Source organism: Anomaloglossus baeobatrachus, chromosome 6, assembly GCF_048569485.1.
Source record: "Anomaloglossus baeobatrachus isolate aAnoBae1 chromosome 6, aAnoBae1.hap1, whole genome shotgun sequence".
NCBI classification, from domain to species: domain Eukaryota; kingdom Metazoa; phylum Chordata; class Amphibia; order Anura; family Aromobatidae; genus Anomaloglossus; species Anomaloglossus baeobatrachus.
In genome coordinates, this window is record NC_134358.1 from 197,431,098 (window position 1) to 197,575,276 (window position 144,179).

Sequence of the window (144,179 nt, forward strand, 5' to 3'; positions counted from 1 at the left end):
GCTTCTTTCTACGCACTCCTGTACCTTTTTGTACTGCTCTTGGCGCTTAGTGTCCCAAACAGCTTCAGGTGAACTGGTTTCAGGAACAACAATTCCCATTTCTAAGTCAACTGGTAACTTCCCGGGTACTTGCTCTCATCAAGTATGCTGGCGTGCAATTGGTGGAACTCACAGGGATGTTGTTGTACATGTCCACTAAATCAGGCAACTTCTCTGGCCACATGCTTCTTTCTTCCAAGGGCAAGGTTTTTAACAGGTCTATAGGAACCTGGTTCATTTTCTCACACATGCCGTTTGTCTGTGGGTGATTCGGTGTGGTTCGGATTTTCTTACATCCATACAGGTTGCAAAACTCCTGGAACACTTCAGCTTCGAATGCAGAACCTTGATCCGTCAACACCTGTTCCGGGTAGCCATGTGGTCTGCAGAAGTAGGCTTGAAAGGTTCTCGCTGCAGTTCTTGCTGTCAAGTCCTTTACAGGTACTACCACCAGAAACCGGGAATAGTGGTCCACCATAGTGAGGGCATACAAATAACCGGATCTACTGGGTGTCAATTTCACATGGTCCAAGGCTACAAGTTCCAGCGGCTGCTTGGTGACAATTGGTTGTAGTGGAGCTCTTTGACTGTCACGATCCTTTCTTCTCAGGTTGCATGGGCCACAGTTTCGGCACCAGTTCTCAATGGTAGTTCTCATGCCAACCCAATAGAATCTGTGGCGTAACAGTACCTCAAGCTTCTTCCACCCGAAGTGTCCTGCTCCATCATGGTACGCCTCCAGCACCATCTGAACATCTCTCTTCGGTACCACTATTTGCCACACCCTCTCATAGGTTCGGGGGTTGATGTAATGTCTGCATAGCCTACCCCTGTAGATGAACAATCTTCTCTTTTCCTTCCACAGGTGCTGCGCTTCCGGTGGGGCATCTGGGCTAAGACTTGAGTCTGGTTGGATTATTAGCTCTTTAACTAGGCGAAAAGCCGGATCACTGTCTTGCGTTTCCTCCCACCCATAGTAAGGTAACGGGTTCAGCATGGCCTCTTGGCGTTTGCCTTTAACACCTTGGTTACACTGGGATGCACTGTTGCGGTGAAAAGCCGGCAGCTCTATCTCTTCTAGCTCATCCGAGTCTTCTCCTGCATCTGGTAAATGGGGCATTCTCGACAATGCATCAGCGTTAGCGTTTTTGCAGCCTGCCCGATATTTGATGGTGAAGTCATAGTTTGACAACCGGGCCATCCATCGCTGCTCTAGTGCACCTAGTTTTGTGGAGTCCAAGTGAGTAAGCGGGTTGTTATCCGGAAATATGGTAAACTTCGCAGATGCCAGGTAGTGCTTGAATCGTTCAGTGACGGCCCAGACTAAGGCCAGGAATTCCAGCTTGAACGAACTGTAGTTTTCTGGGTTTCTCTCAGTAGGACAGAGCTTCCTGCTTGCAAAGGAAATTACACGTTCTTTGCCATTCTGCACCTGCGACAGCACAGCTCCCAATCCCACATTACTGGCATCTGTGTACAGCACGAATGGCAGATTATAATCAGGGTAGGCCAGGATTTCCTCACCGGTCAGGGCCCACTTCATGTGCTTGAAGGAGTCTCCTTCTTTCTCACCCCATTCAAACGGAGGGCCAGAAGTCTTGCCCTTTTTGGTCTGGCCTACCAGGAGATCTTGCAAAGACGCCGCTATTTTCGTGAAGTCCTTTATGAACCTCCTGTAGTATCCTACCAGCCCCAAGAACTGATGCACCTCTTTGACGGTTGTTGGCTTTGGCCAGTCTCTGATAGCAGTGACCTCTTCAGGGTCTGGTGCCACACCATCCGCACTGACCACATGCCCAAGATACTGAACCTTCGGCTTCAGCAAATGGCATTTTGAAGACTTTAGTTTCATACCAAACTTTGACAATGCTTCAAACACCTCGGCCAGGTGCTCCAGATGTTCCTCATACGTCTTGGAATACACGATGACGTCATCAAGATATATCAGTACAGTCTCGAAGTTTCGGTGCCCCAGGCAACACTCCATCAGCCTTTGGAACGTGCCGGGTGCATTGCAGAGTCCAAACGGCATGCTGTTGAACTCACACAGACCCATCGGCGTCGTGAATGCGGTCTTCTCTCGATCTTCTTCTGCCATGGAAACCTGCCAATACCCCACTGGTAAGATCTAAGGTGGAAAAGAAATTAGCAGCTTTCAGTGCAGCAAGTGATTCCTCAATGCGGGGCAACGGATAAGCATCCTTGTGTGTTATGCGGTTTATCTGCCTATAGTCAACGCACATCCTCATTGTGCCATCTTTCTTTCTTACCAGGACAAGTGGGGCTGACCAGGGGCTACAACTATCTCTAATAACCCCAGCTTCCTTCATTTCCCGTAACATATCTTTAGCATACTGATAGTGAGCTGGTGGTATAGGCCTGTATCTCTCTTTTATAGGTGGATGGTCTCCCGTGGGTATGCTATGGTGTACCGCTTTTATCCGCCCAAAGTCTAATGGATGCTTACTAAAGACCCGTTCATATTCCTTCACCACCCGATAAACTCCGTGCCTTTGGTAAGAAGGAGTGGAATCAGTGCCGACATGCAGCTTCTGACACCAGTCTTCCAGCTGTCCCTTGGAGCTGTTGTCCTCCGCCTGGTCGGACGGGGTCAAGGGTTCCACTGCCTGAATTGAGTTGTTGTTGACAGTGAACAACTTGGCAACAGTAGCATATCTGGGTAGCTTGACCTCTTCCTCTCCACAGTTTAAAACTCGTACAGGTACCCTCCCTTTGCGTACATCAACTATCCCCCTGGCTGTCAGGACTGTGGGCCTACTATCTGAGTACATGGGCTCTACCATTGCCTGGTAATCCTGCCCTCTGAGGCCTATAGCTGCCCGACACCAAATCATCACTTCACTTCTTGGGGGTAACACAATGGGGAATGGGTCGCTTACCCGTACACTGCCGATTTCTCCATCAGACAACTCTACCTGTTGTCTCTGCAGAAGGGCTTTGATTTCTTTCTGTAGGACCCTCTGCTGCCCGATGCTGGCAGTTTCTGCAACCTGCTGGAGCAAGAAAAGAACTTCTCCTAGACAATTTTCAACAACATTAGTACCTAATATCATTGTTGGATTTCTTTCACAACAATCAGTATCCACCACAATAAGTCCTTGGCCCTTTAGCTCCTCCCTCCCCACCTTTATCGTCACCTCCTTGTACCCTACTTGTGATACCGGCTGTCCATTAGCAGCATATATAGTAAGGTCTGGGTCTGGGCGAGTGAGCTCAGAATTGGCCCAAAATCTTTTGTAAAGGATATGCGGGATCGTCGTCACCTGTGAGCCAGTGTCCAATAGAACAAGTGTGGGAATGCAATCTAGCACGATAGATAGGAATGGTCGTCCTCCCACATATCTATCGCGCCAGTTTGATGGGCCTGGTTGTTTTATTCCTGGTGGCCGGCCCGCTGCCCCAGGAGTCGCTGGTTTAAAAGACATGACCTGGCAAAGTGGCCCGCCTCGTTACAACGGCGGCAGATAGGTTGTCCTGACGAGTCGTAGCGGTCGTTGGGTTTTCCTCTGGGCGGTGGGTTCCTCCTTCCTCGCATCCATGGGATTACCTCAGGGCTGTCAGCCAACTGGATCCTCTCCGACGACTGTGGTTTCTGCTGGAGTTGCATGGCCTTTAGGAGCATGGCCACAACTTTTGTCAGCTGCTGTACCTGGGAACGCCAGTCATCAGAGGCACCAGGTATTACAGTCTGTCCATTGATTTCTGCTGGAGTTAAGGAAAGGGACGCCACCTCTGAGGGAGAGGTGATGGCTTGCCGCGGTTGAGGTGTGGGGTCTGTAGTCACAGGGACTCGCAGTGCTCTAATGGCCTGGTTCTTCAGAGTTACAAAGTTTAGACTCGGATGCGCCATGACCCATAGACGCAGCTGTGTTTGATGAATTGGTGAATGTAGCCCCTCAAGAAACTGTTCAATTAACATTTTATCTTCCTCTCTTGCACTTTCAGGGTCTACCTGCTTTACAGCCTGCAGCGCCTCCTGAAGGTTCAATGCATAATCCTGTATGCTATCCTGCCTAGTCTTTGTTTGCAGTTGTAAAACCTCATTCTTAGCTCAGCTACAGTATGAGTTTCAAAAGCAGCTTTTAAATTAGCAAATATCTGGGTTATTGTCCTTTTATCTGTATTCAGCCAGGATTTAACCTCTCGCTCTGCTGCACCCGTCAGTTGCCCCAGCAAAACAGACACTTTTTGCTTGTCAGTCATAGAGTATATATCCAGGAAATTGCACATCTTTTCTCTAAATTCAGCTACGGTATTGGGCTCCCCAGCATATTGCGGTAACCATGCCGCCCCTGGGACATACGGCAGAGCAAGCGGCATGATCGGGGCTACAGCTTCAGGTGCTGCAGCTGCTCCAGCGGCATCAGCATCGCCTTGCATCTTCATCCTCACTGTGGCGCAGTTAGTTTTTCAAATGCTCAAAATGGCGGTAAAGTTCAGTTATTATTAAACAGTTTTCAAGGCACACGTTACCCAGGGTTACTAGGCCTTGTCCAGATCCTGTTCGTGACGCCAAAAGCTGACCCGCCCCAGAGCCGTGGGGTACTCGGTTCCGGGTGTTGGTTAATGGGATTATGTCACGGGGGCCTGTGCCCGGTTCCGTGGCCCTGGTGGTCGCTGAAAGTCAATAAATAATAAAATAAAAATAAAAAAAAAAAAATAATAAAGAAAAAAATAAATAAATAAATAAATAAATAAAAGTATTTCGTGACGCCACCTACGGTTCCAGTATGGTTACTGGGGCTGCAGGTCAGACCTCTGGGGTGATGGTTAGGCAGCCAGTTGTTTACGCTTCCCGTAGGTTAAGCGGGGTCCCCAGGGCAGTTTTAGTAGTACACAGATATGGCGGCCGTTTTTCCTCACAGCCTTTTCAACTGTCACTTTAGTGCAGCAGCCTATAGCTCCTCAGATGAAGAAATAAAGTGCGTCACACCAATTCAATAACTCTGACCAGATTTTACTTGCAGGTGTTATTAAAAATGGGTTCAGTTTCTGATGATACAGTTTTTGGTTAATCTGGGAACAGTTCAGGATCTCTGCACCAGGTCAGTTGTGTGGCCTCCCTGCTGCGCTTTGTTTATCCTTGGTACTAGGCTGCCTGTAGCTATACCTTGTCCCTCTCTCACTGTCTTCACCTGTATGGCAGGTGGCGGGAGCTTCTCTAAGGGGCACTGCTGTACTCACTGCGGTCGTTAAGCTCTGTGTAGCGGCTTTGCCTTCAGGTGCTGCTGCGGCCAGGAGATCTGCAGTCTCCCTGGCCCCCGGTCTTTATTGCTGGGCAGATTAGATCCCTCACAATCTCAGACGCCGGTGTCTGATAATCAGCACTGTTCCTTGGGGATGAACCGGTCAGGCTCCACCTCCCCGGTCTCTCCTCTTTTGCCTCACTCTTGATCCCTCATGCGGTCACACAGTTACTTGTGCGGGCTAGGCACTGCCCTCTCCATTTTGATGTCTTCCCTCACTCTCTGCTCGCACAGTCTCCTTTTCTCCAACTGTCAACTGTCTCTCTGACTCCGCCTCCAAACCTGGCTTTAAAGGGGACCTCACCTGAACTCGACTTGTAGAGCTCCCCCTCCAGGCTTGGAGTGGAAATGTTGTATGTGGGATTACCTAATGTGGAGATCCTTCCCTGCCCAGGTACAGGTATATTTGTGGCAACTGAACCCTGGGGTGTCACACAAACACATTTTATATTGCATTGTAGTAACAGCTAGAAAAGTATTACCCACCTGCTAAATTGTGGACGCAATTTACCCACTTAATAAAAAGGACAGAAAGGACCTTAATGACCAGATAATATTTTTGCGATATTGCCTCTGTTCTTTTTAGCACACTAGCAAACATAACTTTTTTATTTTCACTGATATAGTTGTAAGATTCTTTGCTTTTATTTGATAAAGTGTAGCTTTTGTGCTCATAAATATTATAACTGAATTTTTAGTGACTTTTGGTTTATTTTTTTTTGGTTTATACATTATACTGTTCACAATTCAAAGTAAATAATCTATTAAATTAATTCTTTAGGTTATTATGGTCATGTGGATACCTAATATGTGTAGGTTTTTATTTTATTATCAAAACACCTTCTTAACCCCTTCAGCCCCAAGCCTATTTTGACCCTAAAGACCAGGCCATTTTTTGCAATTCTGACCAGTGTCACTTTATGAGGTTATAACTCTGGAACGCTTCAGCGGATCCCGGTGATTCTGAGATTGTTTTTTCGTGACATATTGGGCTTCATGTTAGTGGTAAATTTAGGCCGATATTTTTTGCGTTTCTTTGTGAAAAAAACGGAAATTTCGCGAAAATTTTGAAAATTTTGTAATTTTCAAACTTTGAATTTTTATGCTCTAAAACCAACGAGACATATGACACAAAATAATTAATAAATAACATTTCCCACTTGTCTACTTTACATCAGAACAATTTTGGGAAAAAAAAAAAATTTTAAGGAAGTGATAGGGGTTCAAAGTTTATGAGCAATTTCTCATTTTTACAACAAAATATACAAAGCCACTTTTTTTAGGGACCACATCACATTTGAAGCGATTTTGAAAGGTCTACATGACACAGAACACCCAAAAGTGACACCATTCCAAAAACGGCACCCCTCAGGCTACTCAAAACCACATTCAAGAAGGTTATTAACCCTTCAGGTGCTTCACAGTAACTAAAGCAATGTGGAAGGAAAAAATGAACATTTTACTTTTTGCAACAAAAATGTTAATTTAGCCTCAAATATTGCATATTCACAAGGGTAGCAGGATTACATGAACCCCCAAAATTTGTTGGGCAATTTCTACTGAACACGCAGATACCTCATATGTGGCGAAAAACCACTGTTTGGGCGCACGGAAGGACGCGGAAGGGAAGGAGCGCCATTTGACTTTTTTGAACACAAAATTAGCTGGAATCGTTAGCCGCACCATGTTGCGTTTGGAGAGCCCCTGAGGTGCCGAAACAGTAGAGCTCCTCCACATGTGACCGCATTTTGGAAACTAGACCCCTCATGGAATTTATCTAGATGTTTATTGAGCACTTTGAGCCTCTGGGGGCTTTACAAAAGTTAATAGAGTTGAGCTGTGAAAATAAAAAAAAAATTTTTTACCACAAAATTGTTACTTCAACCAGGTAGCTTTTTTTTTCACAAGAGTATCAGGAAAAATTGCACCATAAAATGTATCGTGCAATTTCTCCTGAGTACACAGACACCTCATATGTGGTGGAAATAAAATGTTTGGGCGCACAGCAGGGCTCGGAAGTCAAGGAGCATCATTTGACGTTTCAAACGCAAAATTGTCTGGGATAATTAGCGTATTCCATGTTGCGTTTGGAGAGCCCCTGAGGTGCCGAAACAGTGAAGCTCCCCCACATGTGACCCCATTTTGGAAACTAGACCCCTCATGGAATTTATCTAGATGTTTATTGAGCACTTTGAGCCTCTGGGGGCTTCACAAAAGTTAATAGAGTTGAGCCGTGAAAATAAAAAAAAAACATCTTTACCACAAAATTGTTACTTCAACCAGGTAGTTTTTTTTCACAAGGGTATCAAGAAAAATTGCACCATAAAATGTATTGTGCAATTTCTCCTGAGTACGCAGATACCTCATATGTGGTGGAAATCAAATGTTTGGGCGCACAGCAGGGCTCGGAAGGCAAGAAGCGTCATTTGACGTTTAAAACGCAAAATTGTCTGGGATAATTAGCGTATTCCATGCTGTTTGGAGACCCCCTGAGGTGCCGAAACAGTGGAGCTCCCCCACAATGTGACCCCATTTTGGAAACTAGACCCCCATGGCATAGAAAAAAATACAGCGGCATATGGGGCGGCAGCAGATGGGGGGGCAGCGGCATATAAAGGGAGCATCTGTGATTGTGAGACGGCGGCTGGGATAGGGTGGGGGCGGATGGGAGAGGGCGCAGTGGATGCAGGAGCAGCAGAGGATGAGGGGAGGGGGTTATGGGGGGATGGGTGGGAAGGGGAGTGGGAGGTGAGATTGGGGATAGTTACCCTACAGGATGGATCTAGGCAGCTGGATCACAGGAGATGAAGGAGGCAGCAGATCGGGGAGGGTGAGAGGTGGGGGAGGGAGCGCAGCGCAGATCACGGAGGAGACAGGTGAGCAGAGCACAGATCACGGGGGTGAGAGGTGAGGGAGAGCGGACAGCAGATCACGGGGGTGACAGGTGAGGGAGCACAGATCACGGGGTGACAGGTGAGGGAGCACAGATCACGGGGTGACAGGGGAGGGAGCACGCATTACGGGGGTGAAAGGGGAGTGAGCGCACATCACGGCGGTGACAGGGGAGGGAGCGCACATCACGGCGGTGACAGGGGAGGGAGCGCACATCACGGCGGTGACAGGGGAGGGAGCGCACATCACGGCGGTGACAGGGGAGGGAGCGCACATCACGGCGGTGACAGGGGAGGGAGCGCACATCACGTCGGTGACAGGGGAGGGAGCGCACATCACGGCGGTGACAGGGGAGGGAGCGCACATCACGGCGGTGACAGGGGAGGGAGCGCACATCACGGCTGTGACAGGGGAGGGAGCGCACATCACGGCGGTGACAGGGGAGGGAGCGCACATCACGGCGGTGACAGGGGAGGGAGCGCACATCACGGCGGTGACAGGGGTGGGGGCGCACATCACAGCGGTGACAGGGGAGGGGGCGCACATCACGGCTGTGACAGGGGAGGGAGCGCACATCACGGCGGTGACAGGGGAAGGAGCGCACATCACGGCGGTGACAGGGGAGGGAGCGTACATCACGGCGGTGACAGGGGAGGGAGCGCACATCACGAGGGAAAGGGGCCAGGCAGCATATCGGGGGGACCGGTGGCACTGTGGCAGATGGAGGGCGGCGGCGGCGGATCGGGAGGTGTGGGGGTGAGGGTGCGGGCAGCAGATACGAGGGGTGGGGGTGCGGGTGGCAGATCGCGGAGGGCAGCGGCGGTGGCGGATCGGGAGGTGTGGGGGTGAGTGTGCGGGCAGCAGATACGAGGGGTGGGGGTGCGGGTGGCAGATCATGGCAGAGGGCAGCGGCGGCGGCGGATCGGGAGGTGTGGGGGTGAGTGTGCGGGCAGCAGATACGAGGGGTGGAGGTGTGGGTGGCAGATCGCGGCGGAGGGCAGCGGGGCGGCGGATCGGGAGGCCGGTTTCATACAGTGCAATGGCAGCGCGGCAACTTCCGGGTCCCATGCTCCGGTCTCATAACCGCATGGGACCGGAGCTTGTCGCCCTGCCATTGCACTGTGTACACTCACTGTGCTGGCGTGCTGCAGGGAGGATGACGGGGGCGGTCACCGGCAACAGGTCCACTGTGATTGGAGAAATCGGTCACAAGGCCAATCTTTCCAATCAGAGCTACTGGAGCTGGGGGAGGGTGATCCAGTGAGGTCACCCAGCTCCAGCCAATGGCCAGTGCTATAGCTGCACTGGCCAGGGCTGGATTTCAATGTTTCAGTCACTTTAAGTGGCTGGAACATTACAGTGGCTGTGATTGGTTGAGCGGCGTTCGTCAGCCAATCACAGCCTCCGTAGGTCCGGGGAGGAGGCACCACCCCTCCTGAGGTCAGGTACAGGTCCCCTCCTCCCCGAATCTGCGGTTTATGTTAACCGATCGCAGTCACCGGAGGCTCCGGTGCCGCGATTACGCCATGACGGAAAGATCCGTCCTTGGTCGTTAAGGCCCAGGGCACCATGACGGATGGTTGACAAAAATTGGACATCCCTGTATTTTGATTGCCTGACATCACAGTGCTGTAAAAATAAATCAATAAAAAAAATGACGTAGCCCTCCGCGGTATTTTTGATTCTCAGCGCAGCTAAAGCAGATAGCTATGGGTTGCCAGCCCCATCTGCCTGGTGTTACCTTGGCTGGCAATCAAAATACAGGGAAGCCCATTATTTTTTTTTATTTAAAAAAATAGTTAAAACGTGGGGTCCCCCCATTTTTGATAGCCAGCTAAGGTAAAGCAGACGGCTGTAGCCTGAAAACCACAGCTGGCAGCTTTACCGTGGTTGGGGATCCAACATGGAGGTCACCCCAGGCTCTTTTTTTTATAATTATTTTATAAATATTAATAATTACAAAAAAAAAGTAGGGTCCTCCCCAAATTGGATCACCAGCCAAGGTAAAGCAGACAGCTGTGGTCTGGTATTCTCAGGGTGGGATGGTCCATAGTTATTGGCCCTTCACAGCCTAAAAATAGCAGGCCGCAGGCTCCCCAGAAGTGGCGCATCCACTAGATGCGCCAATCCTGGCGCTTCACCCCAGCTCACCCGTGCTCTGGTCCAGTGGCAAACGGGGTAATAAATGGGGTTAATACTAGCTGTAAGGTCACCTGACATCAAGCCCAGCAGTTTGTGATGTCATGGCGTCTATCAGATACCCGACATCACAAACTGACACTACTAACAAAAGAAATAGACAAAATAAAATGTATTTGAAAAAACACTCCCCAAAACATTCCCTCTTTCAACAATTTTTTGTAAGTTAAAAAAAAATAAGGGGGTCCCACGATGACTCTGGACCATCGAGAATATGGGGGGACACACTCAGGGAACGTATCCCCCATTTTCTAGGAGTGCAGACCCTCCATGTGAGGAGTGTGGGTGCAATGAATCTGCACCAACTCTCCCCAGGTCCACAGCAGCAGAGTCCGTGTCGTAACTGTTGCTACCAAAGCTGCAATGCCCTGCTCATGAGGTAAGGGCATTCCTAATCAGGAGAATTATTCTACATTTCCAAATATTGGTATTTGCTGATATTATTGCTATTCCCCTACTATATATTGGGGATAGGATCTTGGAGATGGAATACACCTTTAAGTCCAGTTATCCAGCTGAATGAATACTAAACAACAGAGCTCCCTATTAAGATGTGTTTTCTTGTGGCGTATAACGGACTCTCATGTTTTGTAGTCGTTCAGCAGGGCAACTATAAAATCAAATACCTCCATTTGGAAATGTAGTATAGCTCTCTTGATCAACTATGTTCCTTACCTCATGAGAAGGGCATTGCAGTAGCTTACAGATCCGTGGTTACTGCCACTCACTGTGTCTATTGTGAAGGAGGGGGCCGCGGGGGATGAACGCTGCACAGGTACCGTGTGACACCGGGGAACACCGGTGGGGTTATAGGGAGTGACCTGGCAGGGCCTGATGAGGAGTTTTCTGTCGCATGTGTCATGACACATGCGACAGAAATCAGAGGAGTAGGGTTAATGCAGCCGGCCCGCTGCTGTGCGCGCAGCCATCTTGGATTTCCGGGAAAAGGGCCTGGGTGGGGTACTTTGGCAACATAGGGGGACCGGAGGGGACCGAGGAGGAGATTTATCTCCCATCTGACATGTTTGTTTATGCCAGATGGGAGATAAATATTTTTTTACCGGCGCTGTCACTTACTGTAACGTGATCATCGGTATACGGTCTATACCGGTGATCACTTGAGCGGGGACCGGAAAAACCGGCCTGAATCATGATCTCCAGGGTCTCAGCTACCCCCTGAAACCCCGTAGATTTTTTAACTTTGGGTGACGCTATTCACTTATTTCTGCCCGCTGTTTATAAATGGCAGATTAGAATAAGTCTACAGTCACATGACCAATCCGTTTTTGCAGTTCGCAAAAAACGGTCCGTTTTTTTGGGTGCATCCGTGTGGCATCCGTTTCTGTTCAGTATACGGTCCGTATGTAATCCGTTTGTCATCCGTGTGCCTTCCGTTTTTTTGCGTACTGCAAAAAGACTGAAGGAGGGAAAATACATAAATTTACCCAGGATCCATAGCTTCAACCTACATGAGGTGGTAACATGTTCACTCCAGTGCCATTTTCTGCTGCTTTTCACAGCACAGAGCGCTCTGGTGATTTTCCTGTGCTTGTACACTTCATATCAGTGTTTTCTGTCATTATAATGGCAGAAAGACACATAATGACCCACTCTCTGGCATTTTGTAATTTTGCACCCTTTGGTGCCTTTCATGTGTCACTAAAGGGTGCTTAGCCTTGTATTTAGCCAAAAAAATAAATACATTTTAAAAAAAAATGACGTGGGGTCCCCCCTATTTTTTTGTAAATTAAATAAATAATTTAAAAAAAACACGTGGGGGTCCCCCAAAGTTTGATCACCAGCCAAGGTAAAGCCAACAGCTGGGGTCTGATATTCTCAGACTAGGGAGGTCCATGGTTATTGGACTCTCCCCAGTCTAAACATAGCAGGTCGCAGCCACCCCAGAAGTGGCTCATCCATTAGATGCCCCAATCCTGGTGCTCATCCCGTTGCCCTGGTGCGGTGGCAAACAGGGTAATATATGGGGTTAATATGGGGTTAATACCAGATGTGTAATGTCACCTGGCATCAAGCCCTGGGGTTCGTGATGTCAGGCGCCTATCAGATTCCCGACATCACCAACCCAGTCAGTAATAAAAAAAAAAAACGACAAACACATTTTTATTTGAAAAAACACTCCCCAAAACATTCCCTCTTTCAGCAATTTATTAGAAAGAAAAACAAATCCAGGTCTGGTGTAATCCAAGCGGTTCCCATGACAATCCATACCATAGTCAATGTCCCAGTCAATGAAGAACAGACTGTTCCATATTGGCTGGGAGAGCAATGCAGTGACCTGAGCTAACATCAATAGGTCAGCCCAGGTCACTGAAGGGCATGACAAATGCTGCTGTCAGGAGGATAGCGAGGTACATTACCTGCGGTGATTACTGCACTCCTGATAGCAGCACTGTCACTGAATTCAATGACGGCCGCCTTCACAACCAAGTATCGCGGGAGCCTGTGATGTCACCGCTAGTCACAGTCTCAGGTCGGCAACGAGAGGAGATGTGACAAGCGGCGGCCATGGAAGACAGTGACAGCACTGACATCAGGAGGGCAGGACTTCATCACCGCAGGTAAGGCTAGGTTCACATTTCTGTTGTTTTGCATCAGTCACATGCGTTGCTTGACGCTTGTGACTGATGCATTGTACAACGTATGACAAGAATAGAATTCATTGTCGGACACCGTTGCTCTTATTAGATCACTCACAGCAGTCAGCCGCCGAGAATGTATGCGGGTGGCGGAGTGCGAGGTGGGTGGAAGTCGAGCAGGTCCATGTGTGCGGGCGGCGGAGTGCAAGGTGGGTGGAGCCAAGCAGGGTTATGTGTGCGGGCGGTGGAGTGCGAGGTGGGTGGAGCCGAGCGGGGCCATGTGTGCGGGTGGCGGAGTGCGAGGTGGGTGGAGCCGAGCGGGGTAATGTGTGTGGGTGGCATAGTGTGAGGTGGGTGGAGCCAAGCTGGGCCATGTGTGCGGGCAGCGGAGTGCGAGGTGGGTGGAGCCAAGCAGGGCCATGTGTGTGGGCGGCGGAGTGCGAGGTGTGTGGAGGTGAGCGGGGCCATGTGGCACTGAGGACGTCAGTGCTGGGGACTGCATGGCTGGAGACAGGTGAGTGTGTGTGTGTACATGCTGAGTGCAGGAGGGGGCGAAGCTGAGCAGGGAAGTGTCGGCTCCCTGCACACGTAGCCAAGGTAAATATCGGGTTACTAAGCAAAGCGCTTTGCTTGGATACCCGATATTTACCTTGGTTACCAGCTTACCGCAGGCTGCCAGCGATGGCTCCCTGCACACTGTAGCTGTAAAAAGCCACACTTTTGGTGATCAAACCGTTCTCAAATGTAACTCGAGCTCTAACACCTCCAAAATCACTCTAACATGAAATTGGCAAACCTCGAACTTCAAACATCGCTCATCTCTAGTTACCAGTGCAAGCCTTATGAGTGTGCATGTCTTATGCTAAACAGCCGCCACTCCCCTTAGTGTGGAGGTTTGAGCGGCTGTTCATCAGCATCTTGCACCTGGGCTGCAGCCATCTTTATGAGGAAGGCTCACAACATTCTGTGTGCGCATACATCATCTGTCTTGGCTCCTTTTGGTGAGTGTCTTCATCCAAGACCAATATGAAACCTGTCAAATGCTCTTTTTGTTAAATAGGTAAAAATTCCCGCAGACATAATCCAAAATCTTGTAGAAACCCTTTCCATAACAGCAGAAGCAGTAATAGATGCAAAAGAGGGATCAACGTCATATTGACGTCTATTGATTAAAAATGGAATGACATAAAAGCTCCTGTAAGTGTAATATATAGCTATCCCAAAACATTTGCCCATATAGTCTATCTGTCTGTCTGTCTGTCTGTCTATCATAATGCTTTCATAGGTGATAACAAACCTTTCTGAAGTGTACTATATGTACAAATATTGATAGAGTAAATATGATTGTTATTTCTCACATTGTACAATTAACATACATTTTCCGCACACTCTGCATGGGAAGGTTTAGCAGAGTAATCCATCTTTCTCTACATTTTAGCAATGACATTTTCTGACATTTTTATATCAATAGAAAATTGCTCTCAGTAGCTTTGCCAATGGTATTAATCTCCTCTTTATACTGATGAGAAAGAGGATTTTTGGTATCATACTAACACTATACCATCAACTATACACACTCAAAGCTGAATTTTATTTTACATTATTTCTAAAGTGTAAGCTCTTACATTTTCTGCATAAACCATTACAAAAAAAATATAGAAATATACAATAATTTAAAGATCACAAAGAAAGAAATGTATAGGGTTGAAAAAGAGTGATGACAGTTATTGTAACACATTAACTGTTACAGGATGTCTATTTATACTATAACTATTAATATTAATGAGTTTCTAAACATTTATATTTTTAAAAACGCAGAGAATGTCACATTCATATATTGAGAAAAAAAAATCAAGGGACTAAATCTTTTTTTTATTTTTTAAACAGTTCCACTCAATTCTCCTAGAGTATATATATATATATATATATATATATTTATATATATATATATATATATATATATATATATAGTCATATGAAAAGGTTTGGGCACCCCTGTTAATGTTAACCCTTTTTTTTTCTTTATAACAATTTGGGTTTTTTGAAACAGCTATTTCAGTTTCATATATCTAATAACTGATGGACTGAGTAGTATTTCTGGATTGAAATGAGGTTTACTGTACTAACAGAAAGAGTGCAATCCGCATTTAAACAAAATTTGACCGGTGCAAAAGTATGGGCACCTCAACATAAACGTGACATTAATATTTTGTAGATTCTCCTTTTGCAAAAATAACAGCCTCTAGTCGCTTCCTGTAGCTTTGAATGAGTTCCTGGATCCTGGATGAAGGTATATTTGACCATTCCTGTTTACAAAAAAATTCCAGTTCAGTTAAGTTTGATGGTCGCCGAGCATGGACAGCCCGCTTCAAATCATCCCACAGATGTTCAATGATATTCAGGTCTGGGGACTGGGATGGCCAGTCCAGAACATTGTAATTGTTCCTCTGCATGAATGCCTGAGTAGATTTGGAGCGGTGTTTTGGATCATTGTCTTATTGAAATATCCATCCACTGCGTAACTTCAACTTCGTCACTGATTCTTGAACATTATTGTCAAGAATCTGCTGATACTGAGTTGAATCCATGCGACCCTCAACTTTAACAAGATTCCCGGTGTTGGCATTGGCCACACAATCCAAAAGCATGATGGAACCTCCACCAAATTTTACTGTGGGTAGCAAGTGCTTTTCTTGGAATGCCGTGGTTTTTTGCCTCCATGCATAACGCCTTTTTGTATGACAAAACAACTCAATCTTTATTTCATCAGTCCACAGGACCTTCTTCCAAAATGTAACTGACTTGTCCAAATGTGCTTTTGCATACCTGAGGCGACTCTGTTTGTGGTGTGCTTGCAGAAACGGCTTCTTTCGCATCACTCTCCCATACAGCTTTTCCTTTTGCAACGTGCGCTGTATTGTTGACCGATGCACAGTGACACCATCTGCAGCAAGATGATGCTGCAGGTCTTTGGAGGTGGTCTGTGGGCTGTCCTTGACTGTTCTCACCATTCTTCTTCTCTGCCTTTCTGATATTTTTCTTGGCCTGCCACTTCTGGGCTTAACAAGAACTGTACCTGTGTTTTTCCATTTCCTTACTATGTTCCTCATAGTGGAAACTGACAGTTTAAATCTCTGAGACAACTTTTTGTATTCTTCCCCTGAACAACTATGTTGAATAATCTTTGTTTTCAGATCATTTGAGACTTGTTTTGAGGAGCCCGTGATGCCACTCTTCATAGGAGATTCAAATAGGAGAACAACTTGCAATTGGCCACCTTAAATACCTTTTCTCATGATTAGGTACACCTGCCTATGAAGTTCAAAGCTCAATGAGGTTACAAAACCAATTTAGTGCTTTAGTAAGTCAGTGAAAAGTAGTTAGGAGTGTTCAAATCAAGAAATTGATAAGGGTGCCCATACTTTTGCACCGGCCAAATTTTGTTTAAATGCGGATTGCACATTTTCTGTTAGTACAATAAACCTCATTTCAATCCAAAAATATTATTGAGTCCATCAGTTATTAGATATATGAAACTGAAATAGCTGTTGCAAAAACCCAAATTCTTATAAAGAAAAAAGGTTAACATTAATAGGGGTGCCCAAACTTTTTCATATGACTGTATATATATATATATATATTGTGAGACTGTGACCGGGGTTATCTATGACGGCCGGTATGTCTCGCCCCGGTTGTGCTCACTCCATGGTAGAAAGTAAGTCCACTCTAGGGTTAATGCTGTTTCCCTACAGGCTGAAGGAAGGGTTAAATGGAAACAGGAACGAGGGGCAGGTGTGCCGGATGTGGGGAGTGATCACAACTCCCTGGGTTCTCTGCTGGAGAGACATGTATATTGCTGTGGACGTTTGTTTGGACATTAAACACCGTGTGCTGTGAACCTTACTGCCTGGATCCCGTGTCTTCTGCTGCGCAGCCGACCGTGCTACCTCACATATGGTGGAGAATGCGGGCATGCCAGCCGGTGAGGTGTACCTTCCTTTTCTGGTGACCCGGTAGCACATGTCCTGGATTCAAGCAGCTATACTACGGCCCAAACCCAGTGACGCCATGGAGGACATACTAAAGCAGTTGGCTCAAGCTACTGCACAGCAACAACAGGTGAATACCCACCTGCTCCGGACGTTGGAGCAACAGCAGCGACAAGCTGATGCACAGCAGCAACAAGTTGATGCACAGCGGCAACAAGCTGATGCACAGCGGCAACAACACCAGCAATCCTTGATATTGCAGGAAAAAAGGCACCAAGAACAGATGGTTCTCCTGGCCAAGTCAATCCGTGCCGGACCGGCAGCAACAACCCCGGGACCGGGTGACGACAGCAGCGTCCGGAAAGCGGTGAGACAAGCGTTACAAAAGATGACCCCGGGGGATGATGTGGAAGCGTTCCTGGCAGTGTTTGAGCGGGTGGCCGAGCGGGAAAAGCTGCCGACCCCCCAGTGGGCTGAGGTATTGTCACCCTATCTGACGGGGGAACCCCAAAAAGCGTACCTGGACCTCTGTACCGAGGACGCCATTGACTATGTGACCCTGAAAGCCGAAATACTGGCTCGGTTGGGGGTGAATACCTATGTACGGGCTCAGCGGGTAAATCAGTGGTTCTATGAGGAAGCCAAACCCGTACGCTCCCAGGCCTATGACTTATTACATCTTGTAAAAAAGTGGTTGCAGCCTGACACTCTGAGCCCGGCGCAAATGGTGGAAAGGGTAGTAGTGGATCGTTTTGTGCGCACTTTACCCGTCACCGTTCAACGGTGGGTAGGACAGGGTGACCCGAGTACCCTGGACCAATTAGTGTCCCTGGTAGAGCGGCATGTGGCTACGCAGGACTTGATACGGGACACTGAGACTTTGCGTACCGCCCGTCGGTCCGGCCCCTCCAAGCCTAGGGCCAAGGACCCACCGCTGACAACGGTACAGGAGTCCGCTACCGTCCCGGCTGAGGCCACGCCCGCTGTTCCTGAGGTCCGGAAGGCTCTGTACCCTAAACGACAACTTGTCAAGGGGGTTTCCTTCCCTATTAGATGTTGGCGGTGCCAGCGGGTGGGACATATGGAAGCCCAGTGTCCACTGACCACGGAGCCCATGGATTGTGGGGTTACCCGGCGGGGTTCAATGTATGCTCAGGTGGTGTGTACCGCTGACCTGGTTCCCCCAGAGACTGAGCCACACTTGTGCCAAATACAGGTGAATGGATGTCCGGTTACAGGATTGTTGGATTCCGGAAGCTTAGTGACCCTTGTGCGAGCCACCTTGAGGGCTAAAGTAAAGGCCACAGGACGTACCGTGGGGGTGGTTTGCATACATGGGGACCGCCGAGACTATCCCACGGGGATTGTCACCATCACAGCACCTTGCGGTCAGGTGCAACATGAAGTGGGACTTCTGAACACTCTTCCTTATGACGTGATCCTAGGAAGGGATCTGCCCTATTTTTGGACTTTATGGAGGGGACCCCCTAAGTCCCCTCAGGTATTGGCCAGTCCGGGACCTGAACCCTACAATCCTGAATCTGGGACGCCTGCCGTAGGGGTCACCATGATAGGGACAGAGTGTGAACCCGATAGGTCACCCCTAGAGGTATTGGCAGGAGAGGCTGAAATGGTCGAGCCCATCCCGGAGTTGGAGGCATCCCCGGATACGTTTGGGACAGCCCAACTCCAGGACCCTACATTAATACATGCCCGGAATCGGGTGATAGTAATTGACGGGGTGGCACAGCTGCCCGGTGCCCAGGTAAGGTACCCCCATTTCGCTCTCAAGCAGGATTTACTCTACAGGGTAGATGAAATACGGGGCGTGGGGGTAGAGCAGTTGGTGGTGCCCCAGCCGTATCGCCGGCGGGTCCTCGACTTGGCTCATAAACACCTGATGAGTGGTCACCTAGGGGTCAAGAAAACGCAGGAGCGAATATTGCAAAGGTTTTATTGGCCCGGGGTCTTTGGAGAGGTAAAACGGTTCTGCGAAACCTGCCCGGAGTGTCAGCTTACCGCACCCCTGGCCCACTTTCGCAGTCCGTTGGTACCATTACCCATTATAGAAGTCCCTTTTGAACGGATAGGAATGGATCTGGTGGGGCCCCTCGTAAAGTCTGCTCGAGGGCACCAACACATCCTAGTGATCGTTGACTATGCCACCCGGTATCCAGAGGCGATACCTCTCAGACATACTGCAGCAAAGCTTATAGCTCGGGAGTTGTTTGCTGTGTTCTGCCGGGTGGGGTTGCCCAAGGAGATCCTTACGGATCAGGGGACCCCATTCATGTCTAAAGTGACCAAAGAGCTGTGCCGGCTACTCCAGATCAAGCAGTTGCGTACGTCTGTGTATCATCCTCAGACGGATGGGTTAGTAGAACGATTCAATAAAACCCTGAAAACCATGCTAAAAAGGGTGATCTCCAAAGACGGGAAAAACTGGGATATGATGCTTCCCTATTTGATGTTTGCCATCCGTGAGGTGCCACAGGCATCCACGGGGTTTTCGCCTTTTGAGTTGTTATACGGGCGACATCCCCGAGGATTGTTGGACCTGGCAAAGGAAACATGGGAGCAAGAGCCCACCCCCCATAAAAGTGTGATTGAACACATTTTAGGAATGCAGAACCGCATAAGCGCGGTCATGCCAATTGTAAAGGAGCATTTACAGGAGGCTCAGGCCGCGCAAAGCGGCCGCTACAATAGACAAGCCACCGTGCGGACCTTTAAACCCGGGGATCGGGTGTTGGTATTAATCCCCACGGCGGAGAGTAAATTCCTGGCTCAGTGGCAAGGCCCCTACGAGATAAAGGAAAGAGTCGGGGTGGTTAACTATAAAGTATTGCAGCCCGGTAGGCGGAAACCTGAACAAATATACCATGTCAACCTATTAAAACCGTGGCAGGATCGGGAAAGCCTGATGGTTGAGTTTCCCCCATCTCCCTCCTCTTCGGGTCGTTCACTCCCGGCTTCAACGACCTCCGGAGAGGACGAACCGGAAGTAAGGATCGGAGAAGCCCTCACCAAGCAACAGAGGCGAGAGGCCAGACGACTGGTTCAGCAGAACCCCGATGTCTTCTCCGAGTTGCCGGGTAGGACCAGTCTGATACGACATGACATTGTCACCGAGCCCCACCTGAAGGTACGCCTGAAGTCATACCGCGTGCCGGAGGCTCGAAGACAAGCCATATCAGAGGAAGTGAAGACAATGCTACGCCTGGGGGTCATCGAAAAATCCCGGAGTGAATGGGCTAGTCCCATTGTCCTAATACCAAAACCCGATGGCTCCTTAAGGTTCTGCAATGACTTCCGGAGATTGAACGAAATATCCAAGTTCGATCTCTACCCCATGCCCCGGGTGGATGAGCTGATTGATAGGCTGGGACAGGCGCGATATTTTACCACGCTCGACCTGACCAAGGGGTACTGGCAGGTGCCACTGACGGAGTCCGCCAAGGAGAAAACCGCTTTTGTTACGCCGGAGGGTCTCTTCCACTATGTTGTCTTGCATTTTGGGTTACATGGCGCTCCGGCCACGTTCCAGAGGTTGATGGACTTGGTGCTGGAACCTCACCAGGCGTATGCATCAGCGTACCTTGATGACATCATTATTTACAGCTCCGATTGGCAGACCCACTTGGAACAGGTACAAGCGGTGGTGGACGCGCTTCGAACAGCCGGATTGACAGCCAATCCCAAGAAATGTGCGTTGGGTCTCACGGAAGCCCGCTACTTGGGCTACGTGATAGGCCAAGGGGTGATTAAGCCCCAAATTAACAAGGTTGAGGCGATCCAGAAGTGGCCTAGACCCCTGACCACGAAGCAGGTTAGGGCCTTCCTGGGTATCGTGGGGTACTACAGGAGGTTTGTAAAGGATTTTGCAGGACTATCAGCCCCCTTGACGGACCTTCTCAAAGGCAAGAAGTCCGTCATGGTGCGCTGGACTCTGCAGGCCGAGGACTCCTTCCGGGCCCTGAAGGGGGTCCTGTGCGGACAGCCCGTTCTTGTACACCCTGATTTCCGGAAGGAGTTCATAGTGCAGACTGACGCCTCAGAGGTCGGCCTGGGGGCGGTACTGTCTCAGGTGGTTCAGGGGGAGGAACACCCCGTCACCTTCTTAAGTAGGAAGCTCACCCCTCCCGAGCGGAATTATAGCGTAGTGGAGAAGGAGTGCCTGGCGATCAAGTGGGCCTTGGAGTCCCTACGCTATTACCTGCTGGGACGGCAGTTTCGCTTGGTGACGGATCACTCTCCACTGGTCTGGATGAGGTCCGCCAAGGAACGGAATGCCCGGGTTACCCGGTGGTTCCTTTCTCTGCAAAACTTCCGGTTTACGGTTGAACACCGGGCCGGTAGGTTGCAAGGCAACGCCGATGCCTTGTCCCGCGGCCCGTGTTTGATGGCGGGAGTTCAACCCCGCTCGCTTGAACTGAGGGGGGGGGTGTGTGAGACTGTGACCGGGGTTATCTATGACGGCCGGTATGTCTCGCCCCGGTTGTGCTCACTCCATGGTAGAAAGTAAGTCCACTCTAGGGTTAATGCTGTTTCCCTACAGGCTGAAGGAAGGGTTAAATGGAAACAGGAACGAGGGGCAGGTGTGCCGGATGTGGGGAGTGATCACAACTCCCTGGGTTCTCTGCTGGAGAGACATGTATATTGCTGTGGACGTTTGTTTGGACATTAAACACCGTGTGCTGTGAACCTTACTGCCTGGATCCCGTGTCTTCTGCTGCGCAGCCGACCGTGCTACCTCACAATATATATATATATATATATATATATATATGTATATATATGTATATGTATATACTGTTTATACTCTGCTGCGAGCATGAGCCAAGTGTCATGCAACTGTGATCCGATCTTACAATCGGTTCAAAGCTGCAGAGGAGAGGGAAGGATTAACCTATTCATCTCCCCTATTGTCAGCCTGTGCGTATATCACACTGTACTTGGATGACTTCGGAGTGCGGTCCAATGTTTCTCTTGCACCGATAGACTTGTATGTAAGTGAGTGACACGGCTCTTGCAGACAATCGTAGCATGCTGCGATTTTTTTCCTCATTCTATTTAGGGCTGAGGAAAAACTCGCAGATCTGAGCTGCAGCATTGTCTTAAATGGAGCTGAGTGCAATGCGAGATTTTCTCACATTGCACTCATACGAGTCATACGTCAGTGTGACTCTGCCATAAGAAAAATGGATGGATTATGGTAATAAGAATCTGATCAGAGTTTGATCAGAGTGCGATTTTATTTTTCCCTAGAGGTGAAGAATAAAAAAAAAATTCTCCATCCTTTCCATTCTACCAGTCAGAAAAAAATGGGCCACACCTAGATGTCATCCATGTATGGATTGATTTTTTTTCAAGGATCCAAAAACTTGAATGGCTGAGTGACACTTGTTTCTGAGATGAAAATGGTGCATGCTGAAATTTTTCCTCAGACCACTTGGTCCTAGGAAAAAATAGGACAGGTATATTTCCTGATTGAATCCTTTTGTCTAACTGTGATCTGATTTTTTAAAAGATATCACTCAGGCCAGTGTCACACTTGCGAGTAACTTGCATTGTATCACCCGGCATGGCCGCACACTCTCCTGTCAGGAGCTGGTCAGCTGCATGTATTTCAATGAGTCCGGAGAGTGTGCTGCCATGCCGGATGATGTGATACGAGACTCGTACGAGTCACTTGCAAGTGTGGCTCCGGCCTCAGACTTAAAATACGGTCATCTGTACAAGCTCTTGGAAAACAATGTTGCTTATTAATCTTTACATTGCTTACCCAATAAATGTCACAGATCAAATTTTGAATTCTTAATTTCTAAAATTCTAAAATTATGCTGGATGTCTCCACTTTGGAGATCTTTAGAAAAGACTTTATGGCAAGGTTAAAACATAGCTTTACTTTTAAAAATAATTGGCTACTAATAAAGAAGGTAATAATGTAAAAAAATAAATGTTAACTGTGTATGTTGAAATTCCTCTGCAATCCAAAAAAAACCAAAACTATTTATTTAAAAATAATAGAAAGAGATGACATTTTACTTCTCCTGACTTTCACTAAAAGATGTAAATTAGCACATATTTTGGATTCCGCAACAAATCATTTTCACTAGTGAACAAATTATATTATGGAACTGTAAAGTATTTCAGAAAATGAAATGTAATTTGTCTTTGTCTTACAAATCATATCTCCATTGAGTTATACTTGTCTTGTGAGATATTAATTAACCATATTTGCTAAAAAATAGAAACAAATATTTTCTTTCAATGCAACAAAACATTCCATTAGTAAACTTGCTTTTATTTTTTTTATATTAAAGAATAGATTATCCTCTCCATATCTGAAATTGCTGATAGTACACTGAAAAAAAGCCTTATGAGTTCAGATATTAGTTAGTTTAGATATATAGACTAAAACATATTTAGTTCTTATTATGCTAAGGCCCTATTCAAATGTTCAGGATTTTAATCTGTACTGCCCCTGTGCCAGCGGCCTAGTGGCTCGGATCCGGAGCCACGGTGGCTCGAGGGGTCTCCGTACCCGGGGTTCGTGCGAACACCCGAATTCAAAAGGGAAGAGGGATAGATATGTACAAGGGATGTCTAAGTTCATTACGCCACCCACGGTGCGTGGTACTGTAGGAGACCACCGCTGCTGTTGGGGAGCCCGGTGGCGATGGTGTAGCAGCAGGATGTTTAACCCCTCCATGGGTAGGGGGTTTGTGCCCCGGGGCCCGTTGGGTGTTGGTGAGGGGGTGCCATTGGGTAGAGGAAAAGGGGCTTTTCAGCGTACTCACTCAGTCCAGGAATAATAACTCCGACAGCTTGTAAACCAGAATTCTGAGCACCGCTGCAACATGGAGGGAGCATGCATGGATCCGTGCCCTTGGTGTTGCTGCTAGCCTGTGGCCCTTTCCGTGGCACCTTCTCTCTAGTTGGATCCTAAAGCTTGAAACTTTTCGGTCCCGCTCACCCATATGACTAACGGAGTGAGCTTGCTCTCAGGGTTCACGCGTAAGATTTCTTTGGACTGTAATTTGGGAAAGTCCTATCCCATCGGTGCACTAGTACCCCAATTTTGGAGTGGGTTTGGGATGAATCTTGAAGTTTTCACTCCCGTCGGGTAAATTACCGGGATGCGTGAAGCTACTTCCCGGCCAAGGGTCCACGTACCCCGTCGTGCCCTGGTCCCTGCCGGGTGATGGCTCAAGGCTCAAGGCTGCCCTCCTCGGCAGTCCGTGCCGCTTGATGCGATCCCCTGCGACCGGAGTTCCAGCTCCTACCAGGCCCTGACGAACGTCTGCCACCTAGTAACTTCAGGAGCCCTGCCCCGGACTGGTGACCTCTCCCTCACAGAGAGTCACCTTCCACTTCCTACTCCTTTCACTCCTGTTTCACTTCTTTTGTCACTTTCTCCCTTTCCCCTACCAACCCCCATGTAAGCAGTCCTATTCTCTTCAGGCCCCCCAATGGTGTGTCTGATGGGTATCGTGCAAAGTGTTCCTAGGATTTTGACTGGCTAAGCTGTTAACAACACCAAAGGACCAGGATCCGTAACCAAGGAGGAGTGGATACTGTGCTGAAGGGCAGATTGCACAATACCCTGTGACGACCTGATAGGTCAGGGCGTCACAAATCTATTTTGGGATCATAAAAAAAATTTAAAAAGTTCAAGCACAAGACCCATTCTTTTTAATGGAGGATGGCAGTGTCATAAAATGTTTTCAATTTGCTTCTTTTTCACCTCTGGTATACATTTTGTAAATGTATCAAAAATTGTAGCCTCCACAACTTTTGTTCCAGCCAAATAATTGGATAGAAGTCAGAACTATTATTAACATTAAAGGCTAAAGGCCGCTTTACATGCTGCGACATCGCTCAAGCGATCTCATTGGGGTCACGGAATTTGTGACACACATCCGTTGCGTGTGACACCTATGAGCGATTTTGCATTGTTGCAAAAACGTGCAAAATCGCTCATCGGTGACATGGTGGTCCATTCTCTAATATCGTTGCTGCAGCAATAATGAAGTTGTTGCTCGTTCCTGCGGCAGCACATATCGGTACGTGTGACACCACAGGAACGAGGAACCTCTCCTTACTTGCCTCCCGCCCGCAATGCGGAGGAAGGAGGTGGGCGGGATGTGCGTCCTGCTCATCTCCGCCCCTCCGCTTCTAGTGGGCAGCAGTTCAGTGATGCAGCTGTGATATCGCTGTGACGCTGAACAAACCGCCACCTTAGAAAGGAGGCGTTTCGCCGGTCACAGCGACGTCGCATGGCAGGTAAGTAGTGTGACGGGTCTGGGCGATGTTGTGCGCCACAGGCAGCGATTTGCCCATATCGCACAACCGATGGGGGCGGGTACCCACGCTAGCAATATCGGTAATGATATTGCAGCGTGTAAAGTGGCCTTATGAGAAATGGATGGTTTTGCATGACGCATTTCTTTTTCTCCTTTTTGTAAAAGATTCAGGTTTTGAGAATGCTGTTTCTGTAACTACAAATCTGAAAAGAACCTTTCCTGACACAGGACCTATTTTGGGTTTTTACAGGCTCTTAGGAGACAGAGTCACAGCAGTCCCCTCTTTATAGTATGTCAGAAGTGGCAGCAGTGGAATGGAATGGAATCTATTAGAAGCATTGATTTAATGCACATGTCCATGAGTGTAATGAGCTGCAAATGAGACTAGGCCCACACTGGAGTAGGGCCCATCAACAACAGTGCCTATTGCAGCCTAATCTACATCCAAAGACTCACATTCACCTGACCAACACCCACCACTGCAAAAGGTAAGGCTATGTTTACATGTCCTGTAATCATTTCCATTTTTGCATCTGTTTGGAAAATGCAAAAACAGATCCAATTACAGATCCATTGACTATAATGATGATGGATCCATTGATGGATTGGTCAAAACTTGTCATGCGTTGGGTTCAATCCGTCCGCCATCTGTTTCTTGTTGATGGACAAAAAGTCCTGTGAGCAGAACGTTTCTTGTGTGGATCCAAATGCGGATTGCTAACAGAACTGTTAAAGCATAATGGGAGTCAATGGGCAACATATCCGTTAGTAAAGCATCCGTTCACCTATCAGTTAATGTATCCATTGGCCAAAGACTCCCATTATGTTGCCCATAAATGCTAGATAGAATAGAATAGAAAAGGATAAGATAGGATACAATAGGACAGGATTAGCTCAATAGATAGATGTGCAACACATATATAATGTCTCACTCCCCTGCATATTGCAAGCTTGCATGCTTTAGTGTTATTCATGTGGCAATAAAGAGTGTTTAGCCTTGTTTTTAGCCACAAATTCAAAACTTAAAAAAACAACATTAAGGTCCCCCTTATTTTTGGTATCAAGCTAAAGTAACCCAGACAGCAGCTGGCAGCTTTGCCTTGGCTGGTAATCCAAAATAGAGCTCACCCCACATTGTTGTTTTCAATTATTTATTTAGATTTAAATAAGTAAAAAAAAGAGTGCCCCCCCTTCCAATTTGGAACACTAGCCAAGGTAAAGTGGACACCTTGGGTCTGGTATTCTTAGGCTGGGGAGGCCCATTGTTATGTGGCCCTCCTCAGCCTAGAAATAGCAGCCTGCAGACGCCCCAGAAGTGGTGTGTTCATTAGATGCGTCCATCCTGACACTTTTCCTTGGCTCATCTTGTTGCCAGCTGTGAATTGCAAGCTGGCATTAAACCCTTGTATTAGTATTAGGTGGGCATCTAGCAGACACCCCCATTACTAATCCAGTAGCTGAAAAAGAAAAACTAAATTTTATTTGGACAAATATCCCCCAACTACAGTCCTCACTCACCAATTTATTACACTTTTTTTTTTTAAATAAAAATCTGACCCAATGCATAGGGAGGTTCCACAATGTTCCCCAAACGTGAACCTGAAAGATATAAAAAGAGAAAATTAGTGAAAAAAAAGAATAACAAGAGACACCTTCATTTATCAATTTATTTCCCTGGCAAATCCCTAATCTGGGTCCGGCTTAATCCAATAAGGGAGACTTATGACTATTCCATGCTCTCTGTTCCAGTCAATGAACAACAGAATGTTACCCATTGGCAGGTAGAGCATGTCACTGCAACCTCAAATACTGCTGTGAGAACCAGTGCAGTGATCTGAGATGAACTCATGAGGTAAGCCCAGGTCACCACAGAGGCTCACAGAGTAGTGTGTGAGTGGCTGCAGGCGTGACAAGTGGTGATGTCATCAGTTTAGCTAAATTCAATATCTGAGGTCGTTCTCACGCCAAGTATCGGGAGATCTCTCTTTCTCTCCTTCGCTCATTATATTAGATGGGGGATGATCAAAAGAAATCGGGTTAAATGCTGCGCTAAAAACCACAATCCAAAGATATATCGTGAATTCCTTTTCTTTATTTTCACAGGTCAACGCGTTTCAAAGGCATCTCCACCTTCTTCATCAGGACAAAAGTCAGAAAGGAACAGCATCAATTGAAAATAGAAATAACCCCTCAAATGAGGAAAAGTCAATAAATCATAAATTTCAGAACTGCAAAATGAATATTTAAAAAAATATCAAATTTCAAATTCGGTCATTTTTGACCGAATAGAATGGTTAATTATCACTTCTGGCTTCTGACATGGTGATCTATCATGCTGGAGAAAGTATTATTCATCACCAAAATGCCCTTGGTTCATTGGGAGAAGTTACTCTTGGAGGATGCATACATAAAGTTCTTTATTCAAGGGAATATTGTAAGTGAGCCTATTCCCTTAGATGAAAATTAACGCAAACATGAATGATCTCCTGCGTTACAGTTGGCATGACATGGTACTCATGTTAGTGCTCACCATTTCATCTTTGGGCAATTATTCTCCTAAATGTATTAAACAGTCTAAACTTCACAGCGGAAAGTAACATTTCATCTGCAGTCCTCTGCATACCAATCTCCACAATTCCTGGAGAATGTCGGTCTGTACTTAATGTTTTTTCTTGCTAGTAGTGGCTTCTTAGCTGCACTTTTGACAAAAGGCTAGCGTCCAAAAGCTTTAACTTCACTACCAGTGCAGATGTGCTGACACCTGCCTACTATCATTTCTGTGCTAAGCAAGCTGTGTACTGGTATTGGACCATTTCTGTATCTGAATATTACTTAAGAGAAGGCTCTGGCATTTGCTAGATTATCTTGAGTGCCTAAAGTCTTTGTGACATCAATGGAAACTCTGTCTTTTGATGATCTGATAAATGATTGACTTAAAAGCAATTTTGCAAGCAGCAATGTCCTTTCCTGTAAATCCTTATGATGAGCAACAGTTTTAAGCAGTCATATTTGGCTTGGCTGAAATTCAATGGAAATAGGCTTTTTCAATAACTTAATTTTCATGGCAAGGAAGAGCTTTGCAATTCTTTGCAATTCACCAAATCAAAATTCATAACAATCGAGTTGATGAAAATTGATATTATAAGAACTGAAGTATCAAACTTTGAGAAAAGAAAAATGTGGGTCAATCTCAAAACTTTTGGTTGTGGATATACTTAAGTACAGATTGTTTGTTGTAAGTACTAGCTGTTACAGACTAAGGTATAATGTATGGAAAAATTCTTAAAAAAAAATGAAATATAAAAATGAAGTGAAATAAAAAAAAAAGTCCTCCACTGTTGTTTGGGTCATTTTTACTGTTAAAACAACTTGTAATTATTCTAGTTTACAATGGCATGCAAACATTTGGGCACCCCTGGTCAAAATTACTGTTATTGTGAACAGTTAAGCAAGTTGAAAACTAAATGATCTTTAAAAGCATAAAATTAAAGATTGCACATTTCCTTTGTATTCTAGGTAAAAAAGTGTTCATCTTTTACATTTTTAAATTAACAAATAAGGAAAATTGGCTTAAGGAAATGTTTGGTCACCCTGCATGGTTAGTGCCTACTAGCACCCCCTCTATAGCCAGGCAACAGTCTTTCAATTCTTGTTTGGGGGATTTTCATCAAATCTTCCTCGGAAAAGTCTTCCAATTCTGTGAGATTCCAGGATCGTCTTGCATGCATTGCTCTTTTGAGGTCTAGCCACAGATTTTCAATGATCTTCAGATCATGAGACTGAGCGCCACTGTAAAATCTTTAGCTCTGCGCCTTTTGAGGTAGTCTATTATGGATTTTAATGTGTATTTAGAATTGTTATCCATTTGTAGAAGCCATAATCTTTTCAACTTAAAGTCAAACTGGCAGATCTAATATGCACCCAGAACCACGAGCAGTTCTGTGTGCATATTTCTAATCCCTGCCTAACTGTACCAGCATTTAGTAGGATAGATAAAGAGATCTTTAGAAACAGTATGTCTAAAGGCTACCTTACACACTGCGATATCGGTCCCGATATCGCTAGTGTGGGTACCCACCCCCATCTGTTGCGTGACACGGGCAAATCGCTGCCCGTGCCGCACAACAGCCGTCACACATACTTACCTGTCCGGCGACGTCGCTGTGACGGGCGAACCGTCTCCTTTCTAAGGGGGCGGTCCGTGCGGCGTCAAAGCGACGTCACTGAAGCGTCACTGAACCGCCGCCCAATAGCAGCGGAGGGGCGGAGATGAGCGGGACGTAACATCCCGCCCACCTCCTTCCTTCCTCATAGCGGCCGGGAGGCAGGTAAGGGGAGCTTCCTCGTTCCTGCGGCGTCACACGCAGCGATGTGTGCTGCCGCAGGAACAAGGAACAACTTCGTTACTGCTGCAGTAACGATTTTTAAGAATGGACCCCCATGTCGCCGATTAGCGATTTTGCACGTTTTTGCAACGATGCAAAATCGCTTATCGGTGTCACACGCAACGGCATCGCTAATGCGGCCGGATGTGCGTCACAAAATCCGTTACCCCAATGACTCCGCATTAGTGATGTCGCAGCGTGTAAAGCCCGCTTAAGGCTATGTGCGCACGTGTGCGCTCTGCACGGCACCTAAAAGGTGCGCTTCAGAGCGCAGCTGAAAAGCTCCGTTCTGAAGCGCATGGTGCCGGCGAGAACGTGCGCTCTGCCTGCAGCTCCTGCCATAGACAGAGCAGGGGCTGCCGGCAAAGCGCACGGAAAAAGTGACATGTCACTTCTTAGAACGCAGCGATTCGGGCAGCAGCCGAAGCGCTGCGTTCTAATATGCCACGTGCGCACGGCCCCTGCACAATCTCCATAGATTGTGCAGGGGACGCAGGACGCATGCAGTTACGCTGCGCTACAAAGCGCAGCGTAACTGCATGAATTACGCACACGTGCGCACATAGCCTAAAGATCTTTTTTGATACACTAATGAGCACAGGATCTAGTCACAGGGACACAGAAGCAGTTTCTTCTCATAACTCTTCCATGAAGGCCATATTTATGCATGTAACTCCAGAGTCTGCTAAATCTTCCAGAAGGTCTTTTGCAGTCAAGTGGGGGTTCTGATTTGCCATTCTAGCAACACTACAAGCAGCTTCCACAGAAATTTAGCTTGGTCTTCCAGACCTTATCTTAACCTACACTGTTGCTGTTAACTGCCATTTCTTAATTACATATTGACTGAGGAAAGGTTAGAGGAACTCATGGCTGTGCTGATATTTTTGGCACAAAATTTAAGGAGGCTGGGTTTTTATAAAGCTGTGAAACTTGCATAACTTGGCCTTTCCTAACAATGATAGTCAGCAAGCCATAGCCCTAGCAGACTAATTAAGTTCTGAAACTTTGCTAAGGGTGCTGAAACTCTTGCATCTACCCATTTTCCTTTTTGTAATTTTTAAAATGAAAAAGATAAAAATATGTATATATATTTTTGCCTAAAATACAAAAAAAGTATCATCTTTAACTTATGCCTTTTAGGCCTGTTTCAATCATCAGTGAAAAACACAGATTTTAATGGTTCTGTGTATGTCAGTAATTCTGGTACGTATGTAAACTGTCACATACATACCAGAATCACTGACATGTGAAAGAGGCCTTAGAGATGATTTTATTTTCAACTTACTTAACTTTTCAAAATAATAGTAATTTTGACAAGGGGTGCCCAAACTTTTGCATGCCAGTGTACTTTTTTCTTTTTCACTGCTTAAAAAAAAAATTGTTTTTTTGCCTCAATATTCTTATGAACCTAACCTTTTAATTTTGTGGTTCATAGAATTATGTAAGTGCACATTATTTTAGATACAAGTTTTTATAAGTACCATACTGGAGTCCACATTATTTTTTGCCATTTTTTTATCCTTTTTTTCAAATAAAATGAACTAAAACCATCAACTCAGCATTACAATATGGAATAAATATTTTTGAATATCCTTAGTTTGTGCAGTTATACACATAACAAAACCAAAGAAGTATTTTTTTTTTTTTTTACATTTTAGTAATTTATGTACCTGAAAAAGGTTTGACTTTAACACTTCAATATTTTTCTTGTATATTTGTTTGTCTTAAAAATATTTTTAATTTTTTAATACCTTTATATTAGTCCTCCAAGTAAATGGGAACATGCATTCACTTGATCATCACAGGCTTGGCTTCATAAGAATACAAATATGGGAGGTGTTACTCTTATTAAGGTGCACTGGGTATTAAGGGAGGAGTTGCTTCTGGATGATGATGTTGTCCTTGACCTAACATTTTGTATAACAAACAGTAATTGTATCAATATGCATAGGAACACGTTACCTTCCCATTCTCTCTGTTCCTACAGCCATTGAAAGAAAGCAATTTATTTATTGTTCTTAATGACTTCTTAACTAAACTATTAACTATATCACCTTGCTGTAGAATAGCAGCACATTAATTCATTACATGGTAGCGTTAAAAAGAACACATACATCACTTGAGTACATGCTGTTCTAGATCAACCTGTGCTCCTTGCATTAATCCTAGATCAACCTGGTGTGCAGTCCTTGGTAGAAAACGCCATCAAAATTCTTATGATTACTAACATTATTTTTACCATTTTTAAAAAAAATGTATGAAGCAAGATTACAATTTACTTTAATTATGAAAATGACATTGTTCTGTATTTACAGCTTCAGTGTAGAAACTGTGATCTATGGGCATAAGAAAGATACTCACAAGTGAATTTGCACAAGCTCCAAATTGTTCACATGCTATACAACAATATTTTTCTGTGTGCAAAATTTTCAAACCAGGGGAAATCTAGAGATGAGAAGCAAGTGAGGGTACAAAGAGCTCAACCAACAGTCAACTGAGTCAGGAATGATCATGATTATGATGGCAGGCATGGACATATCATCGGTGCAACATGCGCAGCAGCAAAGTGCCCAGAAGGTAAGGGGCCCACTTATACTTCCAAAGCAGGTCGAAATGTGCATTATGATGAGCTATTAGACTGCAAAAGGCCCTTATAATGTTCTTGAGAAAAAAACTGTGGAAAAAGGAGCGCAATAGGGTCTTAAGCCGGTATGAGGGGGTATTAGGAGGGGGATAGTCCTACTCACCTATAGGGGTTGTGAAAGTCACAACTCCTGTAACAGCATGTAATTCCAAGCCACGGCAGCGGTCCCCACGTTGGCAGATAACAGAGAATAGTAGAGCTGTGTGTCAAGCCGCGCCAATGACCAACAGATCAGGAAGGTTGAAGATTAATGTTGCTTTATTATATCATAGGTCAACGCGTTTCAGGAGACTCTGCTCCCTTCCTCAGGACAGACTGGCAAAAATTTGATTTGATGTTCTTTGCCAGTTATGGTAGGTAGAAGGTTATGCTGAAAACTGTCCTTGATGGTGGAGGTAACTCCTTCATACAGTGATCTTTTGTGTGGCAATTGATTTCCATGTTGCCAGTAAGCAAACATTTTGCATTGTGCTTGATCTAATAGACTAGAAACTCCAGCTCTCTATCACCATAAAAATTGAAATCAGTTGCTCACTTTGGAAAAGCAAGTTTTCCGTCAACTTAACCAAGGCACAAACGGTCCTCCTATTCCTTCCCATACTCATCTTCTTTATAACCAGGACATATCTTCAAATAGTGATTGGTGATTTTCAATATTACCTATCATCATGCTCATCTACTGCTTTCTGTTTTTTCTCCAATGCGCCATCAGTTTGTCATATGTTTGACTAGAAAACATGTTTCCAGTCGTTCATTTGAAGAGAAACTCAACTACCACTTGTCCAATTTACCTACTATTGATGCCATACAGTGTGGAGTACATTGCCTTATGCAAAATGATGATATGTGCTTATCCTAGATGGATAATGCTTTCCTGCCATTATTTCATGAAAAAAAACATGTCTGCTTTGTACTCACATATGGCAGAGACCGTGGTCTGCTCTTTCGAATTGACATTCTCCTGTAAAGTGCACTCCACTGTCAACTGCATCAAACATGATAATGAACCTTGCATTACATTCATGGCCCATTTGAGTCAATGTTTTTAATGGCAGCAATGCACTAATTCAAGTAAACTCGGTGTTTAATAATGACACCAACCAGGTGATGGCAATTCATCTCCTCCACATCATCCTCAATGGATATTGTCCTGTCCCCAACAGCAGCAAAGAAGAGCATTGTATCATATGACAAACTGTATGGCACCTTGTCAACAAAACCTGGGCAAATTGGTAAATGACAATGACAGAAACCTCATGACTGCATTTCAGTAATGTAACACATGTGCATTAAATGCCACACAATCTTTAGCTTCATCATTTCCAAAAGGTGATTTTTTTTAATCAAAAATTCATGGACTTCCATGACTACAATTTGTTTTACCATTATCATTATAATTTTTATTGAATATAAACCGTTTATTTTGATTGACTGGTTTGAATATCCCGGTAAAGACATTCACAGGATTGGATCTCTGCGTAGGGCTGGGCACAAAAGACAAAAAAATAAACGATCTTCAATGACTAAAATTTTTCTTCATTGTGATTGTCATCTTTGCAAAAATAAGGATTTTCTGTGTTTTGAACTATTGTGAGTTCCCAAAGCAGAACCCCATGAAAGCCCAATAAGTAACACATTTTTTTTAAAGAAATAATTGTTAGACTATGTTCACACTTTGCGCTTTTGCTGCATTTTTTCTGCAGTAAAACCTGCTCTCTTGACAGTAAAAAAACCTGCTTCCATAAAGGAGGTTTGCAGCATTTTTGCTGCATTTTGTGCTGCATTTTTGGTGCATCATGCGTCTTCAGTACATGTTTAAATAAAGCTAGTTTTATTCACTACAAAAGCAGAGAAAATGCAGCAAAAATGTTTTAATTGCTTTCAATTGTGAAAAAAAAGAAAAGCTGCAAAAACTCTGAAAGAATTGAGAAAAAAAATCATGCGGCAAAAATGCAACATGTGAACATAGCCTTAGACTTCCATGGCTTCAAATTTTCTTTACCAACATTCTAATTTTTTTTCAAAGATAAGCATTTTGTCTGATATGAATTTCTCTAGTAGAACAATGCTCAGGACCTGGGCACAAAATTTGATTATTATTCTTTTAAATAAATTTCACGAGCAGACATTAATGACTAACATTTTTAGCAAAAACTCCTCTTTTTTAAAAAATTTTTGTATTTTCAAAATGTGCATTGACAGGTATAAATTCCAATGATAGGACCCTGTGCAGAATTGGGCTCCAGTGTAGATTTAGGCTTATGAGCAAAAATTCATGGACTTTCATGATTAATATTTTCTTTGCTATTACCATCATGTTTAGTGTATATATTAAGTAATGGTTTTTTGGGCATAACCTGGTGTGAATTTCTCAGGTAGGAGTAGAGATGAGCGATGTTCGATTCGAACCATTCGCCAATTTCAAATTCGAGTGATTTTGGGCTGTGTTTGAGTCATTCGACGAACTCGAACGATTTGCTTCAAGTTCGGCTGTTCGAGTTACCGTTCGATAACGGTTCGATCACCAAAAGAGTGGCTTTTCACAGTAAGGCTATGTGCGCACGTTGAGTATCTGCATATGTCCTGCATCCCCAGCACAATCCCTCTCTCTTTACTACTCACCGATCACGGGCGCTGCGCTGCACGGCTGTCACAAAGCTCCGGCGGCTTTTCCTCTTTTGAAAATGGCTGCCGCTCATTATTCAATCTGGTATTCCCTGCTTTCCCCACCCACCGGTGCCCATGATTGGTTGCAGTCAGACACGCCCCCACGCTGAGTGACAGCTGTCTCACTGCAACTAATCACAGCCACCGGCAGGCAGGTCTATATCGTGCAGTAAAATAATTAAATATTTAAAAAAAAAACCTGCGGTCCCCCCTAATTTTAATACCAGCCAAGATAAAGCCACACGGCTGGAGGCTGGTATTGTCAGAATGGGGAGCGCCACGTTATGGGGAGCCCACCACCCTAACAATATCAGCCAGCAGCCACCCAGAATTGGATCCATCCATTAGATGCGACAGTCCCGGGACTCTACCCGGCTTATCCCGAATTTCCCTGGTGCGGTGGCAATCGGGGTCATAAGGTTAGGTTAATCATGACAGGCGTCTCCCCGAGATACCTTCCATGATTAACGTGTAAGGGAAAGTAAATAAACACACACAACGAAAAATCCTTTATTTGGAATAAAAAACAAAAAACACCCTCATTTACCTCTTTTTTAATCTCCAAAAACAATCCAGGTCCAAAGTAATCCCCATGATGCTTTCAGCTCTGCTACATGAAGCTGACAGGGAACGCTGTAGAACACGAACACTCTGTGTCAGCTCCACACAGCAACTGAAGTGAGCCGCGCTGTCACCGGAGACTTCATTCAGGTAGTGCCTCTCTTGCTTCATTAGAGGCAGTGGCTCAATCGATAGAGCTACTGCCTAAGGAGAATTAGTCCCCGAGTTTGCATTCCAGTAAAGAATTTAATTTAATTTATTTTTAAATTTTTAAATTATAATTATTATTTATTTATAATTTAATTTAATTATGCACTAAGGTGAGGAGCTGGATATCAGCTGTGAGCCCCAGGGACACACCTCTAAAATCGGAGCAGTTCACGGAATGAGGCTGCATTGCTCTCTCCTCTCTTTCTTCTCTCTTCTCTCTCTCTCTTTCTCTCTTTCTTTTTCTCTCTCTCTTTTTCTATTTTTTATATCTCTCTCTTGTTCTCTCTTTTTCTCTCTCTCTCTTGTTCTCTCTTTTCTCTCTTTCTCTCTCTTTTTCTCTCTTTCTCTCTCTTTTTCTCTCATTTTCCCTCTTTTTCTCTTTTTTTCTCTCTTTCTCCCTCTCTCTCTCTTTTTCTCTCTCTTTTTCTCTTTTTCTCTCTCTTTTTTTCTCTCTTTTTCTCTCTTTTTCCCTCTCTCTTTCTTTTTCTCTCTTTTTCTCTCTTTCTCTCTCTTTTTCTCTTTCTCTCTCTTTTTCTCTCTTTCTCTCTCTCTCTTTCTCTCTCTCTTTTTTCTCTCTCTCTTTTTCTCTCTCTCTCTCTTTTTCTCTCTCTCTCTTTTTCTCACTCTCTCTTTTTCTCTCTTTTTTTCTCTTTTTCTCTCTTTTTTTCACTCCCTTTCTCTCCTCTTTGTAGCGGAATAATCCACTTTTGGATTCTCTACTGTAATACAGAGGTCAAGATTACCAAATCTTCCTCTGCTTTTCATTAGAGGCAGTGGCTCAATGGGTAGAGCTACTGCCTAAGGAGAATTAGTTCATCATGACTTCGAGTCCCAGCCGTCCCGGTAAAGAATTTAATTTATTTTTAATTTTAAATTATAATTAATATTTATTTATAATTATAATTTAATTATGCACTGAGGGGAGGAGCCAGACATCAGCTGTGAGCCGCGGGACACACCTCTAAAATCAGAGCAGTTCACGGAATGAGGCTGCATTGCTCTCTCCTCACTCTCTTCTCTCTCTCTTCTCTCCTCTTCTCTCTCTTCTCTCTCTCTTCTCTCTCTCCCTCTCTCTTCTCTCTCTCCTCTCTCTCTCCCTCTCTCTTCTCTCTCTCTCTTCTGCCTCTTCTCACTCTCTCTTCTCTCCTCTTCTCTCTCTTCTCTCTTCTCTCTCTCTCTCCCTCTCTCTCTTCTCTTTTCTCTCCCTTTTCTCTCTCTTTTCGCTCTCTTTTCTCTCTCTTTTCTCTCTCTATTTTTTCTCTCTTTTCTCTATCTCAAACCTGGCGATTATCAGCTGATGCAGTCACCTGATGGAATCAGCTGACACTATAAGTTGAGTGGTGAGGCCGGATTTTTACCGCCCGGTCAGCTAAACTATCAGCTGCTGCTGTTTGACAGAAGTCTGCACAGAAGTGTGTAGTTTTTGTTTTTTTTTCCACTGATGCATCAGCTGATTGTATAAAAGCTGTTTATACAATCAGCTGCTGTGTCATGTGATTCAGGACCTTGAACCTAACACATCATCTGATCGCTTTGCCTTCCAGCAAACTGATCAGATGATATTGGATTCGGATTGGATGGCGCGGGACCCTTGACCCAGGATTACTGTAGAGGGGGTTTCTTTATTTCAATAAAGATAGATTCACTAATTGTGCTGTGTTTTATTTCTAATAAAAAGATTTTTTGTGTGTTGTGTTTTTTTTTTTATCTGTGCTAGAAATACATGGTGGCCATGTCTAATATTGGCGTGACACCATGAATTTCGGGCTTAGGGCCAGTTGATAATATACAGCTTGCCCTAACCCCACTATTACCCAGTGAGCCACCCATCACCAAGACAGGAAGAGTTGGATACAGCGCCAGAAGAAGGCGCTTCTATGAAAGCGTCATTTTCTGGGGTGGCTGAGGACTGCAATTCGCAGCAGGGGTGCCCAGAAAGCTTGGGCACCCTGCGCTGCGGATTTTAATCCCCAGCTGCCTAGTTGTATCTGGCTGGACACAAAAATTGGGCGGGTACAAATAGGCAGCTGGGCGCAACGATGATTGGAAGGCTAAGTGTCAGGAGACAGAGTGCAGGATGCGTCGCGGGGACATGTAAGTATAATGGCAATATTTATTAACTGTATGTGTATATGTATACTGTATTTGTATGTGTTTGTGTTTGCCTGCCATTGTTTTCAATGGGGTTCGAAGGTGTTCGTCGAACATTCGTCGAACGTTCTCTGAACTAACCCGCCATTCGACGAACCGAACTCGAACACTAGGGAGGTGGCTCAACACTAGGTAGGAGCCTGTGCAGGATTGGGCCTAGGCAGAGGGACCGCAAACATTTTTTTTCAAATTAAAATCTATAGGCTTCTACAACTGCAATTGTTTCATTATGTCATAATACTCAGGACTTTTGTGCATCAGCTGAGATAAATTCCCCTAGAAGAATCGTACACAGGATTTTGTCCCTTTGCAGGGCTAAATGCAAAAAGTTAATGTTAAATAGAATTTCATGGGTTTCTGTGATTAACGTCATCTTCATTTTTTGCTAAAATAAAGACTGTTGTCTTGACTGGTGTAAATTTTTCCAGTAGACCCTTGTGCTTTTTTCGACCACAGCTTAGTATTTTTTTAAGGTTGGTGAATGTGAATTTCAAAATATTTGCTAGTTTTTAGAAAGTACATACTGATGTCACAGCAGCGTGCAGTTGTTTAGGCCTGTTTCAGACGTCAGTGATTCTGGTAAGTTTGTGCTTTTTTTATACGTACCAGAATCACTGACATACACAGACCCATTATAATCAATGGGTTTGCACACACATCAGTAATTTTCACTGACATTGTCTCCGTGCGGCGTACAGACGTGTTTGTGATTGCCTCACGGAGACATGTCCATTTTTTTCTGGCATCACTGATGTCCCACAGACCACGCAGTGGAGTGATCAGTGAAACACGTACCAGAAAAACACGGACATTTAAAATAGTAAACATTTTCAACTCCCCTTTTCAGCGACGCTCTCTGCAGCGCATGCTGTCTGCAGCTTCCTGGCCGGCTCATGAATATTTATGAATGCAGCCAGAGCGGACCCGGAAGTAGCTGCAGAGAGCAGTGGGCGGACGCTGCAGCGCCAAGGAGTCCAGCACCACGTTGAGCAGGAACGGGACAAGTGAGCTATGTCCATGTGCAATCACGGATAATGGATCACGTATCATGGATTTCACATAGACAACCCTTGTTTGCTGGGAATCACAGAACATGGAAGGACATGTCCATGGTTTAGACATCAGTGAAGAATGTCTGTGTTTTTCACTGACGTGTGAAATAGGCCTTGCACTTGCTTCATTTTGTTAGGAATTTCTGGTCAGAATATTTTTTTTATAGAACCAGAATGTGAATAAAGTAAAAATATGGCATATTGTAGATCAAATGTTATGGACTCTCATGACATGAAGAAAAAAAATGTTTCCATGTTCAAATATTAGTAGCTATCTTTAGTTTTAGTCTTCATTAATTTATATTCCTCTTGATATTCAGTTTGCATCCAGTTCCAACTTTCACATTTTTCTATTGTGTTCGGTCTCTGTAAGTTTGGCTAGATGTGAGGTCTGTGTATATTCAAGGCACATCTGATTTAATGAGCTCATATATCGACACAGATTCACTGTACAGTACTTGTCATTTTCATGAGTTTTTCCATTTTTCAACAATCTGTTTTATTTTTATCCCTCCCTGAAAGTGGCTTCCCTCTCTTCACATCATGGATATTTGCATACATTCTTTCTCCCTCCTTGCTGCTATCTATAAGGCCCCCTTCACACATCCGTGAAAATCACGCATGTGTTTCACAGACGTGTCAAAGGTGCGTTTTCACCTCTGTGTGCCGTGTTTATGGCACTACGTGTGTTCTCCGTGTGCTATCTGTGATAACACACAGAGAGCGAGAACTTTCAACTCACCTGTCCCAGGCATCGCTGTCCGTGGTGCTGATCTTCGGTCTCCAGCCCTGCCGACTCCCCGCTGCTGCTGCTTCCGCCGCAGTGAAGTGAATATTAAATGAGTAGTGATGAGCGAGCATGCTTGTCACTACTCGGTACTCGCACGAGTATCACTGTACTCGGGCTGCTCGGCGGGGACCGAGTAATCTCGCGATACTCGTGCTTTACTCGTGGTCTTCATCCCTGCATGTTGGTGCTCTTTTGAGAGCCAGCCCTCATGCAGGGATTGGCTGGCAGACCACTGCAATGCCACAGCCCTGTTAGTTGTGGAATTGCAGTGATTGGCCGGCCTGCACAGCGTCACCGAGCCTTTATATAGGCCGGCGCGCTGTGCTCTGCTCACAGCTATTCTGACAGTGAGTGTAGGGAGAGTGTCGCTGATTCAGGGAAAGCTTTGCGGCCCTTTATAGCTTTTTCAGTTGCAGGGCTGCAAACAGTGTGACCAAAAGTCCTTCTCAGGACTATTCTAGTTGTATACAGGCAGGCAGGGTATAGCCAGGTCGGCGTACAGTAGCAGAGTCCTTCTCAGGACTATTGTTGCTATATACAGGCAGGGTATAGCCAGGTCTGAATACAGGCTAGTGACCAAAAGAGTCCTTGTCAGGACTATTGTAGCAGTATACAGGCAGGCAGGCAGGCAGGGTAGTGGTGACCGTATACCAGCCTTCATATCTGGGGCTGGTGTACACAGTGTAAAACAGTCCAGATAGTGTCTGACTTGTCTGTACTGTAATTGTCGCTCCCCAAAAAAACCTGTTAGGTTATTATTGCGTCCGTGCTTGGTTTTTAAAACCGCACGTGTGTGCCTGTTGGTGGCAGCGTACAGGTGCACTGGTGTGCGTTTTTACCAAACTATTATATAACGCACAAGTGTAGTGTATAATACACGTCAGTCAGCAGTGGCTGATAGTGTCAGAGTTCTTAATTTTTGCTCCTAAAACCTGTGTTAGGTTATTATTGCGTCCGTGCTTGGTTTTTAAAACCGCACGTGTGTGCCTGTTGGTGGCAGCGTACAGGTGCACTGGTGTGCGTTTTTACCAAACTATTATATAACGCACAAGTGTAGTGTATAATACACGTCAGTCAGCAGTGGCTGATAGTGTCAGAGTTCTTAATTTTTGCTCCTAAAACCTGTGTTAGGTTATTATTGCGTCCGTGCTTGGTTTTTAAAACCGCACGTGTGTGCCTGTTGGTGGCAGCGTACAGGTGCACTGGTGTGCGTTTTTACCAAACTATTATATAACGCACAAGTGTAGTGTATAATACACGTCAGTCAGCAGTGGCTGATAGTGTCAGAGTTCTTAATTTTTGCTCCTAAAACCTGTGTTAGGTTCTTAGTGCGTCCGTGCTTGCATTTAAAAACCGCACGTGTGTGCCTGTCGGTGGCAGCGTACAGGTGCACTTGTGTGCAATTTCCACAAACTTTGATATAACGCACAAGTAGTGAATATACACGTCAGCAGTGCACAGCATTGCAAAATGCGCAAGGGCATTGGCAAGGAACAAGGAAGTGGACGTGATGGTGGTGCAGGCAGAGGCCGAGGTCGTGGGCAAGCTCTAATTTCGCCACAACAAAGGGCCACATCTAGTCGCTCGCACGTCCTGTCCCAAATTCTTGGGGACCGCAGCAGTACACCGCTCTTGAACCAAGACCAGTGTCAACAGGTTGTTAGTTGGATAGCGGATAATGCTTCCAGTCAGATTGGCACCACCACAAACACTCTGTCTTCCACACGGTCAAGTGTCAGTAGCCGTGATACTGCACCGCACATTTCTGAACCTGATCCTCCTTCCTACCACCAGGCTGAGTACACGTCCTCCTCGGACATTAATGATCCCACACTTGGACACTCGGAAGAGCTGTTCACGTTTCCATTCACACATTCTGGCCTCTCGCCAGCTCATATTGAAGTGGGTCATGAGGAGATCGTCTGTACAGATGGCCAAATATTTGAGCAGCCACGTTCTCACGAAGTTGGCAACGTGTCTCAACAAGTGGTGGACGATGATGAGACACAATTGTCAGCAAGTCAGGAGGAGGAGCAGGGTGCGGAAGAGGAAGACGACGTGGTGGATGATCCAGTAACTGACCCAACCTGGCAGGAGGATATGCAGAGCGAGGACAGCAGTGCACAGGGGGAGGGAGGCGTAGCATCACAACAGGCAGTAAGAAGCAGGGTGGTGGCCCCAGGCAGAAGTCAGGCAACCGTTCCCCGGAACAACACGACGACACAAGGTGCCTGTACAAATGTTAGGTCTTCACGAGTCTGGCAGTTTTTTAAGTTGGATCCAGATGATTCAAAAAAGGCCATTTGCAACACCTGCCGTGCCAGCATCAGCAGGGGTACCAAAACTAGCAGCCTGACCACAACCAGCATGATCAGGCACATGTCAGCCAAGCACCCGACTTTGTGGGAAGTACAACAGAGTCGAGGAGCAGTGCTTGCTGATGTCACTGCTACGTCTTCGCTGGTTGTGCATGCGAGCCAATCCTCTGTCCATGCTGCCTGCGAACAAGCCTCCTCCACTCCTGCACCTGCAGTTGCCTACGCAGAAAGAACACCATCATCAAGCACGTCCTTGTCCCAGCGCAGCGTTCAGTTATCCATTCAGCAAACCTTTGAACGCAGGCGCAAATACACTGCCAACACCCCACATGCCACAGTTCTAAATGCTAACATTTCGCGACTGCTTGCGCTGGAAATGTTGCCTTTTAGGCTGGTGGAGACAGAAGCATTCCGTGACCTGATGGCGGCAGCTGTCCCACGTTACTCGGTCCCCAGCCGCCACTATTTCTCCCGGTGTGCCGTCCCCGCGTTGCATAACCACGTGTCACAAAACATCACACGTGCCCTGAACAACGCTGTTTCACCCAAGGTCCACCTAACCACAGACACGTGGACAAGTGCTTGTGGGCAAGGCCGCTACATCTCGTTGACGGCACACTGGGTTAATATTGTGGAAGCTGGGACCCAGTCTGAGCGAGGGACGGAACACGTCCTTCCCACACCAAGGTTTGCAGGCCCTACCTCAGTCAGTGTTTCACCCACACTCTACAGCTCCGGAATGTCATGCTCTTCAGCCTCCTCCTCCTCCTGCGCATCCTCATCCACTGTGCCCTCCACACCAGTCACAAGCTGGAAGCACTGCAGCACTGCCTCGGCGAAGCGGCAACAGGCTGTGCTGAAGCTAATCTGCATAGGTGACAAACCCCACAATGCAGAAGAGCTGTGGACAGCTCTGAAACAGCAGGCAGATCACTGGCTCACACCTCTGAACCTAAAGCCAGGAAAGGTCGTTTGTGACAATGGCCGGAACCTGGTGGCGGCTTTGAGGCGAGGCCAGCTGACACATGTTCCATGCGTGGCCCATGTGCTCAACCTCGTGGTTCAGCGGTTTATAAAGTCATACCCAGAGCTGTCTGATCTGCTGGTAAAAGTTCGCCGCCTGTCTGCACATTTTCGAAAGTCACCTACTGCTTCAGCCGGCCTTGCCGGCTTTCAGCGCCGTTTGCATCTTCCGGCTCACAGACTGGTGTGTGATGTCCCCACGCGTTGGAATTCAACTCTGCACATGTTGGTCAGGATATGTGAGCAGAAGAGGGCAGTTGTTGAGTACCTGCATCACCTAAGCCGTCGGGAAATGGGTCAAACTCCACACATAACACCTGAGGAGTGGAGATGGATGTCAGACCTATGTACCATCCTCCAAAACTTTGAGGACTCCACCAAGATGGTGAGTGGTGATGACGCCATTATTAGCGTCACCATACCGCTACTCTGCCTTCTAAAACGGTCCCTGCTGAAAAACAAACATGATGCATTGCAGGCGGAGCGCGATGAGTTGCAGCAAGAAACAGTAGTGGGTGTGGGTGATAACACACAGCCCAGCCTCGTCTCATCACAACGTGCAGTGGAGGACTATGACGAGGAGGAGGATGAAGACATGGAGCAACTCTCCGGCCAAATTGAGGATATGACATGCACACCAGTCATATCCTCGATTCAGCGTGGCTGGCCAGAGGACAGGGTAGATGAGGAGGAGGAGGAGGAGGAGGAGGAGGAGGAGGACAGCATGTTCAGTCATCTTGTTGGTCAGGCTACTGAAGTCCTGGCTGTTAAGAGTCTGGCGCACATGGCTGACTTTATGGTAAGCTGCCTGTCTCGTGACCCTCGCGTTAAGAACATCTTGGCCGACAATCATTACTGGTTGGTAACACTGTTAGACCCACGCTACAAGGAGAACTTTTTGTCTCTTATTCCCGTGGAGGAGAGGTCAACCAAAATGCAGCAGTTTCGGAAGGCCATACTCACGGAAGTAGGCAAAGCATTCCCCTCACAAAACGCTAGCGGCATAGGTCAGGAATCAGTGGACAACCGAGGCGTACAGCCGAGAGAGGCACAAGTCCAATCCGCCAGAGGTAGGGGAACAGTCTTTAAGATGTGGGACAGTTTTCTCAGCCCCTCACGTACCACAGCCCCTGAGGTGCGGGGTAGTGCCACAAGAAATCCTAAGTTTGCCCAGATGCTGAAGGAGTACCTTGCAGATCGAACAACTGTACTCCGACATTCCTCTGTGCCTTACAATTATTGGGTATCCAAGCTGGACACGTGGCATGAATTGGCTCTCTACGCCTTGGAAGTCCTGGCCTGCCCTGCTGCTAGCGTTTTGTCAGAGCGTGTTTTTAGTGCCGCAGGTGGAATCATTACAGATAAACGCACCCGCCTGTCAACTGAAAATGCTGACAGGCTGACTCTGATAAAGATGAACAAGGGTTGGATTGGGCCAGACTTCACCACACCACCAGCAAATGAGAGCGGAATTTAAAGTTTGCCATGTACCTCCACTCACCCATGGGTACACTTCTCGACTTTGGATAATCGCTGGACTGCTCCTCCTTCTCCTCATGCGCCATCATGATGACCGTTACAATAGTTAGGTCTTTGTTTCAGGTATACCCCCAGTGGTAAATTTTTTCGCCCATTCTTTGCAGAATGGACATTACAACGACAGGAGACCCGCTCCTTTGCAATGGGAACAATGTTTTGAGGCCCTCATGCACGTCTCTACCCAGGGACAACGTGGAGCCTCCCAATTTTTGGCTGCCCTGCCTAAGGGCTATACTGAAATACACCCACTTCCTTAAAATGGACACTTAATGTTTTGAGGCCCTCATGCACGTCTCTACCCAGGGACAATGTGGAGCCTCCCAATTTTTGGCTGCCCTGCCTAAGGGCTATACTGAAATACACCCACTTCCTTAAAATGGACACTTAATGTTTTGAGGCCATCATGCACGTCTCTACCCAGGGACAATGTGGAGCCTCCCAATTTTTGGCTGCCCTGGCAAAGGGCTATACTGAAATACACCCACTTCCTTAAAATGGACACTTAATGTTTTGAGGCCCTCATGCACGTCTCTACCCAGGGACAATGTGGAGCCTCCCAATTTTTGGCTGCCCTGGCAAAGGGCTATACTGAAATAGACCCACTTCCTTACAATGGGCACTTCAGGTTTACAGGCCATAATGCACGGCTCTATCCAGGGACAATGTGGAGCCTCCCAATTTTTGGCTGCCCTGGCAAAGGGCTATACTGAAATAGACCCACTTCCTTAAAATGGACACTTAATGTTTTGAGGCCCTCATGCACGTCTCTACCCAGGGACAATGTGGAGCCTCCCAATTTTTGGCTGCCCTGCCTAAGGGCTATACTGAAATACACCCACTTCCTTAAAATGGACACTTAATGTTTTGAGGCCATCATGCACGTCTCTACCCAGGGACAACGTGGAGCCTCCCAATTTTTGGCTGCCCTGGCAAAGGGCTATACTGAAATAGACCCACTTCCTTCCAATGGGCACTTCAGGTTTACAGGCCATAATGCACGGCTCTATCCAGGGACAATGTGGAGCCTCCCAATTTTTGGCTGCCCTGGCAAAGGGCTATACTGAAATAGACCCACTTCCTTACAATGGGCACTTCAGGTTTACAGGCCATAATGCACGGCTCTATCCAGGGACAATGTGGAGCCTCCCAATTTTTGGCTGCCCTGGCAAAGGGCTATACTGAAATAGACCCACTTCCTTACAATGGGCACTTCAGGTTTAAAGGCCATCATGCACGTCTCTATCCAGGGACAATGTGGAGCCTCCCAATTTTTGGCTGCCCTGCCTAAGGGCTATACTATAATACACCCACTTCCTGACAATGGACACTTAATGTTTTGAGGCCCTCATGCACGTCTGTATGCAGGGGCATTGGTGAACCTCACAATTTTGGACTGCCCTGGCAAAGGAAAATACTACAAAGACTCACTTCCTCAAAATGGGCACATTAGACTCAAGAGGCCTTCATGTACGTCTCTTCTCAGGGACATCGGAGTGCCACACAATGTTTTCACGTAAAATCTTTCATGTATTAATCTCAAAAAGTAACATACACCAGATCTATCTCACTATTGGGTATGTGCCCTTAACATTTCCGCCATGAAAAAATCATTTTGGGGTCATTTTGGAAGGTTTTCTGGTGAGTCCGTAAAAATGGCGTAAAACGCGGACAAAATTGTTCACAGCTGTGACTTTTGAGTGATAAATGCTTCAAGGGGTCTTCCCCATGCTGTTGCCATGTCATTTGAGCACTCTTCTGAGACTTTTGTGCCATTTTTAGGGTTTCTCCATGCTGCCGGGAGGTCATTTCACAAAAATACTCGGGTCTCCCATAGGATAACATTGGGCTCGTTGCTCGGGCCGAGTACACGAGTATCTTGGGAGGCTCGGCCCGAGCTTCGAGCACCCGAGCTTTTTAGTACTCGCTCATCACTATAAATGAGTATAATGAGCGGCGGTCAGAAGCAAGTGACAGCAGCGGCAGAGACAGGAGGGCTGGAGAAGGTGAGTAAAGTTTTGTTATTTTTTTTCTCTGACACGTGAGTTTTCTCCGGCGCGTTTCACACGGGACTGCATCCACACAATATCCGTGTGGTCCATATGCGGGCCGTGTGACACCCGAGCTGCCGAAGAAAAATGGGCATGCATCTGTGTGGAGCACACGGACACACGTATGCTCCACACGGAGGCACGGGACAATGGCTGCACACATGCGTGCACATAAACCCATTGATTTTAATGGGTTTACGTGTGCCCGTGTCTCCGGTACATGCGGGCACGGACCTAGCACATACCGGAGACACGTGCGTGTGAAGGGGGCCTAACAGTGAGAGAATTTTGAAGATCACTCAGCTATATAAGGTAATTTTGGCCCATTTTGCAAAGACAATCATGGCTGTTAAAGGGAATCTGTCAGGAGGTTTTTGCTATTAAATCTGAAATCCTCATAATTAAGGGGCAAAAAGCCTGATTCTTGGGATGTGTAACTTGTTCAGCAGCTTGCTGTAGTTTAAATAAAATAAAGGTCTTATCACCAGGAGATTATCACTATAGGACTGGATGTTTCATTCCAGGCAGAACAGGTATTCAGTGTAACCCCCCATCACTGTTTGGAAGCTTGATTACAATGTGCAGTGTATATACAGAAAGTGGCCAATCAGGGCTGTGGGTGGGTTTATGCACAGCTTAGCAGTCGTAGCATTGTTATATGAACAGCAGGAAAACAGGCATTTTAACAAATCGACAGCAAGCAGTCCAGTAAGTGATACAGTGCTGGAATCAGACTCTCTGACCCTACATTATGATGCTCTCAGATTCCTTAGCAAAGATCTGCTGACAAATTTCCTTTAAATTATACAAGATCTTGTTAGCATAAGCACACCTCCTATATGTATGGGGCAACCTGTAGCCAATATCGATGATTTATATGCATGAATTGAAATCATTGCACCCAACAAAAGAGAGCTTGCTTGTTTAGGCCCCCTTCCCAAGAAAATGATTTGGTACGTATGTTGCAGTTTTTATACGTAACAGAGAAAAGGGAGTCAGCACGATCTGAGAGTGGCATTCATCATATAAAAGTGCAAATTCACAGATTTATTCCACCTGTACTATAATACAAAATGAGATTTTTAGCAAATAATTGATCAATTCTTTGAGCCACCCCTGCCACGTCACGGCAAATCTCGATAGGGAGGTCCTACTCTATATTATGTATTTCATGTGCCATGCGGCCTCCTAGCCTAGATAAAATAAAAGCAGAACCATAATAAAGCACACATACCTGTAGCCTATATATAACCGCTTCCATGTCGTAAAAAGAGGCAACTGCGGATAATAGGCAGCCCAGGTCCCAGCGTGTGTAGCAGACTCCACACACACCAGGACAATATCAGAACTGACCTTCACAGTGCCAGACCAGCAACCATAAATAAAGGCGGACCAGAGCCAAGTATGGTGCTTAATTAGCATTGCCTGTGGAAAAAGGTGAGGCAGCTGAATGTGAACAGCCACCAACAGGAGGAATCTACTGTATATTGCAAACCGAAGTCAGTCGTGCATGGTAATGGTGGTGGTCAGCCACCAGACCAATGTAGCATAACTATAACCAAACAGAGAAAGGGGAGCCAGCACAATCTGAGAGTGGCATGCATCATATAAAAGTGCAAATTCACTGATTTATTCCAACTGTACTATAATACAAAATTAGATTTTTAGCAAATAATTGATCAATTCTTTGAGCCACCCTGCCACGTCATGGCAAAGGTTTTATACGTACGAGAATCACAGACATACACAGACCCAATAAAATCAATGGGTCTGTGCACACATCAGTGATTTCTCACTGACGTGTGTTAATGCAGCGTACACGCGTGTCACAAAGACAAGTCCGTTTTTTTATGGCATCACTGATGTTCCATGGACCACACAATGGTGTGATCCGGAATTCACATACCAAAAAAATCACGTACACTTAAAATAAAAAGCTTATTAAACTCACTCATCTCCAACAATGCTGTGTTCAGCCGCTGCTGTCTCCTGCTTCCAGGCCGGCTACTTATGCTCATACATATGCACTGCACAGCCAACCCGGAAGTAGCTGCAGAGGGGAAACAGCGGCAGCTGGACACAGCATCACAGGAGATATCAGCACCACGGACAGCAGCGATGTGGACAGGTGTGTATTGGGGCCTGATCTCTGTGTATTATTACGGATAGCACACAGAGATCACATTTCTGCCAAAATCAACATCTGTGTTTTTCACTGCCCTGTGAAAGAAGCCTTAGACAGATAATCAGGGATGAGCACTCTTACAAATGCTCATTCCCTAATTGAGTTGTAAAAGTAAGCTTTTACATACTCTGGAGGAGCTAGGTTGTAGAAAAGTTTTAATGTACAGTAGAATATTTTGAAAAGTTGCTCAACTTTGCATTTAGAAAGCAATTGAACAATTAAATCATTATGTGCAAAGGTGTACATAGCTTTTAAATTTAGTTTCACAAGTAGTTAGTACAAAAAAGAAAGCTTATAACAGGCCTCTTGATAACTGCTGGCTTGGCAGAACTTATGAGTATATACTGTAGGTGTGTTTGTCATATCTGCTTCGAGGAGAATGTAAGAAATTAACTATATTAGGAAATATTATAATATGCAATGACATTTTATGCCACAATTGCTACAATAAATAAGAAAACCAAAAGAAGTATTTAAAAAAGATAGTGATAAATATACCGTATTTTTCAGATTATAAGATGCCCTTTTCCTCCCAAAAATTTGGGAGTAAAATGAGGGGTGCGTCTTAAAATCCAAATATAGCGACCGGGTTCATTCGGGCCTGTGGCTGCGTGCGGGCGGTCGGGTGCCTGTTGGTGCTGGCTCCTTCTCTGTCCTGGAGGCCGGCTGCCTCTCTGTACCGCCGGCCTGCTGGCTGCCACTCTATGCATGGTGTGGGCAGGTGGCTGTGCAGACTGAGATGGCTGTTCGGTAAGTGATACAGTTCAAATGATGGTGCCGGGAGTCAGCGCATGCACAGATGGAGCTCTTGGATGAGAACTCTATCTGCTCATGTGCCGCACCATCATTTGAACCGGGATCGCGGAAACTGGGACACTCACCGCACTGGCCTGCTCTACTACTGACCCGCCGCTGCTGCCGCAACTGACACCACTGACTTGCTGCTGCCGACACTGACACCATGGAATCGCCACTGCCGCCACTGCTGCCGCCACTGACCACTGCCACTGCTCCCGCCACGGACCCACCACCGCTGCCGCTACGTATCCGCCGCTGCTGCTGCCGCCACGGACATGCCGCTGCTGCCAGCACAACCTCTGCCTCCTGTGACCCGCTTCACCACCACTGCTGTCTCCTTCCGGTAAGACAACACCGGAGTATAAGATGGACCCCATTTTTGTTTTTTTTACCTTTTTTATCTCTAAATTTGGGGTGCGTCTTATAATCCAATGTGTCTTATAAATTGAAAAATATGGTAAACAAAATTATGTGTTACTAAAACTACGTTATTGGATAGAAAAAGCTATAAAAAACATACATCACACAAGACAATTAAAATAAAATTAGTACATGATTGTGAGGACACAATAGTGTAATATTGTGAACTCTGAAAATAAAGAATGAAAAACAATATAAATAAATATATATTAAACATATTATAATTATTGAAGGCCCAGAGACCATATGAATAAATCTAAATCTTAGCTTCAAAGGTAAAGATAATATTGCAATACCAAATAGTCTTGACTGAATACGGAGTAAATTGGAGATAATATTGCACTGGTCCAATTACAATAATATATATGATGACATGACATACAGCTATAACGAGAGTTATACAGCTAGAAATATTAACCTGATTGCATGGCTAGTGAATTATTGTTCCTCTAACACTCACTCCATGTTTTTCACATAGTGTGAATTAGGGAAAAATGAAATTTGAAGATCGGCCTCAAAGTTTGAGTTTCGAGAATATTCCTAAAATACCCATCAGTGGAGCAAATTCTTCAAATATGAGTAGGTGCCAGTAAAGTGGATGTATTGAAGGAAATCTAGGAAATGTGATTGCTTCATTCTTCACCTTCTATGTAAGGTCTCCTGTATACATCCATGTATCTGGTATGTGTGGTGTAGATTTTCTCACCTATTGGAGACATGTTCACATGCATACTAATAAGATTTATTCCAAATAAAGGATTTTTTAGGTGTTTGTATTCATTTAGTTTCACTTACAGATTAATAATGAGAGGTGTCTCAGAGACGCCTGCCATGATTAATCTAGGACTTAGTGGCTGCTATGGTCTGCCATTAACTCCGTCATTACCCTGATTGCCACCGTACCAGGGCATTTGGGATGAGCCTGGTAAAGTCCCAGGACTGTCACATCTAATGGATGTGGCATTTCCGGGTGGCTTCTGGCTGATATTTTTAGACTGGAGGGCTCCCAAAAACGTGGGTCTCTCCAGCCTGAGAATACCAACCCTCAGCTGTGAGGCTTTATCTTGGCTGGGTATCAAAATTGGAGGGTACCGCACACCTGTTTTTTAATTATTTATTTATTTTGCTGTAACATATAGACCTGCCCACCAGCGGCTGTGAATGCTTGCAGTCAGAGATCTGTCACTCAGCGTGGGGTCAGGACTGACTGCAACCAATCATGGCCACCAGTGTACGGGGGGAACAATGAATATGTAATGAGGCTAATTTGTGGGTAGGGAAGAAGAATGAGAGGCTGAGAAGGCGTGTGACAGCCGCACCGCGCATGTGATCAGTGAGTATGAAGCGCTTGGAGAGAGACGCTGGCAATGTACTGTGCACAAAATGGCGGTGGACAGCCGATCACAGTAATACTATTGCCAAGATGGCTGCAGCATTACTGTGATTGGTTAAGAAGCCCACCATGTTTAGTGGCTGCAAATTAGGTGCCAAACATGCTGGGTGGGACATCTGAATATAGCGAGGCGCATACAGCATTACTTGCTATATAACGAATAGTCCGAATACCGTACTATTCAGCGAATAGTAACAAATACATTCGCTCATCATTAATAATGACTAAATAGAACACAAAGAATTACTCAATGATAAGGATACAGTAAATCGTTATACACTGCAAAGCTCTGAAGACTGACAATTCTATAATCAAGAGTGCCATCATAGCACAGAGCATATAAAACTAATGGTTTACCAATAGGTGCAAAAATTTGTTTTTGCCACTTCCATGGCATTTTAACTGTGCAGGACATGCTAATTGTTAACTTTGTGACAAAACTGCACTCAACAACAACACATAAAAAAACACGATAAAATCGCATTTTGTGCACATAGCCTTAATGTAATGTCACTCTGCCTCCACATACTGACCATGAGTCAAGTCTCACTTCTCAATTAGCTCTGTTCCAACCATATTATCTTCTCAGCTTCTCCTGACTGCTATCCAGCAACTCTTTTACTGAGAGCTTAGTGCTACTATTCCTGGTGGTATCTATTTGCACAACTATGCTGAATTATGGTACCCAATAACAAACTCGTCTGTTTAATTTTTGGTGAAGTCCACACCCTTAACTCTGCTGAATTGATGTGTCAAATTATCTACACAACTTTGAGGCTCCATGCGCATGCTGCAGACAAGTTGTTAACAGCAAAATTGCATCTTTTGGCCAAAAAACGTACCTGTCCCAAAAAATGCTTCAAAAACCGCATACGATTTTGCCTGTTTTTGCCGCATTTATGTCCCAATCATTTTTTAAGTGAAATTAATGACTGTAAGAGCTAAAAGACACAGGAAAAAGCAGACAACAAATTGATATGCTGCAGTTTTTTTGTCTCCCTAAAACTGCAAGCAAAAAAAAGCACCATGCGCACAGCATTTTTGAGAATTCTCATAGACTTTGCTAGAGAAGGAAAAACATGCAGTTTTGGGTAACCAACTGCACCAAAAGAATAAGACAAAAATGTGGTAAAAATCCAGCATGCACATGAAGTCTAGCTACTGTTACCACACTCTTGTAACTAGTGTCAGACTGGGGGGTCTGGGTCTGTAATGACCAGAGGTCCGAATCAAATCCACCCAGTCACAGTCAAGACACAGGCAGTAATATCACAACTTTCTGTTTACTGAAAGGGGTGGTGAAGAGACTCAAAATAAAATACAGTTTTTAATTACTCCCCAGTAACTACAATGCCTGTTAGAGTGCAGTCACATCTGAGTATAAAATCTGCAAGTGCAATTACAGAAAACATCACATTTCACTGAAGTTAATGACTGCCATGTTCTCACATCAAGTATCGCGGGCGGCCCGTGCCTGTGACATTGCAGGTAATGAACTGAGCTAACCTCTTAATATCAATGCTCATCACGCAGTAGCTGCTCACAGACTGTTGTGTGAGCTCCTGCGGTGATCTGGGCTGACCTCATGAGGTTATCTCCAGTCACTGGACTGCTTCTCACAGCAGGGTGGGAGTGCAGGCACTGCTCTCCCAGGGAATAAGGAACATTCTGTTCTTCATTGAATTGGACAGTGAGTATAGATCATCTAGGGACCCCCTTATTGGATTACACCGGACCTAGATTAGAGATTTGCCTGGGAAATACATTGGGGAATGAGCGTGTCTCTTGTATTTATTTCTTTAATAATTTTCTATTTAGATTTCGTTCAGGTTCATTGTGGGAATCATTAAGGGACCTGGCTATGGATTACTTTGGACATTTCTTTAAAAAAAATTGTAATAAATTGGTTAAAGAGGGCTGTAGTCAGGGGCTGTTTGTCTAAATTAAATTTATTTTTCTTTGTTCAATGACTGGATTAGTAATGGGGACAATTAATAGATGCCCACCCATTACTAATACCAGGGCTTGATGTCAGCTGGCAATTCAAATCTCATATCAACCCCATTTATTACCCTGTTTGCCACTGCACCAGGAAAACGGGAAAAGCCGATGCAAAGCCCCAGGATTGGCGCATCTAATGGATGTGCCACTTCTGGGGCTGCTGCGGCCTGCTATTTTTAGGTTTGGAAGGGTCCAATAACCATGGGCCTCCCCAGCCTGAGAATACCAGACCATAGCTATCTGCTTTAACATTGGAAGTTCCAGAGAGGGATCATTTAACATTTCTACCTTTGGAACCCAGAGACGGGTCAAATGACCTGAAGGATTTTAGCTAACATCCTATAATCACCGTCTTTTGTTCTGTAATTAAGGCCATTACTGTCGCACCACAGGAGGTTGTTGTTTTCCATTGAGTTTAGCCATTTAGTTTCTAGTTAGTTCTATTCAGTTTATTGTATGTCATTTGACCTTCTTTCGGGACTTCAGGGGGGAGCTCGAAATTTCTGGGACTTCTAGTGTTAAATTGGCTGGTGACTAAATTTCAGTGGGACCCCAGGTTTTTTTTTAAATTATTTATTTAATGTTAAATAATTCATTTAAAATAACAGCATGGGGTGACCTCTCGTGAATTGCATCATATCCGTAATGGTATAGTGTACCAGGGCTTGCTGCTGCTGCTGCTACAGTCCTTGCAACATGTGCAAAGTGGAATTCCACACTTTTGGCACATTGCATATCCACCGATTAATTGGTAGGGCAAAAGACTCAGTAAATGTAAATTTAAAAAAAACACGCACAGGAAAAATAGTTTATTTCAGTAGACTCCCCCACACTATCACTCATTCACAAAGAAATATTAAAAAAAAACCTATGATTATCCTTTGTAATTCATTGCATAGGGGTCCCGAAATGTCCCACGAATCCGTACTCCAACCTATGGAGCCTCATTCTCACAGCGAGGCTCCATAGGTCACTCCAGGTAAATGCCAGATCCAAAATTTCTTATGTCCGGTGACATCAGTAACTCCTTACGTCACCACTCGTGAGAAATTCTTGGCCTGTCCCTGACCCGGAGTGACCTGAGAACAAGGTCTAATAGGTTGGAGTACAGATTCAGGGGACGTGGGACCGATACACAATGGATTACATGGAATCGTAATGTTTGTTTATTTTGTAAAAATGGTGAATGAGGAATAGTTTGGGGGAGTTTTTATTCAAATAAATAATTTTTTTTCAGTGCGTTTGTGTTTTTTTAACTTTTCTATTACCGGGGTGGTAATGAAGGTGTCTGATAAACTCAGCTCCATTACAAACCCCTGGGCTTGATGTCAGCTGACAATTCACGGCTGACATGAACCCAAAAAAAATTACTCTAATTGCCACTGCACCAGAGCATTTGAAACGAGTCAGGGCAAAATGGCAGAATTGGTGCATCTAATGTGATGCACCAATTCTAGGCTGGCAGCAGGCTGCTATTTTTAGGCTGGGATGGGCGAAATAACTATGGCCTTTTCCTGCCTGATAAATCCAGCCTGCAGCTGTCTGCTTTACCTTGACTGGTTATGAAAAATAGAGAGGACTCCACCTGGTTTTTATAAATAATTATTTTTAAAAAATAAATAATTGAAAAAAATATCATTGGGCCCCTTCTATTTTTGATAACTAGCTAAGGTAAAGAAGACACCTGTGTTCTGCAGCCGGGGAGATGGGGAGAAGTGCCAACATTTGCGCATCTAATGTGATGTACCAATTCTCAGGCACCTGTGAGCTGATACTTTTAGGCTGCGAAGGGCCAAATAATGATGGGCATTCCTATACTGATAGTAACAACCCAGTTATCTACTTTACCTTGGCTGTTTTCAAAAAAAGGGTCAAACCCAATGTCAGTTGTTTTTAAAATATTTAATTTTCAAGCACTGAAATAACTCTCTTGGCATGGAATTCACTAGAAATTCTCAAGTTGCTACTGAAATACTCTTCCATTTCTCTATGATGAAATCATGGAGCTGGTGGATGTTATAGACCTTGCCTTCCACCACCTTCCATTTGAGGAGGCCTCACAAATGCTTAATAGGGTTTAGATCTGGAGACATGCTTGAACAGTTCAGCACCTTTGTCCTCAGTTTCTTTAGCAAGGAAGTGGTCATATTGGATATGTATTTGGAGTTGTTATATTGGCATACGGTTCTGCGGCCCAATTTCCAGCGGGAGGGTATCATGCTCTGCTTCATTATGTCACTGTAAATGTTGGGATTCATAGTTCTGTCAATGAACTTTAGCTCCCCACAGTCAGCAGCAATCAAGCAACCCCAAACCATGACACTCACAGCACCATGCTTGACTGTAGGCAAGACACACTAGTTTATGTACTCTTCATCTGGTTGCATCCATACACGGTTGACACCATCTGAACCAATAAGTTTATCTTGGTCTCATCAGACACCAGGACATGGTTCCAGTAATCAATCTCCTCAGTTTGTTTGTCTTCAGCAAACTGTTTTTGGGTTTTCTTGTACATGATCTTTACAAGAGTCTTCCTTCTAACATAAAAGCCCATGCAGATTAATTTGATGCAGTGTGTGGCATATGGTCTGACCACTAACAGGCTGGCTCCCAAATCTCTTTAGCCTCTGCAGCAATACTGGCAGCACTCATCTGTCTATTTTGAAAATACAACCTCTGGATATGGCACTTAGCACGTCCACTAATCCTTTGGTCGACCAGTGGGAGTCCTGAGGTTCTTAGTGGGAACCCTCTTGTAAAACCACAGTATGGTCTTGTTGCAGCTCAGTTTCAGGGTGTTAACAATATTTTTATAGCCTCCTAGGACAACTTTATGAAGAGCAAAACAATTTTTTTTCAGATCCTCAGAGAATTATTTGCCATGAGGTGCCATGTTGAACTTCAAGTGACCAGTATGAGAGAGTGTGTGAGCAATAACACCAAATTTACCGCACCTGCTCCCATTCACAACTGAGACCTTGTAACACTGATGGGTCAGAAGAAATTGGGGAGGTAAAATGATTGGCTAATTTGGGTAAAATTTGGCCATTTTCACTTCAGAGTGTACTCAATTTTCTTGCTAGAGGTTTTCATATTAATGGCTGTATGTTGAGTTATTTACAGGGCACACTAAATTTACACTATTATACAAGCTGCACACTGATTACTTAACATTTTATCAAAATGTCATTGTCAGTGTTATTTCATGAAAAGTCATGGTGTACTCACTTTTGTGATATACTGTAATCCCCATGGATTTTGTTCTGGTGACCTTGCTTTAGGTGTTCTTGTGCAATAGGTGAGAATGTATTATTTTTGTCATTTGTACTACATGAAGGTATTTGGAAGATAAAATGCCTTTTTTGACTTCTGCGACCATGTTTCCATTATATACTATATCTTACCACTATACTCTGCACCTGCTGCCAGTCCCAAGGGGATTTGTTTTCCACTCCAAAATAGATATACACACCACTTGCAAGTTCTGCAGCTTACTACCGTACGAACCTCCTGATGAGGGCACATATTCACCTATTCACCTAGACTGGTGCACCTTCCAGGCAAATAAACTGCTTCCCTTTTTTTACCCCGCACATGTCCATTACTACTAGCTTGTATTACGTCGGCTTGAGAGTGTGGCGCCCTGGACAAGCCAGGACGTCACAGGTACTACAAGAACACGCCCCACACCCCGGTTAGGCACATCAGTCACACACACAAATCCTTGCTGCCTCCCTCCAGGGGCTGATGTGCACACCAAGTGGGGTGGAGCCAGGCGGTTGGCCCCACCCACCGAGGAGTTCCCAGTCCTGGAGGCGGGAAAAGAAAGAGAACAGTTTTGGGAGTTGAGGGAAGTGGTAGTGGAGCAGACTGACCGTGTCCGGGTACGTGGCCCGGGCACAAAACAGCAAGGTTGGCAGACGGTGGTGACTGTCTGTAGGCGAGGCTGATTGACGCACAACCGTAAGGACCGGGGTCGGGCGGTGGCCCGCCGGTACCGGACCGGGGAGCGAAGAGAACCCAGCACTATTTGGCAGGGCCTATGAACCCCGACCAGGCTTGGAGTCGCCGTTAAACGGGTCAAATCCGTCAGCGATGGGAACCTCCGGGGTTTCCCAGCAGCAAAGACCCGACTGAAGGCAACCACTCAACCATGAAGGGAAATACAGCTACCGCCACAGCTAGAGTTTCCAGAGCCAGAGCCTGCGGGCAAAAAGGGGGCTCCTCTGGCAAACACACCACTGGGGAGCGGGTTACCGGTGGGAAGCCATCGGGGCCGACAACACAACACAGGTACAGGGAGAGACAGTCACCGCCAACCTACTTAGACTGACCACCGCAGCCGCCTGTGGGACCCGTCCATCCAGCCGTTTGTTTTACCAGAGATTCTGTGTACGTAACTGGCTGATTGAGTACCTCCGTGCAGTCTGGCACTGTACTGCCCTGCGACCCTACACCTCGCCAAGCCCCACAACCCTCCTCCCAGCCGCCATCACCGGGCCCCGGGACAACCAATCCCTACCCACGGAGGGGGAAAACAACATCCAAGCTGCTCCCCGCCATTGCTCCCGGGATCCCCGACACTAGCAGCGGTGGTGTCCAACCTCACCACAAACCGTGAGTGGCGTCACAGACCATATGCTCAACTGAAACCACCCCTTTCACTCACGGGCGAGGAGCGCCGCTCGAGTCCCCGGATCCGGCCCACCGCTCGAGCCACCGAGCAGCAGCAGCAGCCGGACCCGAGCCACGAGCGCGGTCGAGCAGCGCACCCCCCGCCCGCGACATGAGCACTATAGTTTTCTGGTACTGATATACCATATTTTGATGTAGATTTTCTCCCTTCTAATTGCATTCTTACCATAATTAAAAATGCACACTCCCATAATTGGATTCACATACTTGAACAAAAAATGATAATTATGAAATAAAATAAAAATAAAAAATAAATGTTTCAATATGTTTTCATAGTTAAAAAAAAATAGGTGTGACATTTCAATCAAGGCCCCAAAAATGACCATCCTTAAATACGCTACTCTGAGACTAACATATAAGCTTTGAGCCAATGGAGTATAAAGAAGTGAATTCACTGCTCTGGTCACTTGCTGGGGACTTAATAGGACAGAGTCTACATGACTTATGCCTAGTTTCTGTTGGATGCACTGCATTATTGAACTATTCTCTGGTCCCAGTTCATTACTCTTAGCTTGCCTTATAATGTATGGTTTGCTTATAGTCAATTTTTAACTCTCCATTGAGAATTTCTGTCATTTATACTGGTTTACTATGCCTTAAAATAGGTAAAGGGAATTAAAATAACAACATACATCACTTAAAATGATCATAGATAGTGATACAAATTTAAACTCCAGTTTACTATTCCATATATACTGTATATGATGGAGGTTGTACAGTCCAACAATAGTATTCACTTATCCACTCACACACTTCCCATCCATAAGCAAGATAAATATTCATTAGAGATTTGAGTATCTGATAAAATTCACATATGACTGTTCACATGGATTTTCCTGGGAAATTTCATTCACAGAGAAGGTATTCTCCACAAACGAGTATTGCCTATTATGCTCTAGTGTCTATGCATATACATAAATGTGCACTGGTGTATGAAAAAAAAAAACATGTAATAACTTAACTAAAATAAACCGTTTACAAAGTTGCCACTAATTTTGTATGATTTGTCAAAAGGACAGTAAGACCTCTTACAAGCGTCAGTGAAAAACACACACGTTTATCACTTATGTGTTAAAGACGCATATGGCCCTCCATGTGCAGGGATTTTGACACACACGTGTTCTCTGAGTTCTATCCATCATAGCACATAGAGATCAGGCACTCCTATACTCACCTGTCAACGCTCCTTCTGTCCATGGTGCTGATATCTCCGGTACTGCTGTCTCCAGCCGCTACCGTCTCAACGCTGCTGTTACTTATGGGTCGGCGGTGCAGCGCATATTCATAAGCATAATTAGCTGGCCTGGAAGCAGGAGACAGCAGTGGTCGAATACAGGTGAGTAGAAAAATCATTTTTTTCAAAGATACGTGTTTTCACTTGTACATGTTACACAACTCACAGCTGTGTGTGGTCCCTGTGACATCAGTGATGCCAGAGAAAAATGGACTTGTCTCCATACCGAACATACGGACATGCATGTGTGCCATATGAAAACATGGTCAGTGAGAAATCACTAATGTGTGTACAGATCCATTGATTTTAATGAGTCTGCGTATGTTCGTGATTCTGGTATGTATAAAAATAATCACATACATACCAGAATCACTAACATGTAAAGGGGGCCTAAAACACAGGTAAATACAGATAAGGGCTGCCTAGGTGCCTGACATGCCCTATGATGCAACTATGAATTACCCTAACTTGCCGCGGAGGTTCGCACCCTAGATAAACGCAAATTGTGCCTCTGCTCACCAAAGGCTCTCCCTGGTATTGCCTTGGAAATCCCTGGGATAATAGTCTGCATAGCACCAATATAAAAAAGAAAAACCTTTAGACACCACAGTGAGGCCTCGAACCACAAAAATAAGGAGATAATTAAAAGGACCACACTTAATCCATCCAAAAAACTGAAATCAGTCTGCCAAAATAACAAGTGTAGAAGATAATGCTTAGGCGGTATGATAATATCTTTACTTATTTACTGTTGTCTTATTATCCTTTTGACCAATCCTACAAAATTGGTAGCTACTTTAGTATAAGGGTTTATTTTAATTAAGTTATTCAATGTTACATTTTATTATACTAGTGAATGTTTATGTACTGTATATGTTTTTTTGGTTTATGTGAATGAGGGAGGAGCCAGAGTGCGCATAGCCAACCAAAATTGTTCACAATTTTTCTTCACACCATTATGACAGACATAGCCTTCCTTTCCTTCCTGCCTCTCAGGGTGGGGTACTGTACCTCGACCTGTTCCTCGTCTTGTATCTCATACTCAAGCTCTGGGGTCTGTGCCTCCTTCACCCTAACTATGTTCATCTTTGACCAATTCTAAGCCCTGGCGGTTCTCTAGCCAAATAGATCTCTAAGCCCTTTGGTGTGAGCCATGGGCTCTGGACTTCTAGAGGATATCTCCTGACCTTCTGACTGGCCCTTGAACCAAGCCATCTTGTCACACTTGAAACCTATTCTTTAATGGTCCCCTCTTGAGCCTTCCCTCCTGTTCTCTTCCCACCATCTGCCACTCCTGCCTTCCACTACCCTAACCCTATCTTATCTAACATCTGATCTAAGGTTGACTCACTGCTAGGTGGTAGCTATTGATACAAACATACTGTATAGGTATTATAGTATTTAACGGTCTATAAAACACAGTGCAGTCACCCTACTACATGTGCACATATACCTATCTGATGAACAGTGAATCTAGGGTCTATGCAGATGAAAGGGCATATTAATTGAAAGAAACCAAATTTTTTTTCTTTACTTCTTACTTCGACTAGCAGCCTGCACTGCACCCTGCTTGCTGTCTGCTTTTCCGTGCCTCTGTTGTGTTACATCTTCAAAAAGGTCCGTCGAGCCTCTATTAGGAGTCGCAACACAGAAAATGCACCTAGGATTTCACTGTGTTGAGCGCCCTCGCTGGCTGCCGGCAGTGTTTTCTCTGGCTGGTCTCCCCGAGATCAGTGATTGTTTTGTCTTGTGTGTCACATCTTCAGCATGGTGTTCACTCTAGACTGGGACTTCTGGCCTCAAGCAGACTCCAGGGCATATGCACTTAACTCTAGGGCCTGCTCACAGTAGGAGTCCCCAGGCTGGAGTTTACACCAGGCTGTTGATATGATGTGATGCAGTTCAGGAAGTAAACAGGGAGCAACAAGGGTGGGGAGACGTAAACAGCTGACAAAAATTGGAAAAGAATAAAAAACATGCCTCACCACTTACCTTTCAGGCACTTGTCTCTATTCCATGACTACTGTCTGGTGTTCGTGTTGTATCGCTATCCTGGTGTTCACTGTAGGCTTGGGTTTCCAGCTGCAAGTAGACCCCAGAGCACTCACAGTGAACTCTGGAGCCTTTTTATAACTTGAAGTACCGTCCTAGAGGTACCTCAAGGGTGAAAATGAAGTGCAATGGAGGTGAGCAAAATCTGACAGGATAGTACACACGGTGGCAGCCAGAAATGTGTGTAACGAACAGAGTATTTTTTTTTATTTTTAACCTTTTGCTTTGCTGACCATCAACTGTTCAATAAGATGGCGGCCGCAGCTGGCAGCTTATTGGAATATGGAGCACAAATTTGTCAGTGATAGTTTGTAGTTGCGACTTCCAGAGCTCATTTATTTTACTGTTGGATATGTACTGCATATCATGACCATATGGAACAGAATCAGAACCATTGCAATCAACTTCAAGGGCCCAACTGATATGCAAAACCAGCCTTTTGTTATAAAAATTGAGATCAGAGTTCCCACTGATGCAAACAGTGTAACACTTCATATGCTGCATTAAATATTGACAGCAGCACATGGGAGTTTGACAGAGGAAGAGTTCTCCCTCTGGCAGTGCATCACCACCTCTGCAGTGCAATCATGGGGGGGGGCAATGGGTTGCTATGGCAACCAAGGACCTCACAAAGGCCACTGGGTTTATTGTACAATAGTCAATGAAACACCACTGAAACAGGGGTCTAAAGGGTAGTTTACACTCTGCGATATCGGTACCGATATTGCTAGTGAGCGTACCCGCCCCCGTCGGTTGTGTGACAAAGGCAAATCGCTGCCCGTGGCGCACAACATCGCTAACACCCGTCACACGGACTTACGGACTTACCTTCCCTGGAATGTCGCTCAGGCCGGTGATCCGTCTACTTTCTAAGGGGGAAGTTCGTACGGCGTCACAGCGACGTCACACGGCAGAAGTCCAATAGCAGAGGAGGGGTGGAGATGAGCGGCCGGAACATACCGCCCACCTCCTTCCTTCCTCATTGCCGGTAGACGCAGGTAAGGAGATGTTCGTCATTCCTGCGGTGTCCCACATAGCAATATGTGCTGCCGCAGGAACGACGAACAACATCGAACCTGCAGCAGCAACGATATTAAGGAAATGAACGACGTGTCAACGAGCAACGATTTTTCACATTTTTGCGCTCGTTGATTGTCGCTCATTGGTGTCACACGCTGCGATGTCGCTAACGGCATCGGATGTGCGTCACTAACGACGTGACCCCGACGATATATCGTTAGCGATGTCACAGCGTGTAAAGCACCCTTAATAGCATATCAGTCAAACACTAACAGGATAATGAAATAAACTGCATTACATAAATGAAGCACTTTATTACACATGTGATCACATGATCATATGATTAGCCCCTTAACCCCCGCTCGATTTTCCGTTTTTCTGAGAGCTCTAACTTATATATTTTTCCATCAATCTTGCCATATGAGGGCTTGTTTTTTGTGGGACAAGTTCTACTTTTAAACAAAACCATGACTTTCACCATATAGTGTACTGGAAAATGGCAAAAAATTCCAAGTGTGGAAAAATTTGCAAAAGAAGTGTGATTGCATGATTGTTTTTGAGTTATTTTATTCACTGTGCTCACTATATGTTTAAACTGATGTCAGTTTGATGCCTCAGGTCGGTATGAGTTTGTAGACACCAAATATGTAGAGGTGTACTTTTATCTAAGGGATTAAAAGAAAATCAGAAGTTTGTAAAAAAAAGTGGTGCACGTTTTGCGCCATTTTTCACAACCCGTAGCGTTGTCATTTTTCGAGAAATATGGCTCAGTGATGGCTTATTTTTTAAGTCTTTAGATGACTCTTTTAATCTTACCATTTTTGTACAGGTGTTCTGTTTTGATTGTGGCAACCAAAAAAATGTAATTTTGGAATTTGTGCTGCTCCACTGTTTACCGATCAGAATAATTCATTTTATATTTTGATTAGATCAGGCGTTTCTGAAAGCGGCGATAAAAAAATATGTGTATAAATCTTTATTTTTTAAAACTTTAATTCTCAATAGGGTGAAAGGGGGGTTATTTGAACTTTTAGGTTTTTTTAAAACTTTTTTCCTTTTCGTTTATTTTACTAGTCCCCTGAAGTCCCCTATAAGGATCAGTAGTCTGATTGCTCATTTATTTCTGCTGATCACAGTTCCACAGCTGAGAACAGCAGAAATACTCACCTATTGTCACTAGCCAGGTGAAACAGTGACACATGCTAGCTAAAGGAGTCATCCCATGACCCTCTGCTACCATGACAACTATCGGCTCACAGTGATCACGTCACTGCGACGCCGATGGAGCCGGGTGAGTAAAGATTTACCGAGATCGGCATTTAAATGGCGCTGTGACATTTTCACAGCACCATTTAAGGGGATAACAGGCACGGGTGGAATGTGGATCCACTCGTGCCTGCAGGACACACATGTAAGCTGTACAAATCACCAACAACTGGTGGGGATTACACTATCAGGGCTGCTTAGTGAACTAATAAATATTGGAAAAAAGTGTTTTAAGTGTTTATAAAAACTAAATAAATAAAAACACTGTCCACAAAATAATAGTTTTCCCAGTAAAAAAAGGCTTGATCTGGACAAAAATAAAGTGCCTTAAAAAATCACATATCTGGTATAGGCTCATTATTACACTATATCATTATTTATTTCACATAGTGAAGGCTGCAGAATGTTTTTAAACATAATGCTAAATGTGCTATTTTTGATGAAATAAAGGCCTAATGGCAAGGTTAACTGCGAGAGTTAGGGTCCTTCCTGAGTGGGTACACTTTGTCTCGATGGATTGCTTTGATGCTTTTTTGATCAAAATAGTGTCAACTAAGTATCCAAATGTTATTTACATTCACTACTACTATTTCATTTTTTACTTACTGCAGGGTATTTGCTCATTTTTAGAGCCAAGATTCCAGTACCGGCGGATCACTGCCAGAGTTTAAAAAGAGTCCAATCTGCTCCAGAATTCGGTGCCCATATAAGTCAATGGGGACCGGAATGCAGAGGTTAAAAACGTTTGTGGAGGGGATAGGGGGGTAGGAGCGAGCGCAGTGTACTCACCAAGGCGATGTCATGGCGGAACACTCCTTCTGGGTCACGCTGTTCCCTTCTGGAGCCGACAATTCAATATTCATTGTTTTCCCCTCCCACCAGAGCATGTAATTGGTTGCAGCTAGACACGCCCCCACCCTGAGTGGCAGTGTGTCAGCTGACTGCAACTAATCACAGGCGTCAGGATAGCCGGTGGGCGGGGAAAGCAGTGAGAGTGTCTGCCGGTCAGCATGGTGGTAATAAATAAACAATCGGCAGCACAGATATAGCTCGCGGCTGCAGCCCCAGCTGTCAAGCTTTATCTGTGCTGTGTATCCAGTCACACATGTGAGGCTTTGCCGGGTGATGCCATGGCAGACTCGCACGAGTCCCTCGGTTGTGTGGTTCCCGTGAAACCATATGTGGCTTTTTTTTTTTATTTAAATGAATAATTTAAAAAAAATAAATTTGCGGTTCCCCCTTATTTTTATCTCTAGCCAAGATAACGCCGGCTGTGGGCTGGTACTCTGGCCTGCAGCCGCCCGATATTGCTGCATCTATTATTAGATGTGACAATCCTGGTGCGATACCGGCTATTCCTGGTGGCGTGATTCGGTGCCAATCGGGGTAATAGCAGGGGTTAATAACAGCACACAGCTGCTTCTAAACCCTAGGTTGTGATGGCACAGGCGTCTATCAGATACTGTCACGCTCTCCGGGTCCCCTGCTCTGCTCCCCGGCTCACCTGCCACGCTCTCCGGGTCCCCTGCTCTGCTCCCCGGCTCCTCTGTCAGGCTTCCCCCGCTCCACGGTCTCCAGCCTCCATCGCCTGCGGTCCCCAGGCGGCCCGGTCCCCGCTCCCGGCGCCCGTCGGCTACTCAGCCCCAGCCCGGCTCTCCTGCTTCCTGCTCACCGCTCCCTGCCCTGGCTTCTGGCACCCGGGCCTCGCGCATGCGCATTAGGGCGCGCGCGCGGTCATTGACCCTCTCTTAAAAGGCCAGCGTCCACTGACAGGAAATTGATCACACAGGTACAGGGTATAAAGGGGTTTAATGTCCAAGTGGGCGGGGCCTGTTCTTCGTGTTTCCTAGGCTAGGAGTCAGGTCTCCTTGTGTCTCTGTGATATACTCACCTATCTCTCTTCTAGAGCCGCTCCTGCCTCGCCATCCGGCCTTGCCGATTCCCGAACCCCGAACGCTGACCATCTGCCATCCCGTCAGTCCGTACCATCTGTGATCCCTGTGGTGACCCATCCCCTCGCTCCATCGGTTCCGGACTCTGCCTGACACCATCTCGGCCTCCGAACCTGAGCTCCGTCACCCGGACTACCGTCAGTGACTCCGTGGTCCCAGGGACTTCTGCATTCCACTCTATTGAACGGACTGTCCTGCTACCTATTGTGCTCCGGCTACCGGACCCCTTGCCTTCAGTAAGGTGTTCGGCCCAGTGGATCCACCTCCTGGGTCTGCCCGTCCATCTGGCCCTAACAGATACCTGCATCACACAAACCTGTAAGTGAATGTAAATAAACAAGACACAGAAAAAAATCCTTTATTAGAAATAAAACACAAACACCCCCTCCTTCACCACTTTATTAACCCCCAACACACCCCTCCAGGTCCAACGTAATCCAGAGGAGGTCCCATTCCGCTTCAGCTGTGCTACATTTGAATATCACAGAGAGAGGTCATAGAGCAGGACCGATCTCTGTGAGCTCGAGAATGAATGAGCTGTGCATTGAGCGGTGATGTCACTCAGGTCATTTGCGGTCACAGCTGCAGTTTCCCACGATCCTTCATCTGTGATCGCAGGTAACCTGACCTCTGGTGGAGGTCACTGAGTGCACAGACCTGCATCTCCTAGCAGAAAAATCACAGTTTTTTTGGCCAAGAGATGCAGATTTTGTGCTGAATTTTTTACACCATATTCCTACATCCAATCTACACCTCCTGGCAAAACAACGCGGTGTTTTGACGCATTTTTTTGCCGCAGTTTTTGCCGCGGTTATTTTTTTGTGAATTTTGCCGCGTTTTTTTGCCAGGAGGTGCACATTTGGTGCTGCAGTCATCTGCATCAACTTTCAGCACCAAATTTCCACTGGCTGCAGAATTATTTTTTTTATATATATATATATATATATATATATATATACATATATATATATATTTTTTTTTTTTTTTTTGGGCCAAGGGATGCCAATTTGGTGCTGAAATTTTTACACCATATTCCTGCATCCAATCTACACCTGGCAAAAATTTGTGGTGTTTTGACGCATTTCTTTTGCCGCGGTTTTTTGCCAGGAGGTGTACTTTTGGTGCTGATGTCATCTGCACCAGCTTTCAACACCAAATTTAAACTTGCTGGCTGATTTTTTTTTTTTTGGGGGCCAAGGGATAAAAAGGGATGTAAATTTGGTGCTGAATTTTTTACAGCATATTCCTGCATCTATCTCCATAGAAATATATATATAAGGCAAACTACAAAAATATGTCAATTTTATAGTAAAAATACACTTTATTTCATACATAATAATAACATGATTTCATAGGGATACAAAATTGAGCAGAAGAAGTACAAAACGTGCAGATGTTAAAACTGCAAATTGCAGGGGTGTGTGTCCAATGCACCAGCGTCTAAGGGAATTTAATAATGTCTCAATAATGACCATCACAGCCCTCCAAGTATAAAGAATAGATCACCAAGTAAGCATATAACCACATCAGTCATAATAGTGGTTATACCACGTCACAAGTACATCAAATTATCATATGGAACATTTGATATATAGCAAACCATTCAAGTGAATAGATATTTAGATTCAAATGGCTGATGGGAATAGACTAACAGGCTGCTGACATGCCAAGTCTGTCAGCTAGGGAGGGGTGCAACCTCACCCAGGCCCAGTATAGTACAAATAACGTACCCAGGTGTTTGCCAGAGACACCGTGCAGACACACCACCCTGCACCTCGACGCGTTTCACTACCGCTTCGACGAAGCGCGACCTGGAAGCAGTATGCCGCCATGACACCGAGTCTCGGTAAGTATGAAACTGACGCTTATTTGTTGTTTTATTTATTTTTACTTTATTTGCCAAATCCGGATTGTGCACCCGGAATCCCGCGCCCGGGTCCGGCACCTAGATATCATTGAAACCGCTCGGATCCGGACTTTTACAGTCTGGATCCGCTCAGCCCTACTCATTTTGTATTTATCATAGGTTATTCATTAGAGATAAATAATAATAATAATAATAATAATAATAATAATAATAATAATAATAATAATAAATGTATTGTTCTAAAGGCCCAAAATTGGAGTGTATGTAAGGAGTTAATGGCTTTGACTTAAAATATCTATATTACGAATTGCATGTAAGACTCCTATCTTTCCAAAACATGATATCAGTATGGTGCTGAATCTTAAAGGTGCCCATTTTGATCAATGTATTTCCTTATGCCATAACTTAACAGTGAGTGGTCCCCCAAAGAGAACTCCTTCCTCTGCTATAATCAAATGCAAAACATTCTGCATACTCAACAAATTCTGCTCACACAGCACAAAAAATGGAATGAAAAGTTAAATGAGGAATGCTCTTGTTGCATATCCATAAAGCAATAAGACTGATAGCGTTACATAAAGTGATACCAAAAACTTGTCATTTATACTGCGATCTACACTGTACTGTGATAATTTGACCTGCACAGAGGTCTTTATCAATCTTTTTTCTCTTCTACTCAGATTTTTTCTATTTGTCAGATGAATGGATGGCTCATTGATTTCAGGTTTTTACTACAGTTGCATTTTAGGGAAATTTACAACTGCATGTATAGCCAACTAATTAAGAGCTTTGTACCAAGTTAGTAGGATATCCCTAATTGATAGGATAGTGGATAACCTATTGATTGTGAGGGGGTTCTACTACTGGAAACCTATTGGTCCTGAGGGCAAGCATGCGTAACTGTCCCATTTATTCTCTATGGAGCGCTCCTTCTCTTATTCTCTGCTTAGACAACTACTATTGCTTTAAATGGAGGATCTAAAAATTAAAAAATACACCCCCTGCACGATGTAAGGAAATCAAATTTAACACATACATGCTGAAACCCTTGAAAACTGACAAATTAGCACAGTTTAGGTGTTTGTGGTGTTTGTACTGCAACATACTTCTTTTATTTAAAAAATCACAATATTCGAAACTTTAGAATCCATTTTAAATTATTCTGTTTACCGTCTGCTTTGTTTCCCGTTCCAGTTTGCTAGATGAATGATTACGAAATGTGTCACAGTGAACTATGAACATATGGAGTTTTCCATGTTTGGTATCTCAAAGGAGTATAGTTCAGAAAGTGAACACAGTCTAGCAACAAATGAAATACTTTTACATTTTATTTGAAAGTGTGAAAGGGAATGTGTATATTTCTTTATCATGGACATGCACAAAATTAGCCTTGCAAAGATAACAAGCCTTGAGATCAAATTATTCACTAAAACAGAGTTAACGAGTTAACAGAGTTCTGTATTGACTCCAGTGGAAAGGTTTATGACCTCTTTGTGGAAAAGCATTGCTCAGGGATTTAAAAATGTTCAAGTTATCAGTTGTGAGGCACAGGTACTTGGAATAATACTAATATAGCTGTAGATAGTGCAGGTAACTATTGCACTGGTATCTTAGGGGTTCAAAGATCTCACCGCCATATGAGAAGAGACAAGTTTCATAAATGGCACATGGAAGATGATGAACATTAATATACATATTTAATAAAATTTTGCCTGCCCTCTGCCTTACTGAGTGAATACTATGGTCTGTGAATTTTAACTACTATATATACGAAGATCCCTCTAAGTTGTATGTATCCCTAAGGGTACGCTCACATTAATATATGACTAGGACGAGCTAAATGCAAGAAAATCTCGCATTGCACTCTCACCAATGTTAGTCAATGAGGGAGAGCAGGTGGTCAGCTTTATTCTCATCCAGATTCTGGATGAGCGAAAAGTCACAGCATGCTGCGATTTACAGCAAGAGATGTGTCACTTGCACCCATACAAATCTATGGATGTGAGAGAAACATCGGACTGCACTCGGATGTCATCCAAGTGCAGTGCGATATACGAAAATGGATTAGGGATCCCACTCAGCAGTCATGGCATACTGACCTGGCTGCTGGCCCAGAGTACTGCAAATCTTTTCTCCCATCTCTGTTGATAGCGTATTATTAGGTAATCTACAGCAAATTTGATCTGTGGGTATACAAAGCCTGGTACCTCAAGATATCAGCTGTTTTCAGCGCAAGCAGAGGCCGGGTATAATCAGTGTATGTGTAAGGAAGTGAACTGAGGACTGTCATGTTCCTTCCCTTGAAGACACCAATTGAATTGTTGTATTGTCGTGTAATGTGATGTGAATTGTGTCATGAGTCTTTTATAAATAATGTAGGGAAAGTAATAGTTAAGTGTTGGGACAAGCCCAAAATGGGTGGATTTAGATGGTAGGATAATAGACAGTTCCTTCTGGAGAGTTAGTGAAGATCTAGTGTGCGATAGTTATGGATGTATAGCCTGTAGGTTGTGAAGGTCACATACAGTTTTTGTCTTGTGGCAGGAAAAGAAGAAAGGAGACTGGAGATGAGATAATGTGATCCCTGAGTGTTAACCAAGACACGGAGCAAAGACCAATGCTGAAGTTAAAGATGACCCATGAACAGAATGGAAATAAGAGCCGGAGGATTGGATTCTAGTGGCCAAGCCCTTTACTGTCAACGTAATGCATTAATACTAACTAGCATGTGAACAAAGTCAGCTACTCTAGTGGATTCTCCCCAAGTGTCCCAGAGCACAATATTCTGCTGTGACACTAGTGGCTAACCCTTACCCCCTTTCTTTAAACCCCCTCCTATGTGAGGAGAAGAGATGTAGATATGGAAGTGTCTACTGTGGCCATAGGGATGGGACCCTTGAACTTATCCTCTACTAAAACACTGTACATGGAGCAGCTAGAAAGAAAGGTAACTGTCACTAGTTGGACAGTAGCTTTAGGCTGGGTTGTGTTGGGAATCTCAGGACTAGAGATGAGCGAACCGGTTGCGGTTCGGCTCGAGGTCGACGGAGCTCCCGTTCGAGTTCGGTTCGTCGAACGTTCGACGAACCGAACTTGAACTGCATAGGAAACAATGGCAGGCAATCACAAACACATAAAAACACCTAGAAAACACCCTCAAAGGTGTCCAAAAGGCGATAAACAACTCAAAACACAACACAAACACATGGGAAAGTGACAAGGACATATACTCATGCGAAAACAAAACAGCTGGACAAGGAAAAAGAGGAGGAGACACAGATATATGAGTATATGCAAGGAAACATCAATGCCATTACTGTGCAACTTGAGCCCTGCTCATTTTAGGCTTCCAATCTGGATATATTGCCTGAGCTCGCCACGTACGCCTTGGGGATCTTGTTGTGTCCTGCAGCCAGCGTTCTCTCGGAACCTGTCTTCAGTGCTGCTGGGAGTCTGCTGGCAGATAAGCACACGTGTCTGTCCACTGACAATGTGGACACGGCTCTCAGAGGACTTTTCTTCCCCTGGGTCAGCCAGGGGAGGCGAAAGGCACGCGTATTTTTGAGAGTGCTTCATGCAAAGCATCTTTTTCATTTTGAAAAGGGGGGGTCAACTGATGCCAGTCAAGTGGGGTGTGTGGCCCAATTAGTGGCTACGAGGGAGACTGTGGTTGGAGTTGCCTCGCTGTGTTTCTAAAAGAACCAAGATGAACAAGTCATGGCTCTCGGAGGACTTTTCTTCCCCTGGGTCAGCCAGGGGACGGGAAAGGCATGCGTATTTTTGAGAGTGCTTCATGCAAAGCATCTTTTTCTTTTTCAAAAGGGGGTCAACTGATGCCAGTCAAGTGGGGTGTGTGTGGCCCAATTAGTGGCAATGAGGGAGACTGTCGTTGGAGTCCCCTCGCTGTGTTTCTAAAAGAACCAAGATGAACAAGTCATGGCTCTCAGAGGACTTTTCTTCCCCTGGGTCAGCCAGGGGATGGGAAAGGCACGCGTATTTTTGAGAGTGCTTCATGCAAAGCATCTTTTTCTTTTTCAAAAGGGGGGTCAACTGATGCCAGTCAAGTGGGGTGTGTGTGGCCCAATTAGTGGCAACGAGGGAGACTGTGGTTGGAGTCCCCTCGCTGTGTTTCTAAAAGAACCAAGATGAACAAATCATGGCTCTCAGAAGACTTTTCTTCCCCTGGGTCATCCAGGGGACGGGAAAGGCACGCGTATTTTTGAGAGTGCTTCATGCAAAGCATCTTTTTCTTTTTCAAAAGGGGGGTCAAGTGATGCCAGTCAAGTGGGGTGTGTGTGGCCCAATTAGTGGCAACGAGGGAGACTGTGGTTGGAGTCCCCTCGCTGTGTTTCTAAAAGAACCAAGATGAACAAGTCATGGCTCTCAGAGGACTTTTCTTCCCCTGGGTCATCCAGGGGACGGGAAAGGCATGCGTATTTTTGAGAGTGCGTCATGCAAAGCATCTTTTTCTTTTTCAAAAGGGGGGTCAACTGATGCCAGTCAAGTGGGGTGTGTGTGGCCCAAATAGTGGCAACGAGGGAGACTGTGGTTGGAGTCCCCTCGCTGTGTTTCTAAAAGAACCAAGATGAACAAGTCATGGCTCTCAGAGGACTTTTCTTCCCCTGGGTCAGCCAGGGGATGGGAAAGGCACGCGTATTTTTGAGAGTGCTTCATGCAAAGCATCTTTTTCTTTTTCAAAAGGGGGGTCAACTGATGCCAGTCAAGTGGGGTGTGTGTGGCCCAATTAGTGTAAACGAGGGAGACATCATCTGCAACTTGTTGGCAACAGAAAGGCTGCCTTTACACCCTTTTGAGACCGAGGATTTTCGAGACCTTATGCCCATTGCAGTGCCCCAAGAGCCGATGGCCAGTCGTCACTCCTTCTCCAAGAAAGGCGTGGCCGCGCTAGCAAAGTAGGTCGCACACAACCTCACCGATTCCTTGAGAAACTCTGTGTGTGACAGGGTGCATTTCACCACAGATACTTGGACCAGTAAGCATGGACAGGGGAGTTACATGTTGCTGACTGGGCACTGGGTAACTATGGTGAGAGATGGAGAAGAGTTTGCTGTACAAGTCTTGCCGTCCCCACGACTTGTGTGTCAATCCTTCCTCTGTATGTACAAGTCTCTCCACTGCTTCTGCCTCCTCAACCTCGTGTGGGTCCACCACCTCGGCCCAAACCCTGTGTGGTCAGTCCACCCTTCCTTGTAACTGCGCCCAAGGAATCCCACACACCTCCTTACTATGCTGGCAGCAGATCTGAAGGCCATCAGGCGGTCAAATGTTTACTTTTAAATGTAGGGGAAATGTGAGACACCGCTGAGGAATTGTGGACGGTTAGCTCTGGAGAGTGAGACCGAGTTTCATCAATGGTTGTCTCCACTCAACCAGCAGCCAGGGAAGGTCGGGTGCGACAATGATGCAAACCAGTCTGCGACCCTTCTTCAGGGCATGTGGCACACGTGCCTTGTATGGCTCATGTGTTGAACATGGTTGTCCAGCAATTTTTAAAACACTATCCCGGCTTACATGGCCTTCTGCACAGGGCACGGTGTAACGCCTGCCTGGATCGACACACTCAGATGGGCTGTAAAGGATAGGCTAGAGGGAAGCCACTCACCAAGCTGGACACCCAGAACCCTGAAACCCTTTAACCCCTATACAGTGATTTGGAATTACACAGGCCCCAAGTTGATCAATACATGTGGAAGGCTGCAGTTCCAGAGAATAGTAGTCATGCAGGGTCAAAAACATTAATTGAGGAAGAGGAACAGAATGGGATGGCCAGGACTTAATCAGAAAAGAAGCAGAGGTGAAATGCGGATCGGCCAATGAGGTACATAAACAGCAAGCAGTAAAAGTAGTCAGGTAACAAGCACACAAACTCATAAAACTGAACTGGGGGTAACAGTAACAAGAGGTTCATAGCTTTGTCTGGCAGTGGTCTGCAGACAGGAGGGGCCTAAAAAAGGGTGTGGTGTATTCCCATTGGTTGTAGCTGAATGATGGTACTTCATCTGTGAGATACCCACCACCTACATTCAGCCTGTGGTTCTGTATCTGTCAAGGTAACGCAACCCAGTGGGTGACCATAACCTGCGTCCACCTGCGCCGCAGGCATCGACTCCTTTTCCATCATCAGCACTATGCACAAAAGGAACACGTTGTCACCTGGCGACCGGAGTACAAATTGATTGAGTGGACTACGTTGGTGACTTAACAGCCGTGTGCGGCAATGATGCAAACCTGTCTGCGGCCCTTCGTCAGGGCAATGTGACACACGTGCCTTGTATGGCTCACGTGTTGAATCTGATTCTCCAGCAATTTTTAAAATACCATCCCGGCCTACATGGCCTTGTGCAGCGGGCACGCTGCTATGTGCTCACTTTCATCCTTCGCACCCAGCAGCTCAACAACTTTCATCGCTCCTGAAGTCTTAGGGTCTGGCGGTTAAACGCATGAAATTCGATGTTCCGACACGCAGGAATTTTAATCTGCACATGTTTCAGCGTCTGTGGCAGCACCGCAGAGCCCTGCTGAAATACGGTATGACGTATACCCTGGGCTAACTTGATCCAGAGGTGGTGCAGATCACGCTGCTGGAGTGGTGTCAGATCAAGGACCTATGCACCCTTCTACACAGTTTACAAATATCAACGAAGATTTTTAGCACTGGCGATGCCATTCTCAGCGTGACAATTCTGGTCATCTACAAGATGGAGCACACTGTATGCATTATTCGGAGTCAGGTGTTGGTCCAAGAGGAAGGGGAGGAAGTACAGGAGGAGTCATATGCAGAAGGGATAATAAGGTCTACAAAGTCCAGACAGTGAGCGGCATCTAGGCGGAAGTCAAGGGATGGTGGGGGAGAGGGATTAACAAGGGCACATAGTATCAGCAAAAATTGTTGAGGAAGGTGCAGGAGCCCATGAAGAAATGGAGGACGAACTGGCGATGGGCATGGAAGACTCAGCAGATGAGTGAGAGCTTGCTCACATTTCGGTTGTGCGAGGTTGGGGGGAGAGGGCAGAGGAAGGAGGCACGATTCTCACCTCTCTGCCACCAACACACCAAGGACTTGGTCCTCCTGGATGCACAAGACACATGAGCGCCTTCTTGCTGCACTACCTACAACATGACCCTCGGATTGTACGAATTCGAAGTAATGCTAACTACTGGGTTGCCACACTGTTAGATCCTCGGTACAAGACAAAATTTGGCGAAATAATTCCAGCCATAGAAAGGGACGCACGTATACAGGAGTATCTGCGGAAGGTGGTACGGATTCTTAGATCTGCTTTTCCAGTAAACACCAGTGCTGCACAGAGTGAATCTCAATGCTTTGTCATGGATAGGAGGAAATGGGCTTTTACTTGTCCACATCTGAGGGACCGAGGGCTGGCTGCTGGGCTGAGATGGCATTGAGTACGGTGTCCCTGCAGAGTTGCGCTTTTGGTCATATACCAAATGAGTTGAAAAAGGACAAATGCTGGTGGAAAGGGGAACAGGTGTGTTGGAAAGGGGAAAAAAGTTTTTGTCCGTGGGTTTGGTGGTTAAGCAAAAGTAACATTTGATGAAGAAACACCATCTGTTACGGTGGGACTGGCAGATTTGGATAAGGTGGTATATACTATGTTAGCGGTATATAACGAAAATTAATAAGAAAAGAAAGAGAAAGGTATATATCCCCATCAGCAGTCAATGTCCACCGTGCTCCCAGATGGAAAAGGAGAGGTTGGCAACTGGAAGGTTAGATGGAGGATACAGAGCTGTGTGGCTATGAAACTAATAGTTGCCTGAACCGAGTTAGACGCCACTCGGATCTTGAAAGTGGGAGCCCTGTTAGCGTCACAGGGTCCACACGCCCACCCAGCCCAGGAACTCCCTGTGAATATCACAGGGGCCATTGAGTACGCTGACCGTGTGCATTGGGGCCACACCTGTGGACAGCAGGCGCATCAGCAGCAGCAGGCCTGTTAATGCCACTGGGCTGCACAAGCAGGACTTGTAGGACAGGAGCTGGTCTTAACTGTTCTGCGTTAACAACTGTGGTGGCGGCCTGCATCGACGCCCTATCCCTGCCTACCTCTGGCCTAAAGCCGCAATGGGTTCAACACATGGAGGTGTGCTCTTTCGGAGCATAATAGAAGACTGCGCACCTCCTTGTTGGCTCCAGCCCGTTTTATAACCTGGGTCCGCCCCAAACCAGGGTGGACCACAATGCACCTCCTGGAGACAAAAGCAGAGTGACACGTCATGAGTGGCATAACTAGCGTCCTATTTGGAACCGCAAATTCAATAATGACCTCATGGCTGCCACAACACAAACACCTCAGCAGTCATCGTCTGACCATCAATAATGAGGTGACAATGATAGGGGCGGGCCTCTGCAAGCCATTTAGGAGTGGCCTGACAACATCGTCAGGACACCAGATGCCCTGTGGTCTATATGGGCCCCCCCACATCAGGGGCAGGGCCAAAGAGTTCATTACCGGACCTAGTTTCTGATGCAGTAAGTGCCTGAGCATGGTCAGTTGCATGAAATAGAGTCTCTGAAAAAAGACTATCAGCTTTAGCATGGTGTCTCGGCACAAAACAGGACTTAGACCCGGCACGGAATGCAAGTACCTGTGCAAAGAGGCTTTTCACACTAAGTGTGGGAGCATGCGCTGTATCCCAAAATGAAGACTTAGCCTCAGGAATGGCACAGTCAGGCTGAGCAAACTCACTAGGCGAAACACTGTAGTTAGGCTGCAGCTGGGGTAAATCGGCACACGCATGCGCACTAGCTGCCTCTCCACACTTACACGTGGAGGAGAAATTGCTCTTCGGGTGTGGACTTGAAGATGCTGTCTATGAACAGAAGGAAAACCTAAAGAAAGCCTCACTTTCTATCCCTCCGAAATATCAAATGCAGCAATGAATTCCCTGAGTTTGCTATAACATTAGCGTAGCAAAATGTGCATGAGGGTGTCCTGCACAGGTGCTAGAAATAGCTTGGCACCAGTGGGACAATAATGAAATACAACAGCCAGTTCTATGATGCCACTAAATGGCAGTATTTTTTGCTATCATTATAGCTTATTAAAAACAGAGCAGGAGGGTGTCCTGCACAGGTGCTAGAAATAGCTTGGCACCAGTGGGACAATAATGGAATACAACATCCAGTTCTATGATGCCACTAAATGGCAGTATTTTTTGCTACCATTATAGCTTATTAAAAACAGAGCAGGAGGGTGTCATGCAGAGGTGCTGTAAATAGCTTGGCACCTGTGGGGCACAAATGGAGTACAACAGCCACTTTTTGTATGCCACTAAGTTGCAGCAGTTTTTGCTAGTATAATGGCTTAGTTATAATGAGTTGGAGTGTGCAATGCAGGCAGACGTGCGGCAAATATCTTTGCACTAGTGGGACTATACAGAAGTCCAATAGCCACGTTTAGGATGCCACTAAGTTCACTCAGTGTTTGCTAATATAATGGCTTAGTAACAATGAGTTTGAGTGTGCAATGCAGGCAGACGTGCTGCAAATATCTTTGCACTACTGGGGCAATACAGCAGTCCAACAGCCACGTTTAGGATGCCACTAAGTTCACTCAGTGTTTGCTAGTATAATGGCTTAGTAACAATGAGTTTTAGTGTGCAATGCAGGCAGACGTGCTGCAAATATCTTTGCACTACTGGGGAAATACAGCAGTCCAACAGCCACGTTTAGGATGCCACTAAGTTCACTCAGTGTTTGCTAGTATAATGGCTTAGTTATAATGAGTTGGAGTTTGCAATGCAGGCAGACGTGCTGCAAATATCTTTGCACTAGTGGGACTATACAGAAGTCCAATAGCCACGTTTAGGATGCCACTAAGTTCACTCAGTGTTTGCTAGTATAATGGATTAGTAACAATGAGTTTTAGTGTGCAATGCAGGCAGACGTGCTGCAAATATCTGTGCACTACTGGGACTATACAGCAGTCCAACAGCCACGTTTAGGATGCCACTAGGTTCACTCAGTGTTTGCTAGTATAATGGCTTAGTTATAATGAGTTGGAGTGTGCAATGCAGGCAGACGTGCTGCAAGTATCTGTGCACTACTGGGACTATACAGCAGTCCAACAGCCACGTTTAGGATGCCACTAAGTTCACTCAGTGTTTGCTAGTATAATGGCTTAGTTATAATGAGTTGGAGTGTGCAATGCAGGCAGACGTGCTGCAAATATCTTTGCACTAGTGGGACTATACAGAAGTCCAATAGCCACGTTTAGGATGCCACTAGGTTCACTCAGTGTTTGCTAGTATAATGGCTTAGTTATAATGAGTTTGAGGGTGCAATGCAGGCAGACGTGCTGCAAATATCTGTGCACTACTGGGACTATACAGAAGTCCAATAGCCACGTTTAGGATGCCACTAGGTTCACTCAGTGTTTGCTAGTATAATGGCTTAGTTATAATGAGTTTGAGTGTGCAATGCAGGCAGACGTGCTGCAAATATCTTTGCACTAGTGGAACTATACAGAAGTCCAATAGCCACGTTTAGGATGCCACTAGGTTCACTCAGTGTTTGCTAGTATAATGGCTTAGTTATAATGAGTTTGAGTGTGCAATGCAGGCAGACGTGCTGCAAATATCTGTGCACTACTGGGGCAATACAGCAGTCCAACAGCCACGTTTAGGATGCCACTAAGTTCACTCAGTGTTTGCTAGTATAATGGCTTAGTTATAATGAGTTGGAGTGTGCAATGCAGGCAGACGGGCTGCAAATATCTTTGCACTAGTGGGACTATACAGAAGTCCAATAGCCACGTTTAGGATGCCACTAAGTTCACTCAGTGTTTGCTAGTATAATGGCTTAGTAACAATGAGTTTTAGTGTGCAATGCAGGCAGACGTGCTGGAAATATCTGTGCATTACTGGGACTATACAGCAGTCCAACAGCCACGTTTAGGATGCCACTAGGTTCATTCAGTGTTTGCTAGTATAATGGCTTAGTTATAATTAGTTGGAGTGTGCAATGCAGGCAGACGTGCTGCAAGTATCTGTGCACTACTGGGACTATACAGCAGTCCAACAGCCACATTTAGGATGCCACTAAGTTCACTCAGTGTTTGCTAGTATAATGGCTTAGTTATAATGAATTGGAGTGTGCAATGCAGGCAGAGGTGCTGCAAATATCTTTGCACTAGTGGGACTATACAGAAGTCCAATAGCCACGTTTAGGATGCCACTAAGTTCACTCATTGTTTGCTAGTATAATGGCTTAGTTATAATGAGTTTGAGTGTGCAATGCAGGCAGACGTGCTGCAAATATCTGTGCACTACTGGGACTATACAGAAGTCCAATAGCCACGTTTAGGATGCCACTAGGTTCACTCAGTGTTTGCTAGTATAATGGCTTAGTTATAATGAGTTGGAGTGTGCAATGCAGGCAGACGTGCTGCAAATATCTGTGCACTACTGGGACTATACAACAGTCCAACAGCCACGTTTTGGATACCACTAAGTTCACTCAGTGTTTTCTAGTATAATGGCTTAGTTATAATGAGTTGGAGTGTGCAATGCAGGCAGAGGTGCTGCAAATATCTTTGCACTAGTGGGACTATACAGAAGTCCAATAGCCACGTTTAGGATGCCACTAGGTTCACTCAGTGTTTGCTAGTATAATGGCTTAGTTATAATGAGTTTGAGTGTGCAATGCAGGCAGACGTGCTGCAAATATCTGTGCACTACTGGGGCAATACAGCAGTCCAACAGCCACGTTTAGGATGCCACTAAGTTCACTCAGTGTTTGCTAGTATAATGGCTTAGTTATAATGAGTTGGAGTGTGCAATGCAGGCAGACGTGCTGCAAATATCTTTGCACTAGTGGGACTATACAGAAGTCCAATAGCCACGTTTAGGATGCCACTAAGTTCACTCAGTGTTTGCTAGTATAATGGCTTAGTAACAATGAGTTTTAGTGTGCAATGCAGGCAGACGTGCTGGAAATATCTGTGCATTACTGGGACTATACAGCAGTCCAACAGCCACGTTTAGGATGCCACTAGGTTCATTCAGTGTTTGCTAGTATAATGGCTTAGTTATAATGAGTTGGAGTGTGCAATGCAGGCAGACGTGCTGCAAGTATCTGTGCACTACTGGGACTATACAGCAGTCCAACAGCCACATTTAGGATGCCACTAAGTTCACTCAGTGTTTGCTAGTATAATGGCTTAGTTATAATGAGTTGGAGTGTGCAATGCAGGCAGACGTGCTGCAAATATCTTTGCACTAGTGGGACTATACAGAAGTCCAATAGCCACGTTTAGGATGCCACTAAGTTCACTCATTGTTTGCTAGTATAATGGCTTAGTTATAATGAGTATGAGTGTGCAATGCAGGCAGACGTGCTGCAAATATCTGTGCACTACTGGGACTATACAGAAGTCCAATAGCCACGTTTAGGATGCCACTAGGTTCACTCAGTGTTTGCTAGTATAATGGCTTAGTTATAATGAGTTGGAGTGTGCAATGCAGGCAGACGTGCTGCAAATATCTGTGCACTACTGGGACTATACAACAGTCCAACAGCCACGTTTTGGATACCACTAAGTTCACTCAGTGTTTTCTAGTATAATGGCTTAGTTATAATGAGTTGGAGTGTGCAATGCAGGCAGAGGTGCTGCAAATATCTTTGCACTAGTGGGACTAAACAGAAGTCCAATAGCCACGTTTAGGATGCCACTAGGTACACTCAGTGTTTGCTAGTATAATGGCTTAGTAACAATGAGTTGGAGTGTGCAATGCAGGCAGAGGTGCTGCAAATATCTTTGCACTAGTGGGACTATACAGAAGTCCAATAGCCACGTTTAGGATGACGCTAGGTACACTCAGTGTTTGCTAGTATAATGGCTTAGTAACAATGAGTTGGAGTGTGCAAAGGACAGGAGGGTACAGTGCCAGGGTTGTGGGTCTCTGGGTAGAAGAATGGAAGCCTGCCTTTCTATCCCTCCTAATGGGGAAATGCAGCAAGGAAATCCCTGACCTTAGCTACACAGACGCTGTCATCTTGTGTAGCTGTTAAACTCTGTTTTCAGGACCTGTCACCTATGGCTCTGACCCTGCCCGTATGAGCCCTTAAAAGGACTGATAGAAAGTGCTATCCCTAAGCTGTCCAGCGCTGTGTATGGAGCGCATACAGCAGTATCGGCGATAGGACTCAGGACGGAGCTGCGCCAGTGATGTCTGACACCAAGGACGCAGAAGAGATAATGGCGTCCGGATGGGCAGATACTCGTTTTTATAATGCAGGGACATGTGACATGGACATCCTATCACACATGCCGTTGCTTCTCTGGCTAAAAGTCCACTTAGCTGTGTGTGTCTGGGATTGGCTGACATGCTGGCCCTACCCACTACACGCGCGCTTAGGGAAGGAAGACAAGGAAAAAAAAAAAATAATGGCGATCACCATTATCTATACAGCAGTGATCTGAATGCGCTGTTCCCGCACACTATACACTGAAATTTCATAATAGTGTGAGTCACAGAGTGACTTACACTATTACAGCGGAAAGCCAGCTAGGAATTAGCTGGGTTTTTTGCTGCTAGAACCGTTCTCGAACGTATCTAGAACTATCGATCTTTTGCAAAAAAGCTCGAGTTCTAGTTCGATCTAGAACAGCCCCCAAAATCACTCGAGCCGCGAACTGGAGAATCACGAACCTCGAACCGCGCTCAACTCTACTCAGGACCAGTAAGATTGAAAGCAATCCAATGGGAACTGACAGTGTGTCTGAATATGCCTTATCATTGAAACATGCTAGAAATATGTGACCACTATCCGATGCGCAAAGTTGCTGCTGAAGATAAATAGTCAAGTAAAGTACTGTTGGTTAACAATAAACCTTGCAGAAACGTATCATCATCCGGTCCTGGCTGGCTGACATCAGTGGCAATATGCGGGCTGCACGGGTCCGCAGCCTATTTGACACAAGTCCACAGAATCAGCCAGGACCAGCTCTTTCATGTAGCATGCCAGGGAATCCAGAGTCAATCTCTCCCCCACCCCTACTACCCTACGACACTCTACAGATTAAGTGGTATATCAACGTTTTGTCAAACTATTTAGTGGGTGCTGCTAGGTATTGATGAACAGCTCTTCTAATAAGAGCTGATCTGCAGTACCCGGCACAGCCGACTAATCAGTGTTACGGATCAGTTAAGTTTTACTTTGTACACTGCTTACATCTGGCCTCTGCTAGTGCAGCATACAGATTACTGCCAAGGGTGTCACGTTTCAAGGGGTGACAGGATACCCACAGAGGTGATATTGGTGACCTATAAGATTAGGGCCTATAACAATGGGTCATCAATATCAAAAAAATCCCTGTAATAGTTACAAAAATATACTGAAGCTCTCAATCAGATGGTTGTTTTTTTGTATGTGTGTTAATTTTTGCAACGGATTGGACATTGTCATACTCCTTTTCCTTGGGACTCATTCATCTAATTTGTGGATGATATTCAAACATTAAAGTGAATAGTAAAGTGAATAAATAGGATGTTCCACGTCCCACTAATGGCACCTTCATTGACATACTGTTTTTCACTGTTTAATGCAAGGAAAAGCTTGAGAAGCCACCATCATTATTTTTTTGCCCATGAGAAGAACGGATGGCACACTGATATTAAAATCTGAGACAATGATGAGAAACTGATGAAAATGAATCCATCTTTTCATTTATGAGAAAAAAAATTGATGTCTTAATAAGGCCTTTGAGTATAATTTTTAACTAATATTAATATGTAGCCAAATATTATGTGCTGGCCTAATATGTTTCACTTTAATCTATATGCCTTAAATAAATGTCAATGTTTAATTATAAAAGTAGAATTTTTCAGGCAGTATTTAATCTTCCCAACCTGATTTTAAAATAATAAGTGCAAACATTGAATTTGTATGCAGAAATCATGATTGCTCATGCTAAATATCTGGATTTGACTAGTGCCATCTGGATGTGTTTGCTTTACAAGCATCAAAGAATATACCTACTTACTGTAAACATTTTAAACACACATTTTATTCTTCAAGTCGCTTCTAGAGAGTCCGTGGTACAAAATCTCTTTTGACTGGCAGCCGAAAATAATTATTACTGACAGATGGAACTTCCCCTTCTCTCACTGGGAAAATGTAAATTTTTGTTGCATATACAGCCCGAGGACAGAGTGTTCCACAAATAAGATGAGGATACAGACGTGTCACTCAGACAAGACACAAGGTTTAGGGCATGTAATAATCAGTTCAGTTTGTGACAGGCCAGAGGAATCACAGTACTGACTTCCGACAGATAGAAATGTCTATTCTGATTTCTTTTAATCAAAACCAAATGAAAATGTTTAGCATTCTGCATATAGGTATGGAAACTGTAGTGATATAGTTCCAGTTCTACTGCTAAGGTAGTAATAATAACATGCATATATAAATAAATATATATATATATATATATATATATATATATATTATACTCTTTATTTTCCAAAACATCGAGAAAGCTCATGCAGTGAAGGCATGCATCATGTGACATGATTGAAAAAGAATGTGAGATAAGTTGCATCCACATCTATTAAAAGGGTCACAGTATGGAGAAAGAGCGCAATGAAAGGCTTGGTATGGAGATCAGGCAGGATGGGGTGCTTAGTATGGAGATGGGTTAGCCTGGGGGGCTCAGCATGAAGAAGTGCAGCATGGGGGCTTAATATGGAAATGTAGCACATGGGGAGGGGACATCATATGGATGATACTGTGAAAGGTGGGCAGCATGGATGGGTACAGTGTGGAGATCATAGTTCATAAGTAAGGAAGGAGGATTGTACATTACTCACAAGGATGGACAGTAGTAGAGTTTTAGTTTATAACTGGGTGGTATGGTGGTCACAGTACACAATGGAGGACAGTGTGGTGGTCAAAGTATATGAGATGGTGAAGGAGGTTTGGTGGGAATATTTTCTAGGAGATAATAGTGTGGAGGCCATGTACCAGAAGAAAAACAGTGTTGGGTCATATTTTGCGCTGAGAGCAAAGTGAGGAGAAATTACACATTTAGGGGCACATGGTAAAGCTTATTTAGGAAACAGCATGGGTAGTTATTTTTCTTACAATGACACAACTCATAAATGCCATCATGCCAGTACTCGTCGTGAGATGCTGCAGAAAACCAGAAAAGTGGGAACTCTGCATAGACAAGCTAAAATGTCATCATGAGGTCAGGACCAGTATCTATTATGTATCTTAATTTAAGGGTGCATTTACAATGGCCAACTGCAGCCATTAAATGACTGCCAATCTGCTTGATAAAGCTGAACAATAGTCATTTAGTAGACTGTTTAGACATGCTATGACTGCATTTTCTGTATGTGTAGAACAACTTTCGTGTTTTCGGAAGCACATGTGCATAAGGACAATGTGCTGCTGAGAGCAGTGACATTAAGGCTATGTGTGCACCCTGCAGTTTTGTTTCTTCAGCAAAAAATGCACCCTCTGGCCAAAAAACGCATAAAAAATGCATGTGTTTTTGCCGCAATTCGGTGCGTTTTTGACGCGTTTTTGATCCAATGATGGGTACGTTTTTCCCCATGCATCTTTTCACTATTTTTTCACTATGTTCAATGTAAAAACACAGGTCAGAAATGCAGAAAGGCTATGTCTCTGTGCCCACGCTGCAGCTTTGTGGTGACCACAAAGATGCACATTTTTGGTCTAAAAAAAGCGCACCCATGGCAAAAACGCATCCAATAAATGCATGCGTTTTGCCACTTTTTTGCCACATTTTTCTTAATGCGTTTTTTTAAAGGAGAAACAAAATAGGATAGGACAATTGACAACTAGAATAGATAGAAAAAATAGAAAGAATAGAAAAAGCTTATAGAAAAAATAATAAAGAACAGTTTGGATAGATTAAAAGAAATAACAGAATTGCTCAATAGGGTAATAGCTAGCTGCTTTTTTAAGTATACATAAATAAATATATATATATATATATATATATATATATGGGGTCCCCCCATTTTCCTAAAACCAGCCATGGTGCAGCAGCCAGAAGGGGCTGATATTATTGGTGTGAGAAGCCACCCCAGATGTGGCGCAACCATTAACTCTGGTGCTGGATCTGGCTCTTCCTGTTGCCTTGCTGGGGTGGAAATCAGGGTAATAAGAAGTTACTAGAAGCCCATAGCTGCCACTATGTCCTAGATTAGTGATGGCAGGTGCCTATGAGACAGATAAGATCTGTAAGGGAAAGTAAATAAAAACAAACACCCCAAAAATCCTTTATTTGAAATAAAAGACAAAAATCACCCTCTTTATTAACCCTCAAAACACCCCTGCAGGTCCAAAGTAATCCACACGATGTCCCACAATGCTTCCAGCACTGCTATCTCTGACTTTCACAGCGAGCGCCATAGAACATGACTACCCGCTGTGAGCTTCATGCAGAAACTGAAGTGAGTCATGCTATTAATGGTGATGTCACTCAGGTTACACAGCAGTCCTCCCCATGTGACAGCAAATCACCCGTGTGACTGAAGTCGTGCGATCAGCGGTGACATCATTCAGGTGATTTTCAGTCACAGCTGAAGTTCTCCACCTGTGATTGCTAATCAATCCACGACTGAAGTGAGCTGCAAGTGGAGAACTCACCTGAGTGATATCACCAATGATCGTGTGGCTTACTTCCACCGCGGCCTGACTTAGCGTGACAGGTGGAGGACTCAAGCTGTAACCAGAGATCACCTGAGTGATGTCCCCGCTGATCGACTCACTTCAGTCATGGCCTCAACTTCACAGCGGGCAGTTATGTTTTAGGCGCTCACTGTGATTATCAGATGTAGCAGTGCTGCAAGCATCGTGGGACCTCGTGTGGATTACGTCGGACTTGGATGGGTGTTTCGGCATTAATAAAGTGATGAAAGAGGTTGTCATTTGTGTCTTTTATTTCAAAGAAAGGATTTTTTGTGTGTTTGTGTTTATTTACTTTCACTTACAGATTAGTGATGGGGTGTCTCATAGACGCCTGCCATCACTAATCTAGAACTTAGTGGCAGCTATGGGCTGCTATTAACTCCTTATTACTCTGATTGCCACCGCACAAGGGCAATCGAGAAGAGCTGGGTAAAGTTCTAGGACTGTCGTATCTAATGGATGCGGCAATTCCGGGTGGCTGCAGGCTGATATTTTTAGGCAACCTAATAACTATAAGTCTCCTCAGTCTGAGAATACCAGCTCCCAGCTGTGGGGTTTTAGCTTGGCTGGGTATCAAAATTGAGGGGACCGCACACCGTTTTTGTTTTCAAATTATTTATTTTTCTATACAATACAGACCCGCCCACCGGTGTCTGTGATTGGTTGAAGTCAGAGAGCTGCCATTCAGCGTGGGGGTGCATTTGACTGCAACCAACCACAGCCACCAGTGGGCAGGGAAATCAATGAAAATGTATGAGCCTAATGAGTGGCCCGGGAGGAAGAATGATAGGCCGCGGGAGTAGTGTGATAGTCGCGCCGGTGATCGGTGAGTATGAAGCGCTTGCTCCTACCCTTTTGCACCAGATTCTGATCTCCATAGACTTTATATGAGACCAGCATCTGGCCAGATACCGGGGATCAATACCTCCCCAACCGTGAGTCAGCGGGGGACTGATCTGCCAGTCCTCCGAAATGCAGGGACAAAACGCAAAAAGAACTGACATGCTGCTTCTTTTTTCTGCAACCAAAACTGCAAGGAAAAAAGAAGCAATATGCACACAGCCTTTCTAAATTCTCACGGATTTTGGGGAAGGCAATGCACACAGTTTTGGGCAACAAACTGCACCCAAAAATGCGGCAAAAAATTCAGCATGCGCACAGGGCCTAAAGGGGAATCTGTCACCCCACAATTCAAATTAATCTTCAGAAATATTCATAGTGGAGTTGTAGTATTTATAAAGGTCATATCAAGCATGTACAATTTACCTTAATATTTGCTGATAAATCTACTTTTATTAATATGCAATTGAGGGCACTTCGGTGCACATTTGATGTGGTCTAGACAATGGAGTGATAAGACAAGAATCTGCATTACTAATTACATGCTAAATAGTTGCAAGTCAAATTTATGCATGAGAAAGCCAATATCATTGTCTATCAATTGAAGGTAGTCTCACTCTTAAAGATGTATTGGATGGTGTGATATGGAGCCTGAAAGCTAGAAATTCCAAACATTGTTACCCTTTGCGCTGGTCAGTGTATTTAATCTATAATGCTCTGATATTTTACCTTTGCCAAAAAGCAATACTGATCGTACAAAATGCCTGAACTGCTACTCTACTACCTACATTTTCAACAATTATTGGTCCATGCATAGGGACAAAAGTATTAAAATAAACCCAGCAGTTTGATTGGTAATTACTATGGATATAATATGAAGCAATATAACATTGTATCATGTGTATGAAAAAAATATTCTAAAGTGCAGATGGAATATTTCTCATTCTTTCCAACATTTGCTACATCTGAATATACAATTGTGGGAATATAATCCATAAACTGATGTCAGAGCCTAGACTATTGAAACATAAGATAAAAAAAGTAGTTTATTCAGCACAAATATAGTACAAACATGACTGAATTTACACTGCTGAAGCCCAGGATGCCACACACTTTCCTTTCTGACTCATTCATTGGCCAATGAATTTGACAGTGTTAGTGTATTATATAGACTCCTAGAGAATATCCTGTACTCATCACTAATCTTATGAATTTCTATCTTAGAAAAAGACACAGGTTTCCACATTGAAGTCTTCTTAAGAAACAAAAGAGGAAAATATGATTGATGGTTTACCTTCATTTCTATTGCTGCTACCACTAGAGGACGCTTAGTGCATAAGTATATGTACACACCCCTTTGAACTGTAAAAAAAAAATCAGTAGGCGATGAGCTCCCTCTAGTGGCACTAGAAAGAAGACACTTAATTAACTGCATAAAAGGCTCCAACAGTCGATGAGGAAATGAAAAATTATTAATTGCCATTCACCTGAGTGCCAAGTCTTTTAAACTGATTATTAACAAGATTGGATCCTATTTGGGCACCTGGAAAACAGAAGTACCATGTTTACCTCATTCTTTAACCAAAATCATTTGTCAGAGGCCATAGGCTCAAAAAGGTTACCTTGAACAGACTTGATGTGAGCCACTTCAATCTCACAAGGCGAATACCAAAATACTTGGCGAGTAACGGAAATCGCAAATACCTTAATATTCATGCTAGTAATAAATAGTGCCAAATATGTTCTCTCAACATTATTTGTTAACTATTTTGGTACATCTCTCATATATAAATTCAGGGGATATAAATTCTAAATTTGAAAATTGCTAAATTTTCCATAATTTAGCTAAATTTCAAATTTTTTCACAAATAATGCAAAAAATATCGTTTTAAATTTACTACTGTCATAAAGTACAATATGTCACAAAAAAACAGTGTCACAATCATCGGGATCTGTTGAAGCATTTTAGAGTTCTAACCTGTCAAAGTGACATTGGACAGAATCGAAAAAATGGCCTGTTCTGGAAGGGGAAAACAAGACTTAAGGGTGCTTTACACGCTGCGATATTGGTAACGATATATCGTCGGGGTCACATCGGTAGTGACACACATCTGGCGCCGTTACCGACATCGCAGCGTGTAACACAAATGAGCGACGATCAATGAGCACAAAAACATGAAAAATCGTTGTTCGTTGACACGTCGCTCATTTCCTTAATATCGCTGCTGTGACAGGTGCGATGTTGTTTGTTGTTCCTGCAGCATCACACATCGCTATGTGTGACACCGCAGGAGTGACAAACACCTCCTTACCTGCGTCCACCGGCAATGAGGAAGGAAGGAGGTGGGCGGGATGTTTACGTCCCGCTCATCTCCGCCCCTCCGCTTCTAATGGCCGGCCACTCAGTGACGCTGCAGTGACGTCGCTATGACGCCAAACACACCTCCCCCTTGAAGGAGGGATTGTTCGGCAGTCACATCGACGTCGCTGCACAGGTATGTGCGTGTGACGCTGCCGTAGCGATAATGTTCGCAACGGCAGCAATCACCACATATCGTGCAACCGACGGGGGCAGGTACTATCGGTCGCAACATCGCTAGCAATAGCTAGCGATGTTGCAACGTGTAAAGCACCCTTTAGAGGTAAAGGGGTTAATTACCACTAATATTGATCACACTACCTTTCTAAATTTAAAACCTAACAGGGAAAAAATAAAAATAATTCTATTGGTTAGTATGAGGAAAGTAATGATACTTCTAGAATTCTAAAATTAGATAACATTGGTTGGTGCTGAAACAATATTTGTCTAATATTTACGGTCTCTACTCACTTTTTACAAAGATGAGCCAGAATTCTGAAGGATAGCCTTGTTCATTCAGATATTGGATCTCAAATTTCACAACCAATTAGTTCACACATTCGGTCACTCAAAAACCTTCTCTATTAATCCCTTTCTTGTATTTGATATGAAATACATCATTATCTACTCCAATGTACCTGCAACTTATGGTATGTAGGTGAGGTGATATTGGATCTGAAAACTGAAAATCTGAAAATTGGAATAATCATTGCCAATAAATCATAATAAAAAAGAGACTGGTTTATCTGTATCTAAACACTTTGCTGAGTATGGAGATAATGAAAATTTATTTATATTACTGACGAAGTCCCCCTCTTTGAAGAGGTGACAGACTGCTAAAAAGAAAAGAATTTGAATGCATGTAAAAGTTTAACGCATAACCGTCGTTATAATTTTTACTTCTTAAATTAATATTATATATGCAAATTAATAACTTTGTTATATATCTTATCAGACATACTGTATTTGCCTCTTGTTTGCCAGAATTGATCAGTCATTATTAGTGATGTGTGGATTTGCAGATACAGTGGGTTTTACTGGGTTTTTTTTGTTTGTTTTTTTTTTAAAAATCCAGTTCCTGCCCAGAATTGGTCCTGGATATCTGATCTGATCGGATGCCGATCACCATATAAGTGTATGGGGACCAGAATTGGGTACTTAAAAATGGTGGTATAAGGGATAGGAGAATTGGAGCAAGTGCGTTATGCTTACCAGTCTCCGCACGGCTCTAACACTACTTCTGGGGCCGCTCATTATCGCTCATACATATTCACTGTTTCACCATGCCCATCACAGCCATGTCAAGTATGTGATTAGCCACTGTAAACAAAGGAAGCAAAAGGGTTAAAGCAGTACAGATTTATCAAGTCACTGCGGCTGCAGCGCTACTTCCAGGTTTGCTAATTATCACTAATACATATCCACTGCTTTTCCCTTCCATCGGCGTCTTTGATTGGCTTCTGCTGGACCACGCACCCACCCTCTGAGACAGCGTCTGTGATTGGTTGGAATCAAATGTGCTGTCTAAGTCCTTTATACTGGTGATAAATAAATAAAACAATTGACATAGGTTCCCCCTATCTATTGATACATGCACAGATAAAGCCACGGCTACAGGTTGCAGCCCCCAGCCATGCACTTATCTTGGTTTTGTATAAAAAAAAGCAATCACCAAATTTAATACACAGCCATGATAAAGCTCTACCGTACCTCCCTGCTCTTATAAGGCCTTATGAGAAGGGGGGCAATTGATGCTACTGTACTGCTGTCTGCCTAAAAGAATTTTGAATTTCAAGACTACAACATGGATCTCCAAGTTTTGTCTTGTGGGTAGTGCCAGTGTTCTGGGAGCAAAACGCCTACACTGGTCACTCAAGCATGTTTTAATTTTTTAAATTAAAATGCCAAGCAACAGCCTGTATGTTGCATGGACCATACCTCCCTGTTCTTTTAAGGCCCTGTAGGGAGGGGGGCAATTGATGCTACTGTACTGCTGTCTGCCTGAAAGGATTTTGAATGTCAAGATTACAACTTGGGTCTTTAAGTTTTGTCTTGTGGGAAATGCCAGACTTCTGGGATCAAGAGGCCTACACCGGTCACTCAAGCAAGTCTTCATTTTTAAAATTGAAATGCTGGGCCACAGTCAGGTGATAGCATGGACCGTACCTCCCTGCTCTTTTAAGGCCTTATGAGAAGGGGCGCAATTGATGCTACTGTACTGCTGTCTGCCTGAAAGGATTTTGAATGTTGAGACTACAACATAGATCTCCAAGTTTTGTCTTGTGGGTAGTGCCAGTGTTCTGGGAGCAAAACACCTATAATGGTCATTCAAGCATGTCTTAATTTTTATAATTGAAATGCCAGGCAACAGCCTGTATGTTGCATGGGCCATACCTCCCAGCTCTTTTAAGGCCCTATAGGAAGGGGAACAATTGATGATACTTTACTGCTGTCTATCTGAAAGTTTTTAAATGTTGAGACTTCAAGATGGGTCTTAAAGTTGTGTCTTGGGGATAGTGACAGTCCTCTGGGAGCAAGAGGCCTACACCGGTCACTCACACCTGTCTTCATTTTTAAAATTGAAATGCCTGGCCACATCCTGTGTGTAGCATGGACTGTACCTCCCTGCTCTTTTAAGGCCCTATGGGGAGGGAGCAATTGATGCTACTGTCCTGCTATCTGCCTGAAATTATTTTGAATATCGAGACTACATGGGTCTTTAAGTTTTGTCTTGTAGGTATTGCCAGTTTTCTGGGAGCAAGAAGTCTACACCGGTCACTCAAGCATGTCTTCATTTTTAAAATTGAAATACCCGGGCACAGCCTGTGTGTTGCATGGACCGAATCTTACAGTTCTTTTAAGGCCCTATGGGGAGGGGAAAATTGATGCTACTGTACTGCTGTCTGCCTGAAAGATTTTTAAATTTGAAGGCTCCAAGATAGGTCTCCAAGTTTTCTCTTGTCTGTACTGCCAGGGGTATGTGAGCACCAGCCCTAAACCTGTCTCTCATCCATCTCTATATTTCTTATGTAAATAGTGTAAGAAGCTAATGGCTGTAATAAAACAGTGGTACTGCACTCTAAAATGTATTTCTGCTGTCTTGAAAGGTGTTTTATCTGCCTTATATTTGGCTCCCCATTGAATTCAGTTGGGTTCAGAAAGGTTCAATAAAGGTTCAGAGTTTGTTTCGTTAAAAGGTGTAGACTCCAAGTAGTGTCTCCACATTTTTTTGCCTGAATTTCCAGGGGTTAGGGAGCAACAGCGCTATGCCTGTCTGTCATCTTGCTGTGTTTGGTGAAGATAGAAATACTGGTTAAGGCCTTGTTACAGGGCCGGTCACATGCATCCATGTTGCAGCATTTGACTATTTATAGTCTGTGCCAATTGTTGCCACTTTTCCTGTTGTCTGACCTTATTAATTGGAAATGTGGAGACTCCAATTAGGGTCTCCAAATTGTCTTTTGCCTATAGTGCCAGGGGTCTGGGAGAAAAAGCCCTACACTTTTTTGTCATTTTGCTGTCTCTGGTGAAGGTAGAAATGTTGCTTCAGGACTTGTTACAGGGCTGGTCCCACATATCCATGTTGCGACTTTCAACTATTTGTAGTGTGTGCAAATTGTTGCCACTTTTCCTGTTGATTGACCTTAATATTTGGAAATGTGGAGACTCCAAGTAGTATCTCCAAATTATCTTTTACCAGAAGTGCCAGGGATTGGGGAGCAACAGCCCTATGCCTCTCTGTCATCTCACTGTCTCTGTTAAAGATAGAAATGCTGATTCAGGCCTTGTCATAGAGGCAGTCCCATGCATCCATGTTACAGATTTCGATTATTTGCATTCTATGCCAATTGTTGCCACTTTTCCTGTTGTCTGACTTTAATTTTTGGAAATGTGCAGCATCCAAATAGGGGCTCCAAATTGTCTTTTGCCTGTACTGGCAGGGATGTGGGAGCAAGAGGCTTATTCCTGTTACTTATCCACCTCTTCATTTTAAAAAGGGAAATGTCAGGCCGCATCCTGAGTGTTGCATAGACCATACCTGACCGCTGTGCAAAGACACTATGGGGAAATGGTGAGGGGGGGGGTGCAACTCATGCCACTGTCCTGCTGCCTGTCAGAAATCGTTTCAAATATCAAGACTCCAAGATGGGTCTCCAAGTTATGTGTTCTCTGTATTGGCAGGGGTATGGGAGCGCTAGCCCTACCTCTGTCTCTCATTCACCTCAATATTACTTATGTCAATAGTCTAGGAAGCTAAAGGCTGTGCTAAAACTGTGGAGCTGCACTGTAAAATATATTTTTTCAGTTTTGGAAGTTTTTCAACCCCCTAAAGGTGTTTTCTCTGCCTTAGGTTTGGCATCCAATTGAATCCAATGGGCTTTGAAAGTTTTCAGCGAACCGTTCTCCGAAAATTGGGAGGTTCACTAAATATCAGCCAACCAAACTTTAAACGGTTCACTTATCTCTATCACAGTTTAGCAAATGATATTTACTAATGTTCTATGTGTTTTCCTTTTTGTCACACACCAGAAATCTATGTGATCCACTTTGATTTAAACATGCTGCAGCATGTCCTCCTTGATGGCCATATGAGTGGTGGTAAATTAATGCGGTCCAAGAGATCATCCAATGTTGCTGGCAGAGGCGGCACATAAACAATCTCTTTGATGCACCCCTAAAAGAAGAAGTCACATGCTGTTAGATTGGGAGACCTGAGGGGGCCATCTGAAAACTGCGAAGACAACACAAGTCCAGCTACCAATCCACCGGTTTGGGAGTTCCTCATTGAGTTAGCGATGTACTTCTAAATTCGAGTAGGATGGAGTTTTGTCTTGGTGGAAAATGAAGTTTTTGGAATCAATTGTCAATAGCAGAAACAACCATAACTGTAGCATATCGGGCGGCATGGTGGCTCAGTGTTAGCACTGCAGTCTTGCAGCGCTGGGGTCCCGGTTCAAATCCCACCAAGGACACTATCTGCAAGGAGTTTGTATGTTCTCCCCGTGTTTTCGTGGGTTTCCTCCGGGTTCTCCGGTTTCCTCCCACAATTCAAAAATATACTGATAGAGACCTTAGATTGTGAGCCTCAATAGGGACAGTGTTACTGATGTATGTAAAGCGCTGTGGAATTAGTAGCGCTATATAAATTAATAAATATTATTATTATTATATCATGGTATGATGTACACGTCACAGACTTTTCAGCAAAAAAAAGGGCCCGTACACCTTTGTTTTCACGATTGCTCTCTCTTGATTTCTACTGTGGCATTGAGACTTTCTGTTCTCCATATTCGAACATTATGACAGTTCACCTTTCTGCATAAATGGAAGGTTGCATTGTCACTGAATACTTGTCTGCAATTGGCTACTCTTTGTCCTTTGATTTATACAATTGTATATCTATTGCCATCTGTATTCATTCATTATATTTACCTTCTACTATACCATAGTACACTATACTTATGTGATTTATATTGATATATATGCATTGTGTCACCTTTTTAGCCCAGTGTATATATACCCAATTTTGGGAGTATATTTCTTTATATTTCTAAACACATTTATTTAGTATACTTGTGACTAATATTCCTGTTTTGGGACAACTATCTCTTTGATGGTGGGTCTGATATTTATTTAGTTGCATTTGTGACACATACTGGCTAAATTGTATGCTATTACAACCTTTTACATCTAATGTACCTTATAATGTTATAGCATATATTGACTTGAGTGTTTTTATTGTATTGTATTGGGGCTTCCATCCCCCCCTTCTTTTTTGGATATTTCCTCCATAGTCATATAAATATTTTATATGCTTCCTGTGGTATAATTTTGTGACATAATTTTGTATTGTCATTTTTGTCCCCTGCTGTGCCTTTTTGTAGTGCTTGTTCGCACAGCTTTTACTACATTTTATGTTGTGTTTTTGCTCTTTTTCTATTTATAAACTTTACACATTTTAGAATAGTTTTGGCTATTTTTTTCTATAGGTGTCACATGGTTATTGTTTGATTAGTCTGGATATTAGTGGTGTATTTTCGCCATTAGACATTTTGTCCCATACCCCTTTGTGTGGCACAATTTTGGTATTAATACACTAGCCGGAAAGCAAATACATCATCTTCTAATGCTGCCTGAAAAAGTGCACAGAAATCATGTCGTGGTCAGATTGCTGTTAATGTTCCAATAGCTGTATGCATTATGGTTTCTAGCGCACTGTCGGCTGAAGAATGCCAAGTTGACGACTTGCGAAATGTGTTGATTTCTGTAAGCTTCATGCAAAGGTCTCTTGAACCCGCTCCACTGCTTTACCTGTATCACTCGATCATTTGTGGCTTTTACAAGCATGATGTGTCCTTAAATTGTCAATACCACCACAGAATGCTCTGGTGACCAGGTGGGTCACTTTCATTCTGACTTTGGAATGAATACTGTACAATAGCAATTGATTTACACTTCTCATACAATAAAACACAAAATGCTTTTCTTGCATAGTTGCCATTTTGGGGACCCATGCCACCCTGCCGCCTGATGTGAGTTACAAACAAGTGAGTTACAAACTCTGAGATGTGACCTTTCCATACTTTATTATTACAAATGGATGACATTTATATGTTTGCAGTAATATGAATGCATAATCTGATGTATCTTTTATAATCATCCTGTATATTTTTTTACTCATTTTTAATATAATATAACATTTTTTTTTAATTTGACCATAAATAATCATTGAATAACTCTTTAATTAGATGATAGGAAATTGAAGATTGTCACAAAGTGCTACTGTATTCAATCTGAACAGTCATTTCGTTTTCATTGAGAAAACAGCTTTTATAAAATTAGTTATCTTTCTGCCCTGGGCATGAAAAATAATTTTATACTGTCAAAGTCTCAAACTCTAATCTACAGAAAGTGCTATAACTTTTTATTTGCACTTAATTATGAAGTATATCTAATTAAAGTACATAACAGTGTAGTCTATAAATTGTGTAGTAATGTCTAAGAGCTGATTGCATATGACAGCACCCAAGGTTTCTGTTAGTATTAAATATCTGTTCATGTTAAAAGGAGACGTGTCATAGAGATGATAATGAGCTTTTTATAAGTTAAACTATTAAGTCAGAGATTATCAAATGCCTTAGAAGAGTCCTGGATATTAAACAAATATTATCAGTGCCTGAAGTGAATACAGGCTTTTTAAATACTATTTCTTAAATATTAACCATTCATTTATGTTTCAGGTTTCTTACTTCTCTGACATGTCAATGTCATAGTAATATTCATGTCAGAATATACAATGGTATGTGAATTCATAAATGAAAGCAATACACTCAACTAAAAACTAACAAAAATAGTATTAACACATTTTGCAGAATAATGAATGTGTTATATGCAATTTCTCACATAGTAATAGATGGAAAATAATCACATGAATATTTGAAAATGTATATGTCATTTTTAATAAGAAGGTTTGTGAAATGCACAATGCCACGTACTAGAGTAAGTATCTGACAATAAATGATACCTGCAGTAAAACCTTCATATGTATAAATGTGTCTATCTACACTATGAACTGTATCTAATCTATTGTGGATGGGTGAATTTTACAAAAACAACGGATTCTCTGGAATTTTCAATATTTGCAACTGACTTAATGTAAATTGAACATAATAGTGGCTAGCTTAAAGGGAACCTGTCACCGGATGTTTATAATACTCACCTAACGGTCAGTGCAGAGCAGACTGGTCGGATGGGTTCTCCAGGTCCACGTCTCATCTTTCGGCCATCTTTGTCCTTTTTCTGAAGCTAGTGTGGATGATGCATTCTACGTCATACATACAAGCCGAGTAGGGCCCTGAGTAGGGCAGATCAAATTATTGAAGTGTGCTTGCACAGGACTTCAATGTCGGCTAGTTTAGCTGACGTAGAAAGCGTCATCCAAATTAGCTTCAGAAGAAGGAGGACAAAGGAGGCGCGGACACGGAGAACAGAGACGCCCATCCGACCAGTCTGCTCCGCACCAACCGTTAGGAATTATAAACATCCGGTGACAGGTTCCCTTTAATTCAAGGCTCGATTAACAAAGGGGTTTCACTAAAAAGTTTCAATATTGCCTCATCACCCTGATGAAGCCAGTAAGTGTGTAACAAGTTGTAGAGGCTATTTTTCTATCTTAATAGCACCATGTTCCTCTGATCATTAGACAATGCAAAATAGGATACAATCACTGATGGTTAGATCATGGATTTCAGTCCTTTTGCTTTTTTTTAGTTATTCATTTTGAGGATATTGGAGTTGCATACTTATGTAGCTACAAATAAGTAGATCTATTCATATGCACATTACAATTGAATGACTCAGCAATTTGACAGCTAAGCATATATTTACACATCAGTAGGATCAATCTTTAATACACAGATCATGCAACATTGATAGCAACAAGCATAGATGGAATGAAGGACTTATTACAGAGTGTCAAGACGGAAAGCTCAAACATGGGACTCTTACTCAATACAAAGAAGAGAAAGATATTGACTACTACCAGGTATGACCAGGACACATTTGAGATAGACAACGATGAACTGGAAGTTGAACTTCAGCCTACATGAATGAATGTAGTGGAAGAAATTGTTTAAAATTAGCACTACGCATTTCTGAGACTATACTGTACGCTTTCTCAGGTGCGGAGATAAAAAGAAACATGTCTCAGAAACTCACAGTGCCTATTTTTATAAAACTCTTCTCTTTTCATACACAATTGGTCCACAGTGCCTCCTTTTTTGCAATTCTTTCCACTGTCTATATTGTATCGGTTGATGATTTAAAAAGCACCATTGATTCCATGGTACTGTATATAAGAAGGGGTTACATACAAAATACAGATATAAGTTACAATACACAAACTGATACAGAAGAGAGAAGGCCTTCCCTTGCAGGCTTACATTCTATAGGATAATGGGTAGCAGACAGTAGGTGTGTGTGGGGAAATTGAAGCACCAGCGTCGCTCCACAGCTTCTAGCACCACCCTCACATGAAGCATTGCAAGGGGCAATGCTAGAAGTAGTTAGGGACACCAGCACCTCACCCTAAAGCTACATGCGCGCGCTGAATTTTTTTTCGCGTTTGTCACGTTTTTTGGTGCAGTTTTGTTGTTAGAACTTTCTGACTTGTGACTTCCAAGCAAAGTCTATGAGAAGTCAGATTTGCTATGCGCACGTTGCAGTTTATTTGCCAGTAATTTTTTTTGACAAACGTTAGTGAAAAAAAAGAAGCATGTTCATTCTTTGTTGCGTTTTTGTCAACATTTGTCACCCATTGAAATCAATGAGGGCATCAAAAATGCAAGGAAAAACGCATGCTATCAAATTGGTGCGTTTTGCATGCATTTTTCATACGCTTTACCCGCGGTTTTGTCAACAAAAACACAGCTCACCAACTTAGTTCCAGAATGATAAAATCAATGGTGGAGTAGTTTTGGCATGTCTGTGTCGGTGTCAGTGTCTCTCTCTCTCTCTCTCTCTCTCTCTCCAAGCACTACGTACACACCAATCACCAGCTGTCACACTGCTCCCATGGCCTCTCATCTTTTTCCGGACCTGCTCATTAGACTCATGCATATTCAATCCTCCCCATCTGTGATTGGTTGCAGTCAGACTTGCCCTCATGCTGAGTGATAGCTGTCTGACTGCAACAAATTACAGCCGCCAGTGGACGTGTCTACATCGTACAGAACACTTCAGTAGCATCCTGAACCTCACAGCAGTGAACCCATGACGTCACTGCTGTGACACAGGCCGTACTGCAGGACCCATTGCGGTGACATCAGGGGTTCACCCCAGTTCATTCTGATCGCTGCGGCTCTGTCTGCACTCACAGCTAGCAGTCATGTTGTATGGCCGCTTGCTGTGACAGGACAGAGATGTAGCAGAGCTGAATCACCATGGAACCTTGTGTGGATTACTTCGGACCTGTAGGGGTGTTTGGGGTTAATAAAGTGGTGAAAGAGGAGGCTTTTTATTTTATTTCTAAAAGGATTTTTTGGCTGTTTGTGGTTATTTACTTTCACTTACAGATTAGTGATGCGGGTGTCTCATAGATGCCTCAAATCAGTAAGCTAGGGCTTAAGGCCCTGTAACACACAGAGATAAATCTGTGGCAGATCTGTGGTTGCAGTGAAATTGTGGACAATCAGTGCCAGGTTTGTGACTGTGTACAAATGGAACAATATGTCCATGATTTCACTGCAACTACAGATCTGCCAAAGATTTATCTCTGTGTGTGACAGGGCCTTTAGTGGCAGCTATGGGCTGCCATTAATCCCTTATTACCCCAATTGCCACCACTCCAGGGCTATCGGGAAGAGCTGGGTCCAGCACCAGAATTGGTGCATATTATGGATGGCTGCTATTGTTAGGCTGGAAAGGGCCAAATAATGATGGCCCTTCCCACCCTAATAATAACCCCCAGTTGTCTGTTGTACTTTTGCTGGGATTACAAAAATGGGGGGACTCTAAGTCATATTTTTTTAAAAATCAAATAATTAAGAAAAAGTGTGGGATCCCTCTATTTTTCATAACCAGCCAAGGTACAGTAGAGAGCTGAGGGTTGCAGCCTGCAGCTGCTGCTGTTCCTTTGCTGGATATGAAAAGGGAGGACCACACATCATTTTTTTACCTCCAAAAAATTTAAAAAAACAAACAGCTAGCCAAGCTGGCTATCCCTCTATCAAGCTATTCTGTTATTTCTTTCTATGTATTCTATCTGTTCTTTATAATTATCTAATCTATATGTTCATATCTATCTATCTAGCTATCTATCAATCTAGCTATCTAGCTATTCTTTCTATTTTTTTTTCTATCTATCATCTATTATAGATCCATCCATTATCCTATCCTATAATATTTTGTTTCTCCTTTAAAAAATGCAATAACAAAAATGCACCAAAAAACACAACAAAAACGCACCTACATTACAAGCGCTTTTTTTTACATTTCCAGGCTCTCTCTGACAAGGTGCAGCTTTGGTTGCAGTTTGTGTGCAGAAAAAACTGCAACGTGCGCATGTAGCCTAATGAAGCTGCATTTGAGGGAGGTCCTGGAAGCAGTGCCAGTTGGTGCTACAGGCTATGGGCAGTGCTGCTGTCACTCACTGCATCTAGCACTGCCTCCAGCCGACATCTTTTACACAGAAAATAGAAGCAGCCGCAGAGAGATGAGCAACATGCCAGTACTGCCCTAACCTTGGCCTCAGCATCAATTACACATCATCCAGGGATTCAGGACATCCTACGGGGGGCGGCAATGCAAGAAACTAGTAAGGATCTGAAGCACTACCCCCTGGTGGCATCCTATTCCAGGAGAGAAGATGGATGGTGTGGGGAATGACAGTAGATCCAGCCTCCTGTGACATCATGTTTGAGATTCTTCTCAAACGAAATGTCACTGGAAGTGCAGTACAAAAACATCTTTAGAGTTTAAATAAATAAGGGAGAAGTGTAAGGAATTGTTTAACAAAGATTATTACAAAAGTGGTCAGTCGTAAAGAAGATCGTTAGAAAATACAGTTTAGGTGTTGGACCCCCTTTAATTAAATCTTAGATTTATGTCACAGCAGATATCCTAAAGAGGTGGAAACAAATAGAGAAAAACTATTGTCCCTGCTGGAGATACTAAAAATATAAAGAAAGGCAGGTCTTAACAAAACCGTTAACCAGGGTTCCAAGCAAGTCTTTCATTTAAAGGTCAAACACAAACAAGTAAGAGTTTTTGTGCAAAAACTGTAAATGGAGCCTTTAGTTTTCAGTTTGATATTAATACTATGGTATGTAGTATTCCAAACAATAATGGTAGAGAATAATTATAATAATAATTAAAGTAAACTTTATTTTTTTTTGTTCTTATGGAGCCTGTGTGCTTTTATGTACATAGAACACAAACAGAATATCTGTCTTTAATGCTTCACCATGCTTTACATGTCTTGTGTGTATATTATTCACACATATTTCTTATATACAATGGAAAGAATAATATGAAAGTCCCAAATACTGTATTTTTGATTAATGAAAAATTTTGAAAAGGTGGATTAGAGATACATCAAAATGTTTTACAGTATATTATTTATGCTTTGTGTCTATTATACACTGAAATAAAAGCCTCACATATTGAAGACTCTAGTGTGCAGTTGTGTTAAAGATTACAAGCAGAATATGGGGATTTGTTCTCAAAATGTCAAAAGTTCAGATAAAATGGTGTTTTCCCTTACAAATTACCTTTGCTTTTATGTTATGAGCACATTTCAGACACATCATGTACTCCAGATTTAATACCTAAAAAAATATTTTGTGCTGATTAAAACTTCCTTACATCTAAGGAACTGGAGAGAGGTTAAGGTCACACAAACAGTATGAGTGGTGGGGATAGTCCGACAAAACTGTTCTGTGATGAAAGTAATGAAATATGCCTAGATTTGGGAAGGCTCAAGAAGTGACAAGCAGGAACAGCACAATAAATAAAACTGCATTTAGGAGCTATAGGCAAAAAAACATTCTCCTATTTTAAAACAGACCAATCCAATGAAAGTGCCTTGGTTTCAGTGTGTACATGTTTGTACGTTGATATGGATGCCACACTTTCATTCACCCCTTAACCTGTTTGTAGTATATTTAAGTAGTGCCGATTTTCTAGCACCATAGAGACCAATTCTGGATTGCTTTTGGGAAAGGCAGGTGGCATGGGCCCTTGGGTGTTAGATAAAAACACCTAACACATAAACCGGGAGCAACAATTCTGGATACTTACAGAATTTGGAGATATCTATGAGTGCATACAGAAGTTCATTAGAGTTAAGCCATGATGACAGACAGGATCATTCCACCAATATAGTTTCCACTCTGTAACTGTAGGCCACAGGCTAAAGGCCAGATCACTTGGCCTTTTGCTGTCCTCCACAGCAGAGGACAGGAAGGAATGGACCAGTCTCTGGTACTATCCAGAAGGGATGGATTAGCAAGCTGTTTTGATACCTGTGGGCTCAGGGTCCCATAATGGAAGACAAATGAGGCCATTAACGCCCAACTAGCATAGTTTCATAGTTTTTGATGTTGAAACCCACAATCCAACATGTTAAGAAAGGCAAACACCTAACGAGCAAATGCCAGTTGCCGAATATTAGGGGAAAAAAATCCTTCCCCACTCCATATATGGCAATGAGACAAATTTTATGTATCAACCTCCCATCACAGGATAGCGTATCCATAACATAAGTAGAGGATGCACCCTTTTCATCATTGCAGGCTTAGTTGTAAAAGATGGTTTAGAAAGATAATTGTATTGTCCCTTCATGAATTTGTACATTACAATAAGATCACCCCTAAACCTTTGTTTTCTTAAATTGCAAGGAACTCAAGTTTAATAAATCTATATACCGCAGTTTGCTGTCCACAAAAGATTATTATTATTTTTTTTTATATTTTAAGAGCACCATTAATTCCATGGTGATGTACATGACAAAAGGGTTACCGACAAAATACATATATAAATTACAATGAACAAACGAATAATGATGGACTGGTACAGAAAGGTAAGGGCCTTGCCCTCGCAGACTTATAGTCTACAAACGCTCAAGTCTTTTCAGTGACAGCTGTAACCAACATTTTACCATTTAGTACATAAATTTACACCCTCAGCTCAAATACATGACCTTACATTTATATATATTAAACTTCAATTGACATTTCTCAGCCAAGGCCTCCAACTTACAAATATTCTTCTGTAATATTAAATTTTCCTCCTGTGTGTTACCTTGTGACCTTAGTATCATCTTCAAATATTTAAATTTTACCCTGTTTGTCCTCTACAAAGACATAAATAAATATATTAAAAAGAATATGGCCTAATACTGACCCCTGTGATACTGCACTGTTAAATGTGACCCATCTAGAGTTTGTGCTATCATTAATCCCGATCTGTTTCCTATCATTAACCCGGTTGTTCACTCAATTATATAAATTTTTCCTAGTCCTTTTGATCTCCTTTTATTTATCAACCTTTCATGGTGCAATGTATCAAGTGCCTTTAAAAACTGAGATAACTAATCGAATAAAGTCATCCATTGTGCTGGATAGTATAGTTTTATTAATTCTTGATAGCGTGCTTTATTGGAAATTGCTGAGTCATAAAGAAAGTGGTCAGGAGGTTGGGTGATACATCCCACCCTAACTTTGTGCAGGAATTTTTTGTTCTCAAACTTAGGTATTTTTTTATGAAGAAATGCTATAGTCCAAAAGTTGGAAATGTACTTGTACATAAAGTAAATGTTTTCATAAAAAATATATATATACAGTACACACCAAAAATTTGGACACACGTTCTAATTCAAAGAGTTTTTTTTATTTCCATGACTCTGAAAATTGTAGATTCACATTAAAGGCAGCAAAACTATGAATTAACCCATGTGAAATAAAATACTTAACAAAAAAGTGTGAAACAACTGAAAATATGTCTTATATTCTATTTTCTTCAAAGTACACACCTTTTGCTTTGATTACTGCTTTGCCCACTCTTGGCATTCTCTTGATGAGCTTCAAGGTAGTCACCAGAAATGGTTTTCACTTCACAGGTGTGCCCTGTCAGGTTTAACAAGGGGAATTTCTTGCCTTATAAATGGGATTGGGACCATCAGTTGTGTTGTGCAAAATTCTGGTGGATACACAGCTGATAGTCCTACTGAATAGACTGTTGGAATTTGTATTATGGCAAGAAAAAAGCAGCTAAGTAAAGAAAAATGAGTGGCCATCATTACTTTAAGAAATGAAGGTCAGTCAGTCCAAAAATTTGGGAAAACTTTGAAAGTGTCCCCAAGTGCAGTGGCAAAAACCATCAGACGCTACAAAGAAACTGGCTCACATGAGGACCGCCCCAGGAAAGGAAGACCAAGAGTCACTTCTGCTGTGGAGGATAAGTTTATCTGAGTCACCAGCCTCAGAAATCACAGGTAAACAGCAGCTCAGATTAGATACCAGGTCAATGCCATACAGAGTTCTAGCAGCAGACACATCTCTAGAACAACTTTTAGGATGAGACTTTGTGCAGCAAGCCTTCATGGTAAAATAGCTGCTAGGAAACCACTGCTAAGGACAGGCAACAGGCAGAAGAGACTTATTTGGGCTAAAGAACACAAGGAATGGACAATAGACCAGTGGAAATCTGTGCTTCGGTCTGATGAGTCCAAATTTGAGATCTTTGGATCCAACCACCGTGTCTTTGTGCGACGCAGAAAAGGTGAACAGATGGACTCCACATGTCTGGTTCCCACCGTGAAGCATGAAGGATGAGGTGTGAGGGTGTAGGGGTGCTTTGCTGGTGACACAATTGGGGATTTATTCAAAATTGAAGGCATACTGAACCAGCATGACTACCACAACATCTTGCAGTGGCATGCTATTCCATCCGGTTTGTGTTTAGTTGGACCATCATTTATTTTTCAACAGGACAATGATCCCAAACACACCTCCAGGCTGTGTAAGGGCTATTTGACTAAGAAGGAGAGTGATGGGGTGCTACGCTAGATGACCTGGCTTCCACAGTCATCAGACCTGAACCCAATCGAGATGGTTTGGGGTGAGCTGGATCGCAGAGTGAAGGCAAAAGGGCCAACAAGTGCTAAGCATCTCTGGGAATTCCTTCAAGACTGTTGGAAGACCATTTCCGGTGACTACCTCTTGAAGCTCATCAAGAGAATGCCAAGAGTGTGCAAAGCAGTAATCAAAGCAAAAGGTGGCTACTTTGAAGAACCTAGAATATAAGACATATTTTCAGTTGTTTCACACTTTTTTGTTAAGTATTTCATTCCACATGTGTTAATTCATAGTTTTGATGCCTTCAATGTGAATCTATAATTTTCAGAGTCATGAAAATAAAAAAAGCTCTTTGAATGAAAAGGTGTGTCCAAACTTTTGGTCTGTACTCTATATACACATAAATACATCATCTGCATTAATTGTGAATTAAAAATTAAAAGAGATACCACTTTTACCCTCAACTAATTATTAGCTTTTTCGCTTTATTCAGGCAGGAAAACCTATAACTCATATTTAGCACTTTTCAGAGGTTTTATTATTAGATTTGTTTGTTGTTAAATCCCAAACATTTGGAAAGAGTCATCAATCCTCCTCTGTGTTAAAGGTTCTGTGTTTCAGATCATTCATGACACACATGAGATTGCTCTTCACAGTTATAAAAAGGGAGAAAATGAAATAAAGAAGAGTGCAAATATTGTACTGTATATGTGATTTAGTACTTGACATCTATGAAGTCAATTTGGCTTTTATTGATTCCCTTGTTAAACCGATATAGTCTCCTTGCCTATATCCCTCTTCCTCTTTTTTTTGTACTGTAATTTACTGGAGCATTAAAAAGCAGGGTAAGCCCATTTATAGCCCTCTTACAGCTACCCACAGGGTGCCATAAATGCACAAACTGGATATAATTGAAGTGCATATTAACTTACCTTCTGGTATATAGAGAGAACATAAGCAGCCTGTTAATGCACATTGTGCTGAATTTCTTAACTTGGGGGTTGAGAATTAGTGTGCTAGAGTAATTTGGTAAGCACCTGGGAAAATTGCAAGCCTCATTTCCTGCAACACAAAATATGATTAAAAACAGAATATATTATTATCATGGGGGCCATTTCAACACATAGACATAATTCTGTGATGTTAAAATTGAAATTGAAAGTTGTATTCCAGTGTTAAAGTTCTTTCATGTTAATTGTTGTCTATTACAGATCACTGAATGTATAATTTAATTATTTGCTTTGTCAAACAGTGTTTTAAGTAATGCTAGCTAAATTTGTGCATCTGGTGTTTTTGGAACTATTGTACTCCAAATATTCTCAGTGCTTCATTTTAATTCCAAACTATATTACAGATTCAAATTTAGGACACCTAATAGACAATAAACTGATACAAACAATCCATTTTATATACAAATAAACATCACCCAATGATCTGTAGTCAAAATTTTAGTTTATCAAGTAATATAACAAATTCTTAAATTTCCTTTATAAATCTCCTAGTTTATTCCAGAAACATAGCAGCCTTCCAAAAGGCTTGCTTGTAACATGTATTACAGATGTTGTTTGAATTGTTGCTCTCTAGTGAGACATAGGATGTTCCACACTCAGCTGTTTTTCACTTTGGCAAAAGCAGTAAGGGTTATTGTCACACATGGCAGCAGATACATGATTTTTTTTCAAAATTAAAGTATATACTATATAACATTTTTTTTATTTGTGTTTTTTAATAAATAGTTGTAGAATTCAAATGTGGTTGTTTTTGTCAATTACATGTCTCTTTTTTCATTTACTATATAACAAATATAATACCTTAAAAACAACTGTGGACAAATAAGTCCAAAAATAGAGTCTTATCTGTGAGGATATGAAGGGTACAAAAAGAGATATTTCTCACCTGGTGCAGTTGTGTCTCACATAACCATGAGAAAAGCTTGAGATCAGCCATTGTAGTTACCACAAGCCATAAGGATGGAAAAATATAAGGAAATATAAGGAAACTGGAATACAATGGAAACAACCAAATTATTTAAAGTGAAAGTTGAAAGGTGGTTAATTCTACGCAGAGTTCTCCTTACTCCGTGCTCCAGAAAACCACAGGGTGACTTTCAGAGTGCTCCTCATTCCTTAGGAAAGCCACAGGGTGGTTTTCAGAGTGCTCCTCATTCATTAGAAAATCCACAGGGTGGTTTTCAGAGTGCTCCTCATTCACTTCAGGAAAACCATAGAGTGACGATCCTGAACAAGGAGTGAGGAGCATTCTGAAATGTGCAGAATAAACCACTTTTCAACTTTTACTTCAAAGAATGTGGTTATTTCTTCAGCGTTCTGGAATCACATTGTATTATGATTCCCTTAAACTATAATACCTTTTAATTCCAAGGTTATCACAGGTTTTCTTGGTAAAGAAGAAGTTAAAGCTTTGCCAAAATTCATGATTTGAATGATGTTTGAATATCCATAAATCTATTGTCACATGAAATGGCTTCCTGTACTGTAAGACAGTAGCCTGTTCATGTGACTTCTCCATCATATGAATATCTAGAAACGTTGTTGGGCACCATCAAACAATTTTATTAATAAAGCTAGAAGTGCAAAGTACAATGCTCAAACTTCATGCAACAATTAAAGGAACAAGAAAAAAGACACTTAGTCTAATGTATTGTATAATCCTAAATAATCTTAATTTCTAGAGAAGACTAATACATTTGAAAACATTTAAAATCATGCATAATTCTGTGTTCATTGGGAAATTAGAAATTTTCCCATTCTCTAATTAAATACGAGTTGATCTGCAATACATGAATTTGGCCACTAAACATTGGCGGGATATAGTTCCACAACTATTTATATACAGCGCCTTGTGAAAGTATTCGGCTCCCTTGAATTTTTTAACCTTTTCCCACATTTCAGTCTTCAAATATAAAGATCAAAATTTTAATGTTATGGTGAAGAATCAACAACAAGTGGGACACAATTATGAAGGTGAATGATATTTATTGCTTATTTTAAACTTTTGTAAAAAAATAAAAAACTGAAAATTGGGGCTTGCAATATTATTCGTCCCCTTTAAGTTAATACTTTGTAGCGCCACTTTTTGCAGTGATTACAGCTGCAAGTCGCTATCAGTTTTGCACATCAAGAGACTGACATTCTCGCCCATTCTTCCTTTGCAAATAGCTTGAGCTGAGTGAGGTTGGATGGAGAGCGTTTGTGAACAGCTCTTTCCACAGATTCTCCATTGGATTCAGGTCTGAACTTTGACTTGGCCATTCTAACACCTGGATATGTTTATTTGTGAACCATTCCATTGTAGATTTTGCTTTATGTTTGGGATCATTGTCTTGTTGAAAGACAAATCTCCATCACAGTCTCAGGTCTTTTGGAGACTCCAACAGGTTTTCTTCAAGAATGGTCCTGTATTTGGCTCCATCCGTCTCCCCATTAATTTTAACCATCTTCCCTGTCCCTGCTGAAGCAAAGCAGGCCCAAACTATGATGCTGCTACCACCATGTTTGACAGTGGGGATGGTGTGTTCAGGGTGATGAGCTGTGTTGCTTTTACACCAAACATATCGTTTGGCATTGTGCCCAAAAAGTTCAATTTTGGTTTCATCTGACCAGAGCACCTTCTTCCACATGTTTGGTATGTCTCCCAGGTAGCTTGTGGTAAACTTTAAACCACACTTTCTATGTATATCTTTGAGAAAAGGCTTTCTTCTTGCCACTCTTCTGGAAAGGCCAGATTTGTTCAGTGTACAACTGATTGTTATCCTATGGACAGACTCTCCCACCTCAGCTGTAGATCTCTGCAGTTCATCCAGAGTGATCATGGGCCTCTTGGCTGCATCTCTGATCAGTCTTCTCCCTGTCTGAGATGAAAGTTTAGATAGATGGCCGGGTCTTGGTAGATTTGCAGTAGTATGATACTCCTTCCATTTCAATATGATCGCTTGCACAGTGCTCCTTTGGATGTTTAAAGTTTTGAAAATCTTTTTGCAACCAAATCCGGCTTTAAACATTTCCACAACAGTATCACGGACCTGTCTGTTGTGTTCCTTGGTCTTCATGATACTATCTGTGCTTTAAACAGAACACTGAGACTATAACAGAGCAGGTGCATTTATATGGAAACTAGATTACACACAGGAGGCTTATATTTATCATCATCAGTCATTTAGGACAACATTGGATCATTCAGAGATCCTCAATAAATTTCTGGAGTGAGTTTGCTGCACTGAAAGTAAAGGGGCCGAATAATATTGCACACCCCAATTTTCAGTTTTTTATTTTTTACCAACTATTTAAATAAGCAATAAATATCGTTCACCTTCACAATTGTGTCCCACTTGTTGGTGATTGTTCACCAAAACATTAACATTTTTTATCTTTATGTTTGAAGCCTAAAATGTGGGAAAAGGTTAAAAAATTCAAGGGGGCCAACAGAAACTAAGAACAGATGAGTAATTGGGGTCCTGGACCCCCACACTAATCTGATGTAGATGTTCCATTCTAAAGACTGCTCATCGATATAATAATAAAGAAACAGCCTTTTAATCACTTTAGAAACAGTTCAAGTAAAATAATATTCCAGAATGGTAATTCACTTTTTGGTAAATATATTACAAGTACTAGTTTATTTCTCTAAATACTGTATCAACTAAAACTGTAAATTAAAGAAGTAAAAATCAGTAATATACAATTTAAAATATAAAGACGTGAAGCTTAGAGATGAGTGACATAACATGAAAAAAAAATTGGGCTGAAGGTTTAAGCCTGGGAGATAAAACTGTCCTGGTTGTTACCACAATGTGCTTTATGACCTTTTCAAGTAGGTCAACTTGTGTGCCATCAACTGCTATAAACCTTTCACTCTTCAAGATTAGTTTTTATTTTTAACAAAGGGAATCTAGGTAAAATATACAGCTACAAGTGCATGTCAATAAATTAGAATATCATCTAAAAGTTAATTTATGTCAGTAATTCAATATAAAAAGGGACACATATATTATATAGAGTTTATTACAAAAAGAGTGATCTATTACAAGTGTTTAATTCTGTTAATGTTGATGATTATGGCTTACAGCCAATGAAAACCCAAAAATCATTATCTCAGAAAATTAAAAATATTACCAAAAAACACCTGAAAAGGCTTATGTGTTTAAAATGATCCCTTAGTTTGGATCAGTAGGCTACACAATCATGGGGAAGACTGCTTACTTGACAGATGTCCAGAAGGCAGTCATTGACTCACTCCACAAGGAGGGTAAGCAACAAAAGGTCACTGCTAAAGAAGCTGGCTGTTCACAGAGTGCTGTATCCCAGCATATCAATGGAAAATTGAGTTGAAGGAAAACGTGTTGTAGGAAAAGGTGCACAAGCAACCAGGATAACCGCAGCCTCAATAGGATTGTTAAGAAAAGGCCATTGAAAAATTTGGGGGAGATTCACAAAGAGTGGACTGGTGCTGGAGTCAGTGCTTTAAGAGCCACCACGCACAGACGTATCCAGGACATGGGCTACAACTGTCACATTCCTTGTGTCAAGCCACTCATGACCAATATACAATGCCAGGAGCATCTTACCTGGACCAAAGAGAAAAAGAACTGGACTGTTGTTCAGTGGTCCAAGGTGTTGTTTTCAGATGAAAGTAAATTTTGCATTTCATTTAGAAATCAAGGTCCCAGAGTCTGAAGGAAGAGTGGAGAGGCCACAATCCAAGCTGCTTGAGGTCTAGTGTGACGTTTCCACAATCAGTGATGGTTTGGGGAGCCATGTCATCTGCTGGTGTAAGTCCACTGTATTTTAGTGCATTTACTTTACATACCTTTCAGTAGGCCAATATTGCTGAGTTTAACATCATTTTTTCACTTGGTCTTATATAATCTAATTTTCTGAGATAATGACTTTTGGGTTTTCATTGACTGTAAGCCATAATCATCAACATTAACAGAAATAAACACATGAAATAGATCACTCTGTATGTAATGACTCTTTATAATATACAGTATGTGTCTCCCTTTTTGTATTACATTACTGAAATAAATACATTTTGGATGATATTCTAATTTATTGAGATGCACTTTTATGATTATAGCTGATAATACTGCTGAAAAACATTGCATTAATTACTTATTTTATTGTTTTATTAACTCTTTCTATAAGAGCCTGATGACTTGACTGGCACTTAATTGAGACTTTACAATTGTCGTATTTACAAGTACAGTGTATGTCTCTCTCTCTCTCTCTCTCTGTATTCATATATATAAAGATATATATATATATATATATATATATATATATATACGGTATATACTGTATATATACACTCAGTGCCTTGTGACAGTATTCAACCCCCCTTGGCATTGTTCGTATTTTCCCCCGGATTCTGGAATCTCACTATATTTCTTGAGAGTTTGCATTGGTTCATGTAAAGAACGTGCCTGCAACTGTAAAAAATTAGTTTACTTTTTAATGTGAAGCAACAACAAATAGGACAAAATAACTGTAAAGTTCAGTGAGCATAACTGTTCACCCCACTAAAGTCAGTAGTCAGGTCATTTTTTGCAATTCTGACCAGTGTCACTTTGACTAATATCCAAAAAACGGACCCACACATCCAACAAATGTGAACAGATGCTAGCCGAAAAAACGTAGTAACTATAAAATGCATACAGCTGCACACTGAAAAGCCAAAAATGGACAAGGGAAAATATGGCACTGCATTACTGCAAAAGAGAGATATTTAGTTTATGTATTGGCCAATGCATGTAAGCCCGGAAACCAACGGCAAGGTATATCTTCGCCCTAAGACCTGGCTGTGTTCATAACCATTATAACAGGAGCCTAGCTGCCCATACATGGAGGTTTTTAGTCCAAATAGTGGCATTTTGTCCAGACACGGATGTTTTTAACCTTGATAGTGGCATTTAGGTTAGGTTCCCGGATTACAGAGATATACCTTGCCGTTTGTTTCCGGGCTTACATGCATTGGCAAAAACATAAACTAAATATCTTTTGCAGTAATGCAGTGCCATATTTTCCCTTTTACATTTTTTGGCTTTTCAGTGTGCAGCTGTATGCATTTTAAAGTGTCACTTTGACAGGTAAGAACTCTGGAATGTTTCAATGGAACCCAGTGAATTGCTTTATTGTGATATATTTTACTTTGTGATAGTTGTAAATTTAGGTGGATATTTTTTTGCATTTATTTGTGAAAATATAGGAAATTTGGCAAAACTTTTGAAATTTTATGTTCTTAAATCCAAAAATTATATTACACAAAATGGTTACTAAATAACATTTTCCACATCTCTACTTTATATCAGCGCAATTTTTGAAACTTTTTTTTGTTAGGAAGATAGAAGGGTTCAAAATTTATCACCATTTTCTCCTTTTTCCACCAAGATTTACAAAACTATTTTTCTAGGGACCACATCACATTTGAAGTGACTTTGAGAGGGGGAATCATTATCGGACACGATATCGCATTTGGAGACCCCCCCCTGAGCTGCCTAAACAGTAGAGCTCCCTCACAAGTGACCCCATTTTGCAAGCTAGACCGCTTAAGGAATTTATCTACATAAACGGCCGTTTTGAGCTTGCTTGCGCTTCAACAGGTCCTAAAGTGTGAAGCAGAACCACCTTTTTCTATTCTTTACCCTTTCTTTTACAGGAAATCAGATAAATAATTTCTATTGTTCAATTCTAGGTTTCCCTGAGCCTGAAAAAAATAATAGTTTTAGTAATAATAATTAATGTAAGTCACCCCCCCTGGGGAAGGAGGCTGACTCTCAAGAAACCTGCAAATTGCAGCATATCTGGATTGCCATCATGCCACTCTCACATGTGATCAATCAAGCAAGGGAAACCTTTACCATGAAGAGATTTGCATAGCTTGGTGCGAATCTCATCCCTATTGCACAGCCCTTCAATTGCCGATAGGTTGCCCTCAAACAAAAAACATTGGGATTTAAAATAAAAGCAATGCTATCCACAATTAACTTTTTCTGTAGACTTGGTAAGGAAACATCCTCCAGGGGGAAATATTCTACTCCCTGAATTCCCAAATCATGGGTAATATTTGAGTAGAGAACAGACATCCAACATAAAAAATATACAATCTGCAAATGAGGGAAGTTGTTTGAGATGATTAAGTTTGTTTGATGAATCTTGAAGATAAAAATTAAATTTCAGCATGTGAAAAAGGAGGCAGTTCTTTGCAACTGCAGTGGTCTATCATTCTTCCTTCATGTACAATCTTACTTACAGCCTCCATAGCCGGGACCACGCTTTCACTTAGAGACCATCACTTTATTGAGGGTGAGACACTACAGCTGCTGCCACTTCCCTAAAGCCTGTCTTTACTGTATTCTCTGGACTTATGCCTGTCACTGGGGTTGTATGGGGGTTCACAACCCAAATAGATGAATGCCATACACGTAGGATTTTTTTCCTGGCCTTCCTTTACAGACTCACGCAGGAGCGCTTCAATATCTTTTCACTTTTGCATCTCATCTGTCCACAAGACACTTTCCCAGAAGAATTTTTGCTTACTTATATTCATTTCGGAAATCAGCAGTCTAGCTTTTTTATATCTCTGTGTCAGCAGTGTGGTCTGCCTGTGTCTCCTGCCACAGTGTTTCATTTCATTCAAATGTTGATGCAAAGAACGCACTGACACTGATGCATCCTTAGCCTGCAGGACAGCTTGAATTTCTTTGGAACTTGATTGGGGAAGAATTATCCACCATCCTGGTTTGCAATCTTTCATAACTTTTTCTTAGCCTTCCACGTTCAGGGAGATTAGCTACAGTGCCATGTTTTGCAAACATCTTCATTATGTTGTGCACCATGGACAAAGGCACATCATGAGCGTGCGAGGTACTGAAGCAAAATGTGCGGGGATTGAAGATAAGTGTGGCATAGTTTAAACACAATTTCATAGTTTGACACAAGATCATAGTTTGAATTTATCCTTATACGTTTCCCATTGTTTTTTTGGTTTTTTTTTTCTTGTTTTTCTACTTTAACATTTATCCCCATTTAATAGGTGCTCCATGGACAATGCTACCAGGTGTGTATCTTGCCAGATGTATGCATGCCTTGAGCAGCCGTTCGAGGGTGAATATGTCTGCACTCGATGCAAGCATGTTGCGTATTTGGAAGCCAAGGTAACTGATCTAAATAAGCAGCTTGCAACACTCAGGGGCATTGCAAACCTGGAGAGGAGTTTAGAGCTCACTGAGCTTTCTCTGGCTGGGGCCAGTGATATGGAGGAGGGTGGAGGTGGAGAAGATCAGGACCCAGAGGTAGGTAGTTGGGTAACAGTTAGAAGAAGAGGTAAGGGGAAAAGTGTCAGAGAGCCTAGTCCTGACCTGGCACAACCTAGTAAATATGCCTGTTTGGCTGATATTAGGAATGAAGGGCCAAGATTAGGGTCACTACAGCAGGACATTGCTCCTAGCAACCAGGAAAACGACTGCTGTAGGAAGGAGGGAAATAGGAGTGCAGCAAAGCTCAGACAGATGTTGGTGGTAAGGGACTCTATAATTAGGCGGACAGACAGGGTCATTTGTCGCCGAGACCGTGAATGCCGAACAGTGTGTTGTCTGCTGGGTGCTCGGGTTCGGCATATTGCGGATCGGATAGACAAATTTCTGGGTGGGGCTGGGGAAAACCCAGCGGTCATGGTGCACATTGGTACTAATGACAAAGTTAAAGGCAGGTGGAAGGTCCTTAACAATGATTACAGGTGGTGTTTTCAAAAATACTACCGGTGCCACGAACCTCACTAAAAAGACAGCGGGAGCTTAGGGAGATAAATACGTGGCTTAGAAATTGGTGCAGGAAGGAAGGGTTCAGGTTAATGGAGAACTGGGCTGACTTCTCAGTCGGCTACAGGCTCTACAGTAGGGACGGGCTGCACCTCAATGGGGAAGGTGCAGCTGTGCTGGGGGAGAAAATGGTCAGACAGATGGAGGAGCTTTTAAACTAGGATCTGGGGAAAGGAGAGTAGTGGAGCAAAAAAGGGGATAGATAGAGCAGATAGAGACAGTGAGACGGTAGGGGTCAATGAAGGATTAGGGGGGATGGGACATGCAAGGAACGTAGGGAGGCTAGGAGTAATAAAGGTGTTAATAGGATTAAATGTCTACTGGCAAATGCAAGAAGTCTTGCAAATAAAATAAATGAATTGGAGACTCTTATGTCAACCATGGATTATGATGTGGTGGGCATTTCGGAAACCTGGCTGGATGAAAGCCATGACTGGGTGACAAACATACAGGGTGATAGTACATTTAGGAGGGACAGGAAAGACAAAAAAGGTGGTGGGGTGTGTATATTTATCAAATCTAACCTAAAACCTGTGTTGAATGATGACATTGGGGGGAACTGCAACAATGTAGAGTCAGTATGGGTAAATGTACATGGGGAGGGGAATAATGGAAAAATGCTAATTGGAGTTTGCTATAAGCCTCCTAACATACCTGAACCAATAGAGGGTGAAATACTGGAACAAATTGAAAAGGCAGCTAATAATAGTAATAATCGGGTTCTTATTATGGGGGATTTCAACTATCCAGACATACAGTGGGACATAGAATCTCCTGGTTGTGCTAAAAGCTGTAAATTCTTATCTACCATTCAAGACCATTTCCTCTCTCAGATGGTAGATGAACCGATGAGGGGAGATAATTTGCTACATCTGGTCCTGTCAAATAGACCGGATACAATTTCAGATCTACAGGTCCGGGAGCACTTGGGCACCAGCGATCATAATATGGTAAGCTTCAACGTAATATTCAATAGAACATTTCAAAGGGGAAATGCTAAAACCTGGAATTTTAGGAAAGCTGATTTCAACAAATTAAGGGAAGAGCTTAAATGTGTAGCTTGGGACAAAGTCATGGTAACTAGGGATACTGAACATAAATGGGGAAAGTTTAAGGATATACTGCTAGAGTCCTGTAAAAAACGTATACCCTCTGGTAATAAAATGTCCCGGAATAAGAAGAAACCACTATGGATAAATAAGACTGTACGAAGTATAATAAAACAAAAACAAAGGGCGTTTAAAATCTTGAAGGCTGAGAATACAGAAATAGCATTTCAGGAGTATAAGATATCAATAGGAAATGCAAAAAAGAAGTCAAACAAGCAAAAATAGCTACTGAAACAAAAATCGCCAATGACATTAAAATAAATCCCAAAATCTTTTATAAATACATTAATGCCAAAAGGAAAACAAAGGATAGTATTGGCCCCTTAAAATATAATAACAAGTTAGTTATAGAGGACAAACAAAAGACTGAGATATTAAATAGGCATTTCTCATCTGTGTTCACCAAGGAACTGACTGTACCAGGGATCATTCAACAAGTGAAAAATCAAAGTTCACCACCCAATATAATTAATTTAACACAAGAAGAAGTATGCCTACGTCTGAGTAAATTAAACATTGACAAATCCCCAGGGCCAGATGGCATTCATCTATGAATATTGAGGGAATTGAGCTCCGTAATTGACAGACCGCTGTATCTCATCTTTTTAGACTCGCTTGTAACAGGGTTGGTGCCTCAGGATTGGAGGATTGCTGATGTGGTACCGATATTTAAGAAAGGTGGGAGGATAGATCCAGGCAACTATTGTCCAGTAAGCCTGACATCAGTAGTATGCAAAGTTTTTGAGGGCATTTTAAGGGATGACGTGCAAAAATATGTTGCAGAAAATAATATAATAACTGACAGACAGCATAGATTCATGAAAAATAAGTCATGTCTAACCAACCTGTTGGGGTTCTATGAGGGGGTAAGTGCAAACCTGGATATTGGTAATGCAGCTGATGGGATTTATTTGGACTTTGCAAAGGCATTTGATACTGTACCACATAATAGCTTTATACTAAAGCTCCAGAAGCAAGGACTAGGGGAAACTATATGCAACTGGGTAAGGAATTGGCTAAAAGATAGGAAACAAAGAGTAGTCATAAATGGTACATTCTCTAAATGGGCTATAGTCAGCAGTGGGGTGCCGCAGGGATCTGTGCTAGGACCAATTCTTTTTAATCTCTTTATTACTGACCTTGTGGATGGGATTGATAGTAAAGTGTCAGTCTTTGCTGATGACACCAAACTATGTAGGATATTAAAAACTGACCTTGATAGTACAATATTACAAAAAGATCTGGATAAGATGTCAGAATGGGCAGATACTTGGCAAATGAGATTTAATGTTGATAAATGTAAAGGAATGCACCTAGGACGGAGTAATCCTATAACTACGTATACATTAAATGGAAGTAAACTCAGGACTACAGATCAGGAGAAGGGCTTGGGTATTCTCATTACAAATAAGCTGAACAGCAGCACTCAATGTCAAGCAGCAGCTGCAACAGAAAACAAGATTGTAGGGTGTATAAAAAGAGAGATTAGATCCCGTGATCCCAACGTATTGTTACCCCTCTATAAATCAATTATATGGCCACATCTGGAATATGGGATCCAGTTTTGGGCTCCACATTTTAAAAAGGACATTCAGAAGTTAGAGTCAGTTCAAAGGCAGGCAACTAGACTACTACAAGGAATGGAAGGCCTCCCATATGATGACAGGTTGAAAAAGTTAGATATGTTTAGCTTAGAAAAAAGACATCTCAGAGGAGATCTCATTTATATGTATAAATACATGTGTGGTCAATATAAAGGACTGGCACATGACTTATTTCTTCCAAAGACAATACTAAGGACTAGAGTTGAGCGCGGTTCGTGGTTCGTGGTTCTCCAGTTCGCGGCTCGAGTGATTTTTGGGCTGTTCGAGATCGAACTAGAACTCGAGCTTTTTGCTAAAAGCTCGATAGTTCTAGATACGTTCGAGAACGGTTCTAGCAGCAAAAAGCAGGGCTTTTTACAGCTACAGTGAGCAGGAGCCATCGCTGGCAGCCTGCCACAAGCTGGTAACCAAGATAAACATCGGGTATCCAAGCAAAGCGCTTTGGTTAGTAACCCGATGTTTATCTTAGTTACGTGCAGGAAGCCCACACTTTCCCGCTCAGCTCGCTCCACCCCCTCCTGCCCGCGGCATGTACACATACATACACATACACAAACACACACACACACACACATCCACCCCCCGTCCCCCCCCCCTGCCCGCCCGCCCGCCCGCCCGCCCGCTCGCTCGCTCGGCTTACCTGCGGTGATGAAGTCCCGCCATCCCGACCTCAGCGCTGTCACTGTCCTCCATGGCCGCCGCTTGTCACATCACCTATCGCTTCCGACCCGAGACTGACTAGCGGTGACGTCACGGACCTCTCGCGATACTTGATGTGAAGGCGCCGGTCATTGACCTCAGTGACAGGGGCTGTCAGTGTGCTGGAGATCAGCGCAGGTAATGTACCTCACTGACAGCAGCACTTGTCACCCCCCTGCAGTGACCTGGGCTGACCCATTGATGTTAGCTCAGGTCACTGCATTGCTCTCCCAGCCAATGGGGAACATCCTGCTCTTCATTGACTGGGACAGTGTGCATCGTCATGGCAACCCCTTGGATTACACCAGACCTGGATTTGTTTTTCAATCTAATAAATTGGTTAAAGAGGGAATGTTTTGGGGAGTGTTTTTTCAAATAAAAATGTGTTTGTCGTGTATTTTTTTTTTATTACTGACTGGGTTGGTGATGTCGGGTATCTGATAGACGCCTGACCTCACCAACCCCAGGGCTTGATGCCAGGTGACATTACACATCTGGTATTAACCCCAAATATTACCCCGTTTGCCACCGCACCAGGGCGCGGGATGAGCTGGGGCGAAGCACCAGGATTGGCGCATCTAATGGATGCGCCACTTCTGGGGCGGCTGCGGCCTGCTATTTTTAGGCTGGGGAGATTCCAATAACCATGGACCTCCCTAGTCTGAGAATATCAGGCCCCAGCTGTCTGCTTTACCTTGGCTGGTGATCCAATTTTGGGGGACCCCTACGTGTTTTTTTTTTAATTATTTATTTAATTTAAAATAACAGCGTGGGGTGCCCTCAGTTTTGGATTACCAGCCAAGGTGAGGTTGCCAGCTGTGGTCTGCAGGCTGCAGCCGTCTGCTTTACCCTAGCTGGCTACAAAACTAGGGGGAACCCTATGTCATTTTTTTTTCATTTTTTTGGCTAAATACAAAGCTAAGCACCCCTTAGTGCCACATGAAAGGTACCAAAGGGTGTTCCACTTTTTCTCCATTTTTTTCTCCACTTTCTCTCCACTTTTTCTCCACTTTTTCTCCATTTTTTTCTCCACTTATTCTCCACTTTTTCTCCTCTTATTCTCCACTTTTTCTCCACTTTTTCTCCACTTTTTCTCCTCTTATTCTCCACTTTTTCTCCACTTTTTCTCCACTTTTTCTCCATTTTTTTCTCCACTTTCTCCACTTTTTCTCCACTTTTTTCTCCACTTTTTCTCCTCTTATGCTCCACTTTTTCTCCTCTTAATCTCCACTTTTTCTCCACTTTTTCTCCACTTTTTCTCCACTTTTTTCTCCACTTTTTCTCCTCTTATGCTCCACTTTTTCTCCACTTTTTCTCCACTTTTTCTCCACTTTTTCTCCACTTTTTCTCCTCTTAATCTCCACTTTTTCTCCTCTTATGCTCCACTTTTTCTCCACTTTTTCTCCACTTTTTCTCCACGTTTTCTCCACTTTTTTCTCCACTTTTTCTCCTCTTATGCTCCACTTTTTCTCCACTTTTTCTCCACTTTTTCTCCACTTTTTCTCCACGTTTTCTCCACGTTTTCTCCACTTTTTTCTCCACTTTTTCTCCTCTTATGCTCCACTTTTTCTCCACTTTTTCTCCACTTTTTCTCCTCTTAATCTCCACTTTTTCTCCACTTTTTCTCCACTTTTTCTCCACATTTTCTCCACTTTTTTCTCCACTTTTTCTCCACTTTTTCTCCTCTTATGCTCCACTTTTTCTCCACTTTTTCTCCACTTTTTCTCCACTTTTTCTCCTCTTATGCTCCACTTTTTCTCCACTTTTTCTCCACTTTTTCTCCTCTTATGCTCCACTTTTTCTCCACTTTTTCTCCACTTTTTTCTCCACTTTTTCTCCTCTTATGCTCCACTTTTTCTCCACTTTTTCTCCACTTTTTCTCCTCTTATGCTCCACTTTTTCTCCACTTTTTCTCCACTTTTTCTCCATTTTTTTCTCCACTTATTCTCCACTTTTTCTCCTCTTATTCTCCACTTTTTCTCCACTTTTTCTCCACTTTTTCTCCTCTTATTCTCCACTTTTTCTCCACTTTTTCTCCACTTTTTCTCCATTTTTTTCTCCACTTTCTCCACTTTTTCTCCACTTTTTTCTCCACTTTTTCTCCTCTTATGCTCCACTTTTTCTCCTCTTAATCTCCACTTTTTCTCCACTTTTTCTCCACTTTTTCTCCACTTTTTTCTCCACTTTTTCTCCTCTTATGCTCCACTTTTTCTCCACTTTTTCTCCACTTTTTCTCCACTTTTTCTCCTCTTAATCTCCACTTTTTCTCCTCTTATGCTCCACTTTTTCTCCACTTTTTCTCCACTTTTTCTCCTCTTAATCTCCACTTTTTCTCCACTTTTTCTCCACTTTTTCTCCACTTTTTCTCCACTTTTTCTCCACTTTTTTCTCCACTTTTTCTCCACTTTTTCTCCTCTTATGCTCCACTTTTTCTCCACTTTTTCTCCACGTTTTCTACACGTTTTCTCCACTTTTTTCTCCACTTTTTCTCCTCTTATGCTCCACTTTTTCTCCACTTTTTCTCCACTTTTTCTCCTCTTAATCTCCACTTTTTCTCCACTTTTTCTCCACTTTTTCTCCACTTTTTCTCCACTTTTTTCTCCACTTTTTCTCCACTTTTTCTCCTCTTATGCTCCACTTTTTCTCCACTTTTTCTCCACTTTTTCTCCTCTTATGCTCCACTTTTTCTCCACTTTTTCTCCACTTTTTCTCCTCTTATGCTCCACTTTTTCTCCACTTTTTCTCCACTTTTTTCTCCACTTTTTCTCCTCTTATGCTCCACTTTTTCTCCTCTTAATCTCCACTTTTTCTCCACTTTTTCTCCACTTTTTCTCCACTTTTTTCTCCACTTTTTCTCCTCTTATGCTCCACTTTTTCTCCACTTTTTCTCCACTTTTTCTCCACTTTTTCTCCACTTTTTCTCCTCTTAATCTCCACTTTTTCTCCTCTTATGCTCCACTTTTTCTCCACTTTTTCTCCACTTTTTCTCCACGTTTTCTCCACTTTTTTCTCCACTTTTTCTCCTCTTATGCTCCACTTTTTCTCCACTTTTTCTCCACTTTTTCTCCACGTTTTCTCCACTTTTTTCTCCACTTTTTCTCCTCTTATGCTCCACTTTTTCTCCACTTTTTCTCCACTTTTTCTCCTCTTAATCTCCACTTTTTCTCCACTTTTTCTCCACTTTTTCTCCACTTTTTCTCCACTTTTTCTCCACTTTTTTCTCCACTTTTTCTCCACTTTTTCTCCTCTTATGCTCCACTTTTTCTCCACTTTTTCTCCACGTTTTCTCCACGTTTTCTCCACTTTTTTCTCCACTTTTTCTCCTCTTATGCTCCACTTTTTCTCCACTTTTTCTCCACTTTTTCTCCTCTTAATCTCCACTTTTTCTCCACTTTTTCTCCACTTTTTCTCCACTTTTTCTCCACTTTTTTCTCCACTTTTTCTCCACTTTTTCTCCTCTTATGCTCCACTTTTTCTCCACTTTTTCTCCACTTTTTCTCCACTTTTTCTCCTCTTATGCTCCACTTTTTCTCCACTTTTTCTCCACTTTTTCTCCTCTTATGCTCCACTTTTTCTCCACTTTTTCTCCACGTTTTCTCCACATTTTCTCCACTTTTTTCTCCACTTTTTCTCCTCTTATGCTCCACTTTTTCTCCACTTTTTCTCCACTTTTTCTCCTCTTAATCTCCACTTTTTCTCCACTTTTTCTCCACTTTTTCTCCACTTTTTCTCCACTTTTTTCTCCACTTTTTCTCCACTTTTTCTCCTCTTATGCTCCACTTTTTCTCCACTTTTTCTCCACTTTTTCTCCACTTTTTTCTCCACTTTTTCTCCACTTTTTCTCGTCTTATGTTCCACTTATTCTCCACTTTTTCTCCACTTTTTCTCTACTTTTTCTATGGTCGGTCTACCCATTAGCTCTGCCATGCATAGTGTAGCTCTACACCTACTGCACATGTTACTTTATGATTGACATCTCTTTCGTACCAGAGCTGGCTAAGTCTACTCTGACCCCATATTTGTCATTACTATATTGTCCTTGTACTGTATTATGACATTTGTATCATGTGTTTCATTTCTTGCTGTGTTGCAATTTTTTTGCTGCATCCCAATTGTACCTCTACATTGTTCGAGTTTATGTTATTGTTCTCTCACTCTTATGTGATACTGATTATTGTCATTTTTCATGATTACATGCAGATAAGTCCAATCTGACGAAGGCTCAGGCCGAAACGTCATTTGTAACTTGTTTTGGACAAAAACATATATGCTTATGAAAAAAAAATTTTCTTAATACGGACCAATAAAGAGTGATTTTGCATTACTATCCGTTGTGACTTACTGACTTAGTCTGGGAGATTTAGAGTGCCGAGGTTACTCACTAATTTTATCTATTATTACCTCTGAGCACCTATATACCAGTGAGCAGAGCTTCCTCTACAGTAGTTCTCCTGATTAGGCATGCCCTTACCTCATGAGCAGGGCATTGCAGCTTTGGTAGCAACCATTACGACATGGACTCTGCTGCTGTGGACCCGGGGAGAGTGAGTGCAGATTCATTGCACCCACACTCCTCACATGAAGGGTCCGCACTCCTAGAAAATGGGGGATACGTTCCCTGAGTGTCTCCCCCCCATATTCTAGACGGTCCAGAGTCGTCGTGGGACCCCTTTATTTTTTTTCTTACAATAAATTGGTGAAAGAGGAAATGTTTTGGGGACTGTTTTTTCAAATAAATTTCTTTTGTCGATTTTTTGTTTTTGTTAGTACTGACAGTTTATGATGTTGGGTATCTAATAGACGCCATGACATCACAAACTGCTGGGCTTGATCTCAGGTGACTTTACAGCTAGTATCAACCCGATTTATTACCCCGTTTGCCACTGCACCAGGGCACGGGATGAGCTGGGGTGAAGCGCCAGGATTGGCGCATCTAGTGGATGCGCCACGTCTGGGGTGCCTGCGGCCTGCTATTTTTAGGCTGTGAAGGCCCAATAACTATGGACCTTCCCACCCTGAGAATACCAGACCACAGCTGTCCGCTTTACCTTGGCTGGTGATCCAATTTGGGGGGTCCCCTACTTTTATTGTGTAATTATTAATATTTATAAAATAATTATAAAAAAGAGCCTGAGGGGACCTCCACATTGGATCCCCAACCACGGTAAAGCTGCCAGCTGTGGTTTTCAGGCTACAGCCGTCTGCTTTACCCTAGCTGGCTATCAAAAATGGGGGGACCCAACGTAATTTTTTTTTTTTAACTATTTTTTAAATAGAAAAAATTAATGGGCTTCCCTGTATTTTGATTGCCAACCAAGGTAACGGCAGGCAGATGGGGGTGGCAACCCATAGCTGTCTGCTTTATCTGCGCTGAGAATCAAAAATACCGCGGAGCGCTACGTCATTTTTTTAAAGATTTATTTTTACAGCACTGTGATGTCCAGCAATCAAAATACAGGGAAGCCCATTTTATTTTTAGTTATTTAAATAAATAATTAAAAAAAATATATGTTAGCTCCCACTGCATTTTTTGTATTGCTAGCTAAGGGTAATCCAAGCAGCTACTGGCTGCTAACCCCCACTGCTTGGTGTTACCTTCACTGGCAATGGAAAATCCAGGGAAGCATTTTTTTTTTTTTTTGCCAAAAAGCTACAAAAAAAGGACGTGAGCTTCGCCATATTTTTGTATGCTAGCCAGGTATAGCAGGCAGGTGCTGGAAGAGTTGGATACAGCGCCAGAAGATGGCGCTTCTATGAAAATGCCATTTTCTGAGGCGGCTGCAGACTGCAATTCGCAGCAGTGGGGCCCAGAAAGCTCAGGCCAACCGGTGGTGCGGATTCCAATCCCAGCTGCCTAGTTGTACCTGGCTGGACACAAAAATGGGGCAAAGCCTACGTCATTTGTTTTCTAATTATTTCATGAAATTCATGAAATAATAAAAAAAGGGCTTCCCTTTATTTTTGGTTCCCAGCCGGGTACAAATAGGCAACTGGGGGTTGGGGGCAGCCGTACCTGCCTGCTGTACCTGGCTAGCATACAAAAATATGGCGAAGCCACATAATTTTTTCAGGGGGCAAAAAACTTCTGCATACAGTCCTGGATGGAGTATGCTGAGCCTTGTAGTTCTGCAGCTGCTGTCTGTCTGTATGGAGAAGAGCAGACAGCAGCTGCAGAACTACAAGGCTCAGCATACTCCATCCAGGACTGTATGCAGAAGTTTTTTGCCCACCAAAAAAATGACGTGGGCTTCGCCATATTTTTGTATGCTAGCCAGGTACAGCTGGCAGCCACGGGCTGCCTCCAACCCCCAGTTGCCTATTTGTACCCGGCTGGGAACCAAAAATATAGGGAAGCCCGTTTTTTTTAATTATTTCACTTATTTCATGAAATAATTAAAAAACAAATGACGTGGGCTTCGCCCTATTTTTGTGTCCAGCCGGGTACAACTAGGCAGCTGGGGATTGGAATCCGCAGCACAGGTTAGCCCGAGGTTTGTGGGCGCCTCTGCTGCGGATTTCAGTCCGCAGCCGTCCCAGAAAATGGCGCTCTCATAGAAGCGCCATCATCTGGCGCTGTATCCAACTCTTCCAACAGCCCTGGAGCCGGGTGGCTTGTTGGGTAATCATGAGTTAATACTGGCTTTGTTTTACCAGCCAGTATTAAGCCAGAGATTCTTAATGTCAGGCACGTTTGACCCGGCCATTAAGAATCTCCAATAAAGGGTTAAAAAAAGACACCACACAGAGAAAAAATACTTTAATAGAAATAAATACACAGACACATTAGAGACTCCATCTTTATTACCCCTGTCAGCCCTCCACGATCCTGCTCTTCTGTCTTCTTTCTTTCTAGTGTAGTAGTAGTGACGATTGTAGTGAGGGGCATCACTTGGGGCTGGGGAACCTCCATCCTAACTACAATGCTCACTACAATCGGGAAGCAGCGTGCAGCCTTCACTCTGTGAGTGATCAGTGCTGGCTGCTAGCGGTAACGCTGACAGACGCGTTACCATAGCAACGGTGCTCCCGGAGCCGCGGTTAGCGGTGACGTCACCGCTAACTGCGTTGCTATGGCAACGGTGATCTCTGTTAATGACCGGCTGTGTCAGCCGGTCCCTAACGGAACGGGGAGTCGACCGTGTGCTAGAGCATGTCGCCGGTACACGGCGATACACATATGTGCACCGTGTACCGGAGAGATGCACTCGCAGGTCCTACATGACGTGTCATAGTCATGTGACCAGTCTGTAGCCAATGAGATAATAGCCACGTGACTGGTCACATGGCTATTTTGACGTCACGATAGGTCCTGCTTCTCTGCTGGCAGTGCAGGTCACCGGGAGGATTCAGCGATCATCGGATGGAATAGCGGCAGGAGACAGAGTGCAGAAGGGATCGCGAGGACCGGTAAGTGTTATGGCAATGTTTATTAACTGTTTGTGTACATTTATAATGCATTTTTATGTGTTTGTGATTGCCTCCCATTATAGCCTATACGTTCGAGTTCGGTTCGTCGAACGTTCGACGAACCGAACTCGAACGGGACCCCCGTTCGGCGAACCGGCCTCGAGCTGAACCGGGACCGGTTCGCTCATCTCTACTAAGGACCAGGGGGCATTCACTGCGAGTGGAAGAAAAGCTATTCCGACAGCTAAATAGGAAAGGGTTCTTTACAGTTAGAGCAGTTAGACTTTGGAATGCCCTACCACAAGAGATAGTAATGGCAGACACTATAACAGCTTTTAAAAAAGGGCTGGATGATTTCCTCAGTACACACAACATTGTTGGTTATAAATGACTTAGTGACCAAATGTAGAACTGGTGGAGGAAGGTTGAACTAGATGGACCTAGGTCTTTTTTCAACCTTAGTAACTATGTAACTATGATCTCTGGAGATGGACTTATAACCTTCAGATTGTAGATATTTTTTCCAAAATGTTGGTTCTCCAGTCCTTAGACAGTTCTCTTCTCCTCTTTCTGGTCTCCATGCTTAGTTTGGTACTCATAGACACACAATGCAAAGACTGAGTCAACTTCTACCCTTTTTTAACTGGTTTCAGGTATGATTTTCATGTTGCCTACACATGTTACTTGCCACACGTGAGATTGGTTGAGTATCACATGCTTGAAATAAAGTCCTTTACTCACAATTTTAGAAAGGTGCTAACAATTTTATCCAGACAATTTTTGGGCTTTTGTGTGAAATTATGTCTACTTTGCCTTTGGGACTGTATATATAATATTTTTTTCTTGCTGACCTTTATTGTTCTACACTTACCTGACAGGCAGTTGGGTTCCTGTGGGTTTGTGAAACTAAACATTTTTATTGCTGGGAAGCATATGTCCGTGCCAGGGACAGCTTCTGTTAGGCCTAGCAAGTATTAGTGAGGTCATTTCTTTTTTTTTATGTGTATTATAACATACATGTGGATCCGTTTGAGCTGTGTGGTCCAGATTTGATGCTTCATGTTCATTTATTGTGTGTTTTTTTTAAATTCACCTAGGTCATTTTATCTATTAAGTATATTAAAAGTTATGTTTTAGGACTTTTTCTGTCTGCACCTTTTCGCTATATGATACATTATTCTAGACAGGTGTAATGGGAAGGTAATTCCTTATTAATATTTGGTATCTTGCTATTTAGTCTGCACTTTTTTCTCAGTTTTTTTGTTTTTGTTACAATACATACAAAGGAAGTAAACATGTGTATAACAAAACGTGTAATTGCAACAATTTCCTGGGAGCAATACTCATTTTTCAGCTACAATTTCAAGGGTGCTAACACTTTTGGCCGTGTCTGAATTTATTATGAATTCACAAGTAATAATAATATAGGATTCATTGATTCAAATCCTTTGCTTGTTTTTCTTTAAAAAGAAAAAAAAATAACCATTTTGTAATCGTTGCTCAGCATAGTTTAGATAGCTGGAAAAAATACTTATTGAATTAAACTCTGGCCTTTCATTTTGTATTCCTGGACATTTTTTTTGTCAACTTCTAGGATCAGAAACAAATTGTAGATGTAATGAGGCATTAGTGACACATGGCTGCAGAATGAAGAGATTTCTGTGCCAGGGCTTCGTATTCACTGTTCTATAATTGCTAGATATGATATACTATTGAATACGTTTTACAGCCATACCAGCATGTATCTTTTATCATTAAAACTTATGGCAAAATTGTAGAAATTTATGTTTTAGTAGAAGGAAAAAATAAACAGAAATATAATTAATAAGGATGGGTTTTAAATATGTGTATGTACGAATTCTCTTAACTATCCGACAGTTAAATATTATATTACATATATGATTATAGATAGTAGAACTATTGTGCTCCTTTTTCATTAACAAGGCTATTTTTCCTACTTTAGTGGCAAATGCATAAGTAATTCTTTAATTTTCAAGAATACTTTGACCCCTTTTTGAGATTTATGTTCAATTCAGTTGGATTAAGGCTACTTTACACACTGCGATATCGGTCCTGATATCGCTAGTGTGGGTACTCGCCCCCATCTGTTGCGCGACACGGGCAAATCGCTGCCCGTGCCGCACAACATCGCCCAGACCTGTCACACATACTTACCTGCCCGGCGACGTCGCTGTGACCGGCGAACCGCCTCCTTTCTAAGGGGGCGGTCCGTGCGGCGTCACAGCGACGTCACGGAGCAGCCGCCCAATAGCAGCGGAGGGGCGGAGATGAGTGGGACGTAACATCCCGCCCACCTCCTTCCTTCCGCATAGCGGCCGGGAGGCAGGTAAAGAGCTTCCTCGTTCCTGCGGCGTCACACATACCGATGTGTGCTGCCGCAGGAGCGACGAACTACATCGGTACTGCTGCAGTAACGATAATCGAGAATGGACCCCCATGTCACCGATGAGCGATTTTGCACGTTTTTGCAACGATGCAAAATCGCTCATCGGTGTCACATGCAGCAACATCGCTAATGCGGCCGGATGTGCGTCACAAATTCCGTGACCCCAACGACTCCGCATTAGCGATGTCGCAGCGTGTAAAGCCCCCTTTACAGGTGTTGTGGATATATGCTGGCTAGTAATTTGTAGTCATATTATGGCCTTGGGATAGCATTGAGACTAAAGAGAACTGGTAAAGTGTACAATATATAGCACTTTGTAATCTCTGTGATCTACTGTATTATGTAAAATGTAGTACTTATAAAATATTATAAAGTTTATTAAAATGTTACTCCACTGAAGTTTGGTTCTATAGGGTACTAAATTGCAGAATGTGTTGATGGTATATACCGTAATTTTCGGACTATAAGACGCATTTTCAAATGTTGGCGGAAAGTGGGGGATGCATCTTATAGTCTGAATGTAGGGAATGCGGGGAATGAGGGTGCTGCGGTGGAGCGGGTCATCGGCGGAATGCGCAGGCTGTAGCAGCACCTACTGTGAACACGTGGACCCACTCATTTCATATGCATGCATCCTCCCGCCCATCATCTCTCAGCGCTGAAGCCAGTGCTGACAGGTAGGCGGGATGATGGGCGGGAGATGCGCGCATAATTACCAGCCGGCCCGCGTGATCACCCCTGGCAACTACAGCCTGGAGTGATCATGCGTGGCTATATTCATTGGTCCCCGTGCATCATCATCAGCGCAGGGAGCAGTGAATAAGTACGGTATACTCACCGCTCCCTGCAGCATCGCAATGTCCTCCTGTCTGCCGACCCGCTGATGTGTATGGAGAGCGGTGCACACAGTGATGACGTCATCGCTGTGCACATGGCTCCACAAAGGTCAGCGGGCCGGCAGACAGGAGGATATCGCGATGCTGCAGGGATTGGTGACCGCCTCCACACAAGTCAGCAGTGCTGCTGCTGGAACAGACAGGAAGATGAGCGATGCTGCTGGAGTGAGGAAAGGTGAATATAAACTTTTATTTTTTGTGTGCCACAGGATACAGGCCATATACCAGGATGGGGGTATATAGCAGAATGAGGTTATTTATGAGGATGGAGGTATATAGCAGGATGGGGGTATATAGCAGGATGGGGGTATTTATCAGGATGGGGGTATTTATCAGGATGGGGGTATATAGCAGGATGGGGGTATTTATCAGGATGGGGGTATATAGCTAAATGGCGGTATATAGCAGGATAGGGGTATATAGCAGGATGGGGGTATAAAGCAGGATGGGGGCTATACCAGGATGAGGGACATATGTGGTAACCTCGTGTGGGACATGGTTGAGTCTGATGGTGGTAATAGTTGTTATTGTTGTTGATAATCTTTAATCATAAAAAAACCTCCACTTTGGTGATGAACAATCTCTTTACTGGTGATATAAATAACTATTTACAGGTGATAGCTGGTAAGTATTTTCCACACATACTGTTGTAGATTCAACCACACCAGACAGGCAGAGCTCTGAGGGGCAGCTTTTCTTCTCCTGATCTGTTAGAAAATCCTCACAAAATGGAGGATGTCAACCCTCTCTTTTTCCTCACAACTCCTGTCTCCCAGCCGACCCTATCCTTCCACGCGTAGTCGGAGTTAGCTCCTCCCCCTGCATGGGAATCATACCACTGCAGTCATTGGATGACTGCACAGGGGAAATTTAACCCTGTGAGTGCTACCTGTCAGCAGGTTTTCACAATATCCTACAGTACACAATATGCATAGAAAATTATATTTGTGTAAAATTTCTATATTTCTGGTATCCCATGGAGATGGCCACTTTGTGGCATACCACACATATATACAAGAATGGGTATAATATACAAGGCAGGAGGACATTACCCCCATAACAGTGTCAGCAGCAGATCCTCGCCCCATAGCAGTGTGTCATGACCACACTTTTTGCTTTAAATTTTATTTTCCTCCTCTAAAGCCAGGGTGCGACTTATGGTCTGGTGCATCTTATAGTCTGAGAAATACAGTAAGCAACATGAATGAATTAATAAATATATATAATTTATCTAGTTATGGTTAATTTGAAAAATGCATACAAATTTGTTAGTGTAAACAACAAATTCAGAAAAATTCTTATATACAATTCTTCAAGAAAATAAGGAGCAACAGGTCCAATGAAAAAAATAATTTTTATTAATGAAAATAATAAAAACATACAATAAGAATAAAAAGATGCACACAAAAAAAGAGGATATAGCAGCATAAATGGCAAAAATACATATAGTGATGATAACAAAATTTTATCCTATCAAGTAGTGACAGTAATAAATTAGTATATATTATTCCCCTTTGCTAATATATTCCAAAATGTATAATGATGACAATAAATATAAAGTAATCTAGTGCAATAAATAATTGCATATAAATATAACATCAATATCAATTTAGGATATAAATATCAATTGTAGAAAAATATATATACTAAGGGATATCAGATGGTATAAAATTAATAAATAATCAATTCATAATCAGCCACCACAATATCAATCATCAGTACTATTAGTATTTCTATTGTGTGCATCTCTTTTTAATCTTATTGTGTGTTTTTAATATTTTCATTAATAAAAATTAATTATTTTCATTGGACCTGTTGCTCCTTATTTTCTTGAAGAATTGTATATAAGATTTTTTCTGAATTTATTGTTTAATTATTGTAGAAGAATGTCCTTTTTACATAGTGACCGCAAGTGTTGTTTATTAAATTTGTTATTGTGCCAAATAGTGTGTTTCTATTAAAATGCCGGAGGGATGTCCGGCTATTTTCCATGTCGAGACTCCTAGCAGAGGCTCCACGGACCCTTTTGATTTACATACTTCCCAGGGGGCAATGCACCTAGGATTTCACTGTGTTGAGCGCCTTCGCTGGCTGTCAGCGGTGTTTTCTCTGGCTGGTCTCCCCAAGATCAGTGATTGTTTTGTCTTGCTTGTCTACTAGGCATTGCTCCCAACTAGCCAGAATCCTACTCCACACTGATGAGGGGCAATACCCCGAAACAGCTGTCTGTGGATGCAGGCCCGGACTGACCATAGGGCAATTCTGGCAAATGCCAGATGGGCCGGTCCCTGTAGTGGGCCGGTGCCTGTAGTGGGCCGCGGTATCTGCAGTAACCGCCGTGCTCCTCTGCAGTGTGTGCATGCCGGGCACACTGGCTGCAGCAGGACCAGGAGGCAGAACTGTGCTTTGCCGGCTCTGTTGTGTGCTGCTGTGCCGGCCCGGAAGTGCCGGTGCCGGTGACCGCAGCTTCCTCCTTCCTGTTGAAATGTATTTGCATCTTTCAGACGTAAATACATTTGAACAGCGCGCCGGGACTGGGCCCCGCCCCCGACGTGCAGCAACGTGATGAGATCAGTACCTTGCTGACGTCATCACAGTGCTGCAGGCGCCGGCACACAGGAGACATCAGGAAGCGGTAAGCGCTCCACGGAGGAGCTGAAGAGACAGATTTAATTAATGGGGATGAGTGGGGAGGGGATGAGTAGGGAGCGGCTGAGAGCACATAACGGGGAACATTGCTGTGACAGGCAGGGGTGGTTACTGTATTCTGAGGGGGGGAGACAAGAGTGTGTAGTGATGGGGTAATGTAATTTGTGTGTGTAAGGGGTGATGGGGGGCATTGTATTATGTCTGGGGAGGGGGTAATGGAAGGTGTATTGTATTGTGTGTGGGCCAGGGGGAGGAGTAATGGGGGTGCATTGTATTGTGTGTGTGTGTGTAATGGGGATGCATTGTATTGTATGCATGTGTGTGTGGGGAGGGGTAATGGGGGTGCATTGTAGTGTGTGTGTGTGTCTGTAATGGATATGCATTGTATGTGTGTGTGTGAGGGTGTGTGTGTGTGTGGGGAGGGGTAATGGGGGTGCATTGTAGTGTGTGTGTGTGTCTGTAATGGATATGCATTGTATGTGTGTGTGTGAGGGTGTGTGTGTGTGGGGAGGGGTAATGGGGGTGCATTGTAGTGTGTGTGTGCGTGTCTAATGGGGATGCATTGTATTGTGTGAGTGTGGGGGGGAGGGTTAATGGGGGTGCATTGTAGTGTGTGTGTGTGTGTGTGTGTGTGTGTAATGGGGATGCATTGTATTGTATGTGTGTGTGTGGGGGGGTAATGGGGGTGCATTGTAGTGTGTGTGGGGGAGGGGTAATGGGGGTGCATTGTAGTGTGTGTGTGTGAGAGAGGCTAATGGGGGTGCATTGTATTGTGTGTGTATGTGTGTGGGGAGGGCTAATTGGGGTGCATTGTATTTTGTGTGTGTGTGTGTGTGTGTGTGTAATGGGGGTGCATTGTATGTGTGTGTGTGTGTGTGTGTGTGTGTGTGGAGGGGTAATGGGGGTGCATTGTATTGTGAGTATGTGGGGGGGTAATGGGGGTGCATTGTATTGTGTGTGTGTGTGTGTGTAATGGGGGTGCATTGTATGTGTGTGTGGGGATGGGTAATGGGGGTGCATTGTATTGTGTGTGTCTGTGTGTGTGTGTGTGTGTGTGTGTGTGTGTGTGTGTGTGTGTGTGTGTGTGTGTGGAGAGGGGTAATGGGGGTGCATTGTATTGTGTGCGTGTGTGTGGAGAGGGGTAATGGGGGTGCATTGTATTGTGTGTGTGTGGGGAGGGGTGCAGAGTCATTAATAATTAGTGTGATATCAGTGATATTAGTCCTGGACCTCTCCGCACAGGTACAATCCCCTGTAGTGACTGCAGGGCTTGTAGAGTGATTAGGGCACAGGTATGTGGCGGAACAATCTACAAATCAGGGAAGTAAAGAGCAGAAAATACATCAAGGTCTGCTACACACTGCAAAAATGTGTCACATAGTGCCATACAGTACTCAGATAATGCCATACAGTACTCACATAGTGCCAAACAGTGTCACATAGTGCCATACAGTGTCACAGTGCCATACAGTGTCACATAGTGCAATACAGTGTCACATAATGCCATACAGTGCCACATAGCGCCATAAAGTGTGAAAGAGTGATACAGTGTCACATAGTGCCATAAAGTGTTACATAGCGCCATATAGTGTGACATAGAGTGATACAGTTTCCCATAGTGCAATACAGTGTCAAATAGTGCCATACAGTGTCAAATAGTGCCATACAGTGTTATATAGCGCCATACAGTGTCACATAGTGCCATACAGTGTCACATAGTGCCATACAGTGCTCACATAATGCCATACAGTACTCACATATACAAGTGCAGAAATATATTACACATTCACCATGCGAAAAGTGGGCCTGTGTACCCCCAAATGACAGGGCTGAATTTTAGTCCCAGTCCGGCCCTGTGTGGATGGATACCTGGCCTTGGTATTTCCCTTGTCATATCTTTAAACTCCTCAAGAGCTGGATATTGAATAAAAGGGCCACTTAATATGGTGGTTATGGTGGTCTAAAATGAGCCACTCCTTGGCTAGGTCCTTCCCGGAGGGATGTCTGGCTATTTTTTGTGTCGAGACTCCTAGCAGAGGCTCCACGGACCCTTTTGATTTGCATACTTCCCATGGGGCAATGCACCTAGGATTTCAATGTGTTGAGCGCCCTCGCTGGCTGCCGGCGGTGTTTTCTCTAGCTGGTCTCCCTGAGATCAGTGATTGTTTTGTCTAATAAAATACTGACAATGTTGTTTGTTTGGTTTTTATACTTTGATAAACCAGAACTAACCACTCAGTGAATCATTAAGAAGACCTCTTTTGCTAAACAGTTTTACATTTTATATTATATATATATCTTTTTAATATGTCTATTCTTCTTGCTTAAGTTTTTGCTGTATCATGAAGGTAACTGACCAGGACAATGGTTTTCTGGTCAGATTTCCTGACAGATTAATGTGTTTGTGCCATGGGAGTTTTCTTGCCTCTTTTTCTTGTAATGGTCTGTAACTTCATGTTCTTCGGAAAAAGATTAAAAACTCAGTGCTTGGGCGATTACTAAAATATTCAGGTTCATATTAATTGAACCAAATATTGTCTGTAATTCATGTATTCGTACCGAATAACAAACTCAATGTATGTCAATGGGAAACTCGAATAATTTTCTGGAAGACCATGAAAAAAGACTGGGAAGGCTGTAAAAATGCTGAAATGGTTTGAAAAGTGCTGAAAGTGAATGTGAACAGTATGGGGAAGATGCCTGGAAGCATATAATGCTCACATTTAGTTTCTGGGGAACATGTTGGCAGAGTATTACATGGATTAAAGCAGGAATATTACACTTACTGATACTCTATTTTATATAAATGTAAAAAAGCACATACAAAGAAAATAAAACAATATTTACAAAAGCTGAAAGAAAAAACAGTGTACAATAAGATAAAATCCTTTCCACTCTCTAGAACATAATAAAATATAAAACATATTTCCTTACCTGCTTGGCTCTTTTCATACAGATTCTTGCCTATTTACAATCACCATTCTTGGTTTCACTGCCACCACTAACTCCCTAACCACCTACACTAGAAAGACCAAAAACAAAACACTTTAATAATCATAAAAGCACATACCACTTAACAATACTGCAACCTACATGCTATATACCCCCCAATTTTTATTTTCCTCAGCAAAACCACACACATATCTACTATTCTAACTACATAAACCACCACACCTAGTCCACTCTAACCACCAAGATCAACTTAGTTCTCTGAGCTTGCATTTGTCCCAAAAATTTTCCCCAGCTCGGTCTGGGCCAGGCCAGGCCAGATCAGCCCTTTTTCACCACATATGAAAAACCCCTCCACCTACTTCCTATCTCCCAACATACTACCCATCACCTCAACAGCAGAACAGAAAGACATAAAACAAAACAACAAACTTTGCCTAGGTTTAGTGCTTGTAAACCTTCTCTACCACATGCATTGCTAAAACAAACATGTAATCATAAAACAGGATTAGCCTATTGCCAAGACTTTGGAATACTACAAGGCTAGTGCATCCTAAACAAGAAACCTCTCCAAAGACTAAAGGCTCTTTGTGCTCCCAGCCATTTGTATTCGTATTCCAAAAAACAAACGTTCACTAGGTCCCCCAGAATGTTGCAACAGACTTCTTCCATGGGGAGGACTTTTCTACCTATCGAGATTAAACATCGTGCGTTCCACATAAAGAACCTAACCACTATACTGACTAAGAATAAAGTGGTCTGATCCCAAGCACCAAGATCCCCAAATGCCTCATAGGTAAACTCTGCATTGGACAGATTTGCCAGCTGAGGTTAGACCATGTAAGCACCCACCCTCTTGTAAGCTTCTATATTAAAAATACATTTAAGCAGAAAGTGCTCCCTGCTTTCCAGCGTTGCATCACAACTATTTCTGTCATCGTAGTTCCTGTACTTCAGGTTGTTCCTCACATATAAGTTTACCGTGGAAAAAGCGACAAGTCAAGTCCCAAAACTTCATAGGATCCTCTTTGAATTCAAAAACCTTAACCTCACCTCCAGATCCTGACTTGGGTAATCCCTGTGGACCAATGGTTTTCAGAAGTGCATTGACAAGATCCTCCTATCAAATAATCTCATAGAGAGTCTTCATCTCCCAAATTCCCAAGCCCCAATGGTGAATCACCTTCAGGACTAGAGTAACATAATCTGGGAGATGTCTGTGCTGTCTGAAAGTCCTTCACACGCCCTCCTTTCTCCCATTCTTGGAAGAAGAGCTGAAGCCAACCCTGTAGGAGAATTCACACTGGGGAGCCCTATCTTTCCAGAGGTTCAAGATGTTCACATTTATAAAGGTGTCCATAAGGAAAACCATGGGATTGACCATATTTAACCCCTCTGGTCTCCTTGTGCAGTAATTAGCTTTCCACTTCACTAGGTTCAGTATATTTCCCCACAATAGCTGAAAAAAACAGACTGTAAATCTGCATCCAGAGACACTCTGGTAAGATGAATGCACTGCCTAGATAGGCTAACAAAAGGAGCAGCAAAGCTTTGCACAGACTCCCTCAGGGTCAATGTCCAACCCTTCCAGCGGTCCACTCTCTGGGGTGGCACACTTAATTCTGCCATCCCAGTTTCTAGCAGGGTAATCACTCTAGCCAAATTCTATACCTAGGACTTTGGCAAATTGAGGAATTTTTAGGAGAGCGTCTGAAAGACTGAAATTAGGAACTGATCCACCCAGTCGAGACTTACACACTTGTCCTTGTTGACTTTCGATCTGGATGCCTCTGAGTAGCACTGTACCTATATGGTATTCTCAGGATGGGGAGACCCACGTTATGGGGAGCCCCCAACCCTAACAATATCAGTCAGCAGCCGCCCAGAATTGCCGCATACATTAGATGCGACAGTTCTGGGACTGTACCCGGCTCTTCCCGATTTACCCTAGTGCGTTGGCAAATCGGGGTAATAAGGAGTTAATGGCAGCCCATAGCTGCCACTAAATCCTAGATTAATCATGTCAGGCGTCTCCCCGAGATTCCTTCCATGATTAATCTGTAAATTACAGTTAAAAAACACACACACACGAAAAATCCTTTATTAGAAATAAAAAACAGTAACAAAGTCCCTCATCACCAATTTATTAACCCCGACAAACCCTCCATGTCCGGCGTAATCCACGGACCTCCTGCGTCGCGTCCAGCTGTGCTGCTTGAAGGTGACAGGAGCTGCAGAATACACCGCTGACTGACAGCAGCTGATCGCTATACTCACCTCAGTTGCTGTGTGAAGCTGACCGGAGCGGCGGTGTATTCTGCCGCTCCTGTCACCTTCAAGCAGCACAGCTGGACGCGACGCAGGAGGTCCGTGGATTACGCCGGACATGGAGGGTTTGTCGGGGTTAATAAATTGGTGATGAGGGACTTTGTTAGTGTTTTTTATTTCTAATAAAGGATTTTTCGGGTGTGTGTGTTTTTTAACTGTAATTTACAGATTAATCATGGAAGGAATCTCGGGGAGACGCCTGACATGATTAATCTAGGATTTAGTCGCAGCTATGGGCTGCCATTAACTCCTTATTAGCCCGATTTGCCAACGCACTAGGGTAAATCGGGAAGAGCCGGGTACAGTCCCAGAACTGTCGCATCTAATGTATGCGGCAATTCTGAGCGGCTGCTGATTGATATTGTTAGGCTGGGGGGCTCCCCATAACGTGGAGCTCCCCATCCTGAGAATACCAGCCTTCAGCCGTATGGCTTTATCTGGCTGGTATTAAAATTGGGGGGACCGCACGCCTTTTTTTTAATTATTTAATTATTTATTTCACTGCACAGTATACACACACACACCGGCTGCTGTGATTGGGTGCAGTGAGACTCCTGTCACTCAGCGTGGGGGCATGTCTCACTGCAACCAATCATAGACGCCGAAAAGCAGGAAAGCAGGGAATACGAGATTGTTTAATCTCCGGCTTTTTCAAAAGAGGAAAAGCCACCGGAGTTTAGTGAACAGCTGTGCAGCGCCGCGACAGTGATCGGGGAACGGTAAGTAAGAGAGAGGGGGGAGAATGACCGACAGACTGTGAGAGGGGGACAGACAAGACAGAGAGAGACCGACAGAGCGAGGCCGACCGACGGGAGATAGAATGAAAAAAAAAATGACCGACATCGCTAGTAAAAAGCACAAAACGTGCGTTTTGGACATCGGAGTGCCACACAATGTTTTACGTAAAATCTTTCATGTATTAATCTCAAAAAGTAACATACACCAGCTCTATCTCACTATTGGGTATGTGCCCTTAACATTTCCGCCATGAAAATTCATTTTGGTGTCATTTTGGAAGGTTTTCTGGTGAGTCCGTAAAAATGGCGTAAAACTCGGACAAAATTGTTCACAGCTGTGACTTTTGAGTGATAAATGCTTCAAGGGGTCTTCCCCATGCTGTTGCCATGTCATTTGAGCACTCTTCTGAGACTTTTGTGACATTTTTAGGGTTTCTACATGCTGCCGGGGGTCATTTCATAAAAATACTCGGGTCTCCCTTAGGATAACATTGGGCTCGGTGCTCGGGCCGAGTACACGAGTATCTTGGGATGCTCGGCCCAAGCCTCGAGCACCCGAGCTTTTTAGTACTCGCTCATCACTATTAACCAGAGCTTCTGTCCCTTTATTAGCACATCTAAAATCAGACACCTCCCCATTTTGAACTCAATAATCCATCGGCATGTTACATTTGCGGTTTTAAAAAGAACCACTACCCCATTATACAGCTCGGCTGCAAAAGACTATTAGGAGAGACAATCTGGTCTCCTGCAAAAACAAAATGTTGGCATCAAGATGGCTAAGAAAATCCAAGGCCATAAATCTAGCCATATCTGACTTTGTGAAGGCAAAGAGGACTGCATCCCCCAGTACAGCTCAGGGTAAGGCATCCATGGCTACTCTGTGAACATCAGGGTGGACCAGCATCCAGCTGGAGAAGTGTTGGAGGGTCATGGACCTCCAGGAATCCCTGAATACCTATACCACCCGCGTTACCCATATGTTACCCATATATATGATTGGATTAGGGTGAAGATTGCTATGCTATAGGGGGAGGTTAAAGAGGCCAGGTTCCAGCATGACCACACAAATAACAGGTGGCACGCAGACGTGGCAGCCCAGGTACAGGAGCTAACAGAGGAGTTGGGGGCAGTGCTTGCACTCCATGAGGGAATCCTGAAGAATTCAGGTGGCTTCATGGAGAAGTTTAAAAATGGTCATAGTTTTGCAGCCATGGTGGGGTTAATTTGGAATGGTGGGGATCCCCAATCTGGAGGAGACATATCAGCTCGTGCAGTTGCTGCAGTCTTTAGTACCCCGACCAGAATAGCCATGCCCAGCATCAGCCCATCAGCAGGGAGTGCCCCCCTACCCACAGCACTCAGTCTGGGTGACGTCACACCGGGTGGTGGCAACTCAGCAGTAACCCTCCCAGCAGCAGTGGCATCTGAAGCCCACCCATGGATGTTATGGGTGGTGTGGCGTCCACCTGCAGCTCGCAGCCTGTAAAGGAAGGGAGTGGGAGTGGCTACATGCATGGCACTCAGAGGAGCAATGGATCCAGCAAATGCAGCAAGGAAGCCCAGGGAGCAGAAGACACCATTCTCTGAAGTGATGACCCAGGAGGAAAAACCCCGGGTGGAGAGGCTTGCAGCAGTGAGCTAGATGAGTAGGTCAGAAGGTTGGATTGGGAGGAGGGGGCCACAGCCTCACAATCTTCGTCGAGTAAGGGTCTAAATGAGGATGCAAAGGAATGGCAACAGAAAAAGAAAAAGGGTAACGTAAAAAAAAGAAAAGAGTAAGAAAAGCAAGACCTCCTGGGGAGCCCACCCTGATCCAGAACCCGGAGGAAGACTCGGCTACTCTACCTCTGTTAGACCTCACCAACCGGTATAATACCCTATGCAACATATCTCCCTTTCTGCTTGACGAGGAGGGAGGGGATGTGGTGTCGGATGTTGTGGCCAAGGGAGTCAGGGCTTTGGAGGGCACTGGGTCTTCTTCAATGGTGATGGTTAATTAGTCCCCAGGGCAGGAGTCTACACAGGATCTGCTGAATAAAAGCAAGAAAGTGACTTTTTTAAAAAAAAAGTCTGTATTAGAGTTTATAGTTTAAGTACTGTTCATATGCTAATAAAGTTTGTTGAAAGGCTGCAGTACAGCCAATCAACAGCATTATTGCATGCAGAAGATGACTGTATGCTTTTTTAATCTATAAAGAAAAAAAAGAGAAGACGTGGGCTCCCTCTTATTATTGAAAACCAGTGCAGTTAAAACAAACAGGCAAAAGACACTCGCAGGGACATGATGAGCCTCCAGCTGCCATGACAACTCATCAGAATGGGGTATGCCGATGGGCTGGCAGATTGAGCTATTTCCTACTGTCAAACTCATTACATGCTTGTTTAGTGCATATAAGGAGTTAAAGCACCACTTCAGCATTTATTTTATTTACCGCTGGGGTGGCACTTTAAATACAAGTCCCCTGCCCTCTGTCTTATACTCACTTGCCACCATCTTCATCTGTTTCCAGCATAGCTCTGGTCAGTCTCCAGCAATTTGTGACCTGCCGCTATCTCCGGTGTTCCATGTAACATGATGGAAGTAACAAATTTATACAACTCCATGAGAGCCTCATTCTAGCTCTCATAAAGTAGCATTAAGATCTTGTGACATAACTTCTGACTTTCGGCCAGTCAGAAGGTACAGTCACAAGATGGCGCCGCAGCGGCACAAAAAAGGATGATGCGGACAGATAATGAATATAAGAACAAGGTCAAAGGACTTAGAGTAAAAGCACCACTGCAAGGTAAAAAAAAATTACTGTGATGGTGCTTTAAATAGCCAAGATTGCCCATAGTTGTAATCTTGGCTATTGCAGTGGGAGCCCAGCTGTATAAAAATGCCGATTCGTGCTCCTGTGCATATTCCATCCTTGTATGATGTGGTGCACTAAATAAAACAGTGTACAAAACTTAACCACAATGTACACATAAAGCAGGTAAAATAAGTACTATACAGGTCAAAAAAAATGTAAGTAAATATATTTACTGATGTGTAATACTGAAAAATGACACACGAAAAAATATTGAACACATGAATAAAAAGTTGTGCAAAAAGCCATGGAAAATCATGACATCAGCTGAAACCTTTCAGTAATTAGAAAGCAATTGTGGAAATTAGTGAAAACTAATATCAACTGGTTCAACTGATGGCCTATATAAAAGTGTCTCATTACCAAGGTGCCACAAAAGAAACATCTCATGATGGGTAAAACCAGTGAGCTGTCTCAAAACCTTCTTAACCTTATTGTTGCAAAACATAATGAGGACATTGGTTACAGAAGAATTTCTAAAGTACTGAAGATTTGAGTGAGCACTGTTGGGGACATCATCCGGAAGTAGAAAGAAGATACTTTCTCCATAAACTGGCCATGACCTTGTGTTCCATGCAAGATTTCAGACAGGAGGGTGAAAATAATTAATAGAAGAGTTATCTAGATCAGCCTGTGAAATTTTGGGTTTACATAGTTTGGTCAGATGACACCAAAATTGAACTCTTTGGATGTCACAATACACATCATGTTTGGAGGCCAATAGGCTTTGCATATCCCCCCCAAAAACACCAAACCAACAGTGAAATTTGGAGGTGTGAACATCATGGTGTGGGGCAATTTTCCAGCATATTGTACCGGCAAACTTCATATTATTGAAGGGATGAATGGACAAATGTAGTTAAACATTCTTGATAAAAATCTGCTGCTATCTACCAGGATCATGAAGATGAAACAAGGGTGGATAGGGATCATAGAACCCGAATTGTAAAGTTTGGAGTTCATGCTGAACACTGAGTGTACAGGTTTCAGCCTCAAACATGGACTTAAAACACATTTTTGTCCAAGTTCCAGGTTTGGATAATGGTCATATGGTTATGAAGTTTGATGAAAGACTGCATCACAGCCAATCAGCAAGCTTTGTTGCCTGCAGAAGTTGCCTGTTTTCTGCTGTGAACAGTAAAGATTAAAAAAAAATGGCATGAGGTCCCACTTATTTTTGATAAACAGCCAAGGTAAAGCAGACAGCTGGTGGCTGGTATTATTAGGGTGAGAAAGCTCATGGTTATTTTGCTCTTCCCAGCCTAAAAATAGCAACTCATAGCTGCCCCAAATGTGGCACATCCCTTGTTCACAAATATATTTATTTAAAAAACCCTAGAAAAACTAAAGCTGTCAGTCCTGCGCTGACAGAAGCATTTTAGACCATGCTCCTAGTAAGGTCTAAAAGGCTTCACCCCGAGGTGTGACTCAGAGGTCACAATAAGTAACCAGGCTAAATATAAATATTTCACTGTTCTAGCCATTCAAACACAGCCTTCCTTGACTGGACCAAATCACCAAATAATCAATATAAATTGTAGAGAAAAAACAGCCAAGTCAATATAGTTCATTCTAGTTTAAATAAACCTTTATGTATTTAATTTCCAACATATAACAATGAGGATTAAACAAGAACATCCATGTATCAAATATATATATATATATATAGAGTGATACAGTTTCCCATAGTGCCATACAGTGTCAAATAGTGCCATACAGTGTTACATAGCGCCATACAGTGTCACATAGTGCCATACAGTGTCACAGTGCAATACAATGCTCACATAATGCCATACAGTACTCACATATACAAGTGCAGAAATATATTACACATTCACCACACGAAAAGTGGGCCTGTGTACCCCCAAATGACAGGGCTGAATTTTAGTCCCAGTCCGGCCCTGTGTGGATGGATACCTGGCCTTGGTATTTCCCTTGTCATATCTTTAAACTCCTCAAGAGCTGGATATTGAATAAAAGGGCCACTTAATATGGTGGTTATGGTGGTCTAAAATGAGCCACTCCTTGGCTAGGTCCTTCCCGGAGGGATGTCTGGCCATTTTTTGTGTCGAGACTCCTAGCAGAGGCTCCACGGACCCTTTTGATTTGCATACTTCCCATGGGGCAATGCACCTAGGATTTCAATGTGTTGAGCGCCCTCGCTGGCTGCCGGCGGTGTTTTCTCTAGCTGGTCTCCCTGAGATCAGTGATTGTTTTGTCTAATAAAATACTGACAATGTTGTTTGTTTGGTTTTTATACTTTGATAAACCAGAACTAACCACTCAGTGAATCATTAAGAAGACCTCTTTTGCTAAACAGTTTTACATTTTATATTATATATATATATATCTTTTTAATATGTCTATTCTTCTTGCTTAAGTTTTTGCTGTATCATGAAGGTAACTGACCAGGACAATGGTTTTCTGGTCAGATTTCCTGACAGATTAATGTGTTTGTGCCATGGGAGTTTTCTTGCCTCTTTTTCTTGTAATGGTCTGTAACTTCACGTTCTTCGGAAAAAGATTAAAAACTCAGTGCTTGGGCGATTACTAAAATATTCAGGTTCAGATTAATTGAACCAAATATTGTCTGTAATTCATGTATTCGTACCGAATAACAAACTCAATGTATGTCAATGGGAAACTCGAATAATTTTCTGGAGGACCATGAAAAAAGACTGGGAGGGCTGTAAAAATGCTGAAATGGTTTGAAAAGTGCTGAAAGTGAATGTGAACAGTATGGGGAAGATGCCTGGAAGCATATAATGCTCACATTTAGTTTCTGGGGAACATGTTGGCAGAGTATTACATGGATTAAAGCAGGAATATTACACTTACTGATACTCTATTTTATATAAATGTAAAAAAGCACATACAAAGAAAATAAAACAATATTTACAAAAGCTGAAAGAAAAAACAGTGTACAATAAGATAAAATCCTTTCCACTCTCTAGAACATAATAAAATATAAAACATATTTCCTTACCTGCTTGGCTCTTTTCATACAGATTCTTGCCTATTTACAATCACTAGTCTTGGTTTCACTGCCACCACTAACTCCCTAACCACCTACACTAGAAAGTCCAAAAACAAAACACTTTAATAATCATAAAAGCACATACCACTTAACAATACTGCAACCTACATGCTATATACCCCCCAATTTTTATTTTCCTCAGCAAAACCACACACATATCTACTATTCTAACTACATAAACCACCACACCTAGTCCACTCTAACCACGAAGATCAACTTAGTTCTCTGAGCTTGCATTTGTCCCAAAACTTTTCCCCAGCTCGGTCTGGGCCAGGCCAGGCCAGATCACCCCTTTTTCACCACATATGAAAAACCCCTCCACCTACTTCCTATCTCCCAACATACTACCCATCACCTCAACAGCAGAACAGAAAGTGACATAAAACAAAACAACAAACTTTGCCTAGGTTTGGTGCTTGTAAACCTTCTCTACCACATGCATTGCTAAAACAAACATGCAATCATAAAACAGGATTAGCCTATTGCCAAGACTTTGGAATTCTACAAGGCTAGTGCATCCTAAACAAGAAACCTCTCCAAAGACTAAAGGCTCTTTGTGCTCCCAGCCATTTGTATTCGTATTCCAAAAAACAAACGTTCACTAGGTCCCCCAGAATGTTGCAACACACTTCTTCCATGGGGAGGACTTTTCTACCTATCGAGATTAAACATCGTGCATTCCACATAAAGAACCTAACCACTATACTGACTAAGAATAAAGTGGTCTGATCCCAAGCACCAAGATCCCCAAATGCCTCATAGGTAAACTCTGCATTGGACAGATTTGCCAGCTGAGGTTAGACCATGTAAGCACCCACCCTCTTGTAAGCTTCTATATTAAAAAGACATTAAAGCAGAAAGTGCTCCCTGCTTTCCAGCGTTGCATCACAACTATTTCTGTCATCGTAGTTCCTGTACTTCAGGTTGTTCCTCACATATAGTTTACCGTGGAAAAAGCGACAAGTCAAGTCCCAAAACTTCATAGGATCCTCTTTGAATTCAAAAACCTTAACCTCACCTCCAGATCCTGATTTGGGTAATCCCTGTGGACCAGTGGTTTTCAGAAGTGCATTGACAAGATCCTCCTATCAAATAATCTCATAGAGAGTCTTCATCTCCCAAATTCCCAAGCCCCAATGGTGAATCACCTTCAGGACTAGAGTAACATAATCTGGGAGATGTCTGTGCTGTCTGAAAGTCCTTCACACGCCCTCCTTTCTCCCATTCTTGGAAGAAGAGCTGAAGCCAACCCTGTAGGAGAATTCACACTGGGGAGCCCTATCTTTCCAGAGGTTCAAGATGTTCACATTTATAAAGGTGTCCATAAGGAAAACCATGGGATTGACCATATTTAACCCCTCTTGTCTCCTTGTGCAGTAATTAGCTTTCCACTTCACTAGGTTCAGTATATTTCCCCACAACAGCTGAAAAAAACAGACTGTAAATCTGCATCCAGAGACACTCTGGTAAGATGAATACACTGCCTAGATAGGCTAACAAAAGGAGCAGCAAAGCTTTGCACAGACTCCCTCAGGGTCAATGTCCAACCCTTCCAGCGGTCCACTCTCTGGGGTGGCACACTTAATTCTGCCATCCCAGTTTCTAGCAGGGTAA